A 142,812-nucleotide genomic window follows, 5' to 3' on the forward strand; every position below is an offset into this window, starting at 1 on the left:
CATGAGGGGAAACAGGTGTGCGAGTTGCTCATGTGAAAATCAAATTTCACCACACATGCTTGTTGATTACCTGACTGTTCTAATAGTAAGTGGTCCTCCATTGTAAAAACTTAGCAAAAAGTGACAACAAAATAGTGTTTGTTTCTTAAATGTTGACATAACAGAGCCAAATTTGGTTTTGTTGCAATTATCAGACTTCATGTTAGTGAGATATTCATCAGTCTCAAATGAAACCAAAGACACTGTGATCTACATTCTGTCTTATAAGTGAACTGATTTCAACCGGATAATAACAAATAAGACAATCCCTACAACACTAAACCAATTTAAACTCCCCCTAACACCCATTAATAAAATATTGACGAGAACGTATCAAGTTTGATTCATTACATAACACATCCAGTTCAAAAATACCCGCATCACGATTAAAGATTTATTGCCCTGAGATTTATAGGCTCCAGCAAAGCAGTAGCTACGATCGGAACACTGTTTACCAGGCGATGAAGCTGCCATTCTCAATGTTGCCAGATCACAATTATGACAGCTTTACAATGCTGAAATCTGCACTGTTTAGCCAAGCAGGTGATTATTTTCTCGTAAATCATCCCCAAATGTCACAATAGCCAATTGATTTTTGTTGCTTGTAAACAGCATGTGCTCCTTAAGGAGAAATCTGTTTCACCTTGGTGAAAGGCGATTGTATCGTCTGTGATAGTGTCAGTGCAGTTGATCTCAACATATGCTTCATTTTACATGTAGCAACCAGCTCATGGTTCAATACTGCAATCACAGTCCACCAATGACAAATGATGTTTCTAATTCAGCCAAGGTATGCTGGTGCAGTAGGTTATAGTCTTTTCGCTCTGTTATATTTGTATCTTACGGTCTGATGATTGTGTACATGTATATATTTTGTAAGTCGATCAAAACTTTTAGCAAATTAACGCTCATGAAATTCTTAATATTGCTTGTTCCTTTAATGCCACATTCAGTGATGCATGAGCATTGATTAATGCTTTTGGGATATTTGTCAAGAAAGGAAATTATCAGTAGAAGTAGTTACAGTGTCAACAGAATTAAATATGCTTATTAATAGTGCCAAGATAATTATTTACACCTTCTATGCAATTGATTTCTGCAATATTCACAAGAAAACAGGACTGTTGTGTAAATTTTCCTTACAGTTAAGGACAGTCTAAGTAAACGTATCCTCAGTACTTTTTGTTACACTCCACTACTGAGTCTTAACAAAAACCTTATGGGAGGTCGCATCAGGTAACCTTTGAGATTGACCAATCAAAACACAGCTTTCCAAAACGCGAAAGCGGACATTCGCACATACCTTTTGCACTTTTTTTCTTGAAAAGATTCGTGCCCAAATGATTCTAACGCTATTTGGCGTACGCTTGCTTCAGGGTGATGCACACAGCGTACATTATGACCATGACAATGGTGAGTAAAAAGTCGCTCAGAAAGTAGTATTTTTGGCAGTATTCAAGGCTGTCATCTTGCGGAAATATTAACTAATGATAACCATGTCAACAGACACCGCAAAGCGTATATACTGCAGATCAAATAACTGTGTTATATGCAGATTTTTGTTTGTGGAGAGATCTGTGTCAGTGACCTGAGTATTTTGAAAGTCCCTCCGATCCCTAAATAGTAGCCGTTGTCTGATTGGTTAAATCTATTTAACCGTTTGATTGGATGGTCATTAGTCGCTAAAAGGTTACCTTTCACAGTAGTTCAAATATTGTTTGCATTCGATTATGAGAAATTGTGATCGATTGCTTGATCATTTAGTCACTCCGTCCAGTAGTTCAAATATTGTTTGCGTTCGATTATGAGAAATTGTGATCGATTGCTTGATCATTTAGTCACTCCGTCCAGTCTACCACTATCAACAATGCTGCAGCTATATTGTTGATTGGTGTCATTCAGCACCAAACATTCTGGCACATCTGTGCATGCCATGTGCTTTCACTCGACAGAGAGTCAACCAGGGAGAACAGGTGGCGCTCTCCCATATACTTCCGGTCATGCGCAATTCTTGGAGAAGCATGTAAACATCCGCCTCTCAGGTACCTCACGCTAGGTAACAATATAGTGGTGGTCTGTAAATTATGATGTCTGCGAAAGACAATCCAGTTATCAGCGGCATATGAACATCGACCTACACAACTGGGAACCAGATGACATACATGTATTAACCAAGTCAGCGACCATCTTTAATGACAAGCATGGGTTGCTGAAGATCAATTCTAACCTCAATCTTCATGAGTGTGGATGATGCAAATACAACACTTTTCATGATAAAACATAAAAATCATAGAACTGCCTAAATAATTTGGTGACATTCTTCTTAAAACACAAATTACTTCTAAAACTGGATCATTCTTGAAGTCATTCCAATAGCGTTGTCCAATAACTTTGTCTGACTTACAACTTGTAGTGACATACACAACTTTCAACAGCATCTTGTTCTCGACATTTGCCTCTTTGCTGCCTGTGTATTGGCCTGTGTGGACCAATAAACACTGATAACTTGCCCAACTATTCACAATGTTGTCCACTTGGCTGAGAATCAGCTGGATTTCAATGGTAGTGATAAGTACATACCCACACAAAATACTGTCAAATCTGGAAATTAATGTGGACATTTCAGCCACTTTAAATAATAAAGGAAAACACCTCACCCACCAGTGAACCTGAATAAAGATGTCAGTGATCAGATGACTGACCTCAATGATTGTTTGGTCAGATAGTCAAAGAATATGAAGTGACTCTTAGTCACGATTTGAGTTGTTTTTTAACTAAATTTTTATTCAACTGCTTAACAAAAACTTTGAATACAAAGTTAATAAAAACAACAATAAAAAAGATGAATAATAAAATTAAACAGTTAAAGCTTATAATGGTCCATGAGGCCTAAAATACCGAATACGATACGATACGATTAGCTATTTGTATAGCACCGATATCCAGTTAGTTTAACTGCTCAAAGGCATCTACCAACGGATTCATGGGTTCTTTCAAGTACACAGTGTTGTGTACTGCACACACCAAGTAACGTGTGTCTGTCTATCTAACTTCCCTTCATGATATTCCTCCTATCTTCAGATCTGGACTTAACTGGGCACCCAGCTGAAAAGAATGTCACAATAGTTGTTTTTTCTTTCATAAAAAGAACTGATAATTATCAGCATTGTTTGTTGCTTAATTGTGCCAAACCCCAGCCAAATGATGGCAGTATGTCAATATATAAGGCCAGACCATACAATTCAGCAATGAATCAATCATGCCAGTCACCAAGCCTGACGACTGGTTCCACTAGGTCACCTCAAGTCATCACGTCACCTTCTGGGACCTTTATTCTTACTTGAACTTCTGACGGGAACGTTCACCAAAGCGTTGTTTTGCGTTATTGCTTAAAGAGTATCATCATATTTTCTGGACTTCCCGACAAATTTGGTCAATATCACTTGTATTTTGATTCATTGTGATTATTTTTTACCACACATGTAAGTGTTTACATTTTGTAGGTTTTGCATCTTTCCAAACAAACAGAATAGACATATAAAAAGTTGACATGAATGACAATTTCAGAACAAGAATTTCAAATATCAAATCTGCTATATGAGAAGTAAACATTATACATGTTTATAACCAACAACATGATTTATTTGGAAACAATACAAAATGATTCAAATAGCCAGGTAAAAACATCTGTAAAAACATATACAAGAAAGAGGCTAGTCTGAAATACATAGTTGTCTATGAAGCTCTGTTGACAGCAATACCTCTAAGCGACCACAACAACGAATGTTGACACATCATGTTCCTGGTCTCACAACGTAAAGTCAATACATCCTGTCCAAACACTTGACCTGTTGACATACTGGTCAAAACAAGACACATATGGCAGGTCAGTGCTGTACAGAGTGAGTGTGTGAATGAGTGAGTAGGTGAATGGTTTGTGTGAGTGATTGGGTGGTCGGATGGGTGGTTTGAGTGAGTGAGAGAAGCTTTATGCTGCTTTTATCAATAATAAAGCAATTCATCTCACAAAAATGTCATGCTTAACAAATATTGACTCATGTCCATCAAATCAAATTCCCTTCAAATAATTAGTCTGTGGATGTGTAAATTTGGCTTTACGTCACTTTTAGCAATATTCCTGCAATTTCAGGGTGACACAAGAACTCTTCACACAATGTACCCATGTGGGGAATCAAACCCAGGTCTTTGGTGTGACGAGCTAACGCTTCAACAACTAGGCTACCCCTAAGTCCCCTATCCTTCAAAACCTACAGACTTCAAGAAAACTTATATTTGATGTATATTTGATGCAACGGCCAACTGACAACCAAAACACTGGGACCAAGCTTTTACTTCAAGACAAACATAAGTAAGACCATCTATGTTCAACCCAATGGTGCGAGACTCTACGTGACATGGTATTTCTTCTCTGCTTGCAAGCAGGTCCACCTCAGTGGCCATAAGCACCAAAGGTATGTTCTTGAAGTTATGATTTGGCAATGGTAGACAAACTTGGATTAGTAAATGAATGTGAAGACCATGCCTTGAGATTATTGAAGTTCTCTTCAAAGAGTCATTCAACTCATTCACTCAGGTACATTTACACCTTATATAGTGATTGATCTTTTATATGTGAATTATAATTTCACAAACCCTCCTGAACAGACATTCCACTCTTGCCTGTACATACCACTCAACAATGTTAAGGATCATGACATGACAGATTAACTGAAGAATGAAAGAACCAGGTGGTACTTAACTTTGAGTACGTGAAGGGATAATCCTCCGATTACCAAAGCAATATTTCATGACTATATTTCTCCAACACTGAGTCCTGCCTAAAAGGTAAAAGTAGGCAATCTCGGTGCATGGCATAGTACAGATTTTATCAGAATCTGTTCTTGTGGTGTAAAATGACTTGCTCACGTCACAATCTATTACACACTTGACATGTGATATTTTAAACACTTCTGAAATTGAAATCTGTATTTGCAATATGAATGTAACTCAAGCTCTGCCTAATGCCTCTGGATATTGACAAACATAAATTTCAGATTAGTCAAACCACCAAGACATTAAGTGGAATTACCAAAGAAAAGTTATTAGCCATTTATGTTTTACTTGGAGTCTAAAAAACAGGGTGGGGTGAAATTGAATTTATGTAAAACAATTTTTTCAAATACAAATTTACTTTATAGCAAGATTCACACATGTAAGTGACTGTATGTACAAGTGTGAAATTGTGGTCTTAAAGCTAGCCCACTGAGTGATTGAATGAGTTTGGTGTTATATATATAAGTAATGACATTCATGGCACCAAATTCCTGACAAGAAATATACCATTCCTGTAATAAAAGAATTACTAAATTTTACAGTTTAGTACACTAAACCATTTCATTACTTAACAGAAGCTTCATATTTCCCTTGAAAATAGTAATCAGTGGTCTTCTTAAGACCTAAGGTCCTAGAGGTCAAGGTCAAATCATGCAGTCAGTACAGAGTGAGTAGGTGGGTGGTAGGTAGGTAGGTGGGTGAGTGAGTGAGTTTTTAGCAATATTTCTGCAATATCAGAGCAGGGAACAACAGAAATGTGCTTCACACATTGTATCCATGTGAAGAATCAAATCCCAATCCTCAGCGTGGATACCCTGCAGGACAATGTGTCTCATATACCAACAGCATGAGTATTTAGTCAAGCCTAAAATATGAAGGACAGTTCTATGGCTATACAACTTCTTTATTACAATATCTGCAAGTTTCGGTACAGATGCTAACACCTTCAAGCAAGCAACATCAAACAAGTGATCTCACATATTGTTAAAAAGCTGTATCCCTTTGTTCATCCCACCAAGTGCTAAATGCTACTTAAAGAAGACAGTTTCATCCGTAAGTAGCTTTTTTCCCCACCAAACTTCAGACAAGAATGAGGGAGTATAGTCTTATGCCACTTCTAGCGATTTTCCAGCAATATCTCAGCTGAGGATACCAGAAATGGGCTTCGGAAATTCAGAGAAGAAGAAATCAAGTAGCAGAGATAGTAGATGAATTTGATTCCTAAGGCTAAACTGCACACGAGTTACTGTCACTCGTACAGCAAGTGTCACAAGGTCAATTTGATTCTTTCTACACCCATCCAGTACAGCCCTTGAGAACCTACAGTAAACCACCAACCCTTTCCTCCTCAGCTGATGCTCTTTCCAATACACCATGAAGACTGTTACTTACATGGAATATTTTAAATATTCAACAAGTGGTACAAATGGGCAGTTTTTCATCAAACTATTTGTCACACTGCCTCCTTATAATAAACTGTAAAATTAATGGTTTTAATTTCTAAGTATTTCATTCCTGTTTTGAAGGACCGGAAATTTAGGAAAAATTGATTACAAAAATAGAAATGTATTTGTTAAATGTATCGTTCATAGCATCCTTGTCACCGACAACACCTTTCAATATTATCAAGTCTACACCCATGAAGATCTGCGTTATCTTCAGCAACCCATGCTTGTAGTAAGAAGTCACTAATGAGACTGGTGGTCAGGCTTGCTGACTTGGTTGACACATGTCATCATATCCTAGTTGTTAAGATTGATGCTCATGCTATTGATCACTGAGTTGTCTGGTCCAGACTCGATTATTTACATGCAGCCTCCATATAGCTGGAATATTGCCATAAAACTAAAACCAACCAGCCAACAACTAAGCCTGGAGAGAAAGATCACATGGAAACAAAAATATGAAATACATATTTCCCCTTTACTTTCTCTAAGTAAAAAGGTTTTCAAAATAATGAAATGAATGACATGTAGTTAAATTTTATCTTTCACAGAACATATCAAAGCTCATATTCTAACACTGTTTCACAAAGGAACTTTGAAAAATACTCTAAAAATGTGTGTTATGGTATGTTATGTCCTTCAAAAGAAAACATCTAACCCTGTATATCTCTTTATAGGACATGAGAAGGCATACATAGAAAGACAGATTCAAAACAAGATATTCTGTTACCCATGAATTGAAGTTCAAAAGTGTGAAGTACCTAAGATAGCAGTTGCACTAACTCAAGAGATTTACTGATAGTGCTTGACATACAACCACGACATTCTAAGCAAATGAATGAAAACTAAAATATACTCATGGAAAGAAATAAGGGAACACATGAAAATACAAACATTCCTTTTATTCTTTTCCAGGTTTCTTCACAAGGTATGTATTTCACTGTGGGTTAAATTCTGAACATAAATAAAGGAACACTTGTACTTTCATACGTTCCCTTATTTCTTTTCAAAAGTATGTTTAATAACATATCTTAATATATTGATAATATATTGAGTATATAGTAATAACTTCGAGCAGATGGCCATTAAAGGGCCTGTTTTATTCTCAACAAAAAATACACAGAATATACTGAACAACAAAGGTTACGGATCATAAATATATTTAGGGTTAATTTTTTGACTATGCAGTGAAGACTAAATGTACAATATTACACACAAAAAATCCTTTAAAATATTCATGATCCAATTTTAATTTGTTCAGTATGTAAGAAAACAAATACCCAATTCCTTCAGGCATTTTTTAAATCAATCATTCATTTATTTTTAAAAGTAATGCTTTTTTTAGCCTAATCTCCTATTTTGTCAAAGTTATTTGAACATTTTCAAAAAAAAGTTAACTTTTCCTTAATGTCAACTTTAGCATGCTCCAGTCCAAGTTTAATCTGTGCCATGTGACTATCAAATCAATAGAAATCAAAATACATCAAGACCTATTCTGTACATCTTACACTGTACACAAGAGATATAAGTACTTATCAAGTACACCGATAAGAAACTGCTGTGTCACACCACAACGGACTAACTACACTTTGCATAAAGATTGTCCCATGCTTGCCTCATGTAGAGTCAGATATAAGCCTCATGGATATAATCATACCTTTGTATAGAATTATCCTAAGATATGTGAGTATGCATAGGCTGTTAAAGGGGATTAGGCCCAGACAATGTGGCAGCCCCAGCCAAGTTAGACTGAGGTCCAGAAAAACACAATTTTATGTCAGCTATCTTGGGATATAAGCATCAAGTTGGTAAAAATTACCATTTCAACCATGACACTGTTTGTAACGCTGTCTGCTGAGAACGGGTGTAACACTGATACTAGTCCCCTTTTGAAACTATTCTCTGTGTTGATGAGGTGATATCAATATAATTGCATCTCACTCCTGTGTGTGAGTGAGTATGGTTTTTAAGCTACTTTTAGGAATAATCCAACAATATCACAGCAATGGACACTGAAAATGGGTTTCCCACATTGTACCTAAGTGGAGAATCAACCCTGGTCATCTGATTGTTTCTTCTTATTTAGATTGATGGGAGGGCAGCTTTACGAAGCAGGGGACACTGTAATAGCTGTTATAAAGAAGCATAATAAAAGAGCGAGGTTGGATCAACCCTTATTAGTGCAAAAGAGTGGAAGGCATCTCCACCACTTGTAAGGAAAAGAGATAGTTTCCAAAAAGCAGTTTTACAATTTATTGTTTCTAATAAATAATACAAACACTTTCCATGGCCACTGCCTTCCTCGACTAGACAATCATTACAATGTGCAGGGCTGTTCCTTCATTACTGGCTTGAAGGAAGTCACTGATAGTCTGCACTATTTTAGTTTATTATCAAACTATATCAGTCTGTGATGCTAGTCCTGGTAACCTGTTTACAAGATGACTCATAAGTGCACAGATTTACACAGTGTGATCAACATTGTTTATGTTTATAATTACAAAATTGTAAAACCATTTTTAAGTCAAACTCTTAAGTTGTTATCTTCAAGGAACTGCATTACATATGCATGTTACTATTAGTGTATTGATAAGTATAAGTTATAACAAGGCTGAAATAGTGCCAACGTAACTACAAATATTAAGGTATCATTCATAATTTTTGGATGGGGGGAATGATGGTTATTTATATGGAGAAGCATGTACAATGTGAATAACACCCACTAAAATCTATGTATGATGCAAGTGACACCCATGCATGTCATGTCAATGACACCACCACCCCCTCCTCTCACATAACTTTTAAGCATAATATTTTAATATTTTTATGCACAAAATTGATAACCCTCTTGTCAAAATTGATGACACCACCCCTAGTAACCTCCCAAGAGCAATATGTGTGACACTCCCAGACTCCACCCTTGAAATCATCATCACTCCCCTAGTTATATATTATAATTATGAACTGTCCCTACATCATATATGCACATGATATGAAAAAAGACTCACCATCAGTTCATCAAGAACCATCCAAGTTCTTCAAGGGTCCCCATATTTGTGGTGCCTCACTAGCAGCTCCTCCTGTTTTCCCTGAAGGCTCCTTGAGAAGCTTCTGAGTCTCACGAATGATTAACCGAGCATCCAGAGATGTGGCACTTGCTTTCCTTGTGACCTCACTGAAAGGAAACACTAAATAAAAATCCCCTATGATCGCCTTCGGTCCTTTAGGAACAGGAGGTTTGGTCAGGCCAAAATGATTTTTGCCAGTGCGAAGGGCTGGCTTCCTAGTTCCATTGAATTGTTTCTGTGAAGTAGACGCTGGACCTGAATTGAGAGACCGCACATTATTCCTACCCACTGTCACACTTTTGTGAATTTGAGATGTGTCTGAAACAGATATCTGTGACCTTCTACGTCTTACACTGAATTTTGTGGGCGTAGGAGAGCTGGTGGTTGTTTGGCTGGCATCATCTGTCTCAGGTGAGTTTCCAAATTGTTCAAAATTGTTCGCTGTGCCAATGAACGCATTACGTCCCACTTTTGTAACTGTTGTCAGCTGAGACACACTCTTAAAGGAGCTTCGGTTGCTTTTCTTGACACTTAATGCATATCCATACCTTTTCACAGAAGGCTTTCTTTGGAGACTTGCAGTCCTTTTTGGACTCTTTTGATTCCCTGTAGTTTCAGAGGCAGAATCAGATGGAAGAACCAATGGTGGGATGCTATCTCTTGAGTTCCGACCTTGTCTTGACATTAAATCTGAATTTTCACTGCATCCAGAGAAGCTGGACACTCCACTGTCTGATATTGAGGAACCTTTACTGTGGACCTTGTGTAGCTTGTATCCTGATTTCTTGGCCGAAGCATGATCTGACCTGGCTGACCTAGGGTCTTGTATGCTGCCATCTCTTGTTCTGGAATCCGAAACACTGGAAGAACTCTTTGGAAGACTAGTATCAGATTTGCCATTTTTCAAAGTCTCGGGTGCTTTTGTGTCATCCTTTTCATCATTATCTGAAGGATACCCTTCATCGTCAAAATGTTGAACCAAAGGGAGGCCAAATATTGGTCGACTGACTTCTTCATCCCCATCAGCCATACACATGAACCCAGAACTTCTGTTGTTGTCACCACTGGTATCAAGATCACCTTTGGCAGAAGTCTTCCTGCTGCTGTTTGGAAGTGACGGAAACTTGTGAACACTGCTTCCTCTGCTTAATCTACTCACTGAAGAATTTCGGTCAGAGATGAGACTTGTATGGCTTTTACTACTTTGACGACGATGAAACGCTTCACCGCCACGCTCCATGTCAGAATCTTTAAAGTTCATCATGTCCATGAGGTCGTGAAGCAAAGGCTTTTTCACAAGGATGTCTGCCTGGCAATCAGAGCTTAGAGACGGGCTGAAGTTGACCTCAAGGAGCCAGGGTTTCAAGTTTTCATCAATAAGGATATCAAATCCATACATTTCAAAGCAGTTGTCAACCTTGGACACCATTGGTGCTTGTGTCAGGAGTGTTAGAATTACAATATTGGTAATCCTCTTCCACATCTTCTCGTCCTTGATGTTGTTCTGATGGAAGTAGTAGCGAAGTTGGTTCAATGTCCACTTGCATCCTGGTCCCACTCTTTCTTTATCAGTACTATAGCTTGGGCTGTGCTTGTTGATAGAAGTGTTGGTTAAATGTGCAAAGACATTGCTGATATTATTGAGATCAAACTTTTCTGTGCTGAATCTGACAATCCCTTCCTGGTATATATACACAGACAATGGATGGAAGGATGGAACTGCAACATAAATCCTCATATCAAATTTGTACCCAGATATAAGAAGAGGGTTGGCGATGTATCGCTGAACCACAGCATTGTAATCGTATTGTAATTCGGACAGTTCTCTGAAAAGAAAAATTCCCCTTCCACGGGACAAGTCGGCAGGTTTGCATATCCACAAAAGAGTCTTTGGATCAGCACTCTGCTTCAATTTGCTATACTCTGCTACATATCTGGTGTAGTCATTGGGTAAATTGAAAGCAATCGGACTAAAATTGAACACACCTGCCCCATACACACCTCTCATACGTTTCAGATTCCTTGCCAGGGAATCTTTCTTCGTAATGCCTGTGGACTTGGGATAGTGATTCAACCGTTGCCATGGCATCAGCTGTTCATAATCACAGGCTCTGAATCTGGATGTCCTCCACCAGATATTCCAGTCGTATTCATCCTGAGAACTCTCCTCATAATCCACCCAGCCCTTCTCAAGAAACACTTGGTGGAGGAGATCAGGGCCTTGTCCGTCATTGACTCGGAACACAATTGCCTTCTTATCCATGATGAAATCTTGTAAGGTGTGTTCAGATTATCCTTGAGGACTTATGCATATGCATCCTACGATCTGGTTTCCATACGGTGAGTACATGATATAAGGAGTTAACCTTCCACAACATGTAAGATGGCACACGTTGGAGTGCATGATCTGTGAAGAGGAACAACAAAATACATGCTTGTCAAGTTGTCTCAAAAGTAAAGGAAGGGGTCACTCACAATAATTTAATAAGTTTTAGTCAAGTTTTTGTTTCTACAAAAGCCAATGTCAAATCTGAAATGTATATTACTGTGGTGTACACAGAGAATACCCGTAAGTGAGTTTAGTTTTACACTGTTTAAGCAATATTCCAGTAATATCCAGAAATATCCTTCAAGGGTGACCCTTGTGTGGAATCGAACCCAGGCCTTTGATGTCACAAAGCAAATGCCTTGCCCACTAGGCTACCCTGCCACCCCTGGTGCAAACAAGGAATACCGGTATTTGACTTGAATGTGTCACACAAAGCTAAATATCATTTTACAAGCTCAAGGAATTAAGAACAAAGGTCTCCTAGAAACATTCCTTGATACATAATATAAACATTATTGCTTATCATATTAAAAAACTAGCTCCCTTCTAAAATTACTTGACTAAAATTCAGTTAAAAAATGTCTATGATACTTAAGACAGCACAAACTATGTGGATATTGATCTATACTAGTTTGCAATTAAATATTTAAAAGCAACATTCATAATATATTCAAATATATGTAAATAACCCAGAACAGTTACAACAGAACTGAAACACAACAATTCCCTCAGCATTTTGGTTTACTCAGTCCTCTTCAACTTTTTTTCAGTGCTCAAAATATCCATGATCACTTTGCCAAAAGAATTATCATGTATAGAAACAAAATACATATGACGTTCAATGCATATATGACGTTCAGTATCCTTAACACTTGCTTTTCACACAGTTTGGGCAAAAGAGAATTCGTTCTTCTAACTGCACAACCATGATACTCACATTTATACATTGCATCAATCAAAATTTCATATTCTGGGGTTCATAAATGTTTTTTCAAAGCCCCTTGCCACAGGGCAAGTGACCTTAAGAAAAAAACTTGTCCTGACTAACTTTCCACTTGCACTGATTTTTATGACATAATTATGATGATGAAATTATGAAACAATACATCAACATGGTATCTGATGTTAATGTTTACTGTACTATTTATTGAAAAGTGATATTTAGCCAAGAAAGATAACCCTACTTTACTACCATTGCGAAATTTTATAGCTACACTTTGAGCAGATATGAAACGAAATCCAAGTTTATTTGCAGTTTGAAATTATCTAATAGCCCACAGGCAAATAAGATACCATTGTTTGATTGTCTGAAATGAAAACTGACTTGTCATGGGAGTCTGCGATGATTTTTAAACCCTTGATATTTTTCATAAAATATGAAACATTTTCTGAATTCTATTCCACACTTAAATGCAATCCAATAGTAACACAAAATATCAACAGTGAACAAGAAACCATCTGCACCAAATAATGATTTTCACAATTACATGCATATTTCTTTCTTATTAATAAAATCCCGAAAGGGAGTTTTCACAAAAAAAAGGTGAACCTCAATATAATAATTTCAATATATATATATATATTCAAACTTTTACCAGAGTGATTTATTTGGTCCTAGCAATGCTACTTCAAAATAACTGACAATTGAATTTGATACATAAAAATGAGAAATTCCTTTTATAAGAAATGATTTATGGAGAAGCTATCTTGTTATCAGCTAAGGTAAGTGTAGTGAGCCTACCACAGTGTTTACAAGTCCTCTCCAATACAAATAAAAACCTGTGTCCCCAAACAGTTCCAAGCAAGTTCAATGTGACTGTTCTGACGCATTTACAAACCATATATCAAACGATGGAAACCCTGTGAACATAGACTGTTTGAAAATGAAACCGGACCTGAACAATGGAAAATACACTCAAACTGTAGGTTTCAATGCCAGAATAAATTGTGCTAAACAGTTTGCCTTGGAGATCTATCAGCTCATGCAGGTAATTATACTGCATGGCTGGATAATGGCTTCTGAACACGCCATCAACTCAGCGTGTATAATAGGGCAGTCCTCGCAATGACTGTTGGAATAGAAATTTGTTTTTGAATAGCTTTCCTTTAGAAATGGCTATTTTTCTATTGATTATAATGGATCTCTGGACACATACATAGCTGGAATTCTTTTGAATGGCAAACAGCCAAATTTAGTTAAAAACTAAAAAATTGATGGCTGTGTAGCTGAATTACGTAATGAGAAACAGTTCAGAAAAGACATCCTGGCCCTGCAGTTGGAGCATGATTTACTTTTCTACCATATTCATGTTTTATTTGTCCTGGAATGTTAAATATGACAGTGAGACACAGTTAATGCCATTTTTGACAGTCTGTGACAAAATATTATGGCATCAACAAGAATAATTTGTGTTCCTAGCATAACTTTCAACTGATTTTGGGTTCAGCATAATGATGGTGATATTTTGACGCTTTTCTCACAAATTTTACATAACCATGTTTTAACAATTAGCTAAAGTCTCAACAAGTATTCTGACTGGTCAGTTTAATGTGGGAAAGTTATGGAACAAGTTTAGAGACATTTGTCATCAATGACGTACATTGAGGATATTGAAAGAGTGACCATGTCATGCTATCTTTACGACATGGGTGCCTAAATGTTGGTATTTCCTGATCAAGAGTGAGGGATATACCAACATTTAGGCATGAGTGTCGTAAACAAAGTATTTCATGGGCACAAATATAATATTCTGTTTACTACTGAAGTTGTTAAATTGAGGAAAATAAACCCACATCTACTTTCAAACATAGGCTGGATACCCTCTGTCACTGAAAGTAGAATGCAAGATCACAGAAGAACAATGACGTCATGGCATTGTTCATGATGCCACGGTACCATGACAAAGTGATATTTTGTCATTGTATGACGAATATGAGTACCGATATGTTAGCCCTCATAGGTAATAAGACATATATAAGATTTCAAGTGTATCTTGTATGTGCACATGTACCTATTTATGTCAGTACCCCTCCTACACCTCCACTTGCAATATGGGGAGTTAAAGTACACCCAAGCACCAAACGTTACCTGGAGCCCTGCATGGGTGTAAATGCATGAAGCCCATTTCTCTGGTATCACCCATTGTGATACTGCTGGAATTTTGCTAAAATGGCATAAAACGGCGGCGGGCATACTCTCACTTTCTCTTCAATTCCACCAAATTATGATGAATATTATTAATCACCCATTGAAGGTATCACTGTTTAAAAATTGTACAAAGTTATTAAACACTGTGCAACAGCATCCCGTGATGCTGTACGCATGATGTCAAAGTGGCTTACAATTACGAGGTCACGTTGCTAATACCTCTGTCACAATAGTATTAGACCTTGCTTGTCTCAGAGTCCTTACTTGACTCGCAGAAAGTTGAGAGTCATCACACTTGTTGAATTCTTAGGAAATAAGTACTTTGCTTGATTTTAGTTTGCTAATGTTGGGCGAGTAATAAATAAATGCTAAACAATGCCCCATGGAAAAACATATCAAAGTAGTGAATGGTATTGGTGTCTAACTTGCTTTTGCTTACGCTTGTTAGATACCTGACCATTCACTCACTTCATAAATATGTTATTACACAGGACATCAGTTAGTATTGTCTATTTATCACTGCTCCTTTATCATTTATCATTTTATATCATTCATGTTTGTAACAAATGAATTGATTAGTCAATAATAGCAAGCAACCTAAATAAGATTACTTCCAACAGTATGAAAAAACATGCTTTTATACCTCTTGCTTTATTTAAAATTAATAATGGAATTATTACACTGATAAAAAATTGTATGACAAATTTAAAAAATTACCTCAAAACAATTTACTGTGAGTCATCACGCCTCCCATTTACCTAAGTCTGTGTAAACCATACTTTATTCTTCATCACGACAAAGACTATAAATGACAGAGACAACCATCAGACTGCATTAATTTCTTTTGAGTATTACTGTGGCTTGTTTTTCCATTAAAAGTTATATGTTGATGTCAAAGTAAATAGAAACAATTCCATTTTGGGAGAATAATTTGTTTTTATGCTTTTAGTTATTTTATATGTCTTCTTTGGCTTTCCTGCACATAAACATAAAACATAAATATACAGATATTACCACCATTTCAAGATGGACCTAGCTTATGTACATTTCAGCCATTGTTTGTGTATATTCAGCCTTGGCCCAGAATTCTTGTCTAATATATTTTTGTATCATTCAGTTTATATCACAGCCTAATACTGGGTAACATTTGGACAAACAACTATGAAGGTGATGGACAGTTTGGCAATAATAGCAGCCCATTGGCACTGGACACTGATTTGATGAGGAAGTGACCCAGGCATTGTTCACTGCCTTTCATTATAACACATGTGTTACTCATATCTGTAAATCCATCACATGTCTTTCAAATACACAAGATAATAATATACTTTCAATATTCCTATTCAGCTCCCCCCTGAATATAATATATACCCATAAGGATTATGCTTCCTGCATTAACTTAATATTCATCCTTCAAATAACAAGGTGACTATTCTACAATAAGGTCATCACACTTCACAGGTTTAAGACACAGAAATACACACATTGCATATATGTATTACACATACATACACTGATAAGTTGCATATATAAAAGAATTTAATAAAAAGAAATATACAAACAATTTTACCTTACTTGATTTTCAGAATTAGTGTTTATCCAGTTTAAATCATTCTACAAAATGCAAATTGTAACGAAAGAAAAGAGAGTTTTATCCAAATAACACTATAATTACAGAATGTGAAATGAGAAAAGACACCACAGATCAATATCATCATTTTAAATTAATTCATAACTGAAAACTTTACGTAAATCTATGGTGCCAGCAGTTTTGAATCAGATACACTAACTGCTTACGTTAATTTCAAGACAAACCATGTACAAATTTACAATGAAACATTTTTAGGTAATGTATAACTTTTTTAAAATAATAAAACTTTGTCACTATTAAAATGATTAAGAAAAAGAACGGCCTCTGTAAATATATCATTCTTACATATAGTTACATTATCGATAAGGAATAAGAACGAACTGGCGAATTGATAATAGTAAGAACTGATACCAGTCAATTGGAAATCATACATATAAACATGTATTTTTGCTAAAAAAATCAGAACGGAAGGTTTATCAAGGCCAGTAACTCTTCACTGCTAATCTCGCTCATTGAACCGAAGCGTCGACTCACCTAATTCGCGTGACCGTTTTCAGGCTAACTCCACAATGTCTGTGCATAAAACATAATCTGGCAGAGACCGATACGCAATAACTTTACTCACCTCCACCTTCAACTATCATTTTAATCGTTTTAGTCTTTTTTTCCTCATTTTCACGATCCCTCCGTACTCCCGTTTCGACCACCACGGAGACTGTTGATATCACGTGACTACAATGTATCTAGCGACAACCAATCAGAAAAGTTCTTACAAACTTTTATGGGATCATTAGTGAGTCATTGTGGAGCTTGTGAGGTAACCTTTACAGGTGGGCTAAGAGTTGATAAGATCTTTTCGCGAGGATATTTTGAGCGAGAATTCGATCTGTCAGAACAATCTCACTGGTCACACGCAAGAATAGCTTATCAAATCAAAGTGGAGTGGAAGATCCGGGTTTTCATGCGTACAGGCGTACATTATACAGTATGGATGTGAACGCCTTGGTCTATGGCAGACTATGCTTTGTAGAATACCGAATAGATGATTTAAAAAGTACAAACACCTGTTTTTCATTTTCAGTACACCTTTTCACTAGAGTAATATTTTGCGGATGTATTTATTTTTCTGTATTAGGGCATGGTGCACGTATGTTGTGACAGCAAAACTATGCCTTATGAATGCTCACAACAAATGCAATCCCTATAGCAATGGATGAATTCTGTTTCTCATAAAAGTATTAAAACATATTTATCAGCTCGTACAGTATTATATTTAATGATTGTGCGAGTGATGTAACACCAAAAACCAGCTGATGTGAGAGTACCTCCGGGGCCTTTTAATCCAGACTCTATTTGAATTCCAGATCTAAATGACGACCGTACGTGTGATTTCACTGACTCGGTCTGGGTACCACGGGTTTTTAACGAAACATGTTGTGTTGAATATGGAAATCACGTAATTATGGTGGAATATGATGGTATATCGTGGATATAATATATAACTGTTGATTCTAGAAGAGGACTGGGCAAATATAATTTGTAGTCTCTTTGTGACTAATCTCTCTATATAGATCTACATGTGTATAGGCAGCGTCGCGAACTCTACTGTTCAGCAGATATGGCCTGGTTCCATGTCAGTGTGTTGGGAATGCTGAAAAAGGTGCCACGTTTCGGGAGACTTTTGTTGAAACATGGGGTTGTGATAGGCAAGGTTCATTATCGGGGTGAATCCGATAACAGCGGATCCGGGTGCATCCAGAGAGCACCGCTCGGTCCCATCAGGGATATTCTAGAACTCTATATAGGCTCACTGGTCCCATCCACAAAGTCTTCGTGGCGTTTATGGAGTTCACCACAACTTAGCTGTCCAGTTTGTCACGGGCTTGCGAACGACGAAGTGCTACGAACATCTTGAGGTTCAAGGCAGTATTCGTCAGCTGCAGAAACAGGCCTGAACATTGACATGCATGCACATGCCAGGCTGCTCACTGAAAGTTAATTCCACTCGTACGCCAAGAGGAGATGCCACAAAAAGACCCAACTATGAAAATAGCTCGAAGGGGTCAGAATTAGTATTATTTGACCCAGATGCACACAAACCAGCTGAAAAATACATCGTCTTCGCACTCGCTAAAGTACGTTATAATTTTTATTAACGTCGTCCGTTAAGGGATGACCAATCCTTTTAAATTAAAACATCCTCATCTTGGGATATTGACGAGTGTTCACGTAAAGTAATATCATGTATGATCTTTTCACTTCTTATTTTGCTGTGCAGATTCGACAAATGACCACTCATGTCTATTTTGTGGACAGATTTCTAGGCTGTTGTATACATGTACTGACACAACTGGCGCGTTGTTTCTATTCAACCTACAGCCGTGCCTTGTCAGGAAACTGGGCTGAAACTGCGGAAACTGACATTGACTGTGTTGTGACTTACGGTGATCGTAGTCAACTGCTGTGATAGTTTCGAAAATCCGTTCCCAAATTACACCACCATGTAAGGTCTTCCCCCGGCAGGTCCGTGTTAACGTTTACGTCGTGAGAGTGAGTGAATGAGTGAAGTTTTACGCCGCTTTTAGATATATCCCAGCGATATTACGGTGGAGGTCACCAGAAATCGGCTTCACACCTTGTACCCATTCGGGGGAATCGAGCTCGAGTCTTTGACGTAATGCAAACGCTTTGACCAGTTGGCCACACCAACGCCTCTTACGTCAAGAGGGGTGAACGTCTGATACCTTTACGGAACTTTGCACGAGTATGCGACACTTAGTGAGTGTAATGGCTTTAGCGCAGCTTTGAACACACAGTATTTAACTGAATCCGGCTATTCGCCTTAGCGCGCAAGGACACCCAGAAGTTACTCTGGTCATGGACGTTCAGCCACGTGAAAGCTTGCTGGAAACTGTGGTGCGGGACACACTGGGACACTTACAAACAAGGCGTCTAAGTTTTCAGGTAAATGGCCTGATTTAGCGTTTTTGGTGCAGATCAAGAGGCCCTTACACACAGTGGCTTAGTGTTTCAGATGTTACAGTGAAATTACCATAACTAAATGTAGGGTGTTTTTAGCGTTGACGCTTGGCGAGTTCAAGATAGAATTTAGTTTAGCCCGGCTTTCAGCAATATTCCAGCAATATGACGGCGGATGCAGTGAATGGGTTTCGCACCCTGTACCCATGTAGGGAATAGAACCCGGATCTTTGGCATGGCAAGTGAGCATAACCCAACCCCATAGCCCGCTCAACCTGGGAGGAATTTTTTAAGTGAATCAGGTGTTTGCCGTTCCCATGTGGGGAACTGAACGCTGATCTTTGGCGTGATGAGTGACCGCTTCAACCATTAGCCTACCCCACTGCCCGCTCAACCTGTGAGGAAATCCGAAGTGATAAAGGTCTTTGTCATTTCTACTTTTATGATGCTTGTCGAAAGAAACCACTAACTAGATCGGGTGGTCAGTGTCACTGTCTTGGTCGACACATAAGATCGATGCTCACACTGTTGGTCACTGGATTGTCTGATCCAGACTTGATTATTCACAATACCATGAAGCAGGAATATTGCTGATTGCTCAATAAACAACAAAACATACCAAGGAAGTTCTTATGGCCTGACCAACATACCACTAGGTCACCAGTGCAATGCGACTCAGATTTTGGAAATCATAGGGACACATTGATAGGTCCGGAAATTTTAAAAAATACATGCAAGAACGTCTTCTGCCTCTTTCAGAGAACCTGTGCATGGTTCCTGCTGCTAAGTTTAATCGGTTAGACAATTCAAAAAGCGAAAGTGAGTTGTGATTGGTTCGCACAGCATTCCAGCTATACACTTGACTGGATGAAAGGCCAGCCAGGGGAGGTAATAAATTTATCAGACTTATCTGTAGATGCATCCAGGGTATAGTGGAAACTCGTTGGATATTGAGGATGCAGTGTACCTAGCTCAGAGTCTAATCTAGCCCCCAAGCCTCACTTGACTTGTGTACATGCACTGATGTGCCCATAAAATTCATGTTACCATAAATTCAATTCAGTGTATCAGGAAGTGGAGAATGAGCACTCCATCACTGTTTGATCTGACACCTTTGACTCCCAAGATTGTGCAGGTACTCGAAACTAGTTAGGCAGGTGGTGTTGTTTAAATATGGTCAAGTACCTGCTACTTTAATCCGGATGACATATCCAACTACACACCTTAACTCTGTAAAGAGGATGTTGTCAGCATGCTACATGAGACAAGTATTTTCCTTGTGGGACAGATTTATTCCAATTTACACACAATACTTGAAAAAGAGAGGTCCGAAATCATAATCAGTTTGTGATCCTAAAGGATTGAGAGCCTTTTCACACAACTTTCATGCAAAATGGTGATGTTCATGATCAATCGACTGCGAAAGTTCAGTAGTTCATGTGGCTACTTTTACATTGTTCTTGTCAGTTTAGTTTGATGCTGCTATTAAAAATAATCCATCAGTATCACCAGAAGGGGACACAAGAAATGGGCTTCAAGCGAAGTACTTAACCATGTGGGGAATCAAACTTAGGTCATCAACATAGGTGTTAAACAATAGGTTTTCCCACCACCATTCACTGTTTCTTAATATGGGAACCTAAACATTGCTGAAGGTCTCGTATTCATTTCGCAACAGATGTGTTTCAAGTACAGCAGGAAGTGCCGGCTTCATTTGCAGAATAGCCCCAGTGATGCTGTTACTGTTACTTCGACCACTCAAATGAGTTCAACAAGGTTCTGTATAGTGTAGGATTTACACCTTCTGGAACACCCACAGAACTTGATTCTGCACTGGGAACTGTGGCAGCACAGGAAACGGTGCCATCACTCAATTTGGTTCACCATGCTGACCATTTAGCATGTTCAATCCAAAAAATAAAAAATGGACTTTTATGTTTATTTACAAACTATTTACAATTTTCATTATACTTTCTTTATTTTTGTCCTTTTCTTTTCCTTTTGCCTGACATCTTTTTCCCAGTTTGGCCAAACTTCATTGATTCAGTATTGTCAGACTGGCGTTTCTCCTTCTCAAAGATCTCCGATTTGTCAATAGGCTTGATGACAGTGCCCAGCTTTGTGAGCACCTTCGGCTGGATCATCTTGCGGAAGGCAGTTTCTGGGTTCCAGTTCTTCCCAACAGGTGCTCTGATGCTTTGTTCAAACTGTTGAGGACTGGTGTAGGGGAATGGAAGTCTAGAGACCTACAAGTAGAGTGAGTGTGTCAAAATGTCACCAGAAAGAGATTTCAATATACAAATACTATTATGATGAAGATGAAGGGACAGACATTGTTACTTTGTCTTAAGTTCGATACAACTGCCACATGAAGACTCATGAAACGATACACACAGACTGAGGTTTTCCTTAATCGAGTCTGGACCAGACAATCAAAAGTACTGTCGGAAACAGAAAAAAAGACTGATGACATCAAAGCATTGAACCGGTGATCAAGAGTATGAGTGTATGAACAGTATTTCATGGGAGACAGTTATGTCTTTAAAAAAAATCCATCAGAATGGTTATCAGGCAAGCAAATTTGGGATTAGTATCCATGATTAATGGGTCCTGGCATAGTCACAACCCTGCTCAGAGACAGCCATGGGTGACTGACAGCTTGCGGAAATATTAGCTACTGGTAACCATGTCAACAGAAACCCAAAAGCATATTATACTGCTGGTCAAATATCAGTGTTATATGCAGATTTTAATTTGTTGAGAGATCACTGTCAGTGACCGGTGTATTTTGAATGTCCTACCTAACCCTAAACAGTAGCCATTGTCTGATTGTTGAAATCCATTCAGCCGTCTCGCATTTGATTGGATGGTCACAGGTCGCTCAAAGCTTACGTGATGAGAAATCCTAATAAGTTTTGTTAGACCCAGTGTAGGAGTGTAACGGATAACTTTGGGGCTAAGTTTACTTGGACTGCAACATCAACAAAGCTACATGACACCCAATAAGTGACAAGTCAGACTCACTATTTCTTTGTCTGAAATACTTAAATTTATTAACAAAACTACATACAGGTGTGCGACTATCTCCCCTCGTACCTGATGTTTTGCGATGGCATCGTCCAGCTTCTCGCTGATGATGACATTCCCCAGATCTCGATCTCTCCTTGGGGCAGCATCAGGACCCTTCAGTGTAAACCTGAACAGAAACATGGCAGCCATCATCAATCAGGGCAGACAACAGGAAACATATGAGTAGAACACTTTATCTTGGGACCGTGGGAATTCTGCAAGACTGCTATGTATTGTTAGACCCCAAAAGGTATATGTTTTCCCACTGTTATGAAGTCAGGAGAGGGCCCCTAGCCCCTTGTCCTGAAAGTTTATTGAATGAAAACCGGTGAAAATGAAGTGTGCACCCATTCCCTCTGATCCCCTTCTCAAAAAGCTTTTTCCGTCCCTGAGGAATATCTGTGATACTTGAAAATTATTAAAATTCTCAAATTTGAAAACAATAGTCTAAAAATGATCAGACATATTGCAATGGTCTTTTTTGTTTGTCTTCACTTGTTCTTGTACTGTAATGTCAACCCTGATGGTACTGGGTATAATATTGGCCTTCAGTAATCCATGCTTGACATAAGAGGCAACTAATGGGATCGGGTGGTCAGGCTTGCTGACTTGGTTGACACGTCATCAGTTACCAGTTCCGCAGATCAATGCTCATGCTGTTGATCAGTGGACTGTCTTGCCCAGACTCTATTATAAACAGACCGCCCCCATATAGCTGGAATACTCAGGAATGGCAATTTTCCGCGATTCAGCAGAATCCTGGATCCTGTTAGTCTCTACAGCCCTCCAGAACCACAGCTGATTTTAAGCTGAAATCACTTTCACCTGTTGCCATCCCTGAATACTGCTGAATGCGGCATAAAACAAAAGTTAATAACTCACGCTTATTAATGTAAAGAAAAAATCTACAGATGAACAAGTTAATCCCTCCAATAAGTGCTACCCCAAGTCCTGAGTAGAAGAAACGAAGTCTTATTCTCAATCACATGAATTTATCTGATACTAGTACATTTCACGGGGTTTCGTAAAGTTGTCCTATATGCAAGTTAATAATTTATTTTTGACCAGGAAGTGGCCTAAATGGGTTCACTGAGAGAAAATCCTTCTGTCTGAAAGTCTTAATGTAAAATCGGGATTTCAACACTGCCAATAATCTACAGTGAGTGAGTATGTTTAGTTTTACGCTGCACTCGGCAATATTCCAGCCGTATGGCAGCAGTCTGTAAATAATTGAGATTGCAGCAGACAATCCAGTGACCAACAACATGAGCATCGATCTGTGCAATTGGGAACCGATGACATGTGTCAGCCTTTTATGGCAAGCATGGGTTGCTGAAGGCCTATTCTACCCCAGGACCTTCTCGGGTTGCCAACAATCTAGAACAATTTATGGTTTGTGAGTGACTAATCTAACCAACTGCCTGACCACCCAAGAGAGGTATACAACCTTCTATGGGGGTCATGACCTCAAGGGAGGTAACCAGTGTTAAATTTATTTGTTTAATATGATTATCTGTCAAGGAGCTAACTGATAGCGTGAAGAGTTTGCTTGTACAACACTCAGTATCAGTTAGATATCTCAGGATATGACAGCAACAAATCAAAATATCACACCTCTTTTTCTTCTTCCTCGATGGCTTTAGTCCTGTCCCTCCCCATTCGCCCCAGCCTGGCAGCGTTAGGTCAATGCTCTTGGGTTTGTCTCGGTCTACAATGTTGGCCTTCTCCTTCGTGAACTCATCAATGACATCATCATCAGCAAATGCCTGAGCAATTGTCATCCTCTGCTGCTCTTCCAGGTCCATCCCTCCATCTTCATCTGTGATAATGTCAACAGCAGCTGTGTGAGATAGCTTTGTCTCCAGGGTAAACAACTTCTTGGGGTCTACATAAACATCATCTGTCTTGGACTTCTCTGTGGGTCCACTCTCAGCATGCAACTTCTTTCCCACAGATTTAGAATTTGCCTTCTGTTTTCCAGTCTCCTCAAAGCCTCCCTCCATATCCTCTAATGTTTTTTTTCTGTTGAGGGACAGATCCATCAACTCCTCATCTTCATCCTCAACATCGTCCTTCTCATTTGATTTCGTTTCACCCTGATTTGTATTTTTCTTCTTATTTTTCTTTTTCTTTTTTTTCTTACTACTTATTTCTTTTTCATCTGATTCTAAGCTTTTTGCAATTTGTAACCGTGACTTACTCAAATTAGAGAAAATGGAGCCTATGGTATCCCCTATCCCACTGTCTTCTTCAACTGCGTCATCATTACTCTTGTCTACTTTTTTCCTCTTCCTCCTTTTTCTCTTACTTTTAGTTGAGACTTCTGTTTTTTCACCTTCTCTCTCAGATTTTCTTTCCTTCGATTCCAAACCAGTAGTCTCTGTTTTAGAAAGATTACTAATGTCATCATCATCACTCTCATCATCTTCCTCTGGCACATCCTGGTCTTCCTCCAGCATCTCCTGCTCTTGAGCTTTCTCATGTTCCTCCTCCTCTTCACTGGCTTCTCCCTCAGACACAATGTCCTGAGCCGTATTCTTAATTGTACCAGGCCTTTGAAACTCAGACACTTTAGGTTGTGCAGTCATCCAAGGGTTATCTCCCCCTGTCATACCCAGTTGACTGACAATCATCTCTCCTTCGTCGTCGCTGTGTACGCTGACACCGCCTTCTGAGTCGCTGTTGCTATCCTCCTCTAGCTGGGTCTTCTTGGTCAGCTCTTTGTTTATTTGTATCATGTTCTGTACCGCCTCCCGACTCTGAAGAAGAGTTTATCAATGACTATCATGGGGCACTTGTGAGACCTGCCAAACATTTTTTCCCAGTTTACTGAAATGTTTCTAAAAAATAGCAGCTAGACTAGGCTGTGGCACATTTGTTTGTTTATCGTTTAACACAGCACTTAGAAATATTTCTAGCGATACGGCAGCAGTATATAAATAATCAAGTCTGAACCAGACAAACAATAGTATTATTTTGTCTGTTAATTTAATAATACATCAAATCTACATCACCTGATAACAATCTTAATCACAAATTCTATCCTGAAAAATGACATATTGTCTCTGTTACAAGATACACTGGAATGGAAATCTGCAGTGTAGTGGAAACTTGTAAGTAAGTTCCAAACATCCATTTTCCTATCTGAATAACCAGTTTGGATTTATCTGTTGTCTGATCATGACATTGGGAATTGATATCTGCAAATGTAACACTACTTGGGACACACAAGACACAACTAACTTCATATAATGGATGCAGGTATGAACAGCTCTGTTGATTTCTAGGTAATCATTGTGAAATGCTTACCCTGTCATCATACTTGCCATAGATCTTCTGTCTCTGGGCAAACTTGCTGCCACCCCTGTGCCTCAGTGTCATTCGTTCCTGCAATAGTGCCATGACATTAACACCAATAAAATATTGATTCATTATCACTAATGTCATTACCAAGCAGACGCATGAACTGTTTCCTCTCCCAGTCCTGATCCTGTGCAACCCCATGTAAACCACATCCAATACCTGTCTTGATGTTACTTCATATCCTATCCCATCTCACCCACTGTCTCCTACCTACAACTGTCTCTGCACAATTTCACTCTTTGTCTCAACTAAATCCCACGCCATCTCTACTCCATCCTGCACATTGTCCCAACTCCATCCTGCCCAACCAGTAATTCTCACTCCACAACACCCTCCTTCAGTCTCCAATCTACCCTGTTCTGAACCATCCTTCACTCTGTTCTGAACTGTCCTTCACCCTGCCCTGAACCATCATGCACCCTGTCGGACCGTCCTTCACCTTGTCCTGAACCATCCTCATCCTGTCCTGAATCTTCTGTATCCTGTCTTGAACCAACCTTCACCCTGTCCTTAACCGTCCTTCGCCATGTCTTGTCCTCAACCATCCTACAACCTGTCCTGAACTGTCCATGCTTCCTGTCATGAACTATCCTCTACCCTGCACTGAACTGTCCTGCACCCTGTCCTCCCAAACTTCATGCTTGCCCCTGGTGCACTGCACCACGTTTCCCGACTGCACTTACCTGCACCCTGTCCCTGTCCAGCTGCTGCAGCTTCTCCACGAAGGCCTCAGGGTCAGTACGCTGCAGTTCCTCCATTCGTGCCTTCTCCTGCTTCAACTTCTCCTTCTTCAGGATACGGTGATACCTGCACACCAGCAACAGCTTCTTAACATGAGGTCACCGCAACACCCATGACAAATGTTCTGATGTAGAGAGTGATATAAAGCAGTCAACAGTATTCCAGATATGAAGCTTGGCTGCCTGCATCATTTCTAACAGACCAAGATTTAAGTGAATGCTTAACGGTACTGATCACCAAAGAACAGGGCCTCATAATATGACAACTACTGACCAGTATGGGAATTACGAGCACTTCAGCACAATGATCACTATAGGGATATCATATCAGAGGTCCAGCTCAGTGATAGCTGCAACCTGTTGAAAGCTGCCATAGATCTTGGAGGCAAAAACTGTGGGAATCATTACATGTTAACTCTATTCTAGGTAGTAAATGCTTGTGGATCACCTGTATCCTTGCATCAAGATGTATTCATATGCTCTAATAATGTATGCACATATTCAGAGAAAATAATTACAGGGCCCATGAAGATCAGGGTTAGAACTGATATCTAGCAACCAATGCTTGTCATAAGGGGTGACTCACAGGATCGATTGGTCATGTTCGTGACTTGGTTGACACACAGCATTGTATTCCAATTGTGTGGATCAATACTTATGCTGTTGATCAAAGGAGTGTCTTGCCCAAACTAGATTATTTACAAATCACCACCATATTGTCAGATTAAACAATTACAGGATAGCTGACTGACTTTTTACTCTTGATCTTCTTCTCTCGCTTTGCCCTTGCCTGCTTGTAAGTCAGCAGAGCCCGGTACTTCTGTAGCTCTGCTCGTCTCTCTCTCGCCTGAAACATTATCATGGCCCAGTTAAGGAACCTGATCATGACATATCTAAATGTTAGGTATTTCAACAAGATATGTGTAAGAACATTTCAAATATTCACATGTACAAAGCTAAGAAACAATCAACTACCTCCTCCAGACTCATGGCACTGAGAGCCCGCTCCTCTGCTGGCGTTAATTCCTTGTCATGGCTGCCAACGCTGTCGCTGCCTTTCTGTAGCAGCGCTGCAATCTCAATCTCCAGGGGTGTGCGGGGCTGAACAAAGCACAAAACAATTCAATATTACATAAATCATAACAGAAACAACACAGAAAAGTGCCTCATCTCATTGTATCTGTAAGACAAAGAAAGTCAAAACTCTCCAGTTGTAAAGTTTGGAGAGTGAATATGTAAATTTCATTTTTTTCTTGCCATATGGAGTGTGAGTCAATGAGTGAGTTTGTTGAGTTTTATGCTGCTTTTAGCAACCTTAGAGCAACATCATGGGAGAGAAAACCAGAAATGGGCTTCACACAATGTACCCATGTAAACAATTGACCCAGGGTCTTCAACATGGCGAGCGAACGTATTAACCACTGGGCTACCCCACCGCCCATATTGAATGTGACACCATGAAAACGATCTTGTACAATCACTAAACATTCAAACCTGATCACAGCAATCATGAGATATTATTTCTGATGTGGAATCTCCCAGAGCCTTGTTAACCTGAAGAGCTTGTGACTATTGATAATATACTGACTGAAACATATTTGGGAACACATGAAAGTATAAGTGTTCATTTATTCTACTCCAAGTTTCTTCGCAAGTTTTACATTGCATTATGAGTGCAAATCTGAGTGTATATCTGAGAATATATAAAGGAGCGTACAGATTAAGTGGTGTTGCCTAATTTATTTCCCTCAGTATATTTACAGCTACATGTTCTGTAACTAGTGTAAGTGAAAACTAAGAAGAATGTGATATCAGACAACAGTATCTAATTAGGATTACATGGATTGTGTTGTTCCATCATTCCAAGGACTACACGGGCCATGTTGACCAGAGATCACTGCCGTGAAGTGAGTTTATTGCAACTTAAAGACACATTGAAACGCTTTTTCAATAATATTTTGGTCCATAATATACATTTTAGGACATATGCACTCACTTTAACTTCTGATTGATACAATAAAACTTAATATCATTTACGACTTCCCTGAAATTTATAATTGAAACTCGGGGTGACAAGCTTCCACACAGATAACATTTGCCTTATGTGGGATGTAAACAATTGCTCCATACATCGAAAACTGTTGCACACAGTGTTTGCTGAATTGGCCTCAATCACAAGTTGAGTTACTAGAATATATGAAGAGTGTTCTAAGGGACATAACTCTATGGGGTTCTATTGAAAGAAAGTTCAGTTGATAAGAGGGAATGCAACATTGCACTAAATAAATCAAACTTTTTAATTTCATATTTTTATCTTAATGTGTAATCTTTCTTCAGAATAAATTATATGGTAGCTTCAATGGGGGCTGCTAGTTTGTGTTGATGAGAGAAATGCAATACTGATTTTTAGAGAGAAGTGTGGCGTGATAGTGTGCATTTAAGATGACTCTGATCCTATATATGCCACATTGATCCTACTGACTATCTTCAATAGCCACATTGATCCTACTGACTATCTTCAATAGCCACATTGATCCTACTGACTATCTTCAATAGCCACATTGATCCTACTGACTATCTTCAATAGCCACATTGATCCTACTGACTATCTTCAATAGCTACCTTAAATCTGGTCTTGACTTCATCTGTAGTTTGAAGTTTCAAGTTGGGTTGCTGCAGAGGGAACGAGATCTGCTCTGCCTGAAATGGGTGAGAAAACATTCACAAGTGTGTGAGCCAAAGCAGTAGCTCTCATTCTGGTGTGCCTACAGATGTTTTAGCAAAACAACTCAACAATGCTGTGATACCTTCTTATTACAGAAGTAAGCTGAGGGACACATCTTGAGTTCATTTTTTGAACAAAGACACCCCACTGAAAAGACATACACAAGTCAAATCCCACTGAAAAGACATACACAAGTCATATCCCACTGAAAAGACATACACAAGTCACATCCCACTGACATACACAAATCATATCCCATTGAAAGGACATACACAAGTCAGTGTGAAACAATCCCACATGAGTATAATTAGAATTATTGGTACTATAATTCAAGTTTATTCATAAAGTAGACACAGTAGGATTTTAGTTTAGTCAGTAGTCGCACTGGAAGGAAAAGACTTGAGCCCAAGTAGGTATGAATACCGTTATCAATGGTGTAGGCAGTTACTACTGTTATTGGTCTATCCCTAAAGCTCCCTTAAGCCAGAGAATCATAGAAGGGTAGGGCTGGGTCTTGCAGAGAATATTCATATTGTGATGTATTGCAATGCAAAGGCATATATCGTAATATGTATTGCTATATATTGCATGAAGTATATTTAAACAAAAAATCACTTACAATCAAGATAATACTTGATTAATAGATGAAAACTACATGTACAAGATAATCTCTCGACTCGATAAAGCTTTAATGACAACTTTTAATCCTGACAAAATAGAAACATAAATATTATTTGGCACAAACAAATAATCAAAGACTTTCAAGTGTTATGAATTTTTCTGAATGCAAGTCAAAATACCGCTAAACCGGTTATATTGCACAGCCCTATGAGGAAAGGTTCTCACCTTTCGATTCTCAGCGACAATAGAATTCCACTTGGCGAGATCATCCTTGGTCTTCTCGTAGGCTGTCGTTCTCTGGATCTGAAACAAATTACAATCTGGAGAAGTAGGCCAGAGGCTGAACGTTCCAAAATCAACACAATGGGAGACAGATTGAACAAATAAGTTAAAAGCATTTGCTGGCATCATTTCCTACAACACAGCAAATCAGAATATCCATGATCATGTGTAACATAAACAATGTAACAGCCATTAACGTAATTAAGTCTCTTGGGCAGTAAATCATTATGTGACTTGGACAGAAACCCTCCAGTATTTGGACATGGTGCTGACAACAACATAATCAGAGGACGATTCCTGGATGTGAACCAACACATCCTAACACTAAGCTGATCAGATACACGGTTAAAGGGTGATACATTCCATCAAACTGAAAGTGGCAGTTCCAGCAAAATAGATTCATGTCACTTTAAACCCAAATTGTTTGTTACCAAAGTTGTTTTTTTGTGTCTGATTTCAGAAGATGGTGGATACCCCAATAACTCTGAAACAATGTCCAAGTTTCACACAGATTCTGACAAACGGCATAACCAGAAATGGCACTTGACCAAACGGCAAAGTCACTCTCCAATGGAAGTAACTCCACGTATAGAGTACAATGTGAGTGACGTCCCCTTAACAATTGTGTACAACGGAAGTGATCCCATCGCCCCCCACACTATCCTTGAACTTATGTATATTCCATAGTTTCAAAATATGTTTGAACAAAAAAGGGGCTGACTTGTCCTTCATATAGTTTTTTGCCCAACTGCAGCCAAATCACTGAAGGAAACACATATGAAATCAAAACCTGGCCTAAGTCAGTGGTTTACAAATTACGCCACTGAACTTGCTTGGATCAACAAGGAATCTGACTGGCCCATGTACTGTACAGAAACTATACTCCTTGTTGCGCCATCAAAGTGAGCACGGAAACACACAGACCTTTGTTTCCTCGACCTTAGACAGTGGAACAGGGGCAACCTTGGTTCGTCTATGGACGGATCGCAACTGCTTCTTCAGCTCACCATGACTCGTTGTGTTCTGTAGGCTGCCGATCAGCTCATGTAGGCGCACCTTCCTCTCAGCTGAAAGTGAGTGAAGTTAGTTTTACGCCACAAAATCCCAGTGAAAGTAAGTAATATCATGACAGGGGAGACCAAAATAGGGTTTTGCACAGTTTGCCCACATAGGGAATTGAACAGGGTCTTCAGTGTAACAATCTATGCTTTAACCGCTAGGCTATCTGACCAGCCCCTCAACTCAAAGCATTCATTATTTGTGTCATACAATATCATGGCAGCATGAACCTTATCAAATCTGAGTGAGTGAAAGAGTGAGTGAGTGAGTGAGTGAAAGAGTGAGTGAGTGAGTGAGTGAGTGAGTTCAGTTTTATGCCGCACTCAGCAATATTCTAGCTATATGGCGGTGGCCTGTGAATAACAGAGTCTGGACCAGACAATCCAGTGATCAAGCATTGATCTGCGCAACTGGGAACTGGTGACGTGTCCACCAAGTCAACAAACCTGACCATCTGATAGTCGCCTCTTACAAAAAGCATGGTCGCTTTTTATGGCAAACATGGGTTGCTGAAGACCTATTCTACCCCAGGACCTTCATGTGTCTTATCACATCTGAGCCAGGCAGTTGTTGACAGTCATTACATACTATGACAGCTAACAGAAGGTATCCATGAAACCTCTGTCCATGTCCTACAGCAGTACACTATCCACCTAAACTCTGGTAACCATGGTAACAGTTCTTCAAGAACTACTGTTTCTCCGAGGAAATGGCCACATGACAAAACTCAGTGGAAACCTTTTTCTATTTGAGCTAAATTATGTGTTGTGTACACACAAGACACTACGGGTACTAGTGACTACCTGACATGGAGTTACTACCTGACATGGAGTTACTGCCTGACATGGAGTTACTGCCAGACAGACTTCTGCCAATCACACAAGAAACACATCTACAAATGTTATTCATGAAAATCATAAAGTGAAAGTATTGATATTTGTACACAATGTTGAATGACATGAACAAAAATGTAAAACGAAAAATTAAATGATGTGTGGTCATTTGGGTAACACTTTGCATATTTTTCCAAAATGTAAATGAAATATTTACTGAAATTTTATTCATTGTAGTTTCAGGACGTATACATATCTTTCAATGCACACCTGTTTATTATTGTGTAGAAACATGTTTACTTACTTTGAAACTGACAGGGCTGACAAGCCACTGATGGGAGATAACTCATGTCTAACTAAATTGCCTACTGACGGCAAGACTGACATTGATGGCATTCACTTGAAATTTCATGTCTGACATAATTGTATCATCTTATTCATCACCAACATGGTAAACATTTTCATCAGAAGAAGAGATCTGTTGAATCCACAACTTTTCACTTAAGAAAATATGCAAATAAGCCAGGTAACACATGGCTGCTTCAACTTTTCCCTGGTTAGTACAATGAGAATTATTCAACAAGCAAAGATGAACATTCAAAATGGGAATATCCTATCAAAATTGTCAGAAACGATTTTTAAATACAGGTGTATCTGTTTTCTGACATAAAGGACAAACTGATTCATTGGTACTGGCTCTCTGAGTGACAAAAACCTCTTTGATATTTCCAGTGACATGCTGTGGAACATCCAATATAACTCACACTGCAAAATACTAGAGTTTGCTCTAAACTGAAAAAAAAACATTCACTCACAGTAATCATGGTGATGCAAATTTCTCCCTTTTTAAACATTTGACATGTAGAAGGTCATTTTATCTTCGACCGAATGAGTAAAGCTTTTCAGTTTAGTTTCAACCCATACTAGAATCCAGGCCATCAGGAACTGATGATAAGACAGACAAGTCATGAGATCTATGTCAGATGTGGTCTTCGGCCGTTTGGTTGGCAATACAGCAATACACCAGCTATATGGCAAAGGTCTGTAAATAGTCGAGCCTGGATCAGACAATCCAGTGATTACCATTATGAGCATCGCTCTATACAATTGGGATACAACAATATGTGTCAACCCAGGCAGCAAGTATGACCACACAATATGATGGGGACTGCCCACTGGACATGGTGAACGGCAACCTTGACATGGATGTTATAATTGAGTCTGGATCAGACAATCCAGTGATTACCATTATGAGCATCGCTCTATACAATTGGCATACAACAATATGTGTCAACCCAGGCAGCAAGTATGACCACACAATATGATGGGGACTGCCCACTGGACATGGTGAACGGCAACCTTGACATGGATGTTATAATTGAGTCTGGATCAGACAATCCAGTGATTACCATTATGAGCATCGCTCTATACAATTGGGATACAACAATATGTGTCAACCCAGGCAGCAAGTATGACCACACAATATGATGGGGACTGCCCACTGGACATGGTGAACTGCATCCTTGACATGGATGTTATAATTGAGTCTGGATCAGACAATCCAGTGATTACCATTATGAGCATCGCTCTATACAATTGGGATACAACAATATGTGTCAACCCAGGCAGCAAGTATGACCACACAATGTGATGGAGACTGCCCACTGGACATGGTGAACTGCATCCTTGACATGGATGTTATAATTGAGTCTGGATCAGACAATCCAGTGATTACCATTATGAGCATCGCTCTATACAATTGGGATACAACAATATGTGTCAACCCAGGCAGCAAGTATGACCACACAATATGATGGAGACTGCCCACTGGACATGGTGAACGGCAACCTTGACATGGATGTTATAATTGAGTCTGGATCAGACAATCCAGTGATTACCATTATGAGCATCGCTCTACGCAATTGGCATACAACAATATGTGTCAACCCAGGCAGCAAGTATGACCACACAATGTGATGGAGACTGCCCACTGGACATGGTGAACTGCATCCTTGACATGGATGTTATAATTGAGTCTGGATCAGACAATCCAGTGATTACCATTATGAGCATCGCTCTATACAATTGGGATACAACAATATGTGTCAACCCAGGCAGCAAGTATGACCACACAATATGATGGGGACTGCCCACTGGACATGGTGAACTGCATCCTTGACATGGATGTTATAATTGAGTCTGGATCAGACAATCCACTGATTACCATTATGAGCATCGCTCTATACAATTGGCATACAACAATATGTGTCAACCCAGGCAGCAACTATGACCACACAATATGATGGGGACTGCCCACTGGACATGGTGAACGGCAACCTTGACATGGATGTTATAATTGAGTCTGGATCAGACAATCCAGTGATTACCATTATGAGCATCGCTCTACGCAATTGGCATACAACAATATGTGTCAACCCAGGCAGCAAGTATGACCACACAATATGATGGGGACTGCCCACTGGACATGGTGAACTGCATCCTTGACATGGATGTTATAATTGAGTCTGGATCAGACAATCCAGTGATTACCATTATGAGCATCGCTCTATACAATTGGGATACAACAATATGTGTCAACCCAGGCAGCAAGTATGACCACACAATGTGATGGAGACTGCCCACTGGACATGGTGAACTGCATCCTTGACATGGATGTTATAATTGAGTCTGGATCAGACAATCCAGTGATTACCATTATGAGCATCGCTCTATACAATTGGGATACAACAATATGTGTCAACCCAGGCAGCAAGTATGACCACACAATATGATGGAGACTGCCCACTGGACATGGTGAACGGCAACCTTGACATGGATGTTATAATTGAGTCTGGATCAGACAATCCAGTGATTACCATTATGAGCATCGCTCTACGCAATTGGCATACAACAATATGTGTCAACCCAGGCAGCAAGTATGACCACACAATGTGATGGAGACTGCCCACTGGACATGGTGAACTGCATCCTTGACATGGATGTTATAATTGAGTCTGGATCAGACAATCCAGTGATTACCATTATGAGCATCGCTCTATACAATTGGGATACAACAATATGTGTCAACCCAGGCAGCAAGTATGACCACACAATATGATGGGGACTGCCCACTGGACATGGTGAACTGCATCCTTGACATGGATGTTATAATTGAGTCTGGATCAGACAATCCAGTGATTACCATTATGAGCATCGCTCTATACAATTGGGATACAACAATATGTGTCAACCCAGGCAGCAAGTATGACCACACAATATGATGGGGACTGCCCACTGGACATGGTGAACTGCATCCTTGACATGGATGTTATAATTGAGTCTGGATCAGACAATCCAGTGATTACCATTATGAGCATCGCTCTATACAATTGGGATACAACAATATGTGTCAACCCAGGCAGCAAGTATGACCACACAATATGATGGAGACTGCCCACTGGACATGGTGAACTGCATCCTTGACATGGATGTTATAACTGAGTCTGGATCAGACAATCCACTGATTACCATTATGAGCATCGCTCTATACAATTGGCATACAACAATATGTGTCAACCCAGGCAGCAACTATGACCACACAATATGATGGGGACTGCCCACTGGACATGGTGAACGGCAACCTTGACATGGATGTTATAATTGAGTCTGGATCAGACAATCCAGTGATTACCATTATGAGCATCGCTCTACGCAATTGGCATACAACAATATGTGTCAACCCAGGCAGCAAGTATGACCACACAATGTGATGGAGACTGCCCACTGGACATGGTGAACTGCATCCTTGACATGGATGTTATAATTGAGTCTGGATCAGACAATCCAGTGATTACCATTATGAGCATCGCTCTACGCAATTGGGATACAACAATATGTGTCAACCCAGGCAGCAAGTATGACCACACAATATGATGGAGACTGCCCACTGGACATGGTGAACTGCATCCTTGACATGGATGTTATAACTGAGTCTGGATCAGACAATCCAGTGATTACCCTTATGAGCATCGCTCTATACAATTGGGATACAACAATATGTGTCAACCCAGGCAGCAAGTATGACCACACAATATGATGGAGACTGCCCACTGGACATGGTGAACTGCATCCTTGACATGGATGTTATAACTGAGTCTGGATCAGACAATCCAGTGATTACCCTTATGAGCATCGCTCTATACAATTGGGATACAACAATATGTGTCAACCCAGGCAGCAAGTATGACCACACAATATGATGGGGACTGCCCACTGGACATGGTGAACGGCAACCTTGACATGGATGTTATAATTGAGTCTGGATCAGACAATCCAGTGATTACCATTATGAGCATCGCTCTATACAATTGGGATACAACAATATGTGTCAACCCAGGCAGCAAGTATGACCACACAATATGATGGGGACTGCCCACTGGACATGGTGAACGGCAACCTTGACATGGATGTTATAATTGAGTCTGGATCAGACAATCCAGTGATTACCATTATGAGCATCGCTCTATACAATTGGGATACAACAATATGTGCCAACCCAGGCAGCAAGTATGACCACACAATATGATGGAGACTGCCCACTGGACATGGTGAACTGCATCCTTGACATGGATGTTATAATTGAGTCTGGATCAGACAATCCAGTGATTACCATTATGAGCATCGCTCTATACAATTGGGATACAACAATATGTGTCAAGTCAGGCAGCAAGTATGACCACACAATATGATGGGGACTGCCCACTGGACATGGTGAACTGCATCCTTGACATGGATGTTATAACTGAGTCTGGATCAGACAATCCAGTGATTACCATTATGAGCATCGCTCTACGCAATGGGCATACAACAATATGTGTCAACCCAGGCAGCAAGTATGACCACACAATGTGATGGAGACTGCCCACTGGACATGGTGAACTGCATCCTTGACATGGATGTTATAATTGAGTCTGGATCAGACAATCCAGTGATTACCATTATGAGCATCGCTCTATACAATTGGGATACAACAATATGTGTCAACCCAGGCAGCAAGTATGACCACACAATATGCTGGGGACTGCCCACTGGACATGGTGAACTGCATCCTTGACATGGATGTCATAATCACGAAGTTACCTTTGGCCTGGCTGAACCCAAACTCTGACACCGTCTCTGTGAGAACTGTTCTTTCAGATAGCTTGGACCTGCAGAGAAATGCAAACATCTGATCAACTGTAGGGAAACACTGTGTCCTTTTCTAGGTGTATGAATTCTGGCTTCTGCGATGTGCTTTTAAGAATTCCGCTGCAAATTTAAGTAAATTCTACACCCCATTTTTCATAGTCAGTCTTGATTCAACTTTCAAAGTAAGTAAATTCATCGGCAGAAAAATGCCAGATTTTGCATGCATTTTGTAAGAAATATGTTTTCCATGGACCAAGCGTTTTTCTGCATCAACTTCCCCAATTTATTGTGCAACTACAGAACATGGAGTGACTGATCATGGTGATAGGAACATCATTTAACAGCAAACAAACCAGAAGTTGTGTTTTGGTAAATGGTAATCATTTAATCGTTATTAGTTTTCAGTTATCATGGTTATACCATTAAATCCATACCCGTATACTGCAAGAGTCCTTGTTTTCATATACACTTTGGTATATGCATGATACAGCTGTGTCACTATATTACAAATTGAGACATGACCAGACATCACAATTTCATGCTGCTTATGCTCTTGTGATGTTATTTTCATTCAGGCACTACTTTACGAAGAAACATATACAATGTCCAATGAATGATGGATACTGTCATCAAATGGCTATCTCCTGGGTGCTGTTTTAGATCGACCGAATCCAACCCACAGTCCTGATTATCTCCCTATTAAGTATGTTGCAACAAGTCACCTTCTCTGTCCATCTAGAGCTGATATGGAGTCCAGCAGCTTGGCATGTTTCCGGTCAGCTTCAACATGATCCTCCTGTTAACATGGAAAAACGTTCAAGTTTGAAATGCTGAATTCATGTGTGTTTCAATATTTATGTAAGGATAAACTGCAAAGTCTTGCATGCTGCTAGTTGGCTTTCAATCACAAAATAAATGCCATATCTTTACAGACATTCCCAAAATTTGAAAGTTTGAAGGAATACATTTGTCGACAGCAAAACTAATCATATCTGAATCTTAATACTGAGTGTTAGGAGACATTGCGACAGATTTCTGGATTTCAGGTGTTATATGGAGAAACTAACCTGAATGTCTTTTGATATAAACATGATAAAAAACAATGCAGTTTGAAGGAATACATTTGTCGACAGCAAAACTAATCATATCTGAATCCTAATACTGTGTGTTAGGAGACATCGCGACAGATTTCTGGATTTCAGGTGTTATATGGAGAAACTCATCTGAATGTCTTTTGATATAAACATGATAAATAAAATGCAGGTCACCATCAAATCAAATAGGTCACCAGACATGATGAAAATTTGGAATGATGCAGCTTGTCAAGTATTGATATGTCTGCTAGCAGAAGATACTCAGTGGTATTATATTTAACATCTAACATCACTTCACCATCTGTTTCAATTTTATCAGTCAGCGAGTGAGTTTAGTTTTATGCCACACTTAGCAATATTTCAGCTATAGGGCAGCTTTAGTTTATCACGGTATCAACAGTGTCTGTGAATGTCAAATTATTGCTAGTCAGCACAAAAAACAGCAAGATCAGTAATGTCACTGTCATCTGATCATGACATCCAATTGATCATTAATGTAAGGTCATCCAATTCTGTAAGTGAATCTCCTGTGAGAAAGAGTTTTAGTCACAAATATGTGTCTGTTAGTGTTACTCTATACTGTTGTTAATGTTTGAAAAAAAAAAGAAGAAAAACTATTTGCCTCTTCGTCGCTAGCATTGAGAACTTGATCTCCTGTTATGAAGTCTTCTTCATCCATTGTGGCTGCTGTCAGGTCCTGAAAACAAAACAAGCATGTCAATGTTATCTTACTGCATCAACTACAATGCAGCCCATGAGGTCTTGTATTACTTATGCTTCTTACAAATGAGACTAGGTGGTCAGGTTTGTGGACTTAATCCAAATCTTTGGAGGGCATTTAGAAGTGGAATGCATAAGAAAAGCAAGATATATGGATGTCAACTTCTTTGTTGTGAATATCACAATGTTTCGGAGAGGTCTCACTGGTCTCCTTGTGTTATTGTTTCAATGTATATGCCTCTTCTTTTTTGTTTTCTATTTCATCAAGTCAATTACCATGTTGTTTTAGTATGTTACTGGCCTCAGCGACTATTTTTGTCATAAGAGGCGACTAATGGGAACTGGTGGTCAGGCTCACTAACTTGGTAGACATGTCATCGGTTCCCAATTGCACAGATCGATGCTCATGTTCTTTATCACTGGATTGTGTGGTCCAGACTTGATCATTTACAGACCGCCGCCATACTGCTAGAATATTGCTGTGTGCAGCATAAAACTGAACTCACTCACTTACTACTGGCCTCATGTCTGTGTTATATTTTCAGTCTTCAACATTGTGGAACAAATTTTCTTTCTACGTGCCTTGGGTGTGTGAGTGTGTGTGTGCGTGTGCGTGCGTGTCCCTTTGAAACTGTCTTCTTCACCTGATAAAGGAGCAAGCATAAACTCTCAAATGTGGTATTCACAATGAAGACGTTTATATCCATATATCTTGCTTTTCTTGGTTCATCATGTGTTGATCCATGTCACATCACATGTTCATTATTATGTAATTACTATTATGTTCATTATTATGTAATTACTATGGCATTAAAACAAACTGCATTTACATCAACTTGTTCTTTTAATAGGTTCATAATGCTTACTTATTTGCAAAAATCTTACAACAGGACTAAAATTTACATTCCTTCAGAGTAGTCAAAGAGTGAATTGCATTCCTAGTTCAGTATCTAGTCTAACATAAGTGCTTTCACCTGCATATTATCAGGGTGGAAAAACCAAGACATTTTGGGGCAACAGTCCTGAAGTAAGAGAGGCAGTGTAAAAACTGGGGCCAGCTTGGTCTTGTGCCTCTTAGATCAGGTAAACCGTTGGGGGGGATAAAATCAGTAGAATTCATAATGAACGACATTGCGTTTAAGATAAAACCAACAAGTTACTGGTATCTCATCGTGCTGTACAGACATACAATAACCACGATAACAATTCTTTAGTTTACTTTACAGCAATTTCTAAGCGCTGGTCTGTAAATATATCCGACAAAGATTCAGATATGACCAGATTCATTGTATTGCAATCTCCCTTTCCAAACAGATAAAAACCTAATAAACGTTGACAATATCAAACAAACATACCGGAAAAACTCACAGTAACAGTAACAACTGTAAGTTGAAACTCATTCAATAAATGAAGCGTGGGAGCATGGCCGTAACTCACTAACTGTGAGAATGTTCCTATTCGCGAATATGTATGCATCTTATTGAGACAACTACAACAATAAGTCAAAAACTACCTCATTCCCTTTCACGATAAGCCAAACTTCGTCTCAGATTATGTCTTCATATTTTCGACTTACCGCGATGTGTTAAGAACAAGTCAATAGAGAACGTAATCACTGCAACACGACCCACATGGTAAATCGTCCACCATATTGTAATACAATCCTCGTTTTTGGTTGTCGTAAAATATCTACAACTTTTCTGTTGTTGGTTATCATAGAATTAAGTAAGAAACAACTTATAACTGGCCATAGTTAACACGAACATACCACTAACTTTATCTGAGATAATACCTGCAGATAAAACAGAACAGTTTTGACCTTGTCGCAACTACCCAAGGGCAAGTAACTCATAATAACAATTTCAGCGTTTTTCATCGTGGAAGTGATTATTACATATCTATTCAAGTTCAAAACCTGCCCAAAATTCTTTAATACTTATTGAAAGAATAGGTCAAAGAAGAAGTTCCGACGAAGACACCATCTCAGGTTTACGTTGGCCGTGAGGTTTAAAATTAGTTGTGAATCGCACCTCATTCTCCATATCTAGACTAAACTGTCCTTTGATCACGTTACTTCAAAGTTACACTACTCTTTTATTCCACTTTACCGTGGCGAGTACCATATTCCACAACAGATTAAGAAACAGAAAGTACACGTTGCTCTATAAGCGCACGATAATGAACGAAAGAAAGTAACTTAGCAGTTAAATTCTGTGTTTATGTATGTGACAGAGAAATAAAAAAAACCCCGCACTATGTGCCTTTTATGGGTTACACAGCAACTTCTATCAAGGAAAATAACTGAGACTGCACCAATCAGACATTTGTGGAGACCTGCATGTGCGCAGTCAGTGCCTACATATAAGCCACCTTTGTGCACTCCTACCCGACGTAAATAAGTTTGCTCATGTGTGATTTAGTATTAGCCCAAATTCCAGTATACATCAAGCTCACCCACTAAATTTTGGTTTCTTTTGTAATTATATTTGCTAACGCATGTACCGAAAGTAGCATTTTTCAAGTTGTGTACCCCCATATATCTACATACCATTACATACTGAATACAACAACATTAAATACAACTTTTAAATACAACTTGAAATTTGTTACCTCGACTAATGCATGGCACAAATTATTATTCAAGTTTTCTTTTTGTTTTTGTTTAAAAATGTGTACAAAACTCATGTTTGGAGATACGATGATGTAGTAGACTATGGACTACTGCACACGTAGGAGAAAATGTATTGTGTTTGCTTATATGACTGTATACTATATTTATTATCGTCATTAGTTTCCTCAAAACTGATTGTAATAGCGGATATCTTTCATCTTGTGTCGTTTTAGTGAGTAGCACTCGAGTGTGGGTGTACTTGTCGTACATAAGGTGCTGCAATACACTGTGTGCACTTGCTTATCTACATATAGATTGTACTTACATGTGTGTCTGTGTCTTTTGTCTTTTACAAAGTGATGGAAGTAAACACAATGTACCACAGCAGGTACAGGCGTTGCCATCGTCTTAAGGCACTGCAATGGATTGTCTCCTCTGTGGTTGATAGCACTCATGCTCCAGGGTTCTCCACAGTCACGGCACTTCCCACTCTAGTCAGGCGGCATTCCGTGAAATGAGCTGAATAATGTGTGTCACTCATTCGCAGACTCACTTAACCGTAACATAATTGTTTTTGACCGAACCGCCTCTGGTTTGATGGTTGGGGAGCCTGAGGTAGCTGGTATACCTCCCCTACTTATTACCATGTATGTGTAGACTAGATATTCAATGTAAACGTGATTTAGTTTCCACTTCACTTTTCACTTCTGTGGAAAAACACTGCCCCAAGCACATCACCCTTCTGCAAAAAGTAAAAAAAAAACCCAACCAAACAACCAAGCAACCAACCAAAAAAGTACACTTAAAACAGAATAAACACATAAATAAAAATTAAAGGAAAGTCTCACTTCTGTGACTAGTGTGAGTAACTTCCAGCACTACCCATGAAGTGAAGGTCTGGGTTAGAATGCTGTCCTTCAGTAACACATACTTGTCTTAAGAGACGACCAACTGGAGGCCAGGCCGCTGACTTGGTTGACACGTGTCATCGGTTCCCATTTGTACAGATTGATGTTCATGCTGTTGATCACTGCATAGTCGGGTCCAGGCTTGATTGTTTATAGGCCGCCTCCATATAGGTGAAATATTGCTGAGTGCAGCGTAAAACTACTGCTGGACACATATTAGATGATCCTGCGCACTAAACGCATTTGTGACAAGAGAGGCGGTACAACGAATTGGGCGATTATGCTTGGCTGCTACAGGTAGCTTGACGATTATGCACGTGCAATACATGCTAACCGTGACATGAAATCAACGCCGTTCCCAAGTATACAAATTGGGGTCATTTGTCAGGTCGTGGATCATCTTATATGTGTTTACCAGTAAACTCACTCACTCACCTTCCAGCACCATGTAGTCACAACCTGATGTCTGTTGACATTAGGATGAAATAAGAAGAAACCAAAGAACATATTTTATACATTTTATTCGGAAATGTTTCTGCGGCAAATGCTAACGATACACGGACGTCTCTAACTTGAAAGTACATTATAGCTTTCACGCATTTTTCTGTAAAGCTGTACAACTGTTGGATATATGATATTTACAAATGACACATTGAACCATTACTGTGCGTGACCCCAACGGCCATAAAACCTATATCAACGAATCAGTTTGTGTCCTCAGTTAGGATAGGTGGTTTCTATATTCTTCCTTGCACTATGTTTGCTGGAATCGGCTCTTTTGCTGTTTGTTCTTTAGTAATATGCTTCATTGTTTAAATGAAGCTTAAATAAACATATAATAAGCAAATAAATCAATGATGAAAGAAAACATGCTATTTATACAACATGTAATTTGCTTTGTGCTTACTCCCACACCCTACACTTTGACACTCTTCACCCCACTGCTCTTAACCCTCGTCTTGTAATCTGTTATGCCACCCCACCACCCAACACCCTGTCACCCTTCCCGCTCCTTTCAGTCCTCGTGATGCCATCTGTCATGCCACACCCACACCCGGTCTGTTGTACAGCCACTAAAACAAATATCCACAAAACAAGTATACCCAAACCAGCGCATGCAAGTCTATGTAAAAGAGATGTAGTCTATGTAGCCTCATCCTCAACCAACAAGTCCCTCCCTGTCACCTGTCATCATTCAGCACACTCCATCAGCAATCTTCCCACAATCCTCATGTACAGCCGGTCACCTATCCCCGTCCCTTGTCTTCCCAAACTCTCACTCCCTGCAAGGGGAGCCTGTCATCCATCATCCCAAACCCCCCACACCTACCCTGTCACCCGTCTTCCCAAACCCCTCATCCAAACCCTGTCACCTGTCTTCTACACCCTTCACCCTAACCCTGTCACCCGTGTTCCCAAACCCCTAACTTGTCACCCGTCTTCTCCAACCCCTCTCTTCCACCCTGTCACCCGTCTTCCCAAACCCCTCACACCTACCCTGTAAACCGTCTTCTCAAAACCCTCATCCAAACCCTGTCACCTGTCTTCTACACCCTTCACCCTAACCCTGTCACCCGTGTTCCCAAACCCCTACCCTGTCACCCGTCTTCCCAAACCCTTCACCCCAACCCTGTCACCCGTCTTCCAACACACCTCACCCTTACCTTGTCACTTGTCTTCCCACACCCTCCACTCCAACCCTGTCACTCGTCTTCCCAAACCCCTCTCTTCCACCCTGTCATCCATCTTCCCAAACCCTTCATCCCAACCCTGTCACCTGTCTTCTCCAACCGCTCTCTTTCACGCTGTCACCCGTCTTCCAAAACCCCTCACCCCAACCCTGTCACCCGTCTTCCAACACACCTCACCCTTACCTTGTCACTAGTCTTCCCACACCCCTCACCCTAACCCTGTCACCCGTCTTCCAACACACCTCATCCTTACCTTGTCACTCGTCTTCCCACACCCTCCACCCCAACCCTTTCACTCGTCTTCCCACACACCTCACCCCCACCTTGTCACATGTCTCCCCCAAACCCTCGTCCTACCCTGTCACCCATCTTCCTAGACCCTTCACCCCAACCCTGTCCCCTGTCACTGATAATCCCAAACCCTTGACCCCAATCCTGTCACCCATCTTCCCAAACCCCTCACCCCAACGCTGTCACCCATCTTTCCAAACCCCCCACCCGCAGCCTGTTACTCATCTTCCAACACCCTTCACCATAAACCAGTCACCCGTCTTCCAACACCTCTCACCCAACCCTGTCATCCGTCTTCCCAAACACCCCACCCCTACCCTGTCACCCATCTTCCCAAGACCTCAATCTGTACCCTGTCACTCGTCTTCCCAAACCCCCTACCCTAACCTGTCACTCGTCTTCCAACACCCTTCACCCCTACCCAGTCACCCATCTTCCAACACCCCTCACCAACACTGTCATCTGTCTTCCCAACCCCCCCCAACCCTACCCAGTCATCCATCTTCCCAACCCCTCATCCCAACCCTGTCACCTGTCTTCCCAATCACTTCACCCCAGCCCTGTCACCCGTCTTCTGAAATCCCTTGCCCCAACCCTGTCACACATCTTCTCAAAAGCCTCACCCGAATCCTGTCCTCTGTCTTCCCAGAAACCTGATCCCTACCCTGTCATCCATCTTCCTAAACCCCCAAACCCTACCCTGTCACCTGTCTTCCCAACCCCCCACCCCTTCCCGGCATCCCAAACACGCCTACCCTACCCTGTCACCCGTTTTCCCAAACCCCTCACCCCAACCCTGTCACTCATCTTCCCACACCTTTGATTCCAACCCTGTCATCCATCTTCCCAAACTCCTCACCGCAACCTTGTCACCCGTCTTCCTAAACCCCCAATCTTTACCCAGTCACCCGTCTTCCCAAACCCCCCACCCTTACCTTGTCACTCGTCTTCCTAAACCCTTCACCCAAACCCAGTCATCCGTCTTCCATCACCCCTCACCCAACACTGTCATCCATCTTCCCAAGCCCCCATCACTACCCTGTCACCCGACTTCCCAACCCCCTCACCCCAACCCTGTCACCTGTCTTCTGAAACTCCTCGCCCCAACCCTGTCACTCATCTTCTCAAAAGCCTCACCCCAATCCTGTCTCATCTTCCCAAACCCCTCATCCCAAAACTGTCATCCGTCTTCCCACACCCTTCACCCGAACCCTGTCATTCGTCTTCCCAAACCCGTTAACCTACCCTGTCAACCGTCTTCCAACACTCTTCACCCTACCCTGTCACCCGTCTTCCCAAGTCCTTCACCCCAACCAATCATCTTCTGAAACCCCTCACCCCAACCCTGTCACTCATCTTCTCAAAAGCCTCACCCCAATCCTGTCACCTGTCTTCCCAAACCCCTCACCCCTACCCTGTCACCCATCTTCTGAAAAGCCTCACCCCAATCATGTCCCCTCTCTTCCCAAACCCCTCATCCCAACCCTGTCATCCGTCTTCCCACCCCTCCCACCCCTATCCTGTCACCCGTGTTCCAACACCCTTCACCCCAACTCTGTCACCCATCTCCCAAAACCCATTGCCCCTACTGTCACCCGTCTTCCCAAACCCCTCAACCTACCCTATCACCCATCTTCTCACACCCTTCACCCCAACCCAGTCACCCATCTTCCAACACCCCTCACCCAACCCTGTCATCCGTCTTCCCAAACCACCCACCCCTACCCTGTCACCTGTCTTCCCAAACCCCTCACCCTTATCCTGTCACCCATCTTCCCAAACACCTCACCCCTACCCTGTCACCCGTCTTCCCAAACCCAGCGCCTACCCATCACCCGTCTTCCCACACCGCTCACCCCAACCCTGTCACCGGTCTTCCCACGCCTTTCACCCCTAACCTGTAACCCATCTTCCCAAACCCCTCTACCCAATCCTGTCACCCGTCTTCCCAAATCCCTCATCCCAACCCTGTCATCTATTTTCCCACGGGCCTCACCCCTACCCTGGCACCCGCCTTCTCAAACCGGTACCCCTCTCCCCCCATGACCCATTTGTTTTTAATTCATATATGCCTGGTTAACCACAAACTATTTGACTGAAGAAATAAGAAGCAGAAGATTATCAAAATCAAATTTCATTAATAACATATCATTCTTAATAAAAATATAAATAAGTAGATCCCATGAACAGTAATAAGTGTGCATGTCAAATGAGCATAGAAAGCCATGTTGATGCCTTTGTATCTGGAAGTGTGGCAAGTACCATGCCGACACCTAAGTCATTGTCTCTGAATATACAGCCTAACTCTGGGTCAGTAGAATTAAACAATATGTAATTGTTTTCAAATTAGACATTTACGATTCATTTCGTTGCTACATCCTGTACAACATCACACGTCATCAGTTTGTAGCTGGTGATGTGCACAAGGTCTCCATGTTGGCTTCTGGTGTCAGATGAATGTTCCAGTGCTCCTCCTAGCGTCTGACGGCTCCAGTCTCCTCATCCAGAACAACCCTCTTCCAGTGGTACTAATGTGAACAACCCAGCATCCATGCTTCGACAGGTATTGTCTGGCGTGAATGGCCTTCTTTGAGTCCCAGGACCCCAGTGAGGCCTCAGAATGCAGCATAGCCAACACCTCTCCTGTCTGACACTGGTAGTAAGAGCTGATATAAGCTTGGTATATGCCACGAACTGGGTATGTTTGAAAACCCAACGGAACTTCATGATGCCGCTGTAGAAGTTCGGACTTGTCCTGCAACAGATGAACTCAAATATACATCAGTGAGAATTTAAGTTAGCCGGTATGAATAAATGCATATATGTATGCCTACAATAAGCACTGAATGAAAAATGAACGCTGGTTCCTGATTTGAACTGGTTAATGTTATTTATCATATGAGACAAAGTCGAGCTGCCTTTTTGAGAGATGACATACTAACAGTTACACCATTATCACGGATACACAAGACTAAAAGATGAAAGGAAAGGAAATTTTATATTTGCATTGTATTTTGTGAACGATTGAAAGATTTGGTGCTTTATTAACATGTATTAGAAACATGAACGCATTACAGTGTGTCATGAAAATGATCCACTACTGACCTCAGACACTTGTCAAGATCTGATGCTTATTATGTCAGTTACCTGATTATCTGATCCAGACTTTATTATTAGCAGACTACAGTAATATGGCTGCAGAGATGCTGAGTGCGAGGTTAAACGACACATAAATGTTTCAAACACGCAGGCAGTCGTCCATAGCTACCTTGACAAATGGTGTATTAAGTCAATATGCCACAATTATATTGAATTTTTCAGTATTTATTTGTGAGACATAATTAATTTGATGTTTTCAAGATACATTAGTTTTGAATGTGGGCCCACATTCGCCTGAACGAGGTAGAGGGAGAGAGTAATCTCCCTTGAACAACTGATAATGCGGTTTCGCCTTAATTTCACCCCAACCCTGAGGAGCACACTTAAAAACGCCAAAATGATGCAGCTGTGAATTGGTGGGAAGGAATGAATGCTGATATCCTGCCCTCAGTGGGTGGGTGTGAACAATATCCTCTGTATGAGGTTGATGTCATTGCACAAATGAACACTGGTTCCTAATTTGGAGTGGCTAATGTTATTTTTCATGTGAGATAAAGTCGAGCTGCTTTTTCAGGGGATGAAGTAAAAATTGTTACATCATCCCAGAATGACACACTAAGCAAAATAACCTTACTTTTCATTGAGGGGGTAGAGATCTCATTTATGTTTGTACTCAGCCTGTGATGGGTGTACCGATTTTATTCTGTATTAGCATGTACTTGTGACATGAAATACATGACAATGTAACAATTCAGACATGAACACATTTCAGTGTGTCGGAAACAATAGACATGTCTGACTTCAAACACCTGTCAAGATCCGCTCATTATGTCAATCACTTGATTGTCTGGTCCAGACTTTATCATTAGCAGACAACCGTAATATGGTTGAAGAAACCCGAGTGCGGCGTTAAACGACATATAAATGTTTCAAACACGCAGTCATTAATAACTACGACGACGGTTGGTGTATATATTTCAAAGCAAAGAGGTTTCAAAACCTCAATAAAGCATGTTATTATACGACACGAAGCATACCCAGCTGATCAAATAACATGTTCCATGAGCCAAGTTCGGGGATCGAACCCAGAACTCCGATTTTAACCCGACTATCGGCTCTCGTCATGGCCTCCACCCCAGGAGGTAGGTTGTAGAGCTGAAACACGATCTGTACAGTCTGTCCTGGCATCGTGGGGAAATATAGATTGACAAAATTGCAAGAACGAGCTAAATGCGGTTGTGTGTCCAGGCAGCTAAGACAACAATAACGTCACGTGATCAGCAGTTCCACATCTTGTGGCGTCATGATACTATGATCACTTCACGTGTGACGTCACGTTTTCGTAATCGAGAAAGTTGCTCTACCTTTCCCTGACCAGAATAACGCAGGAGGGTGCCTATATCATTCCAACTACATGATTCGGTCTGCAAATAATCCAGGCAGGAATGAGTTAACCCATTGATAGATATCATGAGCATCAATCTCTGTAAATTGGATGCGATGACATGCAGCAACTAATCAAGTCAGCGAGTCCGTCCACCTGATCCCGTTAGACGCCATTCACCACAAGTAGGGGTTGCTGAAGTCGACCAGCCAGATTCCCTATTTCCAAAAATTAGTCAGTCTCTGCTTCTCCTTTACCACGAAGATGAAGATACGGGTTTAGAATTTGTCTTCTGCTCATTCTTGTTATAAGGGGCGACTAAGGGGACCGGGTGGTTAGGCTCATTGACTTGGATGACTCGTCATCGCATCCGAGCTGTGTAGATCGATGCTGATGATCACAGTCACTGGATTGTCTGAACTTGACTGGATTATTTACAGACCGCCGTCATATATCTGAAAATTGTGGCGCTAAACAAAGAGTAAACCCTGATTTTGTAAACACTATCCAATATGGCGGAAAGCGCACTTTGACGTTCGTGTATAGATGTATTTTCGAAAACATTCCAACAGATTCTAGGTTCATCTGCAGTATTTCAGAATTATCGTGTACGTGTACGTGAACTATTTAGAATTTTATTAGAATTTTTAGGATGAAATTATATGTCCCTGTGGCACCCATGGGGTTAGACAACAAACAAATAAAATAAACCCTCGACACAATCAACGCGTTCTGTCTTTGATGTCCATCCAACTTCATCAGAGAACCGGCAGCATCGAGACAATCATCTCTTTAATACAGGTGTTAACTTGGGACAATCTACAGGACTGTCGGAAATAGAAAAAAAGTTCTTAGGTTGTTACTCTGTATACCTCAAATTTATACAACTGCAAATAGGACATGTTAAAATAATTCAACTTGGCCTAACTGGGCATTCAGTGGGATGCGTAAGAGGTGATTCAGTAAATCATGTTTACTCATAAAATCGGGCAAAACCTTGGAAAAATACAAGTTGCTGGAAACAATAAATCATACTGTGGATGGCAATTAGATCGCTCAGCCAGGTATGATGACGGACCGGCGTCTCACCTGGCATGAAATGCATGAGCTGCCTACTTTCACAAGGAGCCATTTCAAAGATATTGTTTTGCTTTTTCATGTGTGTTGAATATTTCCTATTTCCGACAGTACTTTAGTTAAAGCTGTCATGAAAGTAAGCATTATTTCAAAGGTCAAATTTGTAACAGTTTTCTAAGACTATGATGCCACGTTTTACTGGATAACAGCACTTGCAAACGTGTGTAGAATGTGTTTAGATCGTGTCCGATAAACTGTCAAATCTCTCGTGCTGCATGTCGCCTATCTTAGACCATGTGGATGACATCGAGGTTTAAATGTCGCAAGAGGCGACTAACGCGATTGGGAGATCAGGCTTTCTAACCTAATTGACACATGCCATCGTATTCCAGTAGAATGATGTTGGTGATGTTGATCACTGGATCACTGGTATGTTGACATTAGGACGAAATAAGAAGAAACCAAAGAACGAACCCATTTACTCATTCTTTTCCAGATTTTGTGGAAACCTTTCGCCCTCCAGAAAGTTCTAATAGTATTTCAGGACGAGACGTCTGTGATGACAAGCCACGGAACTACCTCTGTACAGTGTTGCATGCCACCTGGCAGTACTTCGATAGTGAGTGAGTGAGTTGAGTTTTACGCCGCACTCAGCAATATTCCAGCTATATGGCGGCGGTCTGTAAATAATCGAGTCTGGACCAGACGATCCAGTGATCAACAACATGAGCATCGATCTGCGCAATTGGGAACCGAAGACAAGTCCCAACCAAGTCAGCAAGCCTGACTACTCGATCCTGTTAGTCGCCTCTCACAAGCATAGTCGTATTTTATGGCAAGCATGGGTTGCTGAAGGCGTATTCTATCCCGGGACCTTCACGGGTTACTTCGATAGTGGGTTAAATAGACCAAATATGAGAGTTCCTAACAAGAACGGTGGGTCTATTTCAACACTGAACTTAATGAACTTTTACAATCGATTTATTTCTTTCAAGGTTCCACCGGCTGCATCTACCCGTCAGTGAGCAGCATGGACTTGGGCACGGACACAGATACTGACACGGCTCCTCTGCAACAACAGAAGCGAAGAACGTTAGATAAGAGTATATATGTGTTTTAAGGATTGAAGGTGGATATATTACGCTCATTGGGAAATAGCTGAATTGTTACATTCATTGTAAAACCTGTATTTTGATTGGTTGAAGGTGTCATTGTTACATTCATTGTAAAACCTGTATTTTGATTGGTTGAAGGTGTCAATGTTACATTCATTGTAAAACCTGTATTTTGATTGGTTGAAGGTGTCATTGTTACATTCATTGTAAAACCTCTATTTTGATTGGTTGAAGGTGTCAATGTTACATTCATTGTAAAACCTGTATTTTGATTGGTTGAAGGTGTCAATGTTACATTCATTGTAAAACCTGTATTTTGATTGGTTGAAGGTGTCAAATGTAATTGCATTCTTTTCCCAATGCACCACTCTTATTACTGCCGACTTCCGGGGAAGCCAATTACAGTGAAGGGAACCCCCTTTCTGCTCACTCCTATCGTCATTCGCTGGATTTTGGGGCACATTCAGCATATTTCGGATTCGTTGGATTGATACAATACATTTTTTCGGTTCATGCCTCTATGAATCCAGTTTCAAATAAATGCAATGAAACGTGACAAATTTAGCAACAACAAAGAATAATACGAAAGTATATAATTTGAGGATTTCGGCAGATTTTGACGATTTCTATAATTGCAAACGTACAGAGTTGTCTTTTAATCACCTGAACTCGACGCCGCTTTCACCCTGACTGGGCCCAAATACCGGGACGGTGTACTTCAACGTCCACTCCATCAAACGGCTGTCGCACACAAAGGTCGGGGCACCCCACTTCCCTTGGTCATAATCAGGAACTTTGTACGTCCACGTTTTCATCTCGGTGAGGGTCTTGGCATTGGGTATTATCCTCATCCATGGCTCGGCATCGATTGTCCTCAGACCAGACACAGCCGTTTTCCACACACTCTGCTCATCCATGAAGACGGATTCTGTCAGACTCTTCATGGACGAGGACTTCACGACATGGTCATTTGGGTTTTTATCAGAGGGAGATATCTTCTTGGTTATGTACACACTTTCAATCCCCTTGCCAAGCTTGATGTAGGCTTCACTGGCAACTATCTGAATATCACCAAAGACGTTGGCAGCGACTTCAGCAAACAGTTGGTCTTTGTTCAGACGTTGCTGGGGATACAGCTGACTACCCTGTCCTGGGTTGAACTGAGTTTGAAGGAAGCTGCTCAGGAAGTGAGCTAAACGAACTGCGACGCGACCTTGAGGTTTGAAATGCTTGGTTAACCCCTCATTGTAGGGGAGAACAAGGTCGCTTGAAGGCATAGAAAGGCAGTTGTCGGCAGTTATGGTCAGGACCTTCTGCTTCTCTTGGGAAGTGTTGTCCGTCAATGCTGTCTTGTCCCGTTTACCGATAATGACTTCATCTGTAGATGTAAATGTTCAAATAACGGTACTGGCACTCGATTTTTATGTACCAGCTGAGCGATACATCGTCGCAACTTCTATTGTTTTGAAAGTTCATCAGTCACATGTTTGTTTTAAGAAATACAAATGGTATTAGTCACGAGAAGCTCTACTACCTTTTATTGTCTACGATGTCATATAATTTGTGATCTCATTTTTTCTTGTCTGAGTTCAGTCTGAGTGTTTCAGTCTCAGAAAAGAAAACAGTTCAGTTATGCCCAAACACAGAGGTATGGCCAAAAACGTTATCTCCAACTTCAGGAATCACGGTGATCCGATTTAATATAAATCAAAAAGCCTGTTCTTTTCCGCAGATTTATCTATCCGAGCAGGAAAATAATAGACCAGTGACGGCGTTAAGAGGACATGTTTAGATCTGTGGATAAGAGACAACCAACATCAGACTACCAATATATATATATATATATATATATATATATATATATATATATATATATATATATATATATATATATATGTGTGTGTGTGTGTGTGTGTGTGTGTGTGTGTGTGTGTGTGTGTGTGTGTGTGTGTGTGCGTGCGTGCGCGTGTGTGTGTGTGTGTGTCTCTCTCTCTGAGGTGTTCCTTTACGTTTTTGCAGGGTTTCTTCACAAGCTATGCGACATAAAGCTTGCGTAGAAACCTAGCTAGAACAGGTGACCACCAGTCTTTGGCACATGTGCATTGTGCAGTATCTATGTAATATGAGCTATCATCGGATACCAATACTCTACAGTGAAGCTGTAGACATTCGCAGGTAGTGTGCGAGACTAATGTAGGTCATTCAGTTCTATGACAGTGGACTTCAGCAAGTTGACATTAATTGACATGACTTTTTCACCGAGATTTGTTGTCTTGCCACAGGAAAAACAAGGTTCAATGCAGGGACACATGCTAAATGAGTTTGAATGTTTTGCTAGGTTTTCAAGATTTTTAGCCTTCGAGCAAACTGGATTCTGTCAAGAAACACTGTCAATTCTTGTGCATTGATGTATTCATGTTTACAAGAAACAAAACTGATCCTCACCTGTTTTCACGCAGTCAAATCCATGCATGTACTCTCGAAGGGTTGCCTGTTCCATGTCCAAACCTTTGAAAGGTTCCGTCTGAGTGCTGTTCTTGTAGCGGTAGCCTGGTTTGCACACACACTCGTATCCGCCATGGCTCAGCCCGAATCCACTTACCGGCCTGCACTGTTGGGAGAGGAAAGTCTGGACATGGAACTTTCCTGACTGTTAGTTTCAGGTTTAAGGGCAAGATGGGATGCTGTAGTTGAATCTTAACTGACTGTAAGTTTGTGGTTTGAGGGCAAGGTGAGATGCTGTAGTTGAAACTTGACTGACTGTTAGTTTCTGGTTTGAGGGCAAGGTGAGATGCTGTAGTTGAATCTTAACTGACTGTTAGTTTCTGGTTTGAGGGCAAGGTGAGATGCTGTAGTTGAAACTTGACTGACTGTTAGTTTCTGGTTTGAGGGCAAGAGGAAACTCTATATTTGACACTTCACTGAATATAAGTTTCAAGTTTAGGTAGTATCAAACATGTGAACAAAGATTACATTTCGGTTGTATGTCCGAACCGGAATTAAAGTCTAGTTTCGAAATGACTATTGCATACCCATGGAAGTGTTAAACGTTTAGCTGATACGCCGTAATACAACCATTATACTGTGAAAAGGTGTTACACCTAACCCATGGATATGTACTTTCCTCATGATTCGTGAAGGCCAGGGGTAGAATAGGCCTTCAGCAACCCATGCTTGCTATAAACGGCGACTCTGCTTGACGTAAGAGGCGACTAACGGGATCGGGTGGTCAGGCTCGCTGGCTTGGTTGACACAAGGGATCGGTTCCCAATTGCGCAGATCGATGCTCATGCTGTTGACCACTGGATTGTTTTGTCCAGACTCGATTATTTACTGACCGCCGCCATATAGCTGGAATAGTGCTGATTGCGGCGTAATGCTAAACCCACTCACTCACTCTCCTCACACTCTCATCAGAATCACCGTGTGACAAATTGCTTCAAATGGACAGGGAGAGAATTCAACACAGTAGGACCAGCGTACTGGAAAGACCTCTTACCAAAGGAAGAAAGGGGAACGGAGAGCAAATGTTTGGTCTTCACGTCTGAGAGTTCTAGTAGGATATTATACAATAAGACGTTCAGAGAGACACTGAAGTTATGACACTTTTGTATACAACACAATGACGTTAAGAAGTGACTAATGCTTACGTCTGTTGTGCTTTTGCAGAATGCCATGTCAGCAAAGTAGTTCGGGCGAGGATTCCCAATTGAATAGGGACACGGGTTGATATCGAGTTTTGTGTAATCTATTTCGACTGTGGATTCAGCTACAAATCTGCAACAAAGTGATTATCCGATGTATTCAATTTGAAAGCAGCAAACGTATTCTTTACACTTGCGAATGACACATACATGACTGAATACGATAACCAATGGCAGATGAATTGTCGAGAAGTATGAAGACAGATGATGAATAGATGAGGGTTACCAGTAGTAAGGAATTAACCGATGGGAAAGTACAAGGAATCGGGGTATGGACAGCAAAAAAATATGTAGATACGATTCATTCGTAGCTACTCGTGTCATTCGGGTTACGGAAAGAGGCGAGTAGTTACGAATGGATACGATTGAAACTCAGTCTGGTACCGGGATTCTGCTGCGCCAAGGCTTCGAAACTGTCAGAGTTGAGTAGAGCTGGGCTTTACGTCATGTTGGCATTATTCCAGCCCTATAGTGACGTGATCAAGTTTGCATTTATACCAGTATTATTATTAAGTCCATGGTCCAAAAGAGTTTTGTTTTAAAAACATTCGTTTTCTTTTCACTACCATTTAAAAACAGAAAATGTCAGAGCACAAAATATGAATATCAGTTTGTTATTCTTTTTACAACACTACAATTTGTAATACAGGTCAACTTACCCAGGGACCCGTGGAAGTCTCGGGGAAGAATATGCCTTCAGCAACCCATGCCTGCCATAAAAGGCGACTGTGCTTGTTGCAAGAGGTGACTAACGGGATCGGGTGGTCGGGATCGGGTGGTCAGGCTCGATGACTTGGTTGACATATGTCATCGGTTCCCAAATGTGCAGATCGTTGCTAATGTTGTTGATCACTGGATTGTCTTTTCAAGACTCGATTATATACAGACTACAGCCAGTTAGCTGGAATATTGCTAAGTGCGGCGTAAAACTAAACTCACTCACTCAGTTACCCAGGTAATTTCCGATCAGATACCCGCTCACACGTGAAAACATATCTTTCAGATTTCCCGCAACATAATGGGAGATGTCAGAAGTTTCTAACAAAATATACTCTGTGCGTACGGTCTGTAAATAACCTACTCTGGACCAGATAAACAAATACAGGAAGGAATATCTTACTGCAAAGTAATAAAGGAAGAGGGACCACACAAGGACATATGGCTCACTAGAAAGGTAGACAAAGAAACATGTACTTACAATGGTCTCCGCAGATGCTGCCACAGTGTATAACGGGGCATATAATCCGTTATAGGTGACACCACGCTCACAACCCATTTATTTGTCCGCCCACAGTCAAAATAGGGAGTTGTGAACCTAACTGGCATCGTTTTATCGAAAACGTCAGCGTGATAATTTGGACCGAAAAAACGGAACGTGGAATTTTGACTGTCATCTCCATTGGCACCTATCTCATACACGTCTTTGGGTCTTATGTCCGCTTGATAGTCATTTAGCCAGAGACTATACCATTCGAAAGCGGTAGACCCGACGGCTAACTTTGTGTAATTACGAATGCTGTCGTCTTCAACCCTTATATGTCCCTGCATACGGTTCGCGTAAGGTCCAAACAAGGCTAGTGTCAGGTTGAAAGGCTGAGTTCGGTAAAAGTTTGGATACGAAGTGTTTCTATCGTAATAGATCCCAGATCCCACGATATCATCCGGTCCGGAAGTGACGTCACTAATGGCTGAGAGATACGTGTAGACGAGGTCGGGCTGTTTTCCAAAGTCCGTGGTCTTATTCAGTTTCTGGTAGATGATTGAGAAAAAGAAGGCGCGGTTCAGGGTCATTTTAAAAGCTTCCATGGCCAGCGATCGATTGGTAAACATCTCCTGTGCTCCATCTTGATATGTCGGAATGTGGGAGCGAGCACTGGACCAAAGGCGCAGCTCAGCTGGAGAAAACAAACAAGAAATGTAACAACTGTTTTCAAACTTCTTGTCTAACTAGAGATCCGATAAAAGAGGGGGTAGGGGTGGAGCAGTCTTGTGGTTAAAACGTTCGCTCGTGTTCAATTCACCAAATGGGTACATCGTGTGAACCCCATTTGTGGACATCCGGTGTCCTGCGCCGTGATATTATGGGTATATTGCTGTAAGTGGCGTGAAACTTAACTCGCTCACGTTGTGGCAACTGAAACCTTTTTTATTTATTTATTTATTTATTTATTTATTTATTTATTTATTTATTTATTTATTTATTTATTTATTTATTGTGGGTTATGGCTAGTTTCGAGGCATCAGTGTGCCTGAAAACTTGGATCCGTGAAGACATAAAGATGCGCTCAATGATGGTAACATTTCTAGATTTGTTCTTTCGATCCGGCGTGATAAACACACATATACGATCTGTACCTCTTTTCAGTCATACTTCATCTGTCGTTTACTTTTTGTAACAAGCTAACTCAAGAGAAACTGTATGGTCGAATATGAAAGTTCGCAGGATAATTTCCCCAGAAGGAGGAATCATTCCTTTGTCTATACGCCAAAGTAAACACACAGAGGTATGCGAATTGCGTTCATCTGGACTGCCACATAAGTCGAACAGAATATTTTGTACCGGACTAAGCTATAGGTGTAATTTCAAATGTTACCTTGAAATGAAATGAGGCAACGGTTACATGCAGACAAGGACATAGCTCTCGTACAGCAAAGTAGTCGTTACCCCTTTATCAACTATAGAAGTACGACAGGTCGTAAAGTTACGATCGCTTTGTGGATCGTGACTGTGGTTCTGATAAGATCTCATTTCGCAATCCCGGGGCCTGGATTTTGACACAGTTCTACGACGATGTGTCATAGTGGAACAGAAAAACGATACTAATTGGGTGTGGGTTTCCAGATAGGAACTTGGAAAACTTCAGTTGCTTTATAGCTACAGTTGGTAAATTGCTTCATGTCGTCCAGATATTCACGAGACACCTAGTGAAGATCCCCGAAGATCCAGGTCAGAGTGGGTCTTCAGTAACCCATGATTGTCGTGAGAGGCAATTAGTGGGATCGAATAGCCAGCTCGGTGACTTGGTTGACACATGGCATCCTATCACACTTCACACCTAGTGAAGATCCCCGAAAATCTAGGTTAGTAAGGGTCTTCAATAACCCACGATTGTCGTGAGAGGCAGCTAACGGGATCGAGTGGCCAGCTCGGTGACTTGGCTGACACATGGCATCCTATCACACTTCACACCTAGTGAAGATCCCCGAAAATCTAGGTTAGTAAGGGTCTTCAATAACCCACCATTGTCGTGAGAGGCAGCTAACGGGATCGAGTGGCCAGCTCGGTGACCTGGCTGACACATGGCACCCTATCACACTTCACACCTAGTGAAGATCCCCGAAAATCTAGGTTAGTAAGGGTCTTCAATAACCCACCATTGTCGTGAGAGGCAGCTAACGGGATCGAGTGGCCAGCTCGGTGACTTGGCTGACACATGGCATCCTATCACACTTCACACCTAGTGAAGATCCCCGAAAGTCTAGGTTAGTAAGGGTCTTCAATAACCCACGATTGTCGTGAGAGGCAGCTAACGGGATCGAGTGGCCAGCTCGGTGACTTGGCTGACATATGGCATCCTATCACACTTCACACCTAGTGAAGATCCCCGAAAATCTAGGTTAGTAAGGGTCTTCAATAACCCACCATTGTCGTGAGAGGCAGCTAACGGGATCGAGTGGCCAGCTCGGTGACTTGGCTGACATATGGCACCCTATCACACCTAGTGAAGATCCCCGAAAATCTAGGTTAGTAAGGGTCTTCAATAACCCAGGATTGCCGTGAGAGGCAGCTAACGGGATCGAGTGGCCAGCTCGGTGACTTGGCTGACATATGGCATCCTATCACACTTCACACCTAGTGAAGATCCCCGAAAATCTAGGTTACTAAGGGTCTTCAATAACCCACGATTGTCGTGAGAGGCAGCTAACGGGATCGAGTGGCCAGCTCGGTGACTTGGCTGACATATGGCACCCTATCACACCTAGTGAAGATCCCCGAAAATCTAGGTTAGTAAGAGTCTTCAATAACCCACCATTGTCGTGAGAGGCAGCAAACGGGATCGAGTGGCCAGCTCGGTGACTTGGCTGACATATGGCACCCTATCACACCTAGTGAAGATCCCCGAAAATCTAGGTTAGTAAGGGTCTTCAATAACCCACCATTGTCGTGAGAGGCAGTTAACGGGATCGAGTGGCCAGCTCGGTGACTTGGCTGACATATGGCACCCTATCACACCTAGTGAAGATCCCCGAAAATCTAGGTTAGTAAGGGTCTTCAATAACCCACCATTGTCGTGAGAGGCAGCTAACGGGATCGAGTGGCCAGCTCGGTGACTTGGCTGACATATGGCACCCTATCACACCTAGTGAAGATCCCAAAAAATCTAGGTTAGTAAGGGTCTTCAATAACCCACCATTGTCGTGAGAGGCAGCTAACGGGATCGAGTGGCCAGCTCGGTGACTTGGCTGACATATGGCACCCTATCACACCTAGTGAAGATCCCCGAAAATCTAGGTTAGTAAGGGTCTTCAATAACCCACCATTGTCGTGAGAGGCAGCTAACGGGATCGAGTGGCCAGCTCGGTGACTTGGCTGACATATGGCACCCTATCACACCTAGTGAAGATCCCCGAAAATCTAGGTTAGTAAGGGTCTTCAATAACCCACCATTGTCGTGAGAGGCAGCTAACGGGATCGAGTGGCCAGCTCGGTGACTTGGCTGACATATGGCACCCTATCACACCTAGTGAAGATCCCCGAAAATCTAGGTTAGTAAGGGTCTTCAATAACCCACCATTGTCGTGAGAGGCAGCAAGCGCGATCGAGTGGCCAGCTCGGTGACTTGGCTGACATATGGCACCCTATCACACTTCACACCTAGTGAAGATCCCCGAAAATCTAGGTTAGTAAGGGTCTTCAATAACCCACCATTGTCGTGAGAGGCAGCTAACGGGATCGAGTGGCCAGCTCGGTGACTTGGCTGACATATGGCACGCTATCACACCTAGTGAAGATCCCCGAAAATCTAGGTTAGTAAGGGTCTTCAATAACCCAGGATTGCCGTGAGAGGCAGCTAACGGGATCGAGTGGCCAGCTCGGTGACTTGGCTGACATATGGCACCCTATCACACCTAGTGAAGATCCCCGAAAATCTAGGTTAGTAAGGGTCTTCAATAACCCAGGATTGCCGTGAGAGGCAGCTAACGGGATCGAGTGGCCAGCTCGGTGACTTGGCTGACATATGGCATCCTATCACACTTCACACCTAGTGAAGATCCCCGAAAATCTAGGTTACTAAGGGTCTTCAATAACCCACGATTGTCGTGAGAGGCAGCTAACGGGATCGAGTGGCCAGCTCGGTGACTTGGCTGACATATGGCACCCTATCACACCTAGTGAAGATCCCCGAAAATCTAGGTTAGTAAGAGTCTTCAATAACCCACCATTGTCGTGAGAGGCAGCAAACGGGATCGAGTGGCCAGCTCGGTGACTTGGCTGACATATGGCACCCTATCACACCTAGTGAAGATCCCCGAAAATCTAGGTTAGTAAGGGTCTTCAATAACCCACCATTGTCGTGAGAGGCAGCTAACGGGATCGAGTGGCCAGCTCGGTGACTTGGCTGACATATGGCACCCTATCACACCTAGTGAAGATCCCAAAAAATCTAGGTTAGTAAGGGTCTTCAATAACCCACCATTGTCGTGAGAGGCAGCTAACGGGATCGAGTGGCCAGCTCGGTGACTTGGCTGACATATGGCACCCTATCACACCTAGTGAAGATCCCCGAAAATCTAGGTTAGTAAGGGTCTTCAATAACCCACCATTGTCGTGAGAGGCAGCTAACGGGATCGAGTGGCCAGCTCGGTGACTTGGCTGACATATGGCACCCTATCACACCTAGTGAAGATCCCCGAAAATCTAGGTTAGTAAGGGTCTTCAATAACCCACCATTGTCGTGAGAGGCAGCTAACGGGATCGAGTGGCCAGCTCGGTGACTTGGCTGACATATGGCACCCTATCACACCTAGTGAAGATCCCCGAAAATCTAGGTTAGTAAGGGTCTTCAATAACCCACCATTGTCGTGAGAGGCAGCAAGCGCGATCGAGTGGCCAGCTCGGTGACTTGGCTGACATATGGCACCCTATCACACTTCACACCTAGTGAAGATCCCCGAAAATCTAGGTTAGTAAGGGTCTTCAATAACCCACCATTGTCGTGAGAGGCAGCTAACGGGATCGAGTGGCCAGCTCGGTGACTTGGCTGACATATGGCACCCTATCACACCTAGTGAAGATCCCCGAAAATCTAGGTTAGTAAGGGTCTTCAATAACCCAGGATTGCCGTGAGAGGCAGCTAACGGGATCGAGTGGCCAGCTCGGTGACTTGGCTGACATATGGCATCCTATCACACTTCACACCTAGTGAAGATCCCCGAAAATCTAGGTTAGTAAGGGTCTTCAATAACCCACCATTGTCGTGAGAGGCAGCTAACGGGATCGAGTGGCCAGCTCGGTGACTTGGCTGACATATGGCACCCTATCACACCTAGTGAAGATCCCCGAAAATCTAGGTTAGTAAGGGTCTTCAATAACCCACCATTGTCGTGAGAGGCAGCTAACGGGATCGAGTGGCCAGCTCGGTGACTTGGCTGACATATGGCACCCTATCACACCTAGTGAAGATCCCCGAAAATCTAGGTTAGTAAGGGTCTTCAATAACCCAGGATTGCCGTGAGAGGCAGCTAACGGGATCGAGTGGCCAGCTCGGTGACTTGGCTGACATATGGCATCCTATCACACTTCACACCTAGTGAAGATCCCCGAAAATCTAGGTTACTAAGGGTCTTCAATAACCCACGATTGTCGTGAGAGGCAGCTAACGGGATCGAGTGGCCAGCTCGGTGACTTGGCTGACATATGGCACCCTATCACACCTAGTGAAGATCCCCGAAAATCTAGGTTAGTAAGAGTCTTCAATAACCCACCATTGTCGTGAGAGGCAGCAAACGGGATCGAGTGGCCAGCTCGGTGACTTGGCTGACATATGGCACCCTATCACACCTAGTGAAGATCCCCGAAAATCTAGGTTAGTAAGGGTCTTCAATAACCCACCATTGTCGTGAGAGGCAGCTAACGGGATCGAGTGGCCAGCTCGGTGACTTGGCTGACATATGGCACCCTATCACACCTAGTGAAGATCCCAAAAAATCTAGGTTAGTAAGGGTCTTCAATAACCCACCATTGTCGTGAGAGGCAGCTAACGGGATCGAGTGGCCAGCTCGGTGACTTGGCTGACATATGGCACCCTATCACACCTAGTGAAGATCCCCGAAAATCTAGGTTAGTAAGGGTCTTCAATAACCCACCATTGTCGTGAGAGGCAGCTAACGGGATCGAGTGGCCAGCTCGGTGACTTGGCTGACATATGGCACCCTATCACACCTAGTGAAGATCCCCGAAAATCTAGGTTAGTAAGGGTCTTCAATAACCCACCATTGTCGTGAGAGGCAGCTAACGGGATCGAGTGGCCAGCTCGGTGACTTGGCTGACATATGGCACCCTATCACACCTAGTGAAGATCCCAAAAAATCTAGGTTAGTAAGGGTCTTCAATAACCCACCATTGTCGTGAGAGGCAGCAAGCGCGATCGAGTGGCCAGCTCGGTGACTTGGCTGACATATGGCACCCTATCACACTTCACACCTAGTGAAGATCCCCGAAAATCTAGGTTAGTAAGGGTCTTCAATAACCCACCATTGTCGTGAGAGGCAGCTAACGGGATCGAGTGGCCAGCTCGGTGACTTGGCTGACATATGGCACCCTATCACACCTAGTGAAGATCCCCGAAAATCTAGGTTAGTAAGGGTCTTCAATAACCCACGATTGTCGTGAGAGGCAGCTAACGGGATCGAGTGGCCAGCTCGGTGACTTGGCTGACATATGGCACCCTATCACACCTAGTGAAGATCCCCGAAAATCTAGGTTAGTAAGGGTCTTCAATAACCCACGATTGTCGTGAGAGGCAGCTAACGGGATCGAGTGGCCAGCTCGGTGACTTGGCTGACATATGGCACCCTATCACACCTAGTGAAGATCCCCGAAAATCTAGGTTAGTAAGGGTCTTCAATAACCCACCATTGTCGTGAGAGGCAGCTAACGGGATCGAGTGGCCAGCTCGGTGACTTGGCTGACATATGGCACCCTATCACACCTAGTGAAGATCCCCGAAAATCTAGGTTAGTAAGGGTCTTCAATAACCCACGATTGTCGTGAGAGGCAGCTAACGGGATCGAGTGGCCAGCTCGGTGACTTGGCTGACATATGGCACCCTATCACACCTAGTGAAGATCCCCGAAAATCTAGGTTAGTAAGGGTCTTCAATAACCCACGATTGTCGTGAGAGGCAGCTAACGGGATCGAGTGGCCAGCTCGGTGACTTGGCTGACATATGGCACCCTATCACACCTAGTGAAGATCCCCGAAAATCTAGGTTAGTAAGGGTCTTCAATAACCCACCATTGTCGTGAGAGGCAGCTAACGGGATCGAATGGCCAGCTCGGTGACTTGGCTGACATATGGCACCCTATCACACCTAGTGAAGATCCCCGAAAATCTAGGTTAGTAAGGGTCTTCAATAACCCACCATTGTCGTGAGAGGCAGCTAACGGGATCGAGTGGCCAGCTCGGTGACTTGGCTGACATATGGCACCCTATCACACCTAGTGAAGATCCCCGAAAATCTAGGTTAGTAAGGGTCTTCAATAACCCACCATTGTCGTGAGAGGCAGCTAACGGGATCGAGTGGCCAGCTCGGTGACCTGGCTGACATATGGCACCCTATCACACCTAGTGAAGATCCCCGAAAATCTAGGTTAGTAAGGGTCTTCAATAACCCACCATTGTCGTGAGAGGCAGCTAACGGGATCGAGTGGCCAGCTCGGTGACTTGGCTGACATATGGCACCCTATCACACTTCACACCTAGTGAAGATCCCCGAAAATCTAGGTTAGTAAGGGTCTTCAATAACCCACCATTGTCGTGAGAGGCAGCTAACGGGATCGAATGGCCAGCTCGGTGACTTGGCTGACACATGGCACCCTATCACACCTAGTGAAGATCCCCGAAAATCTAGGTTAGTAAGGGTCTTCAATAACCCAGGATTGCCGTGAGAGGCAGCTAACGGGATCGAGTGGCCAGCTCGGTGACTTGGCTGACATATGGCACCCTATCCCACTTGCGATGCTCCTGATTTTCTAGTTCAGAGTCGATTATTTACATATCTATAGGCCGTCGCCATATGTCTGTAATATGGCAAACTGAATTCACTCATACACCCTAGACACCAGAGACTGGCACATTTAGCTTAGCACTTGCACTGGCACTGGCACTTGTCAGACGGTTTCAGCAAACCCCTGTGGTTTACCGATCGGCCTGTGTAATCTTTTACCAGATTCAACTGAACAGAAAGCGTGACCATTCATGAGGGCCCATATTCTGTCTGGCATCCATTTATGCCAATAAAAATTAAGATTTGTCCACACAGAGGAAATGTGTTTGCTATATTTTATACTTTAAACTAGGGTTGAAACAGAGCCGGCACGTCGAAAAGCTGAAAGATATGAAGTAAAATGTTTTCTTTGAACTATCTCCGTTAATGCATCCAAAATAAAGCTAGAAGACTGACAGAATTAAGGAATGTTCTTTCTTGCATCTACAGGATATTTTATCCGCCTCCGTCTCAGTTCTTGAAATCATATGTGATCACCGAGAGGAAACCAGATTGCATTCGATAGTTTCACTTATTCACGTTGCTATCACATAACACATAACAAATCTTCATCAACACCATACTCAAAAATAGTTCACCATATAATAAACGATTCTTAACCATCCAGTCAAGCTGCAGTACTTTAAATCACCAGCAGTACTTTAAATCTTTGCGGGTGAGATACAATTGCATTAATCCCCGATCATGACTACCCGGTAACATCAATCACCGCTTACACCAACCAAGGGCTGCCAGAGATTGATTGGCACCCTCACCCACAGGGGTGTCATGACATTCTACGTGGTTGTATGAGCCATACCGATTATCGCCATCGGGACAGGAAGCGTAAATCCTCTTTACAATCAGGACACACGGGGAGATAGATATTGGAACTCGTGTTCCATAGTTCAAACGTCTGTGGACAAACTGGACAAACGCTGCACTTACAGTAGCTTTTATGGTGACAGTTAGTTGCATTTACGGCGTCCATCCGCTTCATGACGTCGTCCAGATTGTCCCCGGACGCTAGGGACAGAGCGACCAGCAGCACCGCAACCTTCATGGCGTATTGAGACATCATATTGGGATCATGGAGCCTTACAATCTATATGTGTACAATTACGGGCGTGGGAAAGGACGGGACGCCGTCTGATAAGATTGTACACATAGATCAGGATATGTGACAGTTTTCAAATGGCTCATACAGACATGTCAGTTAAAGGGTGTTTTGCAAGAACCTTAAGTCTCATGACTCCCCTGAAGGTTAAGAATCGATTATAATATGGCGAACTATTGTTGAGTATGGTGTTAAGCAACAAATCCGATTTGTAATGTTCAATATGATAGTAACGTGAATAAGTGAAACTATCGTATCCAGTCTGTTTTCCTCCCAGTGATCACATATGATCAAAAGCACAGAGGCCATGGCGGATGAAATATCCTGTAGATGAAAGAAGGAAAATTCCTTAATTCTATCAGTCTTCTAGCTTTATTTTGGATGCATTAACGGAGATGGTTCAGAGAAAACATTTTCGCTCATATTTTCAGCGTTTCGACATGCTTCGTTTCAACTCCAGCTGTACAGTATAAAACATAGCAAACACATATCCTTTGTGGGGACAAATCTTAATTTTCACTGGTAAAAATGGATGCCAGACAGAATATGGGTCCTCATGAATGGTCACAATTCTGTTCAGTTGATTCTGTTGGCAGAATGCTCACACAGACCAACCAGTAAATCACGGAGTTTGCTGACCAGTGCCATTCCATTGACACCCTCTCACGTGTGTTCCAGAAGCTAATTGTCCCAGGTGTCTAAGGTCTATGAGTAGATTTACTTTTACTCCGCAGTCAGCAATATTTCAGCTATATGGCGACGGTCTGTGAATAAGACTGTGTCTGTGTCTAGACCAGACAGTCTAGTGATCGACAGCATGACCATCAATCTACGCAATTGGGAAACGATGCAGTGTGTCAAGCAAGTCACAGAGCCCGGCTACTCGACCCCGTTAATCGGCTCTTACGACAAGCATGCATTACTTATGACCAATTCTAACCCGGATCTTGACGGGTCATGGTGTCTCGTGAATAACTGGACGACATGAAGCAATTTTCGACTCAGTAACTGAGGCCATCTGTAGCTAAAAAGCAACTGAAGTATGTGAGGTATTCCATGTTCCTATACTGGAACACACGCAATTCTTATCATTGTTTTCCTGCACCCGTATGACTCGTCGTGGTAGACCTGTATCATCTGCGTGAAAATCTTGGCCTCGGGGTTACGAATTGAGACACGCTATCTTATCAGAACCATAATCACGATCCACAAAGCGTTCGTAACTTTACGACCTGTCGTAACTCTGTAGTTTATAAAGGGGTTACGACTACTTTGTGGTACGAGACCTATGCACTTGTTTGCATTTAACCGTTGCCTCATTTCATTCTACTATAGTATACCGAGTGCCTACGAAAGTAGTAGCGCGTCGAATGCTTTGTTGATCGGTACCCATGCACATCCGTGAGTTCATTTAACCGTTGCCTCATTTCATTTACAAGGTAATGTCATAGACTAAATCAGTTCAATAAGTTTCCTTAAAACTCCATTTATTCAAACGATCTATTTCTTTCAATATATGTCCAAAGTGAACCGAAATTCTATCCCCTTTGTCTATGTAATGTATTCAGCAAACATGCGGTGTATCCCCTCTTATCATTAACCCCCATCCAGGCAGGACCCTTAATTATCAAACGCTATCAATACACGTCAGTTAACACCTCCCTAAGTTGTCGAATCACACGTATGTACATGTGCATGGGCCAGTTACCTTGCACAATGTGGCGTAATGGCCCTATGTATAAAAACCTGACTGATATGGTCAGTCGGGAGACCAACCAGCGAGACCAAGGAGACCAGTACGGGAAGACAAGAGTCGACGGTAGAGATGAAGACAGCAGCATTCGACATTACACATATAGTTTTGTCTGGTACAGAAATTTTGGCAGTCCTGAAAGACGGAATTCGCATACTATTATGTACGTGTTTAAATTGAAACAGACACAACCATATGCCCTTCTCCTGGGGAAAAGATCATGGCGACCATGTGTTTTACTCAATAAAAATCACATTTTTTCAATTCATTACAAGTCTTGAAGTAGAAAAACGCATAAGAATCACTTAAAACCCATTAGGTCTATAATACCACGCATACTTTACTCAAATAACTAAACCGGTTTGTGTTTGTATGATGCGTCGTGGCTCCCAAACTCTACAACAGCATTAGCTAATGGTAGGCGATGCCTATATGATACATATATTATAGCCACAGCCACTGTCCGGAGTCTACTGCAATAGTCACATGACTTCCATGTTGGGTATTTAAAGGTGAGAGAATTTATGGTTAAGCATTTATATATATAAAAATCCTAAAAAATTGCAGTTAATCATACAAAGACAGAAATGGGAATTGCTTGAAAAATTATTTGGATCTCTGAATGGTTGTCACACCGAATCGAAAGAACAATTCCAAATTGTTGTTCTGATATCTTAAGGTATCCAAGTTTTCAAGTACATGATACCCCAAAAATACCCACAAAACAAAAAGTCCACGTTATTATCAAGTTGACGTTTTCGATAAAACGATGCCAGTTAGGTTCACAACTCCCTATATTGACTGTGGGCGGACAAATAAATGGGTTGTGAGCGTGGTGTCACCTATAACAGATTATATGCCACGTTGTACACTGTGGGAGCATCTACGGAGACAACTGTAAGTACATGTTTCCTTGTCTGCAAAAGCACAACGGGAGTGAGTGAGTGAGTTTAGTTTTACACCGCACTCAGCAATATTCCAGCTATATGGCGGCGGTCTGTAAATAATCGAGTCTGGACCAGACAATCCAGTGATCAACAACATGAGCATCGACCTGCGCAATTGGGAACCGATGACATGTGTCAACCAAGTCAGTGAGCCTGACCACCCGATCCCGTTAGTCGCCTCTTACGACAAGCTGAGTCGCCTTTCATGGCAAGCATGGGTTGCTGAAGGCCTATTCTACCCCGGGACCTTCACGGGTCACAACGGGAGTGAAGAAGTGGGCGAAACGGCTCTATCCCCGATATCTCGAAACACACTTACGGGTTTACCTAGATTTCAGACTGAGTTTGAAACAGGTGAATTTTTAACTCAACTGCACATTTAAATAAGAAATATCAATATCAGTTCATTCTCAGGAATGCGTTTACTCAAATTTGACTTAAGTTTGTTTGGAGAAATGGGAGGTTGATAAGGGGTGCTTAGAAATTTTAAGCGAGTTGAGTGTGACGCTCTTAGAACAGTTCAACAGTGACACTTTGAAAGATGATAAAAGTCTGAGGGGATTCCTCTGGTGCACGCCGCTGAGTGGATTCGGTTTGAGTCGTGGCGGATACGAAAGTGTGTGCAAAACAGTCTGTTGCTACAAGGTGTGGATATGGAACATGGAGTGAGTGAGTGAGTGAGTGAGTGAGTTTGGTTTTTCGCCGCTTTTAGCAATATTCCAGCGATATCACGGCAGGGGACACCAGAAAATGGGCCTCACACATAGTACCCATATGGGGAATCGAACCCGGGTCTTCGGCGTGACGAGCGAACGTTTTAACCACTAGGCTACCCCACCGCTCCTTGAACATGGAACCCTAGAGAGTAAATAAATGGATTTGACTGCGTGAAAACAGCTAAGGGTCAGTTTTGTTTTTTGTAAACATAAATACATTATTGCAAGAGAAATGTCAGTGTTTCTTGACAAAATCCAATTTGCACGAAGGCTAAAAAAAAAAAAAACTTCAACACCTAGCAAACCATATTCAAACTCATTTAGCATGTGCCCCTGCACTGAACCTTGTATTTCTCCTGTGGCGAGGCAACAAATCTCGGTGAAAGAGTCATGTCAATTAAATAAAGAAAGTACATACGTGGTTTCAATTTCGATTTGAAATACCTACATAATGTTCGCACACTACCTCCGAATGTCTACAGCTTCACTGCAGAGTATTGGCATCCGATGATGGCGAATAGTACATAAACACCGCACAATATACATGTGCCAAAGGCCGGTGGCCATCTGTTCTTATCATACCTGATATAATGAAGGAAAAAAATAAGGAATCACATGAAAGTGTTCTTTTATTTTTTTAAAGAAACCCTGAAAAAAAACCCATAAGAGAACACGTGTGCTTTCATGTGATCCCTTATTTATTTTCTCAGTATAGTGCACTCTGGTTAATTCGGACCGTACCGACTAAAAAGTCCGAATTAGACAGCCGTCCGAGTTACAAAGAAATTTCCTAAATTGATGCCTGAAGGCTCGAATTATTCCCTGGTCAAGAGTTTGGAGAACTCTTGTTGGCCGATATATATATTTACTGTAACATTGCTGGTGAATTAAAATATATATAAGGCGAACCTTATCCTGATATTGTGTTATCTGCAGACCTGAATCTGTTCTAGTAACGTTGTCACTGGTCCATGCATTTCTTGTTCGGATAGGCCCGCGAAGGTCCCGGGGTTGAATAGGCCTTATGCATGCCATAAAAGGCGACTGTGCTTGTCGTAAGAGGCGACTAATGGGACCGTGTGGTCAGGCTCACTGACTTGGTTGACACATGTCATCCGTTCCCAGTAGCACAGATCGATGCTCATGTTGTCTGGTCCAGACTCGATTATTTTACAGACCGCCGCCATAAAGCTGGAATATTGTTGAGTGCGGCGTAAAACTAAACTCACTCATTCACTCACTACAGACCGAATCATGCAGCTGTAATAATGTGGCGTTAAGCAAAAATCAGACAAATTTCTGGTTACGCTCTCTTAGTCATCAGACTACGTAATGCAAGTTCAGCTACAGCTGCTTTCTCGATGACACACACCTGACGTCACAACTGTAGCAGTCACAGTATCGTGACGTCACAAGATGAAGGTGGAACTGCGTATCACGTGACGTTATTGTTGTCTATCTGCTTGGATACACAGCCGCATTTAGCTCGCTCCCGCATTTTTGTTAGTCCACATATTTCCACACGGTGTCAGAACAGACTGTACTGGTCGCGTGACAGGTCCCACCTGGGATGAAAGGCACGGGAGCCAATAGTCGGGTTAAAATCGGAGTTCTGGGTTCGATCCCCGAACTTGGCTCACGGAACATCCCGCTGACGCTGACTCCGGGCCGTCGGAGACAGAGCAAGACGTGTGGAAGGTGAAGAGTTATCTTCCCATATCGGCCACCTTCAAGTGGTTTTGGCTGGTGACAACGGATGATGCAGAGGTTTTGTACTGGGATCCAGCAAGAAACAGACAGTGAGTAATTAATATGGACCTTAAGCATATGTGATCTGTTATTTGATCAGCTGGATATACTTTGGCAACTCTGCTCCTCGTGTCGTATAATAATTTCCTTTACTGAGGTTTTGAACCCCCTTTGTTTTGAAATATATACACCAACCGTCATCGTAGTTATGGATGACTGCGTGTTTGAAACATTTATGTGTCGTTTAACGCTGCACTCGGGATTCTTCAGCCATATTACGGTTGTCTGCTAATGATGAAGTCTGGACCAGACAATCAAGTGATTGACATAATGAGCGTCGGATCTTGACAGGTGTTTGACGTCAGACATGTCTATTGTTTCCGACAAAATGAAATGTGTTCATGTCTGAATTGTTACCTTGTCACGTATTTCCTGTCACAATCAGTCTAAGTAAACTTAATCTCAGTGTATTTCGTTACACTCCACCAGCGAGTCTGACAAAACCTAGTAGAGGGTCGCGTCAGGTAACCTTTGAGCGACCAGTGACCGCCCAATCACCCAATCACACGCGAGACCGTTAAATACATTTAAGCAATCAGACAGTGGCTACTATTTAGGGATCGGAGGGACTTTCAAAATATTCAGGTCACTAACACAGATCTCTCCACAAACAAAAATCTGCATATAACAAAAAAAAACCCAAAAAAACCCTGCACTATATACGCTTTGGGGTTTCTGTTGACATGGTTACCATTAGCTAATATTTCCGCAAGATGACATCCTTGAATATTGCCCAAAACACCATTTTCAGCGCCTGTTTACTCACCGTTGTCATGGTTGTAAGTGCATCACCCGGAGGCGAGCGTACGCTAAATAGCATTTGGAATCGTTCGGGTACGAACCGTTTCGAGATAAAAAGTTCAAAAGGTATGTGCGAATGTCCACTTTCGCGATTTGGTAAGCTGTGTTCTGATTGGTCACTCTCAAAGGTTACCTGACGCGACCTCCCATAAGATTTTGTTAGACTCAGTGGTGGAGTGTAACGAAATACACTGAGACTAAGTCTACTTAGATTGCGTCACAAGTACATGCTAATACAGAATAAAATCGGTACACCCTTCACACGCTGAGTACAGACATACATAAGATTTCTACCCCCTCAATGAAAAGTAACGTTATTTTGCTTAGTGTGTCATTCTGGGATGATGTAACAATTTTTACTTCATCTAAGGCAGCTCGATTTTATCTCACACGAAAAATAACATTGACCACTTCAAATTAGGAACCAGTGTTCATTTGTGCAATAACATCAGCATCATACAGAGGATATTGTACGCACACACCCATGGGTTAAATTGTGATCGGTGTAGCTATTTGAGTTCGGCATATCGGCATTCACTCCTTCCCACCAATTCACAGCTGGATCATTTTGGAGTCAATCTGTTGCAGGACAAGCCTGAACTTCTACAGCGGCACCATGAAGGTCCGGTGGGGTGAACCTGTTCATACCCAGTTCATCTCCTGCATATGCCGAGCTGTCATCCGCCCTCACTACCAGAGTCAGCCAAGAGAGGTGCTGGCTGTGGCGGGTTCTGAGACCTGTCTTGGGTCCCGGGAGCCAAAGGAGGCCATCCGCGCCAGAAAATACCCGTCGAAGTCTGGATACTGGGTTGCCCACACAGTCATGGATTGTTCTGTCAACAACCAGTGGAACGGTTCTGGAGGAGGTAAATGCAGCTGTCATATTTTTGGAGAAGCACTGAAACATCCATCTGAAGGCCGACTCTATGAATCAGAAAAAACTGTCCTTCGTCCAACATGGAGATCATGTGTTGGTGCCCCAGTTACAGATGACGTGCGATGTTGCTCAGGATGTAGCAATGAAATGAGTCATAAATGCCTAACGTCTAGTGGCTCACACATATGACCCAATGTTCGGCTGAATATTGAGAATTACCTAGTTGTCAACATGATGCTTGCCACAACCGTCATGTACATGGGGCACCGGGATATCCTGGAGGAGGCAGAGTTTTGACCTGGCCAGATGCTGTTGTCATTTATGACCTTAATTAAATGCATTTGTGAGGTTCAAAGTGGTGAATGGTTGCGTCTGTGCATTTGTCTGTTGACAAAGTAATAAGGAACAGCAGTGTTACATTCCACAATTGTCTCAGCTAGCAATGGCGTTGGAAGAAGCCGCTGTGACCAAAATGCACCCACAGCTAAAGAAAGAAAGATATCAACATGGCGTTCCCTGTTTAATCAACATGCACCCGTTACTGTTTGTGGAATGTATTTTTTGTTTTAAAGAATGGTATGTTCTTCGTGAAGGTTAATTTTGATAATGTTCCCACGTGATATTTCGTCAGGCTAATACTTTGTGATTAATTTGGCATATCGGAGTAAGATGATTTGCTTCTGATGTAATTTCCTTCGGTTCCCCTTTTTGGGGATCTAATTATCCTGGCGTAATGGTACGGGCAAATGAGTGGGATAAAAAGTTTTGGGAGTGTAGTGAGAGAAGTCAGGGGTGAGGGGGCGTGGGATAACGGACGACAGGGTGGGGAAGTGGGATGACGGGCGACAGGTTGGGTGTGAGGGTGAGGGATGTGGGTGAGGGATGATGGGTGTCAGGGTTGGATGAGGGGTGTGGGATGACAGGGGACAGGGTGGGGATGGGTGGGTGGGCTATCATGCGACAGGGTGGGGGTGAGGGGTGCGGGATGACGGGCGACAGGCTGGGGTGAAGGGTGCGGGATGACGGGCGACAGGGTGGGGTGAAGGGTGTGGGATGACGGGCGACAGGGTGGGGATGTGGGTGTGGGATGATGGGCGACAGGGTGGGGATGTGGGTGTGGGATGACGGGAGACAGGGTGGGGTGAGGGGTGTGGGATGACGGGCGACAGGGTTGGGTGAGGGGTCTGGGATGACGGGCGACAGGGTGGGGATGTGGGTGTGGGATGACGGCGTCAGGTTTGGGTGAGGGGTGTGAGATGACAGGTGACAGGGTGGGTGGGCTATCATGCGACAGGGTGGGGGGTGAGGGGTGCGGCATGACGGGCGACAGGGTGGGGTGAAGGGTGTGGGATGATGGGCGACAGTGTGGGGATGGGGGTGTGGGATGATGGGCGACTGGGTTGGGGATGACGGGCAACAGGGTGGGGTGAAGGGTGTGGGATGACGGGCGACAGGGTGGGGATGTGGGTGTATGATGACAGGCGACAGGGTGGGGATACGGGTGTGGGATGACGGGCGACAGGGTGGGGATGGGGGTGTGGGATGATGGGTGACTGGGTGGGGGATGACAGGCGACAGGGTGGGGATGTGGGTGTGGGATGACGGGCGACAGGGTGGGGATGTGGGTGTGGGATGATGGGCGACAGGGTGGGGATGGGGATGCGGGATGACGGGAGACAGGGTGGGGTGAGGGGTGTGGGATGACAGGCGTCAGGGTTGGGTGAGGGGTCTGGGATGACAGGTGACAGGGTGGGGATGTGGGTGTGGGATGACGGGCGACAGGGTGGGGATGTGGGTGTGGGATGACGGGCGACAGGGTGGGGATGGGGGTGTGGGATGACGGGAGACAGGGTGGGGTGAGGGGTGTGGGATGACGGGCGTCAGGGTTGGGTGAGGGGTCTGGGATGACAGGTGACAGGGTGGGGATGTGGGTGTGGGATGACAGGCGACAGGGTGGGGATGTGGGTGTGGGATGACGGCGTCAGGTTTGGGTGAGGGGTGTGAGATGACAGGTGACAGGGTGGGTGGGCTATCATGCGACAGGGTGGGGGGTGAGGGGTGCGGCATGACGGGCAACAGGGTGGGGTGAAGGGTGTGGGATGATGGGCGACAGTGTGGGGATGGGGGTGTGGGATGATGGGCGACTGGGTTGGGGATGACGGGCAACAGGGTGGGGTGAAGGGTGTGGGATGACGGGCGACAGGGTGGGGACGTGGGTGTATGATGACAGGCGACTGGGTGGGGGATGACAGGCGACAGGGTGGTGATGTGGGTGTGGGATGACAGTCGACAGGGTGGGGGTGAGGGTGTGTGTGATGACGGGCAACTGGGTGGGGATGGGGGTGTGGGATGACGGGCATTTGGGTTGGGTGAGGGGTGTGGGATGACAGGTGACAGGGTGGGGATGGGTGGGTGGGCTATCATGCGACAGGGTGGGGGTGAGGGGTGTGGGATGACGGGCGACAGGGTGGGGATGGGGATGTGGGATGACGGGCAACAGGGTGGGGGGTTACGGGCAACAGGATGGGGATGTGGGTGTGGGATGACGGGCAACAGGGTGGGGGTGAGTGATGACGGGCAACAGGGTGGGGATGGGGGTGTGGGATGACGGGCGACAGGGTGGGGTGAGGGGTCTGGGATGACAGGTGACAGGGTGGGGATGGGTGGGTGGGCTATCATGCGACAAGGTGGGGGTGAGGGGTGCGGGATGACGGGCGACAGGGTGGGGATGTGGGTGTAGGATGATGGGCGTCTGGGTTGGGTGAAGGGTGTGGGATGACAGGTGGCAGGGTGGGGATGGGTGTGTGGGCTAACATGCGATAGGGTGGGTGGGGCGGGGGGGGGGGGATGCGGGATGACGGGCAACAGAGAGTTTCATTTTCTTAGTCTTCATTTTCAGAGTGAGGTGATCTGGACTTTCTAGACTTGCACTGGCTGCATTGCACAAGGGTTAAGAGGAGAGGGGGTGAAGGGTGTGGGGTGTGGGGTGTGGCATGACGTGAAGGACCGAGGGTTGAGAGAATTGGGGTGAAGGGTGGCAAGTGTAGGGTACAGGAGGAACACACAGGAAATTACAGCATGCCATACAAATAATGTGTTTTCTCTTATCATTGATTTAATTGTTCATGTAAACAATGACAAGGGTGGGAAAAGTCACAGAGGCACTTCCCACAAACAAAGTGCATGGAAAAATAGAGAAACCACCTGTCCTAATGAAGGGTAAATTGATTCATGGATATAGCTTTTTATGGCTATTTTGGTCACACACAGTAATGTATCAATATGTGATTTGTAATATCATACATCAAGCAGTGGTGTACCTTCTTAAAGAAATGTGTGAAAGCTGTACTGTACTTTCATGTTTGAGACATCAGCCTATCATTCACATTTACCACTGAAACATTTAAGAATAAAAACAATAATAGTTTCTTCTTTTTCTGTCCTAATGTCAACCCATATCAGGTTAAAACTGCACGGCGCTGAAAGGTCATCAGACTTTCCTTACTCAAGGGCTTGGTATTTGTTCCTCAGAGCTGACATTGTGATGGTGTTTAAAATTTTGTTCTGTTTTGTGTTTTGTGCTTGTTTAGTTGTTTTTGTGGTTTTTATTTTGCATGTGTGTGTTGGGGGTGGGTGGTAGGTGGGGTGTTCCTGGTACTTGGGATGGTTTCAATGTTTTTCATAGCACTAAGTAAAGTGGAAACTAACTCATATTGACACTGAGTTACTACAGTCTACAAAGACTAGTTAAACATGAGTAAGATATTTCAGCCACCTCTCTTCTCAAACATTCAATCGGATGGGGCATGGTCCCAAACTGCTACTCATTAATTGTGTGTACGTGTGACCGACACTGCTTTGAAGATTATTCAAGTTTTACCCTGTAATGTCACCAGAGGGCTTATTGTGGGAGGTGATGCCTGTGGAAATTTCAGATCTTGTTGCATACAGAGGTTCCAGGACAATGAGTCCTATTTTGTTTTGTGCACTTATCTCTATTTTGTGATATTTAATCATCCATCATTCTCATCTGAATCCAGACTATACCAGACATCTAGCAATACGATGAAAATGTAATAAAATATGAGAAATAACAAACTCATCTCATCCTTGAACGGGCCACCCCATTGTATAAATAGCTTTATTACATGTCAATGACATTATGAATGCTGTCATATTGTGGCCACTGCAATGTAATATTTGGATGTTAATCACACGAAAAACAATCTTGGTTCTCATGTCAAATGCATCAGAAAAAGCACTCACATGAAAGTCATCATTTTGCTTTTTGACATATATATGATATGGAAGTTTGACAGTTTGACTGCAGCATTTATCTTACGTTCTTATGTCTTTAGTCTTCTCTTGGACACTGATTTGTGGAAAAAGTAAAGAACACCTGTAGTCAACTCTGGGATAAATTTCTTGTTGCTTTACGTACATGTGCATTTCCAAACATCAATAATGATCTCTCCGTGACAGATTACAAAAGAAAGGCGTTTTACTGACTAGATAGGAAATGTTGACAAACACTCGCAGATTTCTATGTAATGACTCAGCTTTACTTATCCTTGACAGCATCCATTCATATCCTCATCCCCTCTCACTGCATGCACACACACATGCACATGCATGCATGTACGTGCACTGCGGAAGCCTCTAATACATCAGCTAAATAAAAATTTCATCCCTAGAAAAGTCTGGCCGAGCTGTAAATCTGCATGTGTGGATATATTGATCCACTAGCCTAAACACAGTTGATAAGGATGCTGTCAGAGACAATCTTTGTTGGATGGAAGTCAGTGGATGTGAGTATCTTTGTTGTAAACACAGCCTTCAGCAATATTCCAGCTATACAACATTTGGGTAAGACAGAGACACTCTGTCACTATGGTGACCATCCACTGTGTCTCCCTGACAACCTGCATGGGTCACTAGGGGCCAGTTTCTAAAAACATATTAATACAATTAGATGTGATATAAGAACAAGAAACTTGGACATATATATCTCCTATACACATGAAATGATATCTTAGTAATTCTTAAAAATTCATCTATCATTCATTTGGGCTAAAAGACATTTTTACTTTTCATTCATTTTCAGTTTCATGACATGCTACTGGTCGTGACCTTCTTCAGAAAAAAGATGGTTCTTTAGTGTGACTTTGATATAGCTCACAAAGACATCACAGGATTGATGCAATTTTAGTAATCATCCATATTTGTGTTCACTTAATGGACAAGATAAACAGCCTGACTGACATCATGATACGACAGATATTGAAACAGATAACCAGTAATTTCTCTCTTATTTGATAGGTGATAATTTTAGAGATTTACAAGTGACTTTTCCAAGCTTTGTCATCAAAGGGCTACCCTGCCATTCTGCCACAGAAGATCCACTTGTTAAAAAGTCCGGCTGCAGAGAGAAAAGAAAAGAAATATTTATACTACATATTTAAACAAGTAACTGGGAACAATATGTAACAATAACAGCATAACCTCTTAATTTGATATCTGCTTGTACTTGTGTAAACTAAATACTTCAGCATTTTCTAGAACTGTTTTTTTATCATCAGCTTTCAATAAAAACTCACCTGTAATTTTTCCCAGACTTTCTTTTTGGGTTTTAATTCTTCATCTGGTGTGCCCTTCTCATAACCCTCTACAAACACCCTGTCCCCAGGGGCACTTCCTTCAGGGGGGTCAAGAGGTTCCACGGCCCGGGGGTCATCCCTGGACAGAAACAGAGATGAGCATTGTGTTCTCATGACCCTACTATTATATGCTGGAATCTCTATCTCTCTATCTGGGTGAATCTGATCAAGTCTAAAGCTAAACCCTGGTGAATGAAGACAAAGTTGATTTGTTTCACTTGGAAATCAACATGTCACATACTCAACTCCACATTCAAACATCTGCTGGATGATTCTTTACTCCTTTAATATTTTTCAAAAGACAAATATTTTTGAGTTGACTATATGAAATGAAAGTGGGTAACTTCCCAGGAACATATGACGTAACTCATCATTGTTTGGTGGATGAAATATTTTTGTGAAAAAAAAACCCATCCAACAAAACATAACCATTGTGAAGCACATTCCAAGAAAACAGTTTGAAACCAATGAATATAAGCGTTATTTTTTCAAACCCCACAATTGAAATCCACCAACCAGGTGCCCGTTTCACAAAACTATTGTAAGCCTAAGATCTGGTCATTTTCCTCATAGTATTCGTACCTCCTATGCCTCAGTATAAGAGGTACGAATACTACGAGAAAAGTTATGACAGCTTGGGCTTACGAGAGTTTGAGAAACGGGCCCTGATCTCTCTTGACTAGTTGGTAGACTACTGATCAGTTTCTAAAGCAATATAGTCAATACCATCATACATTCACACACACTTGCCCCCTGTAGAGACCCCTATATGTTCATCACTGCATTGTCAGGTCCAGACACAATCATGTATAGATCTTTGTGATATAGTTGGAATACTGCTGAGTACAGCGTTAAACAACAAAACCAAAGCATTTGACTTCATAAAACATAATAATCATCAACGCTTCACAGATCAGATTTTTTCACTTTTCATCTTCCTAAACCAGTTAACGCCGATTGAAAAAGCAAATTTTAAATAAATAAATAAATAAATAAATAAATAAATGAATAAATAAATAAATAAATAAATAAATAAATAAATAAATAAATAAATAAATAAATAAATAAATCATATATAAAACAATGGATCACATGGGGAGGTAACTCTGCCCTGACACTTTGTTTCTACTCACACTGATGCACACATGAGCATGGCTTGTGACTCGATGCCCCGCATCTTCTGAGGCTTCAGGTTGCACAGGAACACACCGAGCCTGTCTTTCAGGTCTTCCATGGGGTACAGCCCTGCCAGGCCGCTGATCACTGTCCGCGTTGATCCTCCCTCCCCTAGGTCTACGGTCTCCATGTACAGGCTGTCTGCATCAGGGTGCTGCAGATCACATGTGAGCGACTCAATTTACCATTACAGAAAGTCAAATCAAAATGGGGAGCTGTGCACATGTGCATAGAGCCCTGGGCTCCTTTTCTGGAAAAGTTCGTAGCCCTAAGAATTCCTAAGTTTGATAGTACCAAATGATAGTAAGAAAAAGCTAAAGAAGTTTGTAGGGGTAGGAACGTTCTGAGAATAGCTAGCCAGACCACATATCAGTTGAAGTTAGAGAGTGAGCATTAATTTACACAACTTTTAGGAATATTCCAGCAATACCATGCAAACACACACAAAACAAAATCGGCTAGCCCAGTGGTTAAAGCATCTGCTCCTCATGCGGAAGACCCAAGTTCTTGCTTGAAGCCCAGTTCCGGTGTTCTCTGCCATGATATTGGTCTAATATTGCTAAATGCAGCATGAAATTAAAGCTCTTCATTCATTAACAGGATCGATTAAGGAGGTTAGAATACCATAAAGTTTGATACCTTGCAGACTTCAGTGATCCTGCCGACCCTGAGGTCCAGCCTGGAGGGGATGATTTCCTCTGTCTGCTGGGATGCTGCCCCTCCTGGTCCCTCTGCAACACAAGCACCTTACATGTACACATGGACTAGCAGTGTTTAATGAACACGACCCGACTGATTTTAAATATGCAGAAGACCAGGAATGTCTACAAGCACACAGATACATATAATAATTCCCCTGGGTATGTTCCTGTCAGGGACAGGTTTTCATCACCTTACTGTTTGACAGGTATTAGATGATCTTGCGCAGTAAACGAGTTTGTGACTACTAGGCGGTGCAGTGAATGTAGATGAATAAACTTGGTTGCTACAGGTACATGAGGTAGATTGGGCATTAAGCATGTGAAATACACGCTGACTGTGGCATGAACTCAATGCCGCTTCTGTTTAACATGTGTAGAGTAGTATGATATAGAAATCAAAACATGACTCGCACAAGGAAATTGAACTGTTCAATAGTTAGATTGTTCCCCTTTTGTTTCAAGAGGAATATTCTGGACAGTGTTCCCATATATGCAAACTGGGGTCATTTGTCAGGTTCTGACTCATCTAATACATGTCCGGCAGTAGTGACAGCAATACCAATTAGGCAAGTAATGTTGATTGCCACTTCACAAGAACCATGCCATGCCAAAGGTAAACATGCTATGTTGTCTTTATCTAATATCCTTATACAGTAGAAACCCTCTAGAATGGCATTCACTGGGAGAGGACAAAAATGCTGGTAAAGGGGGCATGCCTGTTTAGAGAACTTTTCAACCTGAGCATTATCTTAAGTGTCTCTTAAAAAGCAACTGAACAAAACTCTGATATTCATCATATTCTTTCTTCATCAGTAAAGATAACATCAGAAAAATACACGTTAATACACGTTCAGCCAATCAGCCGGAGAGCAGAGACACTGGATGCTGTTGATTACACAATCTTTGTTGTGCTGAAATACAAAAAAAAAACTGATGCCGGATTAGGGGATGATCATCATAAATTTACTAACTTCAAGCTCCTACCAAATTCCATTGCTGATATTGAGAGCATGCCAGATTGGAGGGCTACCAGTTTTGAGAGGTTCCACTGTATGTCTTTTACAGATACCATACCACAGTCTTCATTTTAGAAAAGATGGATTTTCAATATGTTGCAAAAGGACTCTGAATTCATGGCAGTTTGATAAGCACAGGGAACACAATTACAACACAGACATTCCTCAGCTCATCACCTGGGTCACTCACTCAAATGAGCTGACATAAATAAGTGGAGTTTGACTAAATATAGAACACAAACGCTAATCTTGGAGTAGCTGTCTACAGAAAATCTCACTTGTTTTGACAACTGGGTAGGCCTTGGCTGTGATCTTCTTGAGCTCGGGAGTTTCAAACTCCTTCCTGATGGGATCCAGCAACCGGTTCAGGTAAACCTCCACTGCTGCCTTCAGGTCTCCAGGGTGCAGTTCCTGGAATCCAAATAAATGATATCAACTGACATTTACTTTGTGTGACTTGGAGTCAAAAGTCCTGATGTTCATACACTTAGTCACAAGTTAGTGAGTGTAATTTTACGCCACTCATCAATATTCCAAATGTATGGAAGCAGGGATACAATGAAATGTGTTAACCAAGTCAGTAAGACTGACTACCTGATTCAATTTCTGGCCATGGCCAGCATTGGTTACTGAAGATTAAGTCTAACCCAGATCTTTATTGACGACACTCATTGAAGGCCCAAACTCCCTTTTTAAGCCCCTTGAGCAGATGACCAGGAGATCTGCCATTTGACATTCAAACTCCTACCATACTAGGATATTCACATATCATACACATTGTCCATCATAACAGTTTGTTCAGTACTATCATCACCCAATATTATTCTGTTCATAGCTCGTAGTGAGAACAATTACCTTATGATACTGTTCTGTGAAGTAAAATGCATTCATCACCAATTTCTCATACAGATGTATTGTTATTACCTCTTTTCTAAATGCTTCCTCTAAATCAACATATTTCGTAAATGTTCTGTTGCCTCCAAATTCTTCTGACCTTTCAACTTTAAATTCTGTAACAGAAATACTTTAATATTAGATTGATTGACTGGTTTGTTGTTTAATATCACTCTCGGCAATATTCCAGCTATATGACAGTGGTCTGTAAATGCACCAGACAATCTAGTGATCAACAGCATGAGCACCGATCTACATCATTGGGGTGATACAAGGTCAACCAAGTTAGCAAACCTGACCACCTGATCTTGTCACTTCCTTTGACAAGCATAGATTGCTGAAGACCAATTCCTACCCAGATCTTCCAGAGTAATATTACAAAAAACTTTGCATTCATCAGGTGATGAAGAATGAGAAAATGAGTGTTTCTTGGTTTAATGTGCAACACTGGACACATCACTATTTCAGTGAGTGAGTGAGTGAGTGAGTGAGTGAGTGAGTGAGTGAGTGAGTGAGCGAGCGAGCGAGTTTTACACTGCACTCAGCAATATTCCAGCTACATTGAGGCGGTCTGTAAATATCTAAATGTGGACCACACAATCCAGTGATCAACAACATGAGCATCAATCTGCACATTTGGGAACCGATGACGTGTCAACCAAGTCAGCGAGCCAGACCACCTGATCCCGTTAGTCGCCTCTTATGACAAGCATAGTTGCCTTTTATGGCAAGCATGGGTTGCTGAAGGCCTATTCTACCCCTGACCTTCACAGGTTCATTATTTCAGTGATATGACGTTCTGTAAATGATCAAGTCTGGTCCAGACAAACCAGTGATCAATGTTTGATTTGGGTACGATGAGTGAGCGAATTTAGCAATTTTCTAGCAATATCAAGATGGAGAACACCAACAACAGACTTCACACATTGTAGCCATGTAGAGAATCAAACCTAGGGCTTTAGCATGACATGTGAACACATTAACCTCTAGATTACCCCCTTGCCCCTTAGAAATATGCAGTACTGTAGCCAATAACCAAAGGTAACAAAATCAGTAATCCTTCTTTTTAACAGCCAATTTTTTGTTGGTAGACCCAAGGACAGCTCCTTCTAGTGATAAATGTTACAGTTTCTTCTCCAAATAGATGTACCAGCAATGAGCTGTCTAAGAATTGTTTTAATTAAAATTCCATGGGTTATAATATTTTGATTTCAAAATGTTTGATATTGCTTTCAATGAAAATACTTGCATATATATTTACGCCCACAATATATAAAAATATGTTATGAATCACAAATTTCTGCCATTGTTGGTGGACACATTTATAAATAACGTGCAAGCTAAGTGCAATTATCTCCTAAAGTGCAGGAATCCCACAATTACACAGTCTGGCTGTAGCACTGAATATGGAGACAACTGTCGATGTGTGGACATACCTCCATCTGTGCTGAGAGGGAAGAGGACAAACTTGCAGAAGGAGAGGAGGCCATTGTCTGTAATGTTTCCTGGCTCACAGAATGCCTTCTTCAACTTTTTCTTGACTTGAGCTGGAGAGTCCAGGAGATCAATCTTAGAGTCTGGGTCGGATGAACTCATCTTGGATCCAGTCAGACCAGGAACTGCAGACATAATGGCATACTGGTTATTATGGTAACTATGGATTCTTAGTACAGAAATCCAGGTATGAGTTTATACACTGCTTGACTTGCATGCATTAGACAACATTTAGTAAGTAACTAGGCATTAGGTATTGCACTTACCCATTGGGTTCATGAAGTGCATCCTCTTCTTGTAGCCTAAGTGCGGGAGGTACTGAAAGAAACCAGATGTTTGAATTAACTCCCTCAGTTACATTTGGTGTTCCAAACGTTTAATAAACCAGGTAATAGACAGTTTTACAAACACATCGTTTCTTCAGGATCTTTGTAGACTTCTGGACTAACTTATGGTTTTTATTGATGATGCCTGTTTTCAAAAGGTAAATAGTCATTATAAATGATTTCACAAACTCAGGACTACCTTTTCGGCAAATGTGAAGATTTTCCTCTGATCTACACCACCAAACTGTATGTCAACCTTAAGGTATTCTTCATCCAGCGCCTGGAATATGGAATTCGAAATGGATAAAAATATCATAACTGCACATGTGTCACATGTCACTTTAATCATTAGATCCCTGCAACCCATCAGCAACATGCCACACCCATTCTGCAACCCGTAAGAAACCTATCATACAACCCTTGTCACATCTGTTCTACAAACGATGTCTTGCCACACCCACCATACAACCACTCTACAACCATGCCACACTCACTCCATGACTCCATGACTACTTTACATCCCACTTCACATAAATTCTACAGCCAGTCATACACATCATATCACCAGCGTCATGCAACAGCCACTGTACAACCACTCTACAACTCCACGACCCCTATCACACCCACTCTACAACCAATGCCACAACACTCCACAACCTCTGATACTGCCACTCTACAACCCATGCCACACCCCTCTACATCCCATGATACATCCACTCTACAACCCCTGCCACACCCCTCTACATCCCATGATACATCCACTCTACAGCCCATGCCACACCTCTCTACAACCCATGATACATCCACTCTACAACCCATGCCACACCCCTCTACATCCCATAATACATCCACTCTACAACCCATGCAACACCTCTCTACAACCCATGATACATCCACTCTACAGCCCATGCCACACCCCTCTACAATCCATGATACATGAGCTCTACAACCCATGCCACATCCCTCTACAACCCATGTCAAACCTAGTGTACAACCCCCATTACACCCCTCTACAACCCATGTTATACCCACTCTACCACCCACACCACACCTACACGACAACCCACCTGTAGACCTGGGTACAGCAGTCCACTCAGGAGGGGGTGATCCACCTGCTTGACCACCTCGGCACCAGCCTTCTTGGCATCATGCTCTGTCACCAGTGACGACAACTTGTACACATCCAGTGTGTATTCTCTGAAAGATACACTCATGTCACACTCCTTACAGACTACTGAGGATGTCACTGGTTTGGATGTATTCAATATCTTCACAATAATGTTCAAAACTATCACTAACAAGACAAATATAACTTCAACTTCATAAAATATTATGAGCAGCAAAAGAAATTTTATTTTAAGATTTTAAATAGAAGACATAAACATGAATGCTCACTTTTATGAGATTTAAATTTTTGTAAAATTGCATTTCTTTTGCTGTTTAGTATATGTAGAGGGAGAAAATGAACTGATCAGAAAACATGAATCAAAATGTTGTCTTTGGAAAACATTGATCACCAATGTCTGTTTCACCATTGTAAACAAGGCACTTTGCTCGCTGGTAAAAAACGCTTTGTGTCATCCAATATTAAAGGTATCCTTAATGACAGAAGAATTTAAGGCTGGTGGTAGTTTTGTGTTCTGTTGTTTCTCACACCAGTGAATGTTTCAGAATTAACAGCCCTTCCATACACAGCTCACTCTTTGTTGTTTACATGATAAATGTAACCATTCATGAAGACAAAGGTTTGAGTCAACTCCTCAACAGGCATGAATGAACCCACTTGGCTAACAATTTGCTTGTTTCTATATTTCTAAATGCCACACTTGGCATCATTCTAGCCAAACGGCTGTTTGTAATTAATCATGCCTGGATCAAACAATACAGTGATCAGAGATTGACATCATAAGCATCAATCTTCACAACTGGGATACAATGACATGCATCAACCTAGTCAGCAAGCCTGACAGCCTAGTGCTATTAGTCACCTCTTACAATGCTGAAAACATGTTTCACTTATGAAGATCCAGGTCTTCTGTAACCCATGCTTCTCCAAAGGGGTGACTAACAGGATTGGGTTGTCAGACTCGCTGACTTGGTTGACACATGCCATTGTGTTCTCACTCTGGACATCGCTGTTCATGCTGTTGATAACTTGATTGTATGGTCCAGACCATAATTTCCAAACCGTTGCTGTATAGCAGGAATATTGATGAGCGCGGTGTTAAATGACAAACAAACTAGAAAACCAACTGTAACATAATGAATCTCACCTGCTGAGCTGGTATTCTGTCCCTTGCACAAACTTGAGCTTGTCAAGTGGGACGCCGATCGAGCGCAGCATGGCCTTGATGACATGCTCGTAGTACTTGACCCGCTGCTGTAGCAGTTCCCACGGAGCCTTCATGTTGTCCAGGTAGGCATGCAGGTCTGCGAACAGGATCGTCACCTGGTGGGAAGATTAAGGCACACTGATCAAGGCTCTGATTTAAATGGTGTATGTCACTTGGGTGATGGTTTAGTTACATCTGTCTTCAGCTTGTAAAGATGTGGGTTAGAATTGGCCTTCAGCAGCCTATGTTTGCCTCAAAATTCAACTGTGCTTGTTGTAGGAGGTGACTAATGGGATCAGGTGGTCAGACTTGCTGACTTGTTGTCTAAGATAGTGATTGGGTTCAGTTTTACTCCAGCAATGTTATGGCAGAGTACACTTGAAATGGGATTGACACAATGTACCCATGTTGAGAACTGAACACAGGTGTTTCGTATGACAAGCAAATGCTTTAACCATTGCCCCGTAATAAAACAGATACAAGTCCTAACCAGGATTAAAAGGAACAGTTTTTAGTACAGTGAGGTGAAAACTGTCTGTCAGGGAAATCAAAGCAGGTCTGCAAGAGCAACGGACCAACAATACATAACAGTGTATGCTGAAAGTGAGTAATTCTATTTTCAAGCAGGTCCTCTGGAAACACTACCAGACCTTCTGACAAGGTATGATGGCACAAACTCACAGGGCAAATGGTGAAGGGATGCTGTGTACAGACACACTGATCAAGGCTCTGATTTAAATGGTGTATGTCACTTGGGTGATGGTTTAGTTACATCTGTCTTCAGCTTGTAAAGATGTGGGTTAAAATTGGCCTTCAGCAGCCTATGTTTGCCTCAAAATTCAACTGTGCTTGTTGTAGGAGGTGACTAATGGGATCAGGTGGTCAGACTTGCTGACTTGTTGTCTAAGATAGTGATTGGGTTCAGTTTTACTCCAGCAATGTTATGGCAGAGTACACTTGAAATGGGATTGACACAATGTACCCATGTTGAGAACTGAACACAGGTGTTTCGTATGACAAGCAAATGCTTTAACCATTGCCCCGTAATAAAACAGATACAAGTCCTAACCAGGATTAAAAGGAACAGTTTTTAGTACAGTGAGGTGAAAACTGTCTGTCAGGGAAATCAAAGCAGGTCTGCAAGAGCAACGGACCAACAATACATAACAGTGTATGCTGAAAGTGAGTAATTCTATTTTCAAGCAGGTCCTCTGGAAACACTACCAGACCTTCTGACAAGGTATGATGGCACAAACTCACAGGGCAAATGGTGAAGGGATGCTGTGTACCTATGACACATGCCATGTTACAATGCTAACAGTGAACCTACAATATCTACAGACATCCACACAGATGACCTTCATATGTTGTGTTACCATGGCTACAGTGGACAAGACCTTCATGAAAGATGACCTAGACATCTCATGTTCCCATAGTTACAATGTACAATGCCAAAAGAACACATCGAGACATGTCATGTTCCCATAGTTACAATGAACAATGCCTAAAGAACACATTGAGACATACCATGTTCCCATAGTTACAATGAACAATGCCTAAAGAACACATTGAGACATACCATGTTCCCATAGTTACAATGAACAATGCCTAAAGAACACATTGAGACATACCATGTTCCCATAGATACAATGAACAATGCACAAAGAAAACATCAAGACACACCATGCTCCATGGTTACAAAAGGCATATAATATTAACATATTAAGACATACCATATTATGTTATGTTACCATGGATACAATGGACAACACCTTTATGACAGATGACACAGACATGCTGAGTTACCATGGTAACAAGTGGACAAAACCTAAAGAGCAGGTGACAATGGATATAATGGACAATACCTCTGCCCCGGCCCTGAGGAAGTCGGCCACCTTGGACATGGGCACAAAGTAGCCGACATGTGGCTTGCCTGTTGTGGCTGTGCCCCAGTAGATCTTCACATCTCTTTCCTTCAACAATGGCAGCAAGCGATCTTCCCCAAGAACCTCCTGCCAAAAGAAAAACAGTACTGTTGATAAAAGACAAAAGAAACACAGGAATTATTACTTCAAGGAAGAGTACTACTGATGTAAGTGAATGCTGTTAAAATATACACCTGGAAATTAATCAAGCAACACCCCAATTTTTTCTATTGGAGCAACTTTGAAGTGTTCTGACAATCAAAATATGCCGGGTTGATATAGTTTGACACTTTTTTATTCAACAGACGATCTCTGACAAACAACTTAAAGGGAAAAAGTATCAAGACTTTGCTTTATTGCATCGAAATCGAAATTCTAAAAACTGTCTTAAATTCATGAAAAAATGGACACAATTTACTATTCATCCACAGACGTTGTTGTCAGGTGTATTAACACAAATGTCACATGGAAAGAAAGAACAGTCATCTGAGAGTCTGCACACCGACTTTCATCAATATCTAGTGTGTCCTCCCTGCGCACGCACCACCGATTCCAGACGCCTCCTCATTCCTTGGATGAGTCTCCGGATCTGATTCTGGGGGATCCTGTTCCACTCCTCATGCAGGGCAGCCGTCAATTCGTTGAGATTATGGACTGGTGGGTCTCTCTGCCTCACACGACGGCCAATAAAGTCCCACAAATGTTCAATGGGGTTGAGGTCAGGGCTCATGGCAGGCCATGGAATTCTGTCAATTGCATTTTGCCGCAAAAAATCATTTACAGCATGCGCCCTGTGAGGTCTAGCATTGTCGTCCATAAATATGGGTCTCGTTGCCAGAGGATGGTTCTCAAAATGAGGTACCACAGCCCTGTCAAGAACCTCCTGTTGGTAACGAACACCGTTAAGGTTGCCACGGATGGTAATGATATCCAACTTGCAGTTCATGGAAATGCACCCCCATACCATAACGGAACCTCCCCCAAAGGCCACAGTCTCCTGGATGTTCCGTGGAGCCATTGCTGTGTTCCTCTGCCTCCAGACCCGAGTACGACCGTCCACCATGTGCAGCAAGAACCGGCTCTCATCTGAGAAATGGACCTTCCTCCAAGAGGCAATGTTCCAGTGCAAACGGTCATTACACCAGGCCAGTCGGGCTGCCTTATGGGCTGGAGACAGTCTGGGTCGCTTGATTGGCCTCCTTGCCCGGTATCCTGCAGCTTTCAGACGATTCCGAACAGTCCTGTTCGAGATGGGTCTCCCTGGAAGCCACTCCTGTCTCAACCGAGAGCTCGAGTCGAAGGACCTGCGCCGTACAAGTCTCAGTAAAGCTCTGTCCTCCCGGACTGTGGTCTTCCTGGGTCTTCCTGGTCTAGGCAGGTCTTTAACTTCATTAGTGGCCCGGTATTTTTTCAAAAGTTTTGAAATTATGGAATGATGTCGTCCGATTTGAGTCCCGATTTGTCTTAGAGACATACCAGCATTCCTCATGCCGATTATTTGCCAACGAGTGGCCTCTGATAATTTCCTACGTGCCATGACATTGAAATGAATGAAAAACCGAATGCAATCGACAACCTGCGCTTGTAAACACCCCAGGGAAAAAGTGCATTTTTCGAAAGTTGAGGTTAAAGCAATGCACGTGCGCTGTGCAAGCTTCACGCGCGTCATATCAACCCATGAAAAGCTCATGCTGTATGTCAATACATCAAAATTGAATAATCAATCATCAAAATTACTTCGTTAAACTTTGTTAAGTTTTTATGTGTCTTTGAATTTGGTGTTGCTTAATTAATTTCCATATGTATATAAACCTGAAGTGTGCTTCTCACTATATGTTAGGTCATCTCTTGTTTTCCCATAATAACCACATTTGAGGTTTTGGTTTTGGAGGGACAGTTTTTACTTTTCTCTAGAAAGACCTCTTCCAAGGTTATACTTTTTGCTAGTAAGACCACTTCCCAGGTTTTACTTCTCTTAACTTTACATGAACATCAACATTCAAATGATACATGAGTGTTTCAAATCAGTTGAAAAAAATATTGTTCATGATGAAGTTCAAAGTACAAATGTTTTCCCAAGCAAGACTGGAACCAAAAGTCTCAGATTTGTAGGCAGACGCTCTATCGCACGGCCATCAGGCCGACAAAGGTGGTGGGCTTAAATTATCAACTTTTAGTTACTGTCATTAAATTGATTTTACACATGCTTCAGTTATTGTTATGTTGCTTCATTAAATGATCATCTACATTGTAATTATCTGCATTGACAGCATATATGTTTAAGAAAACTCTTCTCCTCGGTTTTGGTCGACAATGTAAACCCATCGGGGTCGGGAAATCCCCTCCCCTCCAGTTTTACATTGTCGACTAAAACCTCAGAGGTGTGTTTTCTCCTCTACATATTGACCATGTTGAGTGTGACGGAGTTTGCACTCCAGTGATCAACAGCATGAGCAACAATGTATGCTATTGGGATACAAGTTCTAGTACTTTTTTGAGTTGAGTCCCATTCTGAATTGGAACCCACACCCTCAGAGTCAGGCACCTAATCGCCAGCACACAAAGTCAGCAGCCTAACCTGCTCAGTCACCATGATGTCCGCTAAAATGAAAATTGGACAACTGGTAGTCCAGGCTACAGGCTTTGTCACACAGTTTGTGTACCCCTCTGAAAAGTGTTAACTGGCATGGCTCCCATGGCTGAAAGCTATGACTACACAATGCCATTTAGGAAGTGGTCAAATGTAACACTTGTTACATAAAAAAGTATTTAACTTGGTTAATCTTCAGTATGGCATACCTGTAGATTTCTCTTGAGCAGGTCAAGCTTTTCCTCTGGACTCAAGCTGGCAGTCTGGTTCTCCATGATGGCAGGCCCACTTTGATGTCACTGTCAACAAATACATACCAGTACATGTAATAATGAATACTATATTACATGTTACATGCATGTTGTATCAATGTACACGTATACTTAATTACATGATATTTTTCATTTCAAACATTGCTCAACAAAATGTTAGTTTTTATGAATAAAGAACACATCAAGTGACAGTCCACACAAGTAATTCATATACCTAACACGAACAGGTGATGATCTTGGCTTTCATAATATCGGTGTCTTCTTAACACCCTTAAAGATATAACAAGACCTGCTCCGAGGCAATTCCTCGATGTAAATACTGGATTGTGATTAGCTAACTAATGTTATTCAGAGGTAAATAATCATGTTGTATACCTCTGATTTTCCAATACAGAATGTAATTATTTAAAATCTTAATAATATGGTTATGGTAGAATTACCTCATGCTTTACAAAAATATGAACATTAAAGTTTTTAACATAACATCTTTTATTAATTTTCCTGAAAAAATGCACTTTGTTTGGAATGCTAAATAAATCCCAGACTATGTTTTCCTGAATGAAACTGTTATGTAGCCTGCATAATTTATCACGCTCTGTTTATTTGGTTTACATGTTCAGTATGTAATCTACTGGAGATCTCTTACTTAATAAGTGTCTGCCTGTTGTGCTGTGTCTGTCTGAGTAACATACTCCAGTTCGATCTATTTTTGCTTTGTTAGGACTTCGATATGGCTAAACTCAGTCAACACAGGATGATTGTTATACAACTGTTTGTCACACAAGACCAAGGTCTTAATTACCCACAAGATCCACACAGATGATTTTGCCTAAAGTTGCTTAAACCACTCTAAGTGAACATGATCAGGGACTATATTTTCAAAGCTCACTTAGCGCTAAGATAGTCATAAGTCAATTTCAAGTCAGTGTTAGCGCTAAGAGAGCTTTGGAAATCTAGGTCCAGGTCTTTCATGGGCAATAAGACATTGATTGCCTTTGTTTTTTCACACTTCTCAAGTGGTAGGAAGGGTTTGTTTTGTTTGTTGTTATATGGTGGTGGATTGTATATAATTGAGTCTGACCCAGATCAAGTGATCAACAGCATGAGCACATCAATCTAAGCAACTGGGATATGATGACCTGTGTCGATCAACGGCAACCGACCCCATTTGCTGCCTCTTATGACAAACATAGATTGCTGAAGGTCAATTCTAACCGGAATCTGCAGTTCCTAAGCATTCAGTTGTGAGATAGTTATAAACATGATCAATAGTTCATTATAGTATTCATAGCCGGGTCACTGAGCAGAACTGGAGTTTCTATTTGTACAGTAGGCCCAACTGAAGGCCTGAATAAATATATAACATCATATCCTATGATAAGCAGAGAAAAAATAATACATTAGATTTAATCAAATGAAAACTGGACTGTCTACTCCGCCATTTTTTTTATCACTCTGAAGGCCCCTTCCAACGAGTGATTATTGTGCCAAATTTTCTCCAATAAATATTAAGTTTCAGCAATAAACGTGACTAAAATCATCCTAAATTACAGTAGACTATTTCATCACTATATTAGACCTGCAGGTTTCCTATAAGGACCTGTGAAATTAGCATTTGGGGTTCCCCTTGACCCTCAGATCTATTAGGCATAATTTAACCCTGTAGTGAGTGATTAGATTTCACGCCACTTTTAGCAATATTCTAGCAATGTGATAGATGCCAAAAATGCACATCACATACTCTACCCACATGGGGAATTGACCCCTGATCTTAGGTGAGATGAGCAAACGCTTCCGACACATGGCTACCTTATGGCCCCAGTTATTGGTGCTGCTAACACCACATTATTGTCAAAAGTCATACTTTTGGAACGTGTCAGCCAATCGAACAAAACATCAGAATCCAGTGTAGAGTCCTAACATGTCAGTTACCTTGACAATGCTACTGAAATATCTGCACATCATGCATATCAAACATGCATATGGGACACAGCTGTCTTAAGCATTAAGCATGGACATTCCAGACTCTGACAATGCTGATATTATGTAGTCATTACTAAATATGCAACTCTGAATACAGTATCTAAGTCACCAGCAGAGGACCTAAACTGTACGTGAGATGGTTCTCTGTTCCGTATACATGGCATTTTTCACATGACTGCCAGACTATGAACAGGGAAAATCTGCATTTCACACAACCACATGTCTAAAAGTGATATTTATGTTAATAATGAAACAAAGGAGCCACTGATAGCTGTTCTAGTTATTGAATGACATGCATGAAAACATAAAAGGAAAAATCAAATACGACAGTAGTCAAATTCTGACAAAAAAGTGCCAGTTTTCAATAAATTTTATGATTTTAAAAAGTGAATTTCATCTATATGCATATTTTCAGAAATGTTCATAAAGTATTTTCTGATAGCTTGTATCATAAATTCAAGATATACGTGTGGCTTTGAGGCACACAAATGCCCGCCTGTTTCTTATTGGTCACAGTCAGATGTTTCACAAACAGATATAAAGTAAACTTCGCTCACACTGAAACTTTCAAATACCAGATGGACAAAACAAATTTGTTTTGAGTCCCAGCTAATAACATTTGAATTTAATCAAAACTCATACAGTAAATTAGCACTTATCTTATCAAGTTATCATGAACTTGTGTTCTTTATCATTATTATAACTGTACTGTATTACAGATGTTCAGTGAGTGAGTGAGTGAGTGAGTGAGTGAGTGAGTGAGTGAGTGAGTGAGTGAGTGAGTGAGATGCACATAAATACTAGTAATTAAACTTTAAGAACCAGTCATCGACGGACAGTACAATAACTAGAGTATCACAAAAAGAGTTAAAACTAGCTAGAATGTATTTTTAAAAGCAGAAAACTATCTTAGACAATAACACCTAAAAATTGGCTATTGATCACCAACAACTGAAGGTAAATCACCATACTAGGGGCCAAGGGAACTTACAGTGCTTCTCCTACCTGCATGGACCCTAGCTGGATTTACACCATCCCTTCAGCTGTTGGGAATTGTATGCAAGTTTAGCCACAAATTAAAATGACAATAACACTAGTACTACAGCTAAAAGTGTGGAAGATTAAATTTGACTTTGAATGTGTTGGGACTCACATACCTTCTCAGGAGGACAATTATTTTATGGTACTAAAACCTCCCTTGAGGGTACCGCCACTAACAATCTTAGTTATCAACTTAAACTTCCAATCATAAAATATTGATCCATTTACAAATCCGTCAACAAATCCAATTCTTTTAAAAATGCAATAATTAAATGAGAACTTATATTGCTAAAAAGATTCTTCATAGTTCATGAATTAAAATACTTATCCCTTGTGTTGGAGTACTGAAAACAGCCAAGCAAGAGATGCTCAGCATCCCATGATTATCGTAAGAGGAGACTCATTGCACCGTAGACTCAGTTTCGATTCCCTACATGGGTACCAAGTGTAAAGTCCCCCTAGTTATGAGTTTACTTCTTGTTTTACTCTTACATAAAGAGCATTATATCAAAGTTGGCAAAATGATGCAGTTACAGCACATAATTAATCATTTTGTTTAAAAATGGGGCATTGAGGCTACCCCCCGAGGCAATCTTAACAAAACTTGGGTGCAATTTGACCAAATTTACTGGGGCATTCTGTAGCTGGGGCAATTAGACAGGCAATCAGACTTGATTTAATTCATGTTAAGAATACCACTGACAGTAAGTTGTAACAGGTAATGATAGAATGGGTGTTTCCTTCTCCAGCCTAGCTTTTGGATTTTCATACCCCATGTTAGACTAACAACTAGTCTCTGTTTTACTGAAAAATGTTCATAGTTAAAAAAAGTAATATAATGAAATGGAGCCCTGAGACTTTCTTCAGGTAAGGGAATCTAGACTTGCCACATTTTCTAGACTTACATGGGCTTTCTTCAATTCTTGGATATATTTACTTCAGGGTCTGTACAACACACCAAACCCATGTGTGCATGTGTCTTTCATATGTCTCTTTACTTTGAAATCAGAGAGAAATGGTGGCTCTTTCCATTGTTCAATGATTCTGTTTATCTACAGGCGACTTACCAAATTTCATGGGTCCTAATACACCAGCATGGTACCACTTACAAAAACAACGTGATTTGTATTACTGTAGCGCTAGTTCTTTGGCATTATGGTGAACTCTAGTCACATCTGACATCACGAGCGGGAAGGCCACGAGTTCCAGCAGAAAATACACAATACCCGAAGCTCAGTTAACAGAAACTGTTTTCATAATCAAAACATAACAAACCACATATCTGAAACAAAAATAGGGGTACCTGTTTCTAATGATTGTATCTTTCACCAAGCTAATTACTGCACTTGTCTAGCATTCTCTTTTAAGCTAGTTAAAGATTATTTAACATTAAGATTGAACAATAACAATCATGTTTATCATGTTAGCAATATTACATCACTTACCAATATCAAGAACAATCAGCAGTTAATATGGTTCTATCTTGACATCAACAACAACTTTGATTACTGATCCACCAGGCCCTGATGAAGTCTAACCTGTACTATTTATGAGATGATTGTCGCTTAATGAAACAGCAGTGTGTCCCTACTTAATTAAAGGACTACAATATAGCTCTGGGCTAAATTGTTTATTGCCGTGCCCATTAAGAAAGAATGTATGTGGGTTTAGGAAGTACTATAAAAGTGTCAATCAAATGTTTCGTTACTATGGTTATTCTCACAACATCCTGGTAGACCTAGATAATACTGGCAACATGAATGTAAACATATTGATGATATGTGATATTGCTTACAGATTCAATGACCATGCATGGGAGCACAAGATATAATAATATTCATAACAGTAAATAATAAGTTAAAATTTATAATACATCTTTATACATGCATTTGTGTATGCTCCTGGTGCGACAATAAATTAGAGGATAATATACAATAAATATCCATGGGGGGATTGAAGAGTAGGTACTCTTTAAAATGTAGATTTTCATTCATGCAAAAATTTAAGTTTACTGTTAAAAGGTAGGTACCTAATTAATTCAATCACTGTGGAACCAACGTAATTGGCTGCAAACATGGCATGGGGTAATTAAAGCTCTCCGTAAAATCCCCAAGGATAGTGGTTACTTGATCGTCATGAATAAATGCGCAGAGATTAGTTAAGGCAGGGGCCATGGGACGTTTGCACATTAGAATAAAAAATAGCCCTTTAAAATTTTGATGTTTACGATTGATATAAGGGCAGTGGCCTATTCTAAATTAAGAAAATGGTTAATAATCCTGAAAATGGCCCATTGTTAAAGTTCTTTATTCAAATCCCTGAACAGGTGTCTCGGTTTTTTATTTCATGCTTTCATAATTTGCTCTGAATAGATTACCAAGGATGAACCTTGTATTCTGCAAGTTATAATGTTGATTATTTCAGTCTAACGTCAGTCAGTGTGATCACTTGATTGATCCTTTGCCTGACAAAAGATTCTAAATCAATGTTGAGTATTTGGTCAACATCTGCTCCATACTCATGCTACTTGAAGATATCATTATAAGGTACATGACAAGGATTATTGTCAGATGATTTTTTACAGCAGAGTCTAAGAGTGGATAATTTTTAGAGCTTTCATAAATGTTTTATTCAACCACATCCAGTCCCCCTTCAGTCTTTAACGTTTCCTTTGTGATTCCTTTCATTTTTATCATTCCAAGTGAATTTGAAAATTATCTTATCAAGGGATATGATAAAGTTATCTAGAGCATTTGAACTGAATAAAAACCAAACTTTGTGCATTTTGTGATTAAAATATAACTTTGCTGTACTTCATCACACGTTTAGGAACAGGTGACATGTTTTAAATCTGTGTAGCTGCCAACACTGTTATGAAGCATGTGATGTACAATACTGTAGGCAAGGCTTGTATACACATGAGTAATGCTAGTAAATCTTATAAATAATGAAAAAATTCTATATCCATAGAACTGTCCCCATTGTTCAACACAAATTAGGAAGTGGCAGTTAACCGTTTGCTCATCAAGCCTAAGACCAGGGTTGGATTCCCCACATGGCTACATTGTATGAAGCCCATATCTGGTGTCTCTTGCTGTGATATTGCTGGAATATTGCTAGAAGCTGCATAAAACCATACTTACTCAGCACAAATTAAGTTTGATGAGATGACCCTGCCCATTCACCATGTTCACAGTGCTTGTATTTGCAAGCAGTGGTGACTTTACATTTAACACTGAATAATGCAAGGTAATACATATGCTCAATTATTTACAGATCATCATCACGTGGCTGTTAGTGTTATGGTTAGAGAGTTAAAGAACAACCAAAACATACATCTTTGAAAGACGGCTCACAACATAACCAAATTTGCACCTAGTGCTGGAAGTAATATTTACACATTCCTACTCAGGATTGTTAGATTGTGCAAATAAAAGTTAGACTGGATTGATGATTAATGATATCACTATCAGTGACTGAAGGTGCAGCAAGACTGGAACATATGTTGAAACCTTACCATTTCTATTGGTGATACAGATATTTTAAAATGAATATTTGTTACAATGCACGCATTACACACGTTGATCAAATGTTCATTTAGATTCTGAAACTTCCAAGATTTTAAAGAAGATAGATTATTTTTTTTAAAACCACCACCACTGATTCGTGTGAAAACCAAAACAACTAATATGATGGGAATAAGATACGCACAGTATCCTATGACTGCTCATGCAGGTGTCAGGTAGTAATTATGACAGTATTTACGAAGTGGAGTTTTATTAGTTGCAACATTCATGTTTTAAGGCGACTGTTCTCTGTAAGTGATCGATCTTTCGATATGTTAATCCTGTGTCATGACTGACATGAGCATACTACTACTAGTTTCATTGCATTGACAATGTGCAGCTGCCGTTTACCATTCATAACTTACCTTTGGACGAACACTGCTGAAAGTTTCACAAACAGCAAACTAACATCCGCACCTGATTTTATAACCTCCTGATTACCTATCAGAATTCGGGCAATAGAAAAAGCGGTATCTTTACTCACGCAATATGCCAGCAATGTTTACACCGGTGATCTTCCCAGTTGCATCAGACACGTTTACCGTAAAGCGATACAACTTCCGGTTACAGATGTGGCATTATATAAAGTTTATATTCTGTTTACAATGAAGCGGCGACATGAATTTTTACTAGCATTAATTACAAATGTATGCAAATAATTCTGACATGATCGATTGACTATTACGACAAGTGTAACGTGTTCGATCGCTCAAGGTCAAAGGTTAACATGTGAGGCCTTGTTTTTCAAAGCTAACAGCGTTGTTAGGGGGTAATTCGTGAAGTCTTGAAGGTAATATGCATCAACAAGACATGGAATATATATGTTCCAGTGAAACACACACGGAGCCACACAATTACCACAGAGCTAGTTAATAGTAATGTACACCAATAAGTGAGTCATCATAGAGAGCCGCGATGCAGTAATATAGACAGTAAAAGATATAGGCACTGCATCAGGGTGATATCTTGACCACATAGCGGCTCTCGGCAACATCGTCGACATAAATCGACGAATCTAGTTTTTAAATTTCAGACTGCAAATTGCATTTTAGAACACAGTGTGATGGGTATTTTTAGATATATTTTAAACAGTGATTACTGATGAGTATGACCAGGTAAATTTGAGGGAAAGGACATGCATTTATCAACAGCTCCAGCAGAAACCACACATTGATCTCTGGTTGTAGCATCTAGAGTAACACACTTGTAGCCTACAACAGCTTGATTAGAACAAATATATCAAAAGGTCGAATTCAAAATGTTATTGAACACGAAGATTGGTGCTCCTCCCTGTGGAAACACAGCCATTGTTTCTTCATTAACTGCTTGATTGTTTCAGAGAGTATTTATGAGCAAAGACAGTCATTTGATACCAAGGAAGCGAACCAAACTTAGTTGAACCACCAGTGTGTCTAAACACTCTGATAAACTGATGAATATTCACTAGCATTCACCCACACCTGAGTTCAGAGTCTATGTTTACACATGGGGTTGAAACTAGGTCAGATATTTGCCCCAAACATGTATAATGATCAATCAGAATGTAAACTATTTTGAAAGCAGATAAAACAAATTTTGATTGTTTCGTAAGAGTAGATTATACAGCCTCATCACAATCAGATTTAATCATTTGGTGTTACGGTATTATGACAATATGTAACCTGGGTCAAAGTTCTCTCAAGGATTACCACGTACTAGTTATGGAACTTATTAAGCAGGTCAGGGACTGTTGGCAATTTCCAGCTGTTCGTAGTTATGCTGTAATCTTTGTTCAGTGACCCCTGATGTATGAACGTATGTCAATCATTGCTTGCTGGAACACAGTGGGTAATGTGCTGCATGTAGATGTACTAGCTTCCTGAAATACACCACAACAGCATATTGAATACTAGTGTCTTCTGTGAGATATTGACCTGAACTTGAAATTCTATTGGTGGCTGCTGGATACTACAAACGTCTCACGTGTTGTACATTTCATTTTGTGCGTCACATGTGTTGTACATATCGCTATTGCCGAGTCTAGTATAAGCAGCATGGAGAGTGATAGTATGTTGAATGAGAAATTTAAACGTCAAGAGCATGACAAGGATACAGGTAATATTAATGTTTTGATAATTATATTTTCATTTCGAGATTTTTGTGTTTTTATATCGGAGCAATTTAGAAGGAATGTTCTACAAGCAATCAGATGCATTTACAGGCCTTAGAGGTTAGCATTTCCTACAGTACGGTAAAAATAATAGATGTGTTTTATGCATATGGTTTCATAATTATTCTCCTGGACTTCAGCCATGTCAGCTAAATGTGAAAAGAAATGTCATTAGATATTTCCAAACTTACATCAAGCATGATGCAATAAAAACTTGTCATTTAAAAGTTAATAGATGGATGAACATGTCCTATTGTCATTCACCTACAGCAAAATCACTGCAATGTATGTGCCACATTCGTTCATCACATCATCATAACTGTTATCTTCATATCACTGCCAGAGACCCAGTTTTGATTGCCCACATAGGTACGGTAAGTGAAGCCCATTTCTGATGTCCCCTGCTGTGATAATTCTGGAATATTGCTAAAAGCAGTATAGACCATGTTCACCCATTCATATCACTGAAGCTGATACTAAGGATTTTATTTTGTTGTGTTTATACAACTGGTAGTTTACTGACCAGTTTTGTGGTTATTTTGAATAGTTGACTTGTTGATGCAGGTATTGATCTCTAAATCAATATTCTGTCATTGTGAATCTTTAGGCTGAACTAAATCCTTGTTGTATTTGTCTGAATTTTGTTGCCACCAGGGGAAGTTTGTGCTGTCAATCTTTCTGTTGACTATGACTAAACGTCTGGTCCAGCATGTCCAGATCAGTAGGTCATCTTGAGCAAAGGTCTGTGTGAGCTTTTGTTATTGTGGGAGATTGTCAGGGACCTCTTTTTGATTTGGACTTTAGACTAACACTTATACTGGTAAACAAAACTGCAGTTGCTTATGTGTCAGTGTTCTTAGTCATGTTTGTTGAAACAGTTCCTAAAACTAATCATACTAAAACAATGTTATCATGGTTGTCTAAGGGGCGGTGGGATAGTCTAGTGGTTAAAGCATTCATTCATCATGCTGAAGACCTGGGTTCGATTCCCAACATGAGTACAATGTGTGAAGCCCATTTTCTGGTGTCCCCCGCCATAATATTGCTTGAATATTGCTAAGAGTAGTGTGAAACTAAATTCACTCACTCACTCACTCACTCACTCACTCACTCACTCACTCACTCACTCACTCACTCACTCACTCACTCACTCACTCACTCACTCACTCACTCACTCAGTATTGATCATATAGTTTTGGGCTTTGTTTTTAATTTCTGCTGGGTTTGTTAATGTAGCTATGCTTCGTAACCATGGCAACAGAACAGATGTCCCATTTTCAGTGTTTTATTATTTTGAATTCAGATATGTTTATTATTCAATAAACATTCAAGATAGGTGTAAGCTAAACATGTCCTAATATATTGCAAAAAACAATTTCTATCATTCAAAGACAGAATTTCCTCAATTCTTAAAAAGAAATGCAGTAAAGGGCTCTTTACATGGTTAAACATGTTAAAATTACAATTAGAAATCAGCATATTTTCTTGTGCAGATTATTTTTATGTATTTCAAGTGAAAATAGACTTTTCACAAGCAAACTAGACAAATATATGGAAAATGATAAATTTTAGAACATGCTCAATGAACAGATAAGGTGAATGAAATATATTGTTTCTTACACATATTATTGCACAGGCAGATATCTTTTCCCGGGAACAAACTCTGAAAAAAATTTTTGTCCCTGTAATCAGCTGGTAATACCAGTAAAGATCTGGGTTACGTCTGTTGGTCTTCAATAAATAGTGCTTACTGTAAGAGAGGACTAATGGGATTGAGTGCTCAGACTCTCTGACTTGGTTGACTCGTCATTGTATCCCAGTTGCATAGGTCAATAATCTTCATGCTGATCACTGGATTGTCTAGTCCAGACATAAACATTCACAAACTGCTTCTATATAGCTGGAATGTAGCCGAGTGCAGCGTTAAACAGCAAACCAACCAACCAACCGTTCAAGTAATGTCTTCTGCATCCTCGATATCTCCAGGGTATACGTTCCGATAAGTCTCCACTATACCCTGGACGCATCTACGGCTCTGCCCGATAAATTTATTACCTCCCTTTGCTGGCTCCGCCTTCTCACAGTAGCCAATCAGCTAGGCCGCCGTTATAACTGATCTTGCCAGTGTCAACAAAGGTAGCGGTCGCAACTGCAAAGGTTTGCTCGCAGTGCGTCCCAGATTTTAGGGAAATCATACAAACAAATTGACAGGTCCGAAACTTTAAAACAACGTATGCAAGAACGCCTTCTACCTCTTCCAGAGAACCTCTGCATGGTTTCTGTTGCCAAGTATAATCGGTTAGGTAATTCAAAAAACGAAAGTGAGTTGTGATTGGTTCACTCAACTACCCAGCGTAGACGCCTGACTGGATCTAAAGACAGTCAAGGGAGGTAATAAATTTATCGGGCAGAGCCGTAGATGCGTCCATGGTAAAGTGGAGACTTATCGGAATGTATACTGTGGAGATATCGAGGATGTGTCTTCTGATACCTTTGCACAAGTTGAAGGTGGATGCATGCTTGACAAGTTCTCTATAACGACCATGTCATCTTTCATGTTGGAGATCACATGTGTCCCTTTCATCTTTGGCAGTGTAATTTGTTGTTCAGAATTGCCTCTCTTGGGTATCTCAGGATCTGGAAACAGCATTTCAGTGTCCATTTGCATCTATTTTATTCAGGGTTCCTACAATCTTGAAAACCATCCAATTTATACACTTAGCCTTAAAATCTGTTTTTGCCTCAAAAAGACTTGAAAAAGCTTTGAATTTCAAATTAAAACTTGAAGTGAAGATTGTGTCTGCTAAGCCATTCAACATTGGCTGGTTTTCCGACCAAAGCATCACTAGTCACCAGATACTGTAGGCCAGTACACCAGCCAGGCAGTAGTCGCATTGAAATGATATATAATTTTTGGGACCCAACTAATGAAGACTGAGAGCCAAGGTGTTTGGATACAGATTATTCGTGAACATTGTGCCTCATAGTATTTATATACTACCTTTCCAAACTAATATAGTTAGCAATTCATGGGGACAGTCTCTGGGCAAAGAGTCTATAACATTGCTCTGAAGTTGTGTTTGTTATTTTTTTCATTAGGTTTACTTATATAATTGCCTGTCCTTTTTACCTTAATTTTAACAGGAAATGCCTTGAAAAAGCTGAATCTCAATACGGCTCTAGAAAAATAAGCATTGAAAACGTTACTTTTTCATGATATCATTTTCACAATATGCTCTGGCCATAATGAAGAATTCTTAGTCAGTGACTAGAAAGGATTGTGGTATTGCTGTTCTTGTTAATGTTAATCTTTCGTAAACAGTGAAAACAAGGGAAAGATGAGAAACATAATAAAAATGCAGATTTTTGTAACAGAACAGAGACCAATATCAGAACAGTTTTTAGAATTTGGTATTCATTGCGTTTTCTCCCTTTTCCAGAGGTCAGGATGGGTTTGTGGAGTCAGATGAAGACCTGGTTCATTCTTCATCTGATCATTGGCTACATCTTCATTGTCAGCGGACTTATCGTCACCTTTCTCATGCTCTGCTCATGTGTCATATGGCCGTTCAACAAACATCTGTACCGCAAAGTCAACGTCCTTTTGGCCTACTCCCACTGGTGTCGTAAGTATTGCAGTGCTTTTTGGTAATCCTTGTTGATACTGACACAGTTGCTAACCCAAGGTTTTACTTAAAACAGAAATCATGTGTGTCTGGTGTGTGCAAAAAAAAATCTTGAATTATATATGAGTGAGTGAGTGTAGTTAACACTGCACTCAGCAATACTCCAGCTATATTGCAGCTGTCTGTAAATAATCAAGTCTAGTCCAGACAATCCAGAGATCAAGAGCATGAGCATAGATCTGCACAACTGGGAACTGATGACAAGTGTCAACCAAGTCCGCAAGCCTGACCACCTGGTTAGTCACCTTTACGACAAGCATGGGTTATTGAAGATCAATTTTCTAACCCGGATCTTCTCAGGTCTGGATGGATGAAGAGTTCCATTCATTTTACCAAATTCTTGTCAGGAAAGACTGACTGACTGAGTTTGGTTTTACGCTGCTTTTAGCAATATTCTAGCATTGTCATGGTAGGGGACACCAGAAGTGGGCTTCACACATTGTACCCACATAGGGTATTGAACCTGAGTGTTTGGCATGACAAGCAAACACTTTAACCACTAGGCTAGGAGGAAGGAGGAGCGATGGGGTCGCCTAGTGGTTAAGGTGGCTGATCCTCTTGCCGAAGAACTGAGTTCAATTCTCCCTGTGGGTACAATGTGTGAAACTTATTTTCTGGTGTCCCAGTTGTGAATGTTGTTGGAATATTGCTGGAATTAATGTGAAAAATGGTGCAAAAGCAGGAAATATAGGTTTCCTGTCATTCATCTAATTACTTATCTTGCTGGTCTGTAGACTACCCCATTATAGTACTTTACAGAACCCTCGCATATTTCCATAAGACTTCATCACTCAGGCTGGACTGTGATCTCCATTGAACTTGTATAACTGGCTAATGAGTTTAACATGTCCAATTTAGGGTTATTGTGAAAATATTATGCTATCACAGTTTGTTTCATGATCAGTGGTATTGTCACTGAGATAAAGCTATTCTGATTAGCTACCTGGCCCAGTTAGAGACGTTTAGAAAACTTATGCAGAATTAAATCATAAATCAGGGGTAGAGATAAGCTGCGTATCTGCATAAATTGCGCAAATGTTTATGTGAACACTCAAGTCAATTGCGTATAAGTACACTTGAATTGTTGTAACTACACATGTAACTTCACCTTACATGCGTACACACAAAAATGTCAGATCATAGTTTGCGTACAGATAGGTAAAATAATTGATTTATTTTGAAAGGTTCTATTTCAACACGTAAGCATGGCAACTTGCATCCTTTCTTATTGTTTCTCTTATCACAGATCAAATATAATGTAGCAATGTAGTCTACATCAACATCATCGACCAAACAACATAGCCATTGCTTATACTATTGGCTGACATTTCTCGTGCTATTGGTTACCAGGTCATGGGTTCAGGTCAAGGTCCTTCCACTGTGGGATAACTGTCAGATCAATACATAAGCTCACTTTGAATCAAAACATCAGACCAACTCTGTGAGATTTTTGTAGAATTAATGTCCTAAAAACGAAAAAAGTTGTCAAACTATCATTAAATATTCACACAGTTTCCTGTTTGGTACAAGAGACAAGTGCAAAGAAAGGGACAGCCAGGTGACAACGTGTGCAAGAGAGGATGGCACAGCTCAGGTTAATGAATCAATAACTTTCTCAGCACTTGTGCACATGCTTCCTGAACACATGGCTATCGCTTTCTGCGCACACCTCCCTCATATGAAACAGTGAACTGTGTCAATATTTTAATGATAGTTTGTTAAACAACATTTTTAGTTTTAGGACATATATTCTGCTGTTTTATTTAAGAAATACAGTTCATTCTACCACCATGTATAGTGTAATAAAGCAAACATTCGCCCTGAACTATTATATTGTTAAAGTGCTTTATTACGCTATGCATGGTGGTAGCATGAACTGTATTTCTGTCCTAAAATGCCGTATTTAATAATTTCTAAGCCTAATTTTTGATTAATCTATGGCAGAAAACAAATGACGGTGTCTGTGAATCCTTGCACACGCCTAACTGACGTGCTGTTCTTTTGACTTGTCAGTCCCCTACGTTAAGACAAACGTTGCTAGAAAAACAAATGAACAGTTTGGTGACGGTTTATGTTCGAGTTAAATCTCTTCTCTAGATCATTTTAATTACATTCTCTTAAACCATACAAGGTTAGATCAGTACACGCAGCTGAAGCTGATTAGTCATGCGACATTCTATGATTGCATTGTGGGACTGTAAACATTGCAAACATTACTGTGTCTCTGTAAAATTTTGAGTTGAACCCATGAGAGAACCCAACTGACATCCATTGTGACATCGGTTACATTGTGATGTAATGCAAAAAGGTTCGATTACGGGGGGCAGACTGGAATAGTACAGTGACGTCAACACATTGTGATGTAATGCAAAAAGTGTACATTATCATCTGATAAAGATTTGATCTTTCACCGAAGCATCTTAGAAGAAACAATCACAGAGTTGGTCTGATGTTTTGATTATGATCATCATTTCATGGAGCATTAGATGTTTATTAGTTTTCGAGTTAAACTGCAATTCATCAATCTGCTTTTGAGCCAAACAGACTCTAAACAAAGAAGCCCAGTACTATTAATGAAAGGCTGTACTGACAATTGTAGTAATTTGTCTCAATAACAATTGCAGTAATTTGTCTTAATACCGTACCACCTGCTGGCATGAGTTCTAAATAGTCATAATGACACCAGTGCCCTAGTTTGTTGATAAAGCTTCATGAAGATAACATGGTTGCTTTATTTGACTTCTCTTATGTAATATCATAACCCTTGAAAGCAAGGGTTATCAGACACGTTATCAAGTACTGGTTTGCCTGGCCTCAGCTCGGTGTTTTTTGGATATTGAGTATTGACTTATGTTTCATCCTCTGGTATTAATAGTTTTCTTTTGCTTATTGGACCAGTAAAGATCCAGGTTAGAACTGATGTTCAGTAACCTATGTTTGTTGCAAGAGGCAAGAAGCCATGTTGGTTGAGACATATCATTGTATCCCAATCACTGGATTATCTCTCTCTCTCTCTCTCTCTCTCTCTCTCTTTCTCTCTCTCTCACCTCTCTCTCACTCACTCATTCACTCAGGTGATTTTATCCCCATGATCAGGTAGAACCTATCTGAATACTCCTGAATAAAAAGAGAAGATGTAACCCAGAAAAATCTCTATATTCATCCTTTGATATTGCTGGAATATTACTGTAGGTGGTGTAAAATTATACTCACTAGCTCACTCATGTCTCAGTATTCCCTGTTGTCTGCTGTTCCCTGTGTCGATCTGCTAAGACATAATTGGATGCAGACTGAAAAGGGTAATGACGTAGAGTTTGTGCGGGTATTTTTGGAGAAGTATCTGAAAATCAGCCTGGGAAATGGTGATTCATTGTGCACATTTTACGTCTGTTTGAACTCAGCTATCTGTCTTGTCCAACATCATATAACTGGGAAATTGCTTATTATAGTAAAGTGTTTAGTAAGCTTGTATTCACTCATTTCTTAGGAGGACATGGGTGGCCCACGTGCCCGAGGGGCCAAAATTCTCTGTTTGGCGTGCCACAAGCCTGTTATTTTGGGTTTTTGTCCTGGTTTTTCCTGATTATGCTGTCTAGGTTTGTGCCAGCATGTAAGGTTTCACTATGTCAAACATGCTGTTTTACCTGCTCATTTACTCACTCACTCACTCACTCACTCACTCTTTCACTTAGTTTCTCTCACTCTCACTTTCTCACTCACTTTCACTTTCTCTCACTTTCACTTAAACTCAGTTTCTCATTCTCTCACTCAACTCGCTTACTTTCTCAAACTCACTCTCACTTTTTCTCACTCTCACCCACTCACTCACACAGTTTACAGCATGAATGCAAAGAAATCATGTTGATGAAACTACGAAAGGAGAAAAATGCAGTTTGAAACCACACAATGCTTATTTTTCCAGATTTCACATTTCTGGCACAATGGTGGTCAGGCTCGGACTGTCTGCTGCATGTCAGTGATGAGGATCTGAAGATGATCGGCAAGGAACATGTCCTCGTTATTATGAACCACAAGTATGACATTGACTGGCTCATGGCCTGGATATTAGCAGAGAGATTCGGCATGTTGGGGGTGAGTCCAAGTCGAAACTGTGGGGTGCATAACCAGGGTTTTCCGAAAGCAAGCCCAGAATTTCTCTATGGGAACTACAGTTTCTGACAAGTGAACTTTGAAACCAGATAGAAGTCTGGGCTTATATTCGGAAACATGGGATTATACTCGGAATGTATTTTACCATCATTTGGAATAAAAGTTCATGCGGCGATAAGTGAAGGAAATCTTTTTAATATTACTTTTACGAATATTGGAATGACTATGCAGTGAAACAGAACGTATACTCAAATTTAACTCAGATATAACTCAAATATAACTCTTGTAAACTTTGAAATGTTTAAAACATGATCATGAGCACCATGGGGTCTAAATGAGTCAATCCGTTGCATGAAGGAGCATTGCAGTTGACATAGTTTGTGCCATCATGAAACTCCGACAAAAAGACAGAAAGCCCACAGGGCTGATAACTAAAATTGTCACCAGCCCTATTAACATTTGACCAGCCCTGTATTCAATCTAGGAAACTGAGATATGGTGTTAAAAGAAAGTAATTAATGAATTACTTGTAGTGATGTAAAATGAAACATGTGCAAAAGCAAATTTAATATAACCATAACCTGGTGGTCACTGTTATTTTACTTAGTGTCACTGCCATTAAAAAAAGAATGACATCATTCATCGGCTGAAAGCATTCTCTAGACCAGACACATGTAGTGTTATACATGGGTAGGTTGATCAGTTTGATTGATCATGAACTATTTGGACATCATCTAGTTACCACAACTGTAAATTATTTTTGAAATATTTCCCCTAGTCAATGACATGGTCAAATATATATCCTTGTTAAATATAAAGGTGCACAGGGCCGGCTATAAAATATAGTTGTAAGCCCGCCATGTCACTAGCAAGCAGCGGGCCGCCATTCAGACGCTATTTCATACACTGTATGAGGTTTCTAACAAGTCAGTCAAATGGCTCAATTTCACTGAAAGGATCCTTGTCATTACCGTTACTTGCTTCATCATCGTCGATATCCATCTCACCCTTGTCCAAACCTACATTGTGCCTCATAGTTGACTGTTCAGATCAATAATGGCCACCTTTTCTGCATTAGGAGCAGTACCAGAAAGTTGGACACATTTGACACACTTTGGAATTAAATAGAAGCCCATGGTAAGAAAATTCTGAATAGAAGTCCTTGGACCTCCAAAAGAGAGGGCTTGCTTTTGGAAAACCCTGGTACTTCTTACAGTTCATCCACACAGTACTGGAATGAAGTTACCGTCATCACTTGGGTTCTCACACGTCTTTATGTACATTCTTTGCCCGATAATATCATGGATGGAAATGATATGATGAACAGTTTCTTTCTGTGACCGGTGCTGAGGGGTTTCTGGGCTATGCTGGGTGTAAGAATGGAACAAATGGCTGGTGTAGTAAGCCTCAGTGACTGGTTGAGGGCATGTCAAGTATCCCTGTTCTGTGTTGAGCATTTCCCATAATATCAGTCACTGGATTGATTTGTGAGCCTTGATTATTTACAGGCTGCAGTCATAAAGCTCAAATACTGTTCAATACGAACATAAAGAAGCTATGTCAAGTAAGCCAGTTCGTGGATTGGCTCAGTTAATGGACTGTTATCTTGAATATTGTGGGCGGAAATGAAAATTTCCTCACTTGAGACAGGCGACAAATTGTGTAGATGGTTCATTATGTGTATATGAAATAACCTAAGTCTTGTTTCTGCAGGGCACAAAGATCTACGGCAAGGAGATGTTAAAGTATGTGCCTCTGATTGGATGGGCATGGTACTTCACAGAAAGCATCTTCCTCAAGAGGAAGTGGGAGTCAGATAGGAAGACATTAGTGGAGGATTTACAACGTATAACTGACTATCCCGACAACTACTGGGTTACAGTAAGTATGTCTGTGTGAATAATTGACTATCCTGATGACGTCTGGTCACAGTAAGTATGTCTGTGTGTGTAACTGACTATCCCGATGACTACTGGCTCACTGTATGTCTGTGTGTGTAACTATCCCGATGACTACATTAACTCTGTGTGTGTGTAACTGACTATCAACTCGACTACTGGGCCACAGTAAGTATGTGTGTGCGTGTGTGTAACTGACTATCCTGATGACTACTGGGCCACAGTAAGTATGTGTGTGCATGTGTGTAACTGACTATCCCAATGACTACTGGGCCACTGAAGTTGGTTTTATAGTGCTAGCTATGAGACACCACTGATACCATGACTCAGTTTATGTATGAATAACCCACTCAGAAACATTATACTGACTCTGAGCTGACCAGTCCTTGTTGTACTCATTAATGCCAAGCACATGGCAAGTACAATATCTTAACGTCTTTTGGTATGAAACGGCAGGGCATCGCACAGACCTTTTGCTTTCCAAATGGACAGTCTAAACAAAACTACTCGATGGAGGTGGTTCTTATGAATTGAACATACTGATACATCTTTTGTCAGCTCCTGCTGTTTCCAGAAGGGACACGGTTCACAGAGTCCAAACACAAGGCGAGTCTGGAAGTATCCCGGGCCAAGGGCTACAAGGATCTGAAGCACCACCTGCTTCCCCGACCCAAGGGCTTCATCCTCTCTATCAATGGCTTGAGGGGGAAAAGTAGGTTACACATGTCAAGCTTGGTGGGAACAGATTCTCACCTCTTCAAAGTGATATATCACATCCTACTGTAAGCGGAATAAACATACTGTGTGTTCAGGTGAAACTCTTCTCTTAGATAGCTTAGTGGTTAATGCAACTACTCGTCATGCTGAAGACTCGTATATGATTCCCTTTTCTGGAATCATGCTAACTCCCTTCCTCCCTCCCTGAGTCCCTCACTGATAGAGAGTAGTGTTTTGTAGTTGCTGTTTTGCAGCATTTTTGATAATGATGTTTCAGCCAGATTCTTGCAGCAGTGTCTATTCTGATTGTTCTTATATATGACACTCTTAACTGGACATCCATTTGTTTTAATGCTGATATCTAGGGACAAATGCCATGTATTGGGATTGAATTTCAAACAAATATAGCTTCAAATACATTACTTCACAATATTTTGTTTATGATAAGTTGTTTCAAAATGTAGTGATGTGTGAGGTTATTTTGTATCTATATCATTTGCTTGTTTAGAATGCTACAATTCTGTGACAGGAAGTAAAACTTTCCTGTAATTATTCCAGCTTGAGTGCATGATGTCATGGTTGCATTAGAACACTGTCATGACCATGAATGACATGACATCAAAAAATCAAAATCAGGTGCACAAATGAAATTGGAGAAAATCATTGCATTGCAGAAATCATTGCTTCAGATATTAGCAACAGGCTGTCAAGAGGAACAAGAATTATTTTAATTATGCAAAATAAAGATGAAAATTTAGAAATTTCGAAATTTGATCATGAACCTTGAAGGTATAGCACCACATTATTTTGCCAGTGATTAATGATTAAATTTTAGCATCTTTAATTCCATGTTGGATTTTTAAGGAGTATTACTTGCTTGATGATATTCATTGTCTTTTCAGTACCTACAATTTTGGATTTAACAATTGGATTTGACCAGACGGGTCCAGAGCCGACGTTAATGAATATATTACAGGGAAAACCTCTGTCATCTCGACTTTATGTCAGGTATGAGAGTTTACTTTGGTTGTATCATTAATTTGGTTTATTGATGTCTTATTATGGTCTTATATGAACATGATCTGAGTCATATGAAAATTTGGTACATAATGAGCCATCAAGTGTGAGTTATCTTCTCTTAGTCAATGTATCTGTCATGGTTGCAGGACTTGTGGACTAGGAAAATTGAATGTTGTGAATGTCCCATACTGGAGCATCCACAACGCGGTTAGGGTTTAATTTTTCTGTATATTGCCCCCTTTAACTTTACTTAAATTTGATTTAATTTGATAGAAGTAATGGTTGGTTGGTTTGTGATTTAACTCACCCTCGATATCCCCATGGTGTATTCTCTGATAAGTCTCCACTATACCCTGGATGCATCTACGGCCAGATACTTTTATTACCTCCCTTGGCTGGCTTTTTATTCAGTCAGATGTGTACACTGGGAATTTGACCATACCAATCACATCTCATTTTCGCCTGTCAAATTATCCGATCGATTAATCTTGGGAACACAATTCATCCAGACGAACTCTGAAACAGTTGTTCTTGGATATATTTTTGGGATCTGACAGTTTGCGCTGCGAACAAACCTTCATAGCTGCAGCCACTATCCTTGCAGACACTGGCTAGCTTGGTTGTAACAGCGGCTTATCTGGTTGGCTATTGTGAGAATGCGGTGGCAACCAAGGGAGGTAATAATATTATCGGGGATATATTCCAGCTATATTGCAGCAGTCTGTCTGGACCAGACATACAGTGACCAACATCTTGAGCAACGATCTACGCAATTGAGTCAGTGAGTCTGGCCACCCAATCTCATTACTCACCTCTTACAACAAGCATATGTTACAGAAGACTGCTGGTTCTAACCCAAATATTTACTGGTCTAGATGGGTGACAGACCTGACTAAACTGACTCCGTGAATTAGTTTTATATTTATTTTCAGTTAGGATTACTAATATCCTTCCAGAAATACTGGCTATTGATTGGGATACTGGATTAGTCCACCAGTTCATTTTGATCCCATTAGAGAATATCCTGGCCAGATGTATCAGCACATCAGTGTTACAGCATTCACAGATACCAAACACAGATAACTTTGTTCTGAATCAGTCCATATGAATTTGTATCACAATGCATCAATATGCTAACCCTCTCAGAAGTTAGTAAAATGCTGGATACTGTAGCAGCTGATGTCTCTGTATATGAAACCCATGAAACTAAAAAATGGAAACACTTGCATCCATCAGTGTAATACTAAACCATAATGCCAATCTATTTCTTAAGGCGAATATAGACAATAAATCAAAGATCCTCACCTGACCTTCGGTTCAAACACGGGGCAGTGCTTTATCTTTGTGGTTAAAGCATTACTTGTCACGCCAAAGACCCAGGTTCGATTACCCACATGAGTACTATGTCTGAAGCCCATTTGTGGTGTCGTCTCTCATGATTTTGTTGGAATATTGCTGAAGATGGCGTAAAAGTAAACTCACTCACCACATTTCTCGTGACCTCTATCCTGATATTGCTGGAATTTTGCTAAAGCTGCATAAAACTAAACTGACTCACTCACGTTAAATTCACCTGGATTACCCACGTAGTCCTGGACCTCTCAGAGTCCTATTTATCCTAAATATTACCGGTACTGCCAATTAGCCAGTATTATCGCATATTAGACAAGTATTTTCGTTTCTAGAAATAGAATTAGTGTTGTTTGAACGGGTATTGTCTTGTTCTTGAGATAGATCACACATTTGTTTTGACTGACCATGTCCAAAAGCCACTGATATTGTTTTGTAGTAAAACTTGCATTTTGATCAAAATGCCTAATCGAAGAGGCATCTTCACATATAAGCTTTCATTGTATCCAAATTCCTTGTTCATAGTATGCATGTTATGAAAAGATCTTTATCATTGGCTTTTGACTAGCAGAAATGTTAAAGTGAAACCCAACTGTCTGTGACTAGAGGCATAGTGTGATATATCAGACTTTTTCTGTGTCAGAATTGTCTTTGAGAGAAGGGTTTGAAGATACATGTTGGACTGATCTTCAGTAACCCATGCTTGTTGTAAGAGGCCACTGAAGGGATCGGGTGTTCAGGCTTGCTGACTTGGTTGACACATAACATCATATCTCAGTTGCGTATATTGATGCTGATGCAGTTGATCACCGGATTGCCTGGTCTGGACCCGTATTTACACACCACTGAAATATTACTGAGTACAGCGTAAAACAACAACCAAACCAAACTCTTCTGGAGATCACAACATGAGTTCTGTCAGATACAATTTACCTTACAACAGGTTCATGTTATGAGTGACCTGTGTCTTACTGAAGTGTCTCTTACCTATATTTACATTACGTAAATGTAATCAAATCAACTTTTGTATTGTGTAGTACATGAACTCTGTTTACAGGCGGATTAATTTAGAAAGTGTCCCTGTCGACACAGATGCTCATTGTGCTGAATGGTTGAGGAATCTTTTTCATGAAAAGGTATCAGTCTAACATCCTGATGTGATGTGATGGTCATACAGAGCACTGTGTCTAATTCAGACTGGCTTGGGACTGACTAAAATGTCCAAATTAGACAGCAATCTACAAAGAAGGATTATGCTGGGACTGTTGAAGTTCAATCCGGTATATGCAGCAATCTGAGAAAGACAGTCCGAGTTGGACAGAGTGCTCTGTACTTAGTAAATTAGAAGATGCAGTCATGTGTTAGAGGCATAACTGACAGGTGTTTACTGTATACATATAACAAGCTCAAAAGAACCATTATTTTCAGTTTGTTTTATCCATTGTTCTTCATGTGCATTTTGACTGAAATATGCAGCATGCCACTGGGACCCACCAGAATAGTTTGTTATATAACTACGTCCATTATATGACAACGCGTCATGGTTTAGTTTACTTCACTGGTAAATGTAAGTACAGTCAGGCCACGTTAGTCCGGACCCCGACAATTTCGATTCCCACAATATCCAAACAATAACTAGCTGTAACCAATCTTGTATACTATGTAAACTCATTACCTTTTGATTCAATAATCCGGTGCTTCACTCTCCGTGTCTGGACGCTAATCAGTGATAACTGATTAGCTAATTACACAAAGTTTTGCTTCATTAATCTGGTGGTACATCAGAAAGGTTTGGATAATCCCTTCACACCATGAGCCCCATTCAGTGGTAATTGTTAAGTGACACTTCAGAGTTGAAGATGTTGTTAGTTTGTGATTTTGATCAATTAGTAGGTCTCACTTTTGGTTAGTTGGAGTAATACCTGTCATGCTTACTTCCTGTATGAAACACTGATCGTGTCAAAATGAGATCAGCTGACATTTGTCAGTCATAATGGCAAGTCCCTCCCCTAGGCGTAAAAGATGTGAACTTAGTGCCGTACAAGATCAATTTGTAGATACAAAGAGAAAACCCTATAGCCAGTTTTGATTTTATGTGTAAACATTTTGGTCAAGAATTTGGACATTCTATCGGCAAGAGCACAATTTCGGACATCGGATAGGGTTTGTGATCATTTGACAGACAGATGCAATCGCATGGTTGACACATGATCTTACTTTGTGAGAATGCTGCCAGTCACAAGTGTGCCAGTGTAAAAGTTCATTTCTTGCCTCTAAACACCACATCACACATTCAGCCAGTGGATGCTGGCTTCATGAGAACTTTCAAGGCCCACTACAAGAAATATCTTGTAGTGTATTGCCCTGTCAAAGGGAAGTAACTCTACTGTAGTTGTGTTCATAAAAGTTTGTTTCAGTAGTCCGTACGTTTCACTATCCGAACGTGTTTGATGAAAAACATAAGTGTCCCGATTAACACGGCCTGACTGTAGTACCTTGTGTCTAACATTTCGTAATCTGTATGTGTAATATATATGTTGTTTACTGTGTTGGCAAACTTTAGCAGTGGTGTGATTGGTCATTGCTGTCCTGAGACTCCCGAGAGTTTCTAGGACTTTAATCCTGCCTCACAAGAAGCACATGTAATACATGTAGTCTCACCTTAGGCAATTGAGTTTATTTGTTCAAAATTGCCTCTGTCCACCCATCAGAAAACTGAGTACCTGGTATGATAAAATAGTAGAATGAATTTGAACCTTGAGCGCCTGACAAGCGACTGGATGTATCCTCCACAGGGAGTGTTCTGTACTCGTTGACCAGGGGTAATATGTCAGCGCTTTGAGTATGCCAGGAATAAATGTGTAATATGATGTACTTTTAATATTATGTTTATTAAGTACAGTAAAGTAAAGAGCAATCTTTTCTGGATCTGTGTTTCAATAATATTTTTGTTTATTACAGGATGAGATTTATGACCATTTTGTTCAGACAAACACATTCAAAGGTAAAGACTATCACAAACCACGACGTGTCCAGGACTTGGTATTCTTCCTTGTGTGGGCAGTGATCACTTGTGTACCTCTGTTCCACTATCTAGGAGGGATCTTCCTGTCAGGATCCCTCACTCAGCAGCTCATCTTTGTCATCGTTGTTGCAATAGGTAGGTGGAGCTGTAGTGTATTAGTACAACAGGCACGTGGAGCTGTAGTGTGCTAGTACAATATGTAGATGGAGCTGTACTGAGTTTGTAGAGTAGGTAAGTAGAGCTCTAATTGCTTCTCAAAGACTTGCAGTTAATAAAAATGATGCTGTATTTTGCACACATCTTACGTATCTTACATCTGATACTTGTTTGAAAAGTGTCTCACGCTATCATCTTCTGTTTACAGCATCTGTTGGAGTCCGTATGATGATTTCCGTCACAGAAATTAAGAAAGGTTCTGAATATGGGAAGAAGGAAAACTAGCCATCTCACAGCACAGGGAGTCCTGGCTTTCAACTGCCCATCATTTTCTACAATTGCAATCACCAAAGTGTGTGGCACTTCATTGTATATTTTTGAGACAGAATTTTACACACATGAGTTTCTAGTTCTCGAATGTGTAGTTTTGTATGAGTGTGAAAATCTGTTTTATTCCAACCTTGCCATTAAAACTCCCATTGATGAATATTATATGTCTCTTCATATAGTGTTATGCTACTCAGTAACATTACCATTATGCTTTACTATGTTGATTCATAGCATGTGAGAATAAGTATAAAAACTATGGACTAACAGATATACCAAGTGTTTTAGTTAGAGGCTTATTCTGATGGTTGACATTGATTTCTTTTAATTTTAACAGGAAAAACATCCTGTGTTCGCTTGATTTTAATTAATTCATTTTAAATCTCTTTGCATTTTATGGGACAATAATTTGAATAAATTACCAACTTAAGGTTAAGAATACCATGAGTCATATTCCCAGAAGTTGAGGTATGGAACAGTTGATTTGGGGTTCAAATTTAACAACCCAGTTAATTTAGAGACATACACAATGATAAATAGATATGTTAAAAGTGTGTATAGTCATTACATGTGCATTAATGTAACAAGGAATGAAACTGGTTTGGCCTTAATACACATTATCTTTTTGTTTTCTGTTGCATGTGAAATGTGTTCACTAAAACTCCAGTGATGCTAACCATTTTTTAGCATTGCAGCATATTTAACCAAAGCGTAAATTATGTGAAAATTAACAGGAACGTTACTATCATGAGAAGAGTTGGCTTTTCAAGAGAAATAGAGATTGATTATCGTTAACTAAATATCGATAGATGTTCGATAAATATTGGAGATGATTGGAGAAATATTACTTTGAATGAAAAATGCCAAAAATGTGTAAAATAAATAAGTTTAACTTCGCTGGTGAGTGGTGAAAAGTTTTTACATGGATTATTAACAAACAGTTTTTATCATGAAAGTGAATATATAACACATTTTTCATAGCGATAATCATTTATAATTTTCCCTATCAATGATAGTTTTGTTTTTTAGTAATATTAGCCATTCCCAGACATGAGATAGTTTATCACACTTTAAATAGAATGGCGACACATGTGAAAGTTTATTGCATATGTGTGAAAAATCATACATACATGACCCGGTGTTTGATTTATGCAGAGTGTCTTAGGATGAAAGAACAACAGCTACAGGGTAGTAGATCAAGTATTTGATATATCGACTAGTGACATATTGTGCTTAGTTATTTTTATACACAAAGCTCTGTAGTGATTGTTTTGTTACCTCTTTTCTTGAATGAAATCCAGTGTTCTGTTGTCCATTAGAACAGAAAATGCTTGCAGAGATATCTCTTGATTTAGGTGACTTCTGACATTGTTATACACATTCACAGACTTTGTATGTCTTATTGTTTGTGGATTGTATGGCTTGTTGCTTATACTATCAACCACTGGTTTTATTGTAGCAAACTTGATGACATACATCCCCATATGGTATGGTTGGAATATCACTGCTTGTGGTATAAAACATCATAACTCTATGCTAGTGATTTAGAGTGATAGGGTCACAATATTGATTGTGAGATTTTCATCCATTTTTAAATAAATATGAGGTTGGAGGCAACAGAGTGTATTTTATGTGATAGTTCAAGGCATTATGTTATAATACCTGTTGACAGAGTATGAATCAGCTTCTGGTCTGGTAGCCCATGACTAGTAAATATCCATATGGGCCAGTAAATCTCTTGTGTCACTGTAGCAACTGCTTCATAAATTTCATGGGGTCATTTTATAAATATATGATTCTCTCGCACTTATTAAGTTATAACACACTTTTAAATCATGCTGCTGTTAAATCTGCTTGTTGTATGAGGCGACTGATGGGATCGTCTGGTCAGCTTGGTTGACACATGGCATCGGTTCCCAGTTGCGCAGATTGATGCTCATGTTGTTGATCTCTTGATTTTCTGGTCCTGACTCGATTATTTACAGACTGCCACCATATGGCTGGAATATTGCTGAGTGTGGCATATAACGAAACTCACTCACTCACTTTATATCATGCATGATTATGGCCTGTTAATATGCTCATGAAATTAGCATCATAATAATAAAGACCATGTCTACATTCAAATTTCGGACTTGTTAATTAGTTTGTGGGTAAGTAACTTCAAGGCATAGCCACCTCAACTAGCAAGCAAAATTTGGAAACTATTTTGAAGACTGCCTATTGATGGGCCTGACTTTAATGAAAAATGAATGTATGTTAGGTGTATAGATAATTTCATGAACTAATGAAATCAGTAAGACCATCTATTATTATGTTTGTATCAGCTGGCAGGACAGTCTGATGTGAAGGAGGGAGAAGATGATAAGGATGGGAATGAAAATCTTATAATTAATTCATTGTGACCTAACATATCTGCTACTTGTACATGGTCTGCAATTCAGCAGTCTTAATTAGCTCCTGGAGCCATTCTAGTGGTGCTCTCCATCTCCTTTTATCTGTCCTTGATTTGCACAGACAGTTTACTGATCAATCAAACTTATTAATAAGGAAAAGGTAACTGAGTATGACGTGTAACCCTTATTGGGTTGAAATGGAAGCAATTGCCAGTAGTGCTGGTATTGGCAGGAGCGATATTTGAAGGATATCAAGAAGTTCTTTCTGTCAAAATGAATTTCACTGGCTTTTTCATCAGGTCTTCAATGTTGAAATTTCTTAAAAACTTGATAATAACGGGAGAGACACCATGTTGATATCACCTACACAACATTGACGCAGATCAGTAAATGATATTCTGATTGTTCTTACCCTTGAAGATTCGGTGAAGAATTGCTCTTCAGCATCCCATGCTTGTCATAAGAGGAGACTAACAGGATTGGGTTTTCAGATTCACTGACTTGGTTGACACATGTCATCCCAGTTGCTCAGATCGATGCTTATGCTGTTGATCCCTGGATTGTCTTGTCCAAACTGGTGATGTATATCTGGAATATTGCTGAGTGTGGCGTACAACTCAGTAATTTATGTTTTTAGACCTGCATCGACATGGCTGACGACATTCTGTCTGTGAACACAAGTCAACAAGCCTGGAAACAGGTTCAGAGTATGGTGTCATTGCATCCTAGTTGCTTAGAATGATGCTCACTCTGTTGATCAGTGGATTCCCTGGCCCAAGCTTGATTATTTACAGACCAACGCCATGTAGCTGGAATATTGCAGAGTGTGATGTTATACGGCTGAAAACGGGAAGTTGATTGTTCTCGTACAGTGATAAGTATAGTAAACGAAACTCAGTCATGAGCAGGTGGTTTGAGACTCTGAGAACATCAGCAATGGCTCCAGGATTAAGGCTTACTGGAATGCGAGTTATTTAGAACAAGCCTCATAGAATTTTATGGACATCTGCTGTTCATTCCGTAACATGGGCACATCTTATGCAAATAAGAGCCCTGCATTTATTTGTGTATGAGCTCAGGACAATTGTATATACATGTACTGATGATTTTAACACAATATATTCACTTCTACTATACTTTTTGAACATATGCAAATAATATTTCTTGTACAGTTAATCCAGTTTGAATGGAATTGTGTATATTCTTGTATGTGTATGCTGCTCTACATAAGTGTTTTTCATTTGTGTATAGTTAATCCGTCATAAGACCACAGCCACATAAAAGTGGATGTGCTTGTATTCCTTAAGTAGTTTGTGTCATTATTTGTTACTCTTTAGGCAAAACAAAGTGATTATGTTGAAGTTTGTTGGTATCCACTTAAAGATCCAGTTAAATATCCAGTTATCCTATAATTATGTCTGTCTGCGGTATATTACCTTAGATAAGCCACATTTTGAAGACCAAAAACGCAGCCTGTGGAAAGGGATGGGCTTATCTATGAGTAAGACTCTTGTCAAATACTTTTTCTGGAGACCAGTAAGAAAAAGACATAGTAAACAAACAAGAGAAAACAACTTTGTCAGTGAAGACATGAAATTTGCAATTAAACATCACTAGGCAAGATTGTTTACCTAATTTGATTTTGCTAGGTATTGTATTATGTGCAGGGATTAAGATTACTGAATAATAATGCAGATAATGAGAAGTATCTGTAAATGCCAGTTGTCTGAGATGACTGTGATTAGGATCCCATTGTGGGGCTTGACTTATGTACGAAACATACCATTTGATACTGAATTTAGTGGTCAAGCTAGGGGGTTGACTTATTTATGAGGTCGGCTTATCTATAGTAATATACGCTAAGTGAAATATATTAGTTATGTTTAGAAACATAAATGATTAAGTTTCTCTGTGTTATGATTTTTAATGTGTCAGTAATTATGTAGGCTGTCCAGGTCACTTCCTTTATGTTAGATTCAACAGATCTCCAGCCAAAGATGAATGCAATTTTCAGTGATTTTCAGACTTATTGTATGAGCAATACCCTTTTTTTCTATTTGTTGGGGGATGTTTAGTGTGGTAGTAATTAGTTGTTCTATCAAGGTCACATCCTTCATTCCAGGAATGAGGTTGTAGCCACGGAAAGATGGTTGTAACTCCTTAATTTGGAGGTACAGTGAGGTAGCCTAGTGGTTAAAGTGTTTGCTTGTCATGCTGAAGACACAGGTTCAAGTCCCTACATAGGCACAGTGTGAGAAGCCCATTTCTAGTGTTCCCTGCCGTGATGTTGCTAGAATATTGCTGAAAGCAACAAAATTAAATTCAGTCACTCTTAATTTGGTGGAGTGACTGGTTAGCCAAGTGATCAGAGCATCCACTTATTACGCTGAAGACCTGGGTTTGATTTCATCGAGTACAATGTGTGAGGCCCATTTCTGGTGTCTCCTGCCGTGATATTGCTGAAATATTACTGAAAGAGTTGCAAAACCTCAGTTCCTAATTTGGAGATGTATTGTTTAGTTTGTTCACTGGCTATTTTCTGTGAACTCTGCATACATGTTTTCAGGCAATGAGAAATAAATCATTTGTTGTTGGTGCCCACAAATTGATAATCACTTTGTTATTGCCAACAGGTGCTTGTGAGAAGGCTGCCATGTGTTGACAGACAGTATTAATGCAATACCTAGTTTCATGTCTAAGTCAGGAAATGTGTCGCTCATAAATGCGTGAGTCTGCTGATATTGCTTTCAAGATCATTCCAAATGATAGTTTGAGTATTGATTGTATTTATCAATGTTATTAATTGCTTCCCTCTTCAATTGTAATGTTTGTTTTGATGTTTTATAGCATTCCTTGAAGTGCATGTATGCCTATGTTTTATTGGATCAGTAGAAAAGGATTATTTAGAAACACAGTGTTTAGAATTTTGGTATTTAGAGAAATGCTGTAGCAGTCAGTAGAAACAATTTTTTTCCATGTTTTGTGAGGGTATGGATGGAAATGAGGAATCAGAAATCTGAAATGAGGCATTAGTTACAGCAGCCCTGTGTCATTGACTTTGTCCAACTTCTAAGGACTACTTTTGAAGTCCTCAAAAGTCGGTTTATCTATGGTGCTATGCTGTAGTAATTCTTTCAGGGATGGCAATTTTCTGCTGATCGTAGGATTTCTGCCAGTTTTTTTTCTCAAACCTATCAATTTTGTGAATCATCTAAATCAGTTGTGAAACCCTGGACCCTACTTCATGATATGATATTAAGTTTTCAGTCAGATGAAAATAGATTTCCCCGTTGCCATCCCTGTACTTTGCACATGTGTACACTTCCATCATCCTGAAGTGTACACTTCCATCATCCTGAAGTGTACACTTCCATCATCCTGAAGTGTACAGTTCCATCATCCTGAAGTGTACAGTAATTATAGTCATGACAAACTTGAAGGGACCACTGATTCTTTTGTTATGACTGTAGTTTGTGATAGAAATATTGTCTAAAATATGCAGTGAGTGGCTCAAACCAAAACAACAGTTCGATATGTTGTGAGTTTTTATGTGTTTGTTGGTCATGTACCGTATAGTTCCATAGATAAGCTTCTCTCTGTCACATACATGACTACAGTTTGACCAAGCTTGAATTTTTCCTTTCATCATTTTAGATTTTGAAATAGATTGTGTTTAGCGTCGCCAAAATATGTTTTATTTGGCAATGGCTTTGAACGAGGATGGTATACCCTGCTGTCAGTGTAGTGATGCATGAAAATAACAAACATTTAGCTGACTGTTAATGAGCTATTGAAGGCTTGGTTAGCTGAGAATTCCTCATTGGATGTAATGGTGTCACGAGTTAAAATCTAACAAGACACTAGCTGATTTCAGAACAGGGCTGTGACAACTTGATTCAGAGAGTCCTGTCTTCCAAATTATGTCAAGTTTCTTGCTTGTCTCAGTGGTTCAACAATGATGCCCTAGAATTTCTGTAGGGGAACTGATACTACTTGTTTCCTTATCTTGGTCAGTAAAAATGTGAGACAATGAAAGTTGATGTCTCCTTTGATGTGGATGTAAGGACAATTATGTTTTTTTCAGATTGCAGATTTGTCAGTTATGGCTCATACTATTGATCAATGCTTTCACTAAAAAGTATGTGTACAATCTCCCAAATGAAATGTTACTCTCTGTGATATGACAGGACGTGTCCAGGATGCTGTCCTACCTTCAGGGTAGTGAGATGCTGGGTGCAGGATAGTTTGGTTGTGTCTTCTCGTGCTGAGTAGCAGTGGGGTAGCCTAGTGGTTAAATGGTTCATTCGTCACGCTGAACACATGGGTTCAGTTTCTCACATGGGTACAATGTGTGAAGCCCTTTTCTGGTGTTTCCCACCGTGATATTGCTGGAATATTGCTAAATGTGGCATAAAACTAAAATGATTCACTTACTTGTTGAACTGGCTGCTGTGCTTTGTGCTGCTGTCAGTACCAAGACCTCCGTAACATTCCTGTTTCGGGGCCGTCGGTGGTGGATCTGTGGAATTACGTTGATGTTCCACAAGTTTGGTAACATCTTGGGACAGTGTGGAAATGTTTTTGATTGTCCAGCTGTGGTAGTGAAACATGTCTAAAGGTTCTAGTTCTACCTATGTGTGAGAGATATCTTGCCTTGTGTTGTGGAGTCTGTCCATTGATTATCTATATTAAGGAGCTATTGTCAATTTTTTACCACTTTCTCGTTGATGAATGTTTCAGAATCATTTTGAGTTGTTTCAATAATTTGAATGCTTCATCAATTTTGTCAAGAATTTTGTGTCTTCTAATATTTGTGTGTACTTGTGGGGCAGTGATGTAGCCTAGTGGTTAAAGGGTTGGCTTGTCATGCCAGAGACGTGGGTTAGATATTACTAAAAGCAGCATAAAATCATATTCATTCTTTCCTTTGTACTAGTTCGTGTGTACTTGTGGGTCAGTGATGTAGCCTAGTGGTTAAAGGGTTGGCTTGTCATGCCAGAGACGTGGGTTAGATGTTGCTAAAAGCAGCATAAAGTCATATTCATTTTTTCCTTTGTACTAGTTCGTGTGTACTTGTGGGTCAGTGATGTAGCCTAGTGGTTAAAGGGTTGGCTTGTCATGCCAGAGACGTGGGTTAGATGTTGCTAAAAGCAGCATAAAGTCATATTCATTTTTTCCTTTGTACTAGTGGGTGAGTGTTTGAGATCGATAAAGGTGTTATGCTGCTTTTTGCAGTATTCCTTCATGACGAGACACTCCAAATGAGCTTCACATATTGTACCCACACAGGGCATTAAACCCAGGTCCTTGGTATGATGAAAGAACTTTTTACTAGTAAAGATACACCATTCTATGTTCTGACCCATGTAGATCAGCAGCCTGTGACTGATGAATCTGTGAATTTTGATTGAGACCAGTTACTACCACAAAATTCTATTTGTTTTTACAGCAGGTCCAACATGTACAGGAAAATTGTATTTTTAGTTTTAAAATGTTTAGAACAAAGTATTTTTCCCAATATTTGATATGTAATACCTCAGACCCCATTTAAGACGATACATCTCATATGTAAGACATTTTGGTATCCAGGTGAATCAACAAAACCAAACAAGATGTTATACATGCCAGCTCTTGTTAAGACCGGAACAGGTTCTGTTTTAGAGCAGAAGACCTGGGTTTGATTCCCAACAATGTTCAATGTGTGAAGCTCCCTCCATGATATTGCTGGAATATTGCTATAAGTGGTGTCAAACTAAACTCACTCACTCAATTTTAGAACTGGCTTCAGGCCCCTAGGGGTGCTAGATACAAACTGAGGCACTAAGGGGTAGCCTAGTGCTTAAAGAGTTTGCTCATTATACCAAAAACCTGGGTTCTGTTCCTCACATGGGTACAATTTGTGAAGCCAATTTCTGGTGTCTCCCTCCCTTTCATTGCTGGAATAGGGCTATAATTGTCATAAATAGGGGTGACTGTTAAGGGGGAAGCAACTATTGTGATAGTGAGAGTCTATTGCAACATACTATTGCAATCATCTTTTGCCATACTATTGCAATAGTTTGTCTCTCCTTGAATTGTCTCATTTGAAGTCATTTTAAAAGTTAATAAGAAACATAACCAAGCTGAACTAGTTTCAGTGTTTTTCAATAACTGACAAGAAGCTTAAAACCCTGTTTAAGGTTAAGTGGTAACAGGGGCAGATAACTCTAAATCAAAGTGAATGAACCAGGTACTTCCTGTATTTTGCGCTGCACATTTATCAAAGGAATTCAAGTACTAAACTATCAATAGTCACACATACTGTAATTAATAATAATTTTTTCGATCCTTCCATTGTTTAAGTGCTACTGGAGGCTTAACAATTGAAATCAATACATAGTTCAATGCAGCATTGTAGTCGTAAAACCTTACCCACTAACTGAACAGACAGAACCACAACATTGCACCTTTGTGTGTTTCTTTAGCCTGCTGAGGTCAAGCATTACTTCAGATTCTTTCCCTCTTCAAGCCGACATGAGGTGCTGGAAGTGTTTACAGCTGTCTAGGACCAGTTTTTGTACAGTATCATGCCTCCCTACATGTTTTTGTTATCAGCTGCACTATACCATGTTTTCTGACAGTAATACTTCAGTTATTATTTTTGTCCTCATGCTGAGAATCCTTTTGTTTTTGCACCAATGAAGAATTAGGTTACTATGAGTTATAATATTTTTCAGAACTGTCATTGATTTTATGATTGACATATATAAGTGTAAACTGTATATGATAATATCTCACTGTTTGAATGAAGTGGTTCCTGTTTTATTGCCAAGTACATTCGTATCGTTACTGTTTTATTGCTATCTTTTTCTTATATTTGTATATTTTCACTTAAGTTATTTTATGTTCTTATTGTTAATAGTTTCCAGTTGGAAGACAATTTTGTAAACATTGCTTAGAAATTAATGCAGTAAAAAATCATTGAATAAAATAACCATCAAAACAAATGTGTGTCTTTACATGTATGCATCAATGTTAGTCACAGACATATATTCCATGCAACCTGGGGGTGGTGGGGTAGCCTAGTAGTTAGAGGGTTCGCTTGTCACGCTGAAGACCCAGGTTCGATTCCCCAAATGGGTACAGTGTGTGAAGCGCATTTCTGGTGTCCCCCTGCTGTGATATTGCTGGGATATTGCTAAAAGCAGCCAGAAACTCACTTTTTCAATGCAACCTTAAATTGATTTGAAGCGGGCAGTATTCCTCTTACCTCAAGGGTAGACTGATCTGCAGCTGTCCACAGATATGCAGTATTTCACTGACCTGCACTATTTCACTGATTTGCTAGGGTACACTGGTCTGCAATGTTCACTGGTTTCTGCAGCATTCTGTGAATTTTGACAGCGTTGTGGTAGCCATATATCCTCAAGACGCAGACGACATTTCATGGATCTTCATCGTCAGTGTTTCATTGGCATCATTAAGAACTGAAGATAGCTACGATTTGTGTCCCCTGTCGTGTTATTGCTGGAATATTGCTAAAAGGAGCGTAAAACCATACTGAATAAGAACTGATGTGTTACACAGATTGGCACCATTTTGTGTATGTGGAACATTTATGCATCTGCAGATCAAACCCTGGACTGCAGATCACATATCTACATCCATTTTCCTCCTTGTAAAGGCTTGATGTCTTTACTGCCACGATGCACCCGTGAAGATCCGGATAAAAGGATATTTTTAAGTTGCCTATGCTTGTCGTAAGAGGCGACTAAGGGGATCGGGTGGTCAGGCTCGCTGACTTGGTTGACACGTCATTGGTTTCCAGTTGCTTAGAATGATGCTCAGGCTGTTGATCACTGGAATATCTGGTCGAGACTCGGTCGTTTACAGATCAATTAAACATAGCTGGAAAATGCAGCGTAAGCCTATTCCTCACAACACCTTATTGAGGATTCCAGTTTATACTCATTCTCACTGTTCTTTTGCAAAAGCTCTGCCCGGAGCGACCATAAATAAGATATCTTCCACTTATGCGAAATGGCATTGAAAATAGTAAACAAAAATGAGCAAACTTGAGCTAGAGTTTCGTACATTTTATGTTGTAGATCTATTACAAGCAAGTGCTAGAAATTATAATACTTTGTAAGAAACAGTCACGACATTACCAGTAGCTATATTCCAGATCATCACGACGGATTACATCAGAAATGAGCTTCATACATTGTACACATACGGGTTCTTCAGCGTGAAGAGCGGACGCTTAGGCCACAGACTACCTCGCCGCTATCACCGCTATGGAATTGTTTGATAGGATTAAAAAATGTATATCCTTACCCTTGAACACTTATTAATAAGACCCCAAAGTCAGTTTGGTCATCTTCAACTCAAAGCAACTCGATAATCACAATTAACAATCTGAATTTTATGATTTCATAAAACAAGTTACATCAATTGTGAAAAACAAAAATTGTAAAAAGTAATTGTTTGTCTGCATGCTCTCTTGTAGGTTTAGGTTGGAGATCAGAAATACCTAAATACAGATGAACTTGATACCAAGTCACAAATGTCTAACAATTAGCGGTTATGTGCATCCCACACCCGCGATTTATCGAACTCCTTGATTCATCTGTGATAACTATCGTATACAGCACAAGTTTGTTCCACTGGCACTGTAATTCTGATTCTCCTTGCTTACATTTTTGTTCTATTTTTCACTTGATCTGATGTCACACGTTCATTTTTTCTTCATATGTATCTGTGCGTGAACACAGCAACCATGTTTCCCAAATATGATCCCAAAGCATTCAGGCATATCGTGAGAGTACACAAATGTAAGGAACTTTCACTACCACGAAAAAGCTCCAACATTCCACACAAGCATTGACATGTCAGCCCACAGACAAAACGCCCACAGACGCAGCGGACCGTGTGGAAGACCCAGCTTTAATTAAGCTTCAGATGTCGTTCCTGTCGTCGGGTAATTGTGTCTGGGAATGCCATTCCTACTGCTAAAGCTTACAGCTCACGGCGGGATTTTGTAGAATAATTCGATCTGTCACCGATAGGTTTTGATTCGATGATGGCTAACCGTGTCCAGTGATCCCGTGATTAACACAATTAATGTCACAAAGGGTGGACACGTGTGTAGTGTTTTTGAAGAGGTTCCTTGTCCTTAGAAATACTGTGCTATCTTCTTATCCTTGACGACTGCGAACAGATGTGCCCATTGATACGAGACACATGTCCAACTTGTAAAAGTTCAAGTCGAAAAACAGTAAATCTACTATACCATGTAACATATTTATAATGCATCACCCAACTGTTGCTCGTGTATATCTTGGACCGCTTTTTTCAGTTGTGTACATCTTTACGATCAGTAAAAAATGTTCAGAAATTCGTGATCGCATGAGTCAGTTTGATGGCAGAAGAACAGAGTCTGGAATGTCGATATCTTCCCCGTTTTCCACTCTGCGTGTACTCTAAACTGTATAGAGTCATTGGCTGTCCTTCAAATGTACGTTTCAGTAATCGCGTGAGTCAATTTGTTGACAAAACCTCAATGTCCTTAATGTGGATTCTTTCCACATGCTTGCCACCTTGCTTCTATGAATGTACTCAGCTGACCTACCAAACTGTGTAGAGGCATTCTCTGCACTGTGATGCGTGACTGTAGGGGCCATGTGTTTGGTATTATTACTACACTTCGGTGCTCACTACATTCTCATCTGAGCTCATGACTGACTCAATAACCCGGGCTACCTCAACACCCGGTTTAGTGTGCAGTGACAAAGCACATGGAAACCCGTAAATGTTGGTTGGGTGATAAAGGCAGTTCTGTATATAGGTCAGGTACACTCTGGCCATCTCTGAGCACGTCAATGTCTTTAGAATTATAGTAAGCTATGTAAATATCGCCATTATGGACGAGTAGATCTGATGGTTCTTTGCCTGTTATGTGGGCAACTCGGAAGGGCTTCTGGCGTCGCTTGGTAACATCCTTCGCCATAAGGGATGTGAAGTTATTGAAGTATAGAGTCTTTGTATCTGGGTTCACGCCAAGACCATGGATAAAACTTCTTTCAATTTCAACCAGACTTCTAGTTTTGCCATTGTCGTAATTTATCTGGACGATCTTTGTGTAACTCACAACAACATATATCTTCTTGGAGGGAAAATCTAGGGCAAGTCTCATTGGATTTCCCCCGTTGATCTTTGTAATCCTTTTGATTGAGCGAGACGAGTCTCTACCCGTTTCGGTATCGATTGTGAAAACTTCACGTGACCAGTAATTGGAGCAGACGACAACTCGCCTTGATGCATCCACTTCTAGCCCGTATGATAACGTGTTTGATTTAAGAAGCACGGGTTCCATTTTCTTTGTACTGTAGAAATATATGGCGTCTATTCTCCAATCTGACCAGTAAATCGTCTTTCCGACTGGGTCATAGGAAACATCACCCACATACTTTCCTAAAGAAAGACTGAATGTGCTGAAAGAACCAGACGCCAAGTCCACATTCATCACATCACTGTGGTTTTGCTTGACAACCAACAGACTATCTTTACCTGATAGATTAGGTCTTGGGCTTAGTTCTGGGAATGGTCTCAGTCCATTTAAGATCGGATTCTTTTCGCCAACACCAGGGTCTTGCTCTGCATTGCCCAAAATGTTTAAGCTAGGTATGAGAGTTGGAATCGGTCTTTCAAAGTTCACGGCGTACGTACCTTCTGAACGGGGATTAGTAGGGACACTGTTTGCTCTATTCTCAGTTGCCATTTCATTCATTTTCATTTGTTTCTGGAGACTATTGAGTTTCCGTTCTAGCTGACGAACCTTCCTTGTTAGCGTTTGATAGCTTTTTCTATATGATTCAAAATCCTTCTTCAGCATGTTTGAATCTTCTTGAACCTTATCAGTCATCATGGTCACATATTCTCTAATTTCTCCATCGTTTCTTGTTGTGTCTGGACTTTCCCCCAAATTCTTCAATTCCATTTCTGCCAGCCTCATCTTTTGATGTAATATTTCAATATCGCTCTCTACTTCTTGTAACATCTCAGCGTTGTGAATAAGTCCGTTTCTTTGAAGTTTACTTATCTCTTGTTTGAGATCATTCATTATTCCATCTCTAACATTATCATGCATACCATCATTCCGATGAACTCTATCCACTTCATTTCTCACTTCCCTCAACATATCCTCTTTATAGGCAGGTGACATACCAGTCCGATTAGATTTACCAAGTTCACGTTTTACTTCTTTGATTATATCTTGTTTCAGAATCCTCCTCCGATAGGGAGTTAGTTTCGTTTGTACCTTAATCACCCCTGATTGCACTTGTTTCATAACTTCCTTTGACAACGAATCTTGCAAATAACCAACCATTCTTGACTGCATTTCATTTTTGATCTCTTGTCTCAGTTCTTTGGACAACTCCTCCTTCAAGGACCCCCTAAGGAAACTAGCCAAACCATTATTAATTTCATTCTGGATGTGATCCTGGACTGTCATCAGCAGATCTTTTTGAATTGTATTTTTCAACGAACCATCAGCCAGTTTCCTGACTTCTCGCAGTATTTCTTGCTTAATGTCTCTTTTGAACTCATCACTTACTGGCTGGGTACGTTGTGACTGAAGAACAGTCTGGATTTGTTTTTGAACTTCTAGCATAATGTCTTCACGAATGTTGTTCCTCATTGGGCCGTCCAATCTTTGCTGAACTTCTCGTTGTATTTCTTGCCTTATGTTTCTGTTAATATCAACTGCTACTGATTGTCTTTGTCGAGACAGAAGACGTTTTTGCAATTGATCTCTAACTTCTGACAATATGTCCTCACGAAGTTTGTTCCTCAAAGAACCATCCACTCTATTCTGGACCTCTCGTTGTATTTCTTGTTTTACTTCTCTGTTGATGTCAACAGATATCTGTTGCTTAGGCCGAGATTGATAAGTGTTCTGGATTTGAGTTCTCATTTCCCCCAGCAGGTCTTGACGAAGTTCGGCCCTAAAAGAGCCATCCATTCTTTTCTGGACTTCTCTTTGTATTTCTTGTTTTACTTCTCTGTTGATGTCAACAGATATTGGTTGTCTAGGCCGTGACTGATAAGCATTCTGGATTTGAGCTCTCATTTCTCCAAGCAGATCTTGACGAAGGTCGTTTCTCAGAGAGCTATCTACTCTTCTCTGGACTTCTCTTTGTATTTCTTGTTTTACTTCTCTATTGATGTCAGCCGATATTGGTTGTCTAGGCCGAGATTGATAAGTGTTCTGGATTTGAGTTCTCATTTCTCCAAGCAGGTCTTGACGAAGATCATTAATAAAAGAGCCATCCATTCTTTTCTGGAGTTCTCTTTGTATTTCATGTTTTACTTCTCTATTGATGTCAGCCGATATTGGTTGTCTAGGCCGTGACAGATACGTGTTCTGGATTTGAGCTCTCATTTCTCCAAGCAGATCTTGACGAAGGTCGTTTCTCAGAGAACTATCTACTCTTCTCTGGACTTCTCGTTGTATTTCATGTTTTACTTCTCTATTGATGTCAACCGATATTGGTTGTCTAGGCCGTGACAGATACGTGTTCTGGATTTGAGTTCTCACTTCTCCAAGCAGATCTTGACGAAGGTCATTCATAAAAGAACCATCCATTCTTTTCTGGACCTCCCGCTCTATTGCCTGTTGTACATCACTGAGGTCAGCTGATAATGGTTGTCTGGATCTAGACAGAAGAGTATTATGTATTTCCCGTCTTACATCTGTCAGGAGTTCCTGTTTTAAAGAGATCTGTGCGTTAGGGAGAAGCCGAGATTGTACCTCGGCTAGGATGTCACCCCTGAGACTCTCCTGCTCTTTCTGAAGGTTATCCACTGATGAAGTCAGAAGACTTCTCAGTAGTTGGAACTGCTTGGAATGAGGATACACTGAGGGTAGAGTGAACATCACCACCAACAGTACTCGCCAGGAGGACTTCATTGTTCTGGAATGACAAGTGGAAATCATAGTAAAAATTGAGATCTTAAACAATAGCGATAATTTATTCATGATAAACACTTAGACATAGTGTCTTAGTGCAGTTTGGGAAAAGGTTATGTTCTGAATCAGTTTGAATAAGCATAGTATGTTTTCCAGACAATATTTTTCGGTAGGTTTGATCAAGAACCATTTACAGAATCATAAAAAATCCCTTGTCCACTGTACTGTTCCGATAATGTCACACCTTACTGTCAAATAGTGATGAAGGGTGTTTTGTCACAAAGACATGCAAAGGTAAGTCAATTATTTACAATGTTATGATGATAATGCTCATTCGCGCAGCCCAGCATAGAAGAAACTGATGGTATAGTCTATGAATGATGTGAGAATTGATGATTGTAATGAGAGGTTACCATGATACTTTGTTATGAAGGAAGAATGAGTGAGTGAGTGAGTGAGTGAGGAAAAGAGTGACGGAATAATGAGTGAGTAAAGGTCTGAATGATTGATTGAGTGAGTGAGTGAATGAGATTGTACGCCACTTTCAGCAATATTTCAGCAATATCACATCGGGGGCCCTCAGAAACGGGCTTCACACATGTATCCACGTAGGGAATCGAACCCGGGTTTTCAGCGTGATGAACAAACACTTTAACCACTAGGCCGCCCATCCGTCCCTCAAATCCGAGATCTCACTAAGACAACCGATACTGGGAATAACACAGCATCCCTCGAGGAGGCAGAGGTGAGACCCCCGGACGCACTATCTCACCCACTTTATTCAGGAGACAGTGTTAGGTCGAGCTTGCGTGATATCCGTGCCGACAAATTATCTGACGTTAAGATATTCCAACAATCCAGCGTCAAGTATACAGAGGGCTCCGCCTATACCTTACCGCATTGAGTGAGCGTTTTACGACCCTGACAGTTTCAAGGTAGACTAGCGCTCTGTCTCTGAACAGATAAAATGTTCGGTAATACATAAGCCTATTTAATTGAAAAGGAGCCACAGTGAGACGTTAAATACCTTAGGGAATTTTCACTTGCTTCATATAGGGCTTTAGCATTGCGTGGAGGGCTAGGCAGTAGGGAAAATAATGTGGTTCAGGGACTTTGAGACAGACTAGGTTCAAGGCTGAGTGTAATTATACATGCTGTGGAGAGCTATAGAGGGGTGGTAGCCCTGTTCTGTGAAGTATCTCACCAGAGGTATGCATACAATGCGTATTATATTTCCCGTCTCAATGGTCATCGAGTGAAACAGAACACGTCCCAGCTGGTGTCCTTGGCGTATGAGAAGCTATACGTTGAATGCGGCTGGGAGATAGGGTGGGGTGTGTGGTTTTGACACGTTACCCACGGCTACCTATGCACCTGTGCCTCACATGATTTCTGTACTGTTTGTTGAAAATCGAACCCAGGAATTCAACATGTGTAAGTACAGGCCACTCGGACAGAGTGAGTGAAGTTAGTTTTACGCCGATTAACGCTGTTTCAACAATACGGATCTTCGGCGTCACGTGCGAAAGCTTAAAGCACAAGGTTATCCTACAAACATTGAACGCAATTTTTAACACAGTTAACCACAGTTACGTAATCAGGGAAGTCGTGTACAGTGCCCTCACCGAAAACTACCGTGTGAAGAGCCATAACCAGGAAACAACTTATAGCCCGTTTGGCTCAAAAGCGGACCGATGAATTGCAGTCTAACTCGAAAACTAATAAGCATAGCATACTCAATGAAACGCTGATCATAATCACAACATCATACCAACTCTTTGAGATGTTTGCTGAATATGTTTCCTTGGAATAGAAACAAATGTTTTACAAAGTATCATTAAAATATTGACACGGTTCACTATTTGTTACGAGGGAGGAGTGCAGTCAAAGGGACAGCCATTAGGACAAAAATTCTGTAGAAACCTCACAGTGTGGGTATGGTATTTTGGTTATGATCAGCGTTTCATTGAGCATGATATGCTTATTAGTTTGTGAGTTACATTGCAATTCATCGGTCAGCTTTTGAGCCAAACGGACTGAAGTTAGATTTAGAAATCTAATTTTGAATTTGAATTTTGATTTTCAGAAGCAGAACTACATCCATTTGCTGTTGGAATAATTTACAGCGAATATCTGGAACTCACTGAAACAATAATAATTTTATTGTTTTAATAATTTTAAATAAAGTGACAGAAACGTCACCAACCTGCTAAATGAGTGTGTTAGTTTAGTTTCATGCCACACTCAGCAATATTCCACCTATATGGTGGCTGTGTGTAAATAATCAAGTCTAGACCAGACAATACAGTGATCAATAACATGAGTATCGATCTGCGCAGTTGGGAAGCGACGTTATGAGTCAACCAAGTCAGCGAGCCTGACCACCCGATCCCGTGAGTCGCCTCTTACGATAAGCACAGTCACCTTTTATGGCAAGCATGGGTTGCGGAAGGTCTGTTCTACCCAGGACCTTCACGGGCCCAACCTGCTAAGAGTAGTGAAATTCATAAAACATGTGTGAAGGAACATCTCTACCATCAATACCACATCAATACCATGCAATATGTTAAAATTAAAAACGCGTTAACATAATTTTCTGAACATCATTTACATAAAAATAGGCACAATAAATATATTTCCCATTCCATAATGAAAATAATAGAAAAACGACCGTGTGACAGAATATTGAAACAGCGTTGTGTGTGACATGACATTCAGTTGATACCAAATAACATTGTATCACAATATACCTCACCTTAGACGAACAGATGGTTCGCTGTGATATGACTTTGTAGTGGTCCTTGGCTGAAGCTGGTAAGGACAGTTTAAATCATATTAATCGAAATGCTTCGGATCCCTCGAGCGTTCAGATTCTACCTCAGTTCCAAACTTAATGCATGAACACGCGACTACCTTCAGATACAATCTTCACCAGTTGCACTGAACAAGTAGATACCATCTACATCACCAGCCTACATCCTTTGAAGAGTGACCTGTGACCTGAATCCAATACTGGAGGACATACGTTAGAATTCATCCGCACAGCTGCCTTTAAGGAATGCTCGAGCAACAGAACTGAAGTTAAAGAGGCGATAAGACAGTCCACCTATAACGTAATGAAATAACGTACTGGAGAAACTCTCCACCTTAGCCCACAAAGACGCTACCCAAGAATAAAAGAACCACTACCCTTATTCCAGATGTATATTTATACCCTTGCGGGACTTCATAATCATACACCCCGGGCCTCTTTGAGGCGTCTCTCAATTCAAGTGGCAATAAGAAGGCTCGCCCTGGTCCCGGGGTATTATCTATGGCGGACCAGCCGTGGACGGTAGTGTGTTGGTTGGTTGTTCAGTATGTGGCGTTGTTGTCGAGGCATGACCTGTTTGTGACCTGAAGAAATTGGCTTGGATATGATAGAGTTCGTGGAGAACGGGTGATTTAAAGTGACAGCTTGTCAACACACACGGCATAACGCTTACGGTGGTCGTGTGTGGTGTTGTTTATGTGGGTTTACACTGGATTTTGCGATTGTTTTGTGTTAGGTGCTGACATGTATCGGAATGTGTAAAGCTGTTTTGTGTTATGTTCGAGACATCGTTGGTGGTTGCGTCGTCGCATACTATTTTTGCTTAAGGCGAAAGATAAAATTGAAACTATTTTGAATATCACCCAAACAATGATTTATACTGCTACAGAGTCAATGGTTTTTCACATAGCACATTAAATAAAACGTCAAACCTAAGAGGTGGGGTAGCCGAGTGGTTAAAGCTTTCGCTCGTCACGTCGAAGACCCGGGTTCGATTACCCACGTGAGCACACTATGTGATGTCAATTTCTGATTTCCAACGCTGTGACATTGCTGGAATATTCTTGAAATAGGCGTAAAATTAAACTCACTCACTCACTACTCCTGGCTTGGTAGTGAGCACTTGCCAGTAGATGTTAAGTCGACCATAGCAACGTTAAACATATAAAAAACTGCATGACTGACAAACGAACAGGATACACCGTCTGTAGAATACCAAGCATGATTGCCCATGCAAGCTGTTATTACGATAAATATCGGCATTTTCACCATGATATTTATAACCAGCACTTGCTAAGATATTACGGAAGCGTAGTAGTGTGAAAATTTTTTTGGTGTCACTATCTCCTACGTAGGACATACTATCTTCTACATAGGACTTAGTGTCTCCTACGTAGGACTTACTATCCCTTCCGTAGGACTTATTATCTCCTACGTAGAACTTAGTATCTCCTACGTAGGACTTACTATCCCCTACGTAGGACTTAATATCTCCCACGTAGGACTTATTATCACCTACGTAGGAGTTAAGAATACTATCTTCTACGTAGGAATTACTATCTCCTACGTAGGAGTTAGTAAGTCCTACGTAGGTGATAATAAGTCCCACGTAGGAGATACTATCGTAGTTAAGAATACTATCTTAAGATACTAACTCCTACGTAGAAGATAGAAAGTCCTACGTCGGTGATATTAAGTCCTACGTAGGAGATAATAAGCCCTACGTAGGAGATAATAAATCCTACCTAGGAGATAGTAAGGCCGACTTACTAAGTCCTACCTAGGAGATACTAAGTAGTAAGTCGTACGTAGGAGATATTAAGTCCTACGTAGGAGATACTAAGTCCTGCGTAGGAGATACTAAGTCCTACGTAGGAGATAGTATGTCCTACGCAGGAGATAGTGACACCCCCCAAAAAATTTTCACCATGGCCCTAATACGCTTCCGTACGTAAGATCTCCCGTGCCACTTTTAATCGTTCAGGTTGTACAAAGGTGACAGTAACTCCCATTCCTGAACATATACTTAAGGTAGACTTAGCGCTAAGGTTGTTTTGTACAACTGGATCCATATATTAAATTGAAGAATATTTTGTATCTTGAACTTTAATGCTGAAGGTTCGGTTCAGTCCTGTAACACTGATCGTCCTACTTCATGCAAAAGCGTACCCGGTTCACAACATATGTGTTTCGTTAAAATATTTAAACGGAAGAACTAACAGACTTTTTGAATATACTAACAGAGACTGACATTGACTAATGTAATAATTATATAACCTTAGTCATATGGTTTAAAACAAAAACAAAACAAAACAAAACAAAAACAACAACAACAAAAACAAACAGCAACAAAACACCCAAAGACCCCCCCCAAAAAACCCCAAAACAAACAAACAAAAAAAAAAAACAACAACCCCCAAACCCCCCCCAAAAAAACCAAAAAAACCAAAACAACAACAACAACAATAGAATCTCGATAACTGGCTGAGCGAGTTTAGTTTTACGTTGCACTCCGCAATATTCCAGCTATATAGCGGCGGTCTGTAAAAATCGAGTCTGGACCAGACAATCCAGTGATCAACAACATCAACATCGATCTTCGTATTTGGGATCCGATGACATGTGTCAATCAAGTCGGCGAGCCTGACCACCTGCTCCCGTATGTCGCCTCTTACGACAAGCATGGATTACTGAACATCAATTCTAACCCGTATCTTCACTGGTATCTAGATAACCGTGGTGTGTGTGTGTGCATGCGTTCTTTTTGTTTCGTGGAATTAACATGCACTTATTTCAACAATATGCATTTTTAGTAAGTCCTTTTTGTTACACACAGTTAGTTATGTGTACTGCAGTAGATATCTATACAAGGTCAGTGTATTTCCTGTGTGCAAATATCGTCTGTAGATCTGAAACATCACATAGTGTCAGAGTGCCGTTGTTGATGTACCGGGGCCGTGGTTGATGCACCCGGGCGGGTGGCTGATGTACCCGGGCGGGTGGTCAACCAAAACTGGCAGATTCATATCAGCAGTACAAATGCTCTGTTCACACAGGCTATTTACCATCATCCTGTGATACAGTATCCTGTCATCTGTTCCTATACCTCATCCTCGGGGGTACATTGTCCGGTCGGCCACAGCTCAGCATGCCTGACTGACCACGAATGGTCACAATTGTGTTGACTCGGGTGCCCAGGCGGACGGACGTATGAGGAAAACAAGAAGTTTTAGAGTCAACATTCTTTAAGCTCACGTTGATAATGCTGAATGCTACTACTTGACGTCAGAGGCAACTTGTCCCCGGTGTTGCCGAGGTAAATAGATAAAGCAATGGCTCTTCGACTGACCATATTTATAAAAAGTCCGGCTAAATAACCAGCTGAAAGTGAATGAATTGTGTATAACGCCGCTTTGAATGAGTGACGTATGTTTTAGCAATAGGCCAGTAATACCGTGACTGGGGACACCGACAATGGCCTTCACAAATTTATCCATAGGGGAAATCAAACCCGGGCTTTCAGAGTGATGAGCAAACACGTTAACCCCTAGACTGCCCTACCACCCCGTAATGCTCTTGGAAAAAGTGTATACATTATGGATCTGGAACAACCGAAGGTTTTTGCAATAACGGTCTTTGACTCCCTCACTCTTTTCCACAGATAAACATGGCATGTCATGCTTTTTCTGCCTGGTTGTCTGGCCATTTTTTAAAACAAATTGCACATGATTTTATTTATGTATATCTGTAGTTCAGTATCCCACTTACACGATGTTTGGGAACAGTGAACAACAGGGTGAACATAAACAATGTGACTTCAATATTTTCGGCCATGAAAGTTTGATATCATGATAAATGTAAACTCAATATCTATATTTGAGCTTTGTTGTTTGGTTCACGACTCTGGCGGTCAGTAATGGACCAGTCCAGCAGTAATCCACCCTAATTTCCTTAAAACAGTGAGGCATGATTAGCCACATATCGAACTTTACATACTTAGTTGAATAAATTTAGGCCGTGTACGTTTACACTGACTAGAATTACTTCATATCAGCCATAAGGATTAGAACCAATTTTGTTTAGTGGGAAGTGTATTTTGAGCGTTAGTATGAGTAAAGGTTATGTGTAACCCACTGGACGAGACACTGGACCCTATTTTTTCCAGTGACAAGTACAGTGCTTTGTTTGTTTGTTTGTGTCTTCACCGGAGACACACAAGCTACCCGAAGCTTACTATGGACATTACTTTAGAGTTTGATTCGAATGAGGAAACACTTGTGTAACGCCTATTGGTTTGATCTGCCATCGGGAATGATAAGGACTAAAAGATAACGATTGAGAAATTATGAATATGGAATTGGGTGATATCTTTTAGAGACTGAACTATGTTGCCTGTGAGTGAATGAATGGGTTTTTGCAATATTCCCCTGCTATGAAATGGGCATCCGAAAATGTGTTTCACACACTGTATCCAGGTGGGGAATCGAACCCACGTCTTTGGCGTGACGGGCGAACGATTTAACCACTAGGCTACCACACCACTCTGTGACTTGCAGAATATCCTGTTGTTTCATGCGAGAATGTACACTCTCCAGCCTCATCACACATGTTTTAAATGCATAAAACTCACGCAAGACAATGACGCCAAAAGTCCCTTGTGGAATTGGAAGAAAATAAACCATTTACTGTTAAATGCAAAGACATTTGCAAAAAATGTCATCACCGCAAAATGTTTGGAACACCAACATCGTAATTCAGCGAGTAGGTACGTCAATAGTTATGTTGGCTGCCATTTAGTTTTCTTTCCGAGTTTATATGAGACGGGCTTGGTTGACTTAAGACCACAGGTTTGCATTTGTTTCTGTGTATCAGTGATGTTTGAACATGTGAATGCGTTATAGGAGAGCTGTGCTGTATGGTCATTTTCCGGGCAGACTGGAAACAAGGGTGACGTGTCATAAGCAAGGGTAAACATGAAACAGCACCATTTCTCTTGCAGACGACTTATGGCTTGGGGACTTACGACATATACTTTTGTGCTTTAAAACACTCTTAGAACCTCTCTTACTTATATGAGTTAGGCTCCTATCTTGAAAAGAAAACTGATTTCGAGGTCTACTGCCACTGTCAGTGTCTAACTGGCCAATCAATCTGATGACGTCATACAGTATTGCATTTCAGGTAAAAAGGGCGGTATTCGAGATTTTACATCCGCTTCTTTACCCTCCCTCCTGATAGCAGCCTCGGGGATTACAGATCCTTCGAGGATTACAGACTTCCAACTTAAATGCTTAACAGTATTAAAAATTTAACATGATTTAACATGATGATAACATCGACATGGGGGTCATCTAAAAATCCCCTGTTTTTGTCTTTAATCCTCTCAAAGACACGAGGGTATGTTGTTTAAGTCTCTATACTGCCCCCGATTTTCGAAGCTCTCTTTTCTCTTTAGTCGTGAGTGCATTAACATCAACTCACGACTATCTTCGTGCTGGGGCAGTAACAAAGAGATGTTGCATCATGTAATTGTACATAGCATATGGCAATAACAATTAGACTTGGGTGGTGGTGGTGGTGGTGGTGGTGGTGGTTGTAGTGATGTGTGCTCATACCCCCCTTTCACACACACACACAAAAAAAAAATAAATAAATAAAATAAAGGTGCTTGAATGGGTGACCGTTCTATCACTATCCTTCATTGAAACACACGTAGCACATGATCTCACCACAGGATCAGGTTAGTTGCCTTTGTTCACTCAGCAGTAAATGGGTACCCGGTGGGATCACATCTGCTGACATTCTACCTTCGTATTGAAGCACATTGTCTACTGACATGAGAGTAGTTTTTATTCTTATTCCAGTCATATCTCACAATAACTTTCCATTCTATTTCAATCTCTTTAGCCCGAAATGGAAATGAGACACAAGCAATCTAATCACAAATGAAAAGAGAAAGAGCACAAAATTAATAAATAGCGATATATAACCAGAGCTCAGAAATGTATTCTTGACATTTTCAAAGCGAAAGACGTTTGAGTAGGCTTAACATCAGTTTTCCGTTAAAACGCCTTTCCACTACACACGTTCACTCAAGTGTTTTAATGAATGAAAAGATTAATGTGATGAAAAGAAACACAAACATTTCTGGCTGCTGGTTGCTTGAGCGACGGAATAGCCTAGTCGTCAAAGCGTTCGCTTGTCACGCCGAGGGCCCGGGCACGATTCCGTTCATGGCTAGAATGGGTTGTGAAGCCCATTCCTGGTGTTCCCTACTGTCATATTGCTGGAATGTTCTTTGAAATGCGTAAACCTAAATTCACTCACACGTTGGCTGCACAATGTTTTAGGGACATGGACATGGTGGCGGTCTGTAAACAATGTTTGCTGGATCTGACAAACCAGATTATGGGCATCATTATGGGCACGGGTACATGTAGTCAACAAAGTTATTGGGCCTGATCACCTGATTAATAAAGTCTCGCCTTAATGAACACACGGGACACAGAACTGTTTGAATGAACTAGACAGTGTCTTTACACAGTAACATATATACTCTCTCTGTCTCTGTCTCTATATATTATATATATATATATATGATAATAATAACAATTATAAAAATACCCTATCTCATATCAACTACTTATAATCACAAATTCAACACATCGCAAACGACTTGCGGTCAGTTTTCACCACGCATGAAATCGACACACACGTATCAATTTCAAACATGACAGGACGTTGGCTAATATTGGCTAACGTATTATTACCATGAAACACCCCGACAGTCAGAGTTACAAATGAATCCCACCCATTCATGTGTATCTGTTACATTAAAGGTCACCATATATTAGGTGTCGTTGACTCAAGACACACGGCAGATACGACGCATTGGACAAGTGTCACATTTTATAAGCCCAAAATCAAGACTGGGCGGCCACACCAGGTGTAGTAGTTTAAGATAACGGTACAACAAGGCGGAACCGCCTGCCAAGACACCAGTCAATATTCGCTGTTGATGACAACATCGTTCTTTTCTTATCGAATATCAACAGGAAAGGAATTTTATCTGTTTAATACGACACGAACTATTCACCTGGATACCTTGTGAAAAGGAATTCGAAGAAATCGTTCCAACCAAGCGCAATGTGAGTATGGATTTTCTTAATTTTTTAATTCATTACATAAATCACGGTTATATCGAATTTGAGTGAGTGAGTATAGTTTTACACCGCTTTGAGCAATATTCCAGCAAACTGTACCCATGTGAGGAATCGGACCCAGGTCTTCCGCGTGACGACCCGACGCCTTAACCACTAGGCTACCCCATCGGTCCCTTATATGGAATTTGAAGAGACCACTTATTTGAGTTCGTTAAAAACTCAAAGTATCACTACGAAATATCCGCCTTACAAGGGTTGGTTAATACGGAAGTTTAATAGTATTTACTATTTCGTTTTTGAAGCTATCTTTAAAGGTTCGGGGGAAATAAGACTATTGTGAACCATGGTCACTGGTGTTTCCGTGATTTAGACAATAAAAAAAGAAGAAAAAAAAGGACTTGGCCAAACCTTCACAAACGTTTTGAAAGCGGCGTAAAACTCTCTAAAGATCTTTCAAAAGCAAAGTCTTAAGCAGTAATGATACCCGCTCCTGTATGTCACCATAGGGTAACCAAATGTCGCTGGTTTTAGTGTCAGTTTCAGACGTGAACGCGAACATATTAAGTGTATGAGCGATAGATGTGAAAGACATAGGGCACAACTACTAGTGTATGTTAAGTCTAAAGGAGTACTGCAATTCATGTCATGAACAACATCGCCTTTAAAAACTGTAAAGTCGTTCTTTAATCAGGCACGATTCAACAACGCTAGACTAGTTCTGCCGATGACGTCAGTATCTAGGTCCAGCATAATATTCCACAAAATACCTGTTTCGTGGAAAGAAGCAGTGTTTAGCTTTACACCGCACGTAGCAATATCCCAGTCATATGTTGGTGGTCAGTAAATAATCTGGTCTGGGCCAGAAAATAAATTAAATGACTGACAGCATGAACAGCGATAAAAACACCGAGGACATATGTCAACCAAGTCAGCGAGCCTGACCACCCGATCCCGTTAGTCACCTCTTAAGACCATCATGGGTTATTGAAGATCATTTTTAAACCGAATCTTCACAGGTCACTGAGTCAGTGTACAATGTCTGTAAGTGGAGACCCTGGTTCGATTCCCATAACGGAACAATGTGTGAAGCCCATTTCTGGTGTCCTCCGTAGTGATATTCCTGAAAACCAAACTCACTCACTCACTCTTCTCTAAGGTACTTTGATAGTGATAGCGTAAGGTTATAAGTTATCATCGATAGTTTTAACCAACAGGACACTCCTACCCGTATATGAATTACTAACACCTCGTGAATAACCGTATTATATTACCGATATGTTCACTCAAGTCAAGTCCCTGTCCGAGAGGGACTCCGGTAGTTGACAATCCATGCATTTCGTGACAAAGCCTCGCCCAGATTAAAGGCTATTTGATATGGTATTAAGAAACATCCTGTATGCATGGACATGACTTTACGACATATTGTAATGTGCGATAACGGAAGGGTGAACGGAAGTACGCTAGTTCATTAAACAGAGTTCCACGAGAAGGTAACGATGTTAAAACACATGCACACGTCATAGCTCTCCTGTGTGGATATTGGTTTGTTTCTAGCTTTGTCTGTCTGTCTGTCTGTCTGTCTGACTGACTGACTGACTGTTGGTTTGTATGTCTGTTTGCTATTCAAGTTTGTATGTCCGAAAGACTGTTTGTGATGTCTGTATGTGTGCTGTTCGATCGCTGTTCCATTTATGACTATCTGTTGATCGTTCGTTTCTAGCCTCGGTTGTCTGTTTGTTGAGCGTTCATTTCTATCCTGGTGTGCTTGTTTGTTTATCGGTCA

At 40.9% G+C, this 142,812-nt stretch overlaps 7 protein-coding genes and 1 pseudogene across 9 annotated transcripts; 2 read left to right on the forward strand and 6 right to left on the reverse strand.

Annotated features, from left to right (window-relative positions):
- Window positions 1-9,335: 9,335 nt before the first annotated feature.
- On the reverse strand, window positions 9,336-11,648 carry LOC137287598 (uncharacterized). The gene has a single exon (XM_067819971.1). It carries the CDS (start codon window positions 11,646-11,648, stop codon window positions 9,336-9,338), a length of 2,313 nt encoding a protein of 770 aa, XP_067676072.1.
- A 9,709-nt stretch (window positions 11,649-21,357) lies between these two features.
- On the reverse strand, window positions 21,358-40,798 carry LOC137287597 (U3 small nucleolar RNA-associated protein 14 homolog A-like). The gene is made up of 14 exons (XM_067819970.1): window positions 40,702-40,798; window positions 39,028-39,102; window positions 38,034-38,107; window positions 37,264-37,331; window positions 31,157-31,299; window positions 30,176-30,253; window positions 29,227-29,304; window positions 27,580-27,705; window positions 27,357-27,451; window positions 26,548-26,671; window positions 25,811-25,888; window positions 24,116-25,260; window positions 22,529-22,628; window positions 21,358-21,678 (listed from the first exon to the last, which is right to left on the reverse strand). Exons 2-14 carry the CDS (start codon window positions 39,082-39,084, stop codon window positions 21,409-21,411), a joined length of 2,436 nt encoding a protein of 811 aa, XP_067676071.1. The 5' UTR covers window positions 39,085-39,102; window positions 40,702-40,798; the 3' UTR covers window positions 21,358-21,408.
- Window positions 40,799-51,149: 10,351 nt separating this feature from the next.
- On the reverse strand, window positions 51,150-65,425 carry LOC137287599 (uncharacterized). The gene is made up of 6 exons (XM_067819972.1): window positions 65,223-65,425; window positions 56,204-56,900; window positions 54,952-55,078; window positions 53,747-53,912; window positions 51,965-52,679; window positions 51,150-51,255 (listed from the first exon to the last, which is right to left on the reverse strand). The coding sequence occupies exons 1-6, from the start codon at window positions 65,353-65,355 to the stop codon at window positions 51,198-51,200; spliced, it is 1,896 nt and encodes a 631-aa protein (XP_067676073.1). The 5' UTR covers window positions 65,356-65,425; the 3' UTR covers window positions 51,150-51,197.
- A 2,538-nt stretch (window positions 65,426-67,963) lies between these two features.
- Window positions 67,964-72,591, forward strand: LOC137287845 (uncharacterized; annotated as a pseudogene).
- Window positions 72,592-73,080: 489 nt separating this feature from the next.
- LOC137287846 (uncharacterized) lies at window positions 73,081-73,581 on the reverse strand. The gene has a single exon (XM_067820228.1). It carries the CDS (start codon window positions 73,579-73,581, stop codon window positions 73,081-73,083), a length of 501 nt encoding a protein of 166 aa, XP_067676329.1.
- A 423-nt stretch (window positions 73,582-74,004) lies between these two features.
- On the reverse strand, window positions 74,005-74,973 carry LOC137287847 (uncharacterized). Its single transcript, XM_067820229.1, has one exon. The coding sequence runs from the start codon at window positions 74,971-74,973 to the stop codon at window positions 74,005-74,007; it is 969 nt and encodes a 322-aa protein (XP_067676330.1).
- A 1,427-nt stretch (window positions 74,974-76,400) lies between these two features.
- Window positions 76,401-97,834, reverse strand: LOC137287603 (tyrosine--tRNA ligase, cytoplasmic-like). Of its 3 annotated transcripts, none has more exons than XM_067819978.1 (14): window positions 97,753-97,834; window positions 90,616-90,705; window positions 87,757-87,903; window positions 85,832-86,007; window positions 84,626-84,755; window positions 83,758-83,838; window positions 83,499-83,550; window positions 83,175-83,357; window positions 81,769-81,854; window positions 81,123-81,255; window positions 79,767-79,858; window positions 79,085-79,281; window positions 77,892-78,030; window positions 76,401-77,713 (listed from the first exon to the last, which is right to left on the reverse strand). In XM_067819978.1, exons 2-14 carry the CDS (start codon window positions 90,679-90,681, stop codon window positions 77,603-77,605), a joined length of 1,593 nt encoding a protein of 530 aa, XP_067676079.1. In that variant the 5' UTR covers window positions 90,682-90,705; window positions 97,753-97,834; the 3' UTR covers window positions 76,401-77,602. The 3 variants fall into 3 exon arrangements, with proteins under 3 accessions (XP_067676079.1, XP_067676080.1, XP_067676081.1); XM_067819979.1 differs by having other exon boundaries at window positions 97,634-97,777; XM_067819980.1 differs by lacking the exon at window positions 97,753-97,834 and adding an exon at window positions 90,898-90,955.
- Window positions 97,835-97,984: 150 nt separating this feature from the next.
- On the forward strand, window positions 97,985-116,576 carry LOC137287609 (1-acyl-sn-glycerol-3-phosphate acyltransferase gamma-like). Its single transcript, XM_067819986.1, has 9 exons — window positions 97,985-98,058; window positions 102,858-103,043; window positions 107,026-107,195; window positions 108,927-109,094; window positions 109,670-109,823; window positions 110,731-110,836; window positions 113,256-113,334; window positions 115,160-115,358; window positions 115,588-116,576. The coding sequence occupies exons 2-9, from the start codon at window positions 102,866-102,868 to the stop codon at window positions 115,662-115,664; spliced, it is 1,131 nt and encodes a 376-aa protein (XP_067676087.1). The 5' UTR covers window positions 97,985-98,058; window positions 102,858-102,865; the 3' UTR covers window positions 115,665-116,576.
- The last annotated feature ends 26,236 nt before the right edge of the window (window positions 116,577-142,812 follow it).

Source organism: Haliotis asinina, chromosome 6 (assembly GCF_037392515.1).
Source record: "Haliotis asinina isolate JCU_RB_2024 chromosome 6, JCU_Hal_asi_v2, whole genome shotgun sequence".
NCBI classification, from domain to species: domain Eukaryota; kingdom Metazoa; phylum Mollusca; class Gastropoda; order Lepetellida; family Haliotidae; genus Haliotis; species Haliotis asinina.

Coding starts and splice junctions, on each gene's coding strand:
- LOC137287609 (XM_067819986.1), top strand. CDS start 102,866: ATGGGTTTGTGGAGTCAGATGAAGACCTGGTTCATTCTTCATCTGATC. Junction 107,196..108,926: donor AGAGATTCGGCATGTTGGGG/GTGAGTCCAAGT, acceptor TTGTTTCTGCAG/GGCACAAAGATCTACGGCAA. Junction 109,824..110,730: donor CAATGGCTTGAGGGGGAAAA/GTAGGTTACACA, acceptor TTGTCTTTTCAG/TACCTACAATTTTGGATTTA.
- LOC137287846 (XM_067820228.1), bottom strand. CDS start 73,581: ATGATAGCCCACCCACCCTGTCACCTGTCATCTCACACCCCTCACCCA.
- LOC137287597 (XM_067819970.1), bottom strand. CDS start 39,084: ATGGATGAAGAAGACTTCATAACAGGAGATCAAGTTCTCAATGCTAGC. Junction 27,706..29,226: donor AAGTCAAGACCAGATTTAAG/GTAGCTATTGAA, acceptor TGCTTTGTTCAG/CCCCGCACACCCCTGGAGAT. Junction 25,261..25,810: donor ATGGCAAGTATGATGACAGG/GTAAGCATTTCA, acceptor ACTCTTCTTCAG/AGTCGGGAGGCGGTACAGAA.
- LOC137287603 (XM_067819978.1), bottom strand. CDS start 90,681: ATGGAGAACCAGACTGCCAGCTTGAGTCCAGAGGAAAAGCTTGACCTG. Junction 81,855..83,174: donor CCCTCTCAGCACAGATGGAG/GTATGTCCACAC, acceptor TTTCTGTTACAG/AATTTAAAGTTGAAAGGTCA. Junction 79,859..81,122: donor CTACCCAGTTGTCAAAACAA/GTGAGATTTTCT, acceptor CTTGTGTTGCAG/AGGGACCAGGAGGGGCAGCA.
- LOC137287598 (XM_067819971.1), bottom strand. CDS start 11,648: ATGGATAAGAAGGCAATTGTGTTCCGAGTCAATGACGGACAAGGCCCT.
- LOC137287847 (XM_067820229.1), bottom strand. CDS start 74,973: ATGATAGCCCACCCACCCATCCCCACCCTGTCACCTGTCATCCCAGAC.
- LOC137287599 (XM_067819972.1), bottom strand. CDS start 65,355: ATGATGTCTCAATACGCCATGAAGGTTGCGGTGCTGCTGGTCGCTCTG. Junction 56,901..65,222: donor CTGTCACCATAAAAGCTACT/GTAAGTGCAGCG, acceptor TGTTTTCTCCAG/CTGAGCTGCGCCTTTGGTCC. Junction 53,913..54,951: donor TCTGCAAAAGCACAACAGAC/GTAAGCATTAGT, acceptor CTCTCCCAACAG/TGCAGGCCGGTAAGTGGATT.